The sequence below is a fragment of the Heterodontus francisci genome, chromosome 6 (assembly GCF_036365525.1).
Source record: "Heterodontus francisci isolate sHetFra1 chromosome 6, sHetFra1.hap1, whole genome shotgun sequence".
Classification (NCBI taxonomy): Eukaryota; Metazoa; Chordata; class Chondrichthyes; order Heterodontiformes; family Heterodontidae; genus Heterodontus; species Heterodontus francisci.
The window spans coordinates 95,500,520-95,644,698 of NC_090376.1; the positions used below are offsets into that span (position 1 = coordinate 95,500,520).

Genomic DNA, 144,179 nt, shown 5'->3' on the forward strand with positions numbered 1-144,179 from the left:
GATGTCTTTAAAGCGGAGACATGGACAGCCGGTGGGTCTGATACCAGTGGCGAGCTCACTGTACAATGTGTCTTTGGGGATCCTGCCATCTTCCATGTGGCTCACATGGCCAAGCCATCTCAAGCGCCGCTGACTCAGTAGTGTGTATAAGCTGGGGATGTTGGCCGCCTCGAGGACTTCTGTGTTGGAGATACGGTCCTGCCACCTGATGCCAAGTATTCTCCGGAGGCAGCGAAGATGGAATGAGTTGAGACGTTGCTCTTGGCTGACAGACGTTGTCCAGGCCTCGCTGCCATAGAGCAAGGCGCTGAGGACACAGGCTTGATACACCCAGACTTTTGTGTTCCGTGTTAGTGCGCCATTTTCCCATACTCTCTTGGCCAGTCTGGCCATAGCAGTGGAAGCCTTTCCCATACGCTTGTTGATTTCTGCATCTAGAGACAGGTTACTGGTGATAGTTGAGCCTAGGTAGGTGAACTCTTGAACCACTTCCAGAGCGTGGTCGCCAATATTGATGGATGGAGCATTTCTGACGTCCTGCCCCATGATGTTCATTTTCTTGAGGCTGAAGGTTAGGCCAAATTCGTTGCAGGCAGCCGCAAACCTGTCGACAAGACTCTGCAGGCACTCTTCAGTGTGAGATGTTAAAGCAGCATCATCAGCAAAGAGGAGTTCCCTGATGAGGACTTTCCGTACTTTGGGCTTCGATCTTAGATGGGCAAGGTTGAACAACCTGCCCCCTGATCTTGTGTGGAGGAAAATTCCTTCTTCTGAAGACTTGAACGAATGTGAGAGCAGCAGGGAGAAGAAAATCCCAAAAAGTGTGGGTGTGAGAACACAGCCCTGTTTCACGCCACTCAGGATAGGAAAAGGGTCTGATGAGGTGCCGCTATGTTGAATTGTGCCTTTCATATAGTCGTGGAATGAGGTGATGATACTTAGCAGCTTTGGTGGACATCCAATCTTATCTAGTAGTCTGAAGAGACCACGTCTGCTGCCGAGGTCAAAGGCTTTGGTGAGATCAATGAAAGCAATGTAGAGGGGCATCTGTTGTTCGCGGCATTTCTCCTGTATCTGACGAAGGGAGAACAGCATGTCAATGGTCGATCTCTCTGCCCGAAAGCCACACTGTGCCTCAGGGTAGACGCGCTCGTCCAGCTTCTGGAGCCTGTTTAAAGCGACTCGAGCAAAGACTTTCCTCACTATGCTGAGCAGGGAGATTCCACGGTAGTTGTTGCAGTCACCGCGGTCACCTTTGTTTTTATCGAGGGTGATGATATTGGCATCGCGCATGTCCTGAGGTACTGCTCCCTCGTCCCAGCACAGGCAAAGCAGTTCATGTAGTGCTGAGAGTATAGCAGGCTTGGCACTCTTGATTATTTCAGGGGTAATGCTGTCCTTCCCAGGGGCTTTTCCGCTGGCTAGAGAATCAATGACATCACTGAGTTCCCATTTTGTTGGCTGTCCAGCTCATCCATGACTGGTAGAGGCTGGGCTGCATTGAGGGCAGTCTCAGTGACAACATTCTCCCTGGAGTACAGTTCTAGGTAGTGCTCAATCCAGCGGTCCATTTGCTTGCGTTGGTCAGTGATTATGTCCCCTGATTTAGATTTGAGGGGGGCGATCTTCTTGATGGTTGGCCCAAAAGCTCTTTTAATGCCATCATACATTCCTCTGATGTTTCCGGTGTCGGAGGCCAGCTGAATATGACTGCATAGGTGTTGCCAGTAGTCATTTGCACAGTGCCTGGCTGTTCTTTGTGCAGTGCTTCTGGCTGCTTTAAGTGCTACGGATGTTAACTTGCTGGGCCGACCATGACTCATGGCCCTCCTGCCTTGGGCGCTATGACATTGGAAGGATGAATGAGAATGGGCAGAGACTGCTTGAGCTGTGTACCTATCATAACCTCTGCATCACCAACTCGTTCTTTCACACTAAACTCTGTCACCAGGTTTCATGGAGGCACCCAAGATTGCGTCGTTGGCATCAGCTAGATCTCATTGTCACAAGGCAAGCCTCCTTAAACAGTGTTCAAATCACACGCAGCTTCCACAGTGCGGACTGAGACACCGACCACTCCCTGGTGTGCAGCAAGGTTAGACTCAGACCAAAGAAGTTGCATCATTCCAAGCAGAAGGGCCACCCGCGCATCAACACGAGCAGAATTTCTCATCCACAGCTGTTACAAAAATTTCTAAATTCACTTGTAACAGCCCTTCAAAACACTCCCACAGGGGATGCTGAGACCAAGTGGGCCCACATCAGAAACGCCATCTATGAGTCAGCTTTGACCACCTACGGCAAATGTGCGAAGAGGAATGCAGACTGGTTTCAATCTCACATTGAAGAGCTGGAACCTGTCATAACCGCTAAGCGCATTGCAATGTAGGAATCAATAACATTATATTATACAAATTATTTTAGCACCTTCAGGTTTGGAGACTAATCAGTCTTGATTTTCCACTTTTGATGTAATTTACATTAGAATGGCAACTGGGGGCTTTAGACAGACTAAAATGGACGTTGGCTACTTGCACTTAATTTTCTATGGTTAGCTCATTGATGGCCAGCATACATTCCCATTTTTGATGACTACTTCAGTTGAGATGGTGCTGTATGCGGTGATTATGAGGCAGGGCTCTCTACTACATCTTAGCACCATCCCCAAAGCGTAGCATTGCAAAATATATATATTTGTGCATACATGTCTTCTTTTCATTTTGCAGATACTTAATTTATGAACCTATAATATACAGGAAAGCATCAAAAGGGCAACTCAGACAGCAACTTCCTGATTTCTGCATTAATCAGAGATTTCTACTAATCTGGTGTCTGTTGCAATGCAATGACCACTACGGGGGATCTTTGGCGATTGAGCAGCGTGACAAATTACAATGAGGCTCTTCAACCAGTCAGATTGGAGGATTCTCACTGAATCATGGGCAGTTCAAATTAGGAAGTAAAAAACAGGAAATATAAATTAAATATAAATCATGCACAGTAAGTGAGTTATAGATTGGAAAATACATAAGGGATTCAGGGAGAACAGGAAGAGACAGACAGAAAAACTTCTTAAAAATTTAATTTTTATTTTTTAAGATAGCTCCAACATTAATTTTCTTCTGAGGAACTGAGACACCATACTTCTCAAATTAATTTTTAGGGCCTAGGAATTGTTCAGCAGAAATTGTCACTTAATACACAACTAAAAACTCACTTACTCCTGAAGGTACTAGGCCTAACCTTTACAGCTGTCTTTAGTGCCTAACCAGTGGGTAAGTACCCCAAGTTCATGCCATTACATTAATTTCAATGCTGGATCGATCAGCGAGGACTACAAAGGTGCACCCAGTGGAGGAGCAGAGTACCTCTGATAGCAACTTCTGGAATTCTACATTGAACTACGCATGAGCAGACACCAGAAGCTGCTGTCAGATTAACTCTGAAATAACAGCGAAAACTGATAGCCTCCCTGTTACTATTTTTAAGAATATAGCTGGAGAAAGCTCACTCCATTTGTTCCACTGCAGTCCTATTCTGTTTGTAGGACCCACGCAGAATATTGACTAAAATGAAACTCAACATTTTTTAAAAGATCTAGTTAAGTTTCAATAGCTTGAGTGCAAAAGGAAACTTCTAAATCAAAATGCCAAATAATCAAACTTGTTTCATCACACTGTTTCTCACAAAGCATTCCATAGAGACAAAGTGACACTCTGGACAACAAACTCATTTTATACTGCAGCAGTGCAATATGATTTTTCACAGAATCATTGGACTGGATTCTGCTGTGACAGCACCATTCATTAGATTTGTACTTGACCATCGACTTTCCATGGTGTTTTCCATAGCAAGTTGCTATCAACCAAACATCCCAGAAGCATAGCACCCTCTACAAGGCATCTAGGACCACTCATTATTCATAATCTAGGCAATTCATTGTATTTTGTCACCCTGTTAGAAAGCAGCCACAGTACACTTGCTATCTCTCCATGGGCCCACATCTGAGATTGGGAACTCAGAACATAGAGGATTGTGGACATGAAATATTCCATAGTAGTAAAACTTTAGACAAACACATCTTAAGCTAACATAGTTCAGTGTTAAGATACTGTTGTATGAATTAAGTATTCCGGCTTTGTGAACATGACAAGCAACTGTGCATCTCCTCAACCAATTAGGATAAAATATTGCTAATGAGTAGCACAGAGTCTGATCAGGAAATGTAGTTGGAATATTGAATTCCATGTCCAATCAGTTATAGAATGTTAAAGAAAGAAATAAATAAATATTGGATTAAGAAAAAGATAAAAGAGACAGAAAGAAGTTTTTTTAAAATTACATTTTTTAAAAATCTCCAACAATTATTAAGAATGAAGACATGAGACTCCATATTTGTAAAAGTTAACTTTTAGTGTCAAATAAGTTGTTTGGTCGTAAGTAAGATTTACCATGCAGTTACAAGGGTGTTTAACTGGAATGGACAAGCCCTAACATTTTATAGCAAGTTTAGTCTGTACCTATGAGGTAAATTTAGGAATTTCCTGCCTTTAGTGTATTTGAATGGTGAGGCGGATGGCGAGATGCGATTTTTGGGAAGCTTAGATAGGAACTGCTAATGTTATTCCTATATTTAGAAGGGGAGATAGAACAAGTCCAAGGAACTGTAGATCAGTTAGCTTAACATCAGTGAGCAGATTTCAAAAGATAAGGTCAATGCTTGACCGATCTTATTGAATTCTTCAAAGAAGTAACAGAAATAGCAGACAAGGCCATTGCAGTAGATGTAATATATTTGGATTTTTAAAATTCCACATTGTAGGCTCATGAGTAAGGTCAAGCCATGTGAAGTCAGGGGTCAAGTTACAGAATGGATAGCAAACTGGCTACAAAACAGAAAAGTAGGGGTTGTTGTGATACCACTTTAATAGTCTGAGTATGTCACACATCATCACAGGAAGTGACATCAACCAGCATGTGATAGCTCAGTTGGGATTGTGTTAGTCATCTTGTCACATGTGTATTACAGAGCTCTCTTGTAAACCTGTTACTTAAAAGAAGCCACTCCTTGATTACCTTTCAACTCAAGATTGTTTGGTACCTTATTGCTGATAAAGGCAATAACAGCAACAAGGGTTAAGGGTAGCTACTCAGACTGGAAAAAATTTTGATGCGGTTTTCGTCAGGTATTTGTGTTGGGACCACTGTTGTTTACAATTTACATTAATGATATGGACTTGGGAATCAGAAATACAATTTCAAAATTTGTGGGCAGCACCGAATTGTGGGTTGTAGTTAATACAAAGGAAGAATGGGACAAAATACAAGATGACATTAATAAATTGCACAGTGGGCAGGTATTTGGCAAATGAATTTCAATATGGGTAATTGTGATGGTACATTTTTGTAGGAAGAATAAAGTAGCCAGATACTGCTTGGATAGTATGAGTCTAAATGGGGTAAAGACACAAAGGAATGTAGGAATACAAATATACAAAACACTAAAAGCAGAGGTACAGGTTAATAAGGCCTTTAAAAAAAAAGGCAAACCAGGCACTGAAGTTCATTTCCAGATGGATAGAATTGAAAAGCAGAGAGGTTATGTTAAACGTATATAGAATTTTGGTTAGACCACACCTGTAGAATTAGGCACAGTTCTGGTCTCCATATGATAAAAAGGGGGCATTGGAGAAGGTGCAAAAAAAGATTCTGATGGATGATACCGGAACTGAGAGGTTATAACTATCAAGGATGGCTATACAGGCTGGGGTTCTTTTCTCTAAAAAAAAAAGTGAAGGCTGTGGGGTGACCTGATAGAGGTATTTAAGATAATGAAAGGATTTGATAGGACAGAAACGGAAATAATGGGCTGAATTTTTAACTAATGATGTAGCTCTCGGCAGTGGCACCAGAAGCAGGTGCCATCACCGCACTAGCAAAATGCAGCCGGCCAATTAAGGAAGTGGAGGCAAGCTTGAAATGTCTAGCTAAATTCCTCCCTATTTCAGATTTCTTTGTTTCTTGTTTGAAAGTAACTCCCACCTGGGCAGCTAAAATTTTAAATCTTCAATACTTAATTTATTAACTTATTATGGGATATGTCTCCCAGTTTTACAAACTCTCCAGCATTAAATGTGACCATACCTTTTGTTTCTAGCACCAAAGAGAAGAAAAGAGTGAAATGAGAAAACATGTTTGTTCAATTTTCCACAATTTTAGAGGTCAATTTTCCTCCCTTTTTAAAATCTCTCATTTAATCTGATTGTTCAGAATCTTGGCTTCAAACCCAAAATTTGTTACGGACAGGTGGTAAAGGTGGGCTGAACTTTACCGGCCCCTTGACGCTGCGGGTCGTGGTGCGGGGGCCGGTAAAATGCTACGGGGAGAGGCCCGCCTCGACCTGCGACGCCGGGAAGGACCCGCCGGGTATTACCGGCGGCATCGGGACCTCAGTGCGACCCCCCTGCCGCCTGACGGCAGGCCCTTCATCAGCATATGTAGATGAACGTGTAAAATATGTAAATAAACTTACCTGCAGGCGGTGGCCGTTCCACTCCGATATTACAGCTGCTGTCTGTGCTCCGCACGCCTTCGAACTCCATACGGATTTCCAGGCAAGAACCTGGTGGGGGAGGGGGGAGGAATAAAATTTTCAGGGGGGAGTGGTGGAACAGCGGGGAAATCAATTTTTATTGGGTGTGGGAATGGTGGGAAGGGGTTGAAGGGCAAAAGATTGAAGGTTGGGGGGGGAAAGTTCGGGTATTTGAACACATCAATTGATGGTCATTTCATTGCCTTCATTTCATTGGGGAGGTTGGGGAAGGGGCTCCATCACTTATTTTTAGATGTATTAAAAATCATTTATATTTACCCTTTAAAAATTAAACTTATTTGTAAAGCCCTTTAAAAATTGCGCTGGTGCCTGCGCGGTGGCTCGGACGCCATTGCCGGGGACGCAGATGCTGCCCCCTCTATGTCATTGGGGGCAGCCGCTCTGCCCCCTCTATTTAAATGAGACCCCGCACATAACATGGGCTCAGGGACGGCGTATCTGCATGGGATGCACACTGTTCTTAGAGTGCGCCGCTGTGAACTGCAGCTCACTCATAAAATTCAGCTCGAAGTGTGTGGTTCCCACTGTTCACCTCCCAACTGACTGCAATCATGTTTTGTTTAAAATTATGAATTAGCCCCTGAGTGTTTTACTTGTCAAATAAACAGTGACAGGTTTTCTCGTAGGTTTAAAATGGAAAATTAACTATTTACTGAACAATATTCATTCCTCAAAATATTCACAACACTACTCACGCATGCATTCACTCTCACATGCACTCTCAAGAGAAGACAGAGAGATAGTAAAGGGTAAGAGGTCAAGGTGTGGTAGGTGTTCATGGTTTCTGGTAAACCTGCTGAATCTTCTAAGTAAGATTGTCTCTTTTAAATCTGTAGGCTTGGGTGTTTGTAGTCTTGAAGTTGTTCAATCCATTATAAAAACTTATCAATGTGTTACTAAATCTTTAAAATATTCAATTAGGTCACGTAAATGGGAAAAGCCGGTGATAAGTCTTGAACTATCACTGCATAGTGATAATCTATAAATGCAAACTCAGTGAAAGGTGCCACTCATTATCCAGAACCTAGACAATTTTCATAAATGTTTTGTAATGATCAAGAATTTTTTTTTAAACTGTTGAAAATAGAAAATGTTTGTTGATTAGGTACATTCAGGCTGTGTATAACACCTGCTGAAAACATTTTTTTAAGTTTTTGATCCATCCCTAATTATTGGTGAGATTTTTAGCTTTATCAACATGACCTGAAACTGGAAGAGATACTAATATCTTGGCTGCACATAAACTGATGACTAATGTATGGTGATGTACAAGATTGGAAACTAAAGTACATGAGGTTCAGTTCAAGACTTTTAGTTACTAACTCTTATTATAAATTGAAGGATTATGATTTAATTACAAGTGATTTGGCAAAATTAAGATTATACCTTAAAGTGATTCAACATTGTTACAGATATGAAACATACCAGCAGAAAATATGTTTAACTAGTCTGAATCTCACAATTTGGTAAAAGTGAAGAAATTATGTTAAGCCACAGTCATTTACTTTTCAAATTATAGGTTTCCTGCTACTCTCAGGATTCAATTTAATCCAACCAGGGTGACTTGTCCGTGACTGCAACAAACCACTATGGGTACAGGTATATGTTGGTTATAAGTGTAGCAGATTTATTAAGTAATTTATTTTCAGTGAAAAGACATAATATTTAACAAAGACAATAGTCAGTCTGTTCTTCAGAACTTTGGCAGTAGCCCTCAGAGTGACTGTGGTGCAGACTTTCTTTCTCTTGCTGTGTTCTGTTGACTGAAGATTCTCTTCTTTCTTCTCTGGATTTATGTGCTGCTTCTCATGCTCAATAGCTGTTCTTTTATTTCTTTTTGGGCACCAGACCACCTTGTAGTTTGCCCAATGGTTGGTCTAGGTCCTGTGATGTCAGTTACTACTACCTTACTCTAATAGGGGCTTCATCGATAAAACATTTTGCCACTAATTGAGGTAAAAACCTAAAAAGAGTGGTGATGGGGAGGGAACAGGTAACCCGCTTGCCACCAATTAACAGCCCCTTAGGCTCCTTAAGGAGCTTGTTAAAGGGTCTGTCTGGTGCAGAACGGAACTTTTAATCATTATTTCGGCAAACCAGAACAGTCTGGTGTACATCAGTGCACAGCTGTCGGATTTGCCGTGGGGCCAAAAAAAAAAAATTCATTACTCTTTGTCTTGAGACTGTTTTTGGATGTACCTTCTTGTGCTGGTGCTAGCTTTGGGACTTCATTTTTCCTTCTGGGCCACTTCCATCCCCGGGGATGCTGCTGGCCCAATAAGGAGCTGCCTGCTCTCTTTGGCAAGGCAGCGGCAGCCCCCAAAATGGTTGCCGCCTGTCTTTTCCGCTGATGCCAAGCAGGCAGCTCCCACCTCCTGAAGACGCTCGGCGTCACTAATTGGATGTCAAGCTCGCCTCCTGCCCAATTAGGGTATTTACATTTTAAAATGGCATTGCGACAGTGATGCCGCTGAGGCACAGGGTCTGGATTCAGAATTCATCTGGATGTCAGGTTCCTGCCCTGATCTGCAAATCCATCCCCAAATATCTAGCCACATTTACTCTGCAAATTAATGAAGAATTGCAAATGGCATTATTAGATTAGATTAGATTAGATTAGAGATACAGCACTAAACACACTATAATAGTAACAAATTATTTGAAGAACATAAGAAGTCAAACTTAATAACACATGCCATCTAAACAAAGAATCAATCAATATTTTGATTAATTAAATTAAAATTATAATTCACAATTTTGTATTATATATAATTTACATTGCAAAAAGAGATTAATAAATGTTTATTTTCTGTTATGTAAAACTGTTATCACACTAAAAATGGATTATTGAAGTATTTTAAGTAATATCAAAATGATGGGTATGGACTACACAAATACATGTATATCAGTCTTGTTTCTGCCCTTTCATTATGCCTTTATATTTTAACTGCATATATTAACATCTTAATAAATTTTAACAAAATGATATATGTTATGAATCATCTTGAACAAATATTCAGCAGTTGTTTAAAGATAAATGTATAAAATGTGATACATTTATGTGTTAAGACTTTTTAATTGTTAAAAACTAATGCCTTTTTCATACCACAATAAAATAATCACATTTTACTGTGCCATGAAGCACCACTGCTTTCAAAGAACACAGCACTCTGGCAGAAATGCATTAGACTGCTGCTAAGGTAAATTGCTTATTGCTAACTAATAACAATTCAGCCAGCCATATGGCTTCAAAACACGAATAACACGTTTGTTCCGGTAGTCATATTCATACTGTGTCGCTCCGTTAGATAAGTAGAGATAACCTGGAGAAAAAAATGAAAACAAAACTTTCAATATTATACAAGTATAACAATGTAGCATAAAATATATATCAAAAATAAATCATCATAGTTTTATAAACTTTGAATATTTCATCCTTCCAGTCTATTTCAGCACTCACCAGAGTTTTGAAATGCTGACTCTACTTTATTCCCAATTCCAGGAAAGTCATCACCTATTGTTCTTGGATAGCCTCTGTCCATTTGTTTTCTCATCAAATTATAACTAAATAGGGAATGAGATGCTTTTATTTAAAATGGATATTGAAATAAAGGGATCTTGTCAATATATTTTCATTATCTGTATCCTCTTCCGAAATCAGAAGAACTTATTAATATTACTTCTTTCCAATATATTTAATTTTAAGCTTAAACGTGGTCTTAGTAATAATGATTTGATTCTGAAAGAATGTGGTTTTATTGTTCAGGAAGGGGTAACGTTTCATAATAATACTACTTCATACCTCCAGTAGTCAGCTCCCACAAAGAATAATACTTTTCTTCTCTTCTTGATATATAGGGCCGCATCGATGTGTGTCACAGATTTTGGAAATCCAAAGGACCTGATGCTCCTAGGATAGCCTTTCAAAGTCCTGAAACCCCTAATTAGCCAGTACTTTGATCCTGTGGGATGTTAGCATTGATTTCAGTGAGCAGTGACCAGATGGCCAATGTTTCAAAAATATTCACTAGATCAATACATGCTTTGCAGAAAGTACAGAAATGGAAAATAAAAAGTGGATTTTTCAGTTTTTCATTCACCATCCTACATTCATTACCAGAAAAAGAAAGGAGGAACAAAATTCATCTTATTGGCTTATCTTGCAAATTTCAATGAATGCACCAGTATACATTGAGACTATAATGAGTGCTATAGAATGGTGTGCAAAAGGTAGTAAAAATGCTAGAACCTTTGAAAAGAGCAATCACATCTTTGTTCTTGAATTCAACTGCAGCATCAACTGATTGAATATTTGGAAAAATATTGTTGATCAGAACTGATGTCACATCTGGGCGTCGCGAATGTTTTCGCCAAAAGATTCTAAATAATGAGAAGGTTTCTTTCATTATTTAGGGCAATATTTTTAATCCAGAATAAAGAATGATACAATATAATGTAGTCTCTGTCAATCAAAAAATTACAAAATGCCAGCACTGAGTCTGGATGTCATCCAGAATTTGAATAAGAAAACTGCAATGCAATTTTTCAGTACAAATGCAACTATCAATCTTAAAATAAATAACATTTTAGTGACACCTTCTTAAAAATAAATCTTACCTATCACTTAGGCTTCATATTATACAAATTAATGTAGTTAGGCTGTGCGATTTTTATTGGTATCATCTCTGAAAATTGCATAGTTCCCCTATAGCAGAGATGTTCATTATTCTGCCATTAGCACTCTCTTGGGACCCATGCTTTGTCTTTTGTTACAACTATTTAGCACTCCATTTGAATTCTGTTCCATGACACCTGTCATTTAAACTCTCGCCCCTCTGTCCTATCAGTCCTTCCTTCTTCTCCTTCTTCCCCCCTCCCCCCTTTCACTTACTCAAAGACTGTTCTATTTCTAACTTTTGCCAGTTCTGATGAAGGGTCACAGACCTGAAACGTTAATTCTGTTTCTCTCTACACAGATGCTGCCAGACGTGCTGTGTATTTCCGACACTTTCTGTTCTCATTTCATTAGTTCCCCTATCGTTTTACAATTCTACCTTTCTTTAAAGTCCTGTTGCACCACTCTGCTGAGAGCTCACCAGTACAAAGAACAAAGAAAATTACAGCACAGGAACAGGCCCTTCGGCCCTCCAAGCCTGCACCGATCCAGATCCTCTATCTAAACATGTCACCTATTTTCTAAGGGTCTGTATCTCTTTGCTTCCTGCCCATTCATGTATCTGTCCAGATACATCTTAAAAGACGCTATCGTGCCCGCGTCTACCACCTCCGCTGGCAACGCGTTCCAGGCACCCACCACCCTCTGCGTAAAGAACTTTCCACGCATATCCCCCCTAAACTTTTCCCCTCTCACTTTGAACTCGTGACCCCTAGTAATTGAATCCCCCACTCTGGGGAAAAAGCTTCATGCTATCCACCCTGTCTATACCTCTCATGATTTTGTACACTTCCATCTATTTCACTCAGAACTAGATTCCAGGAAAATCATGAGGCATTAATATGTGTCTCCTTTCCCTCCTTTCCTTCACACGAGCCACTCATGTTTGTTTGCCATCTCTCCACATAGTCTCAACTGAAGTTAGAAACACAGAATGAAAAATGACAGCATGCTGTTTCTCTTTGATGCAATGCGTCAACACATAACTAACCCATGGTGCTGCCAAGGCTGCCAATTGCATAATATTTAAATGAATGATTGAAAAATGTCTTAGTAAGTAATAAATTTAATAAGTAGCATAAAACATAACCAAAATGCAGTTTATACCCGTTCTTAAAGAACCAAATTTCTCCACGTGAACTAGTAACTGCATCAAATGACAATTGAGGATTACACTTGTCCAGGGTTTTTGTTGGTTGATGTAGATTAGGCTGTGGTTGTGTTGGTCTTGGGTGGGGTCTTGGATCTTGACGAGCTCCTAAAATATAGCAGAAGAATTGTTATTTTTAAAGTGATAGACAAATCAGAAGTACATATAAGTTTTAAAGTGATTGAAATTACCTTACTAATGAAGCAAACAAGCTATTCTAATCTAAACTCTACAGATATCTATTACAAAGAAATATCTGTAAAAATTTAAAAGGATATGGGGAAAGAGCAAGGGGATGGAACTAAATGAATAGCTCTGTAAAGGAGCCAGCACCTGCTTGATGGGCTGAATGAACTCCTTCTGTTGATGTAAAATTCTATGAATAAGCTTTAAATTACTTGTAAAATTCAATGTTCACAGGAGCATTTTAAATGCAATATATGTCCTATTAATCTCATCAAACAGATCCTACAGTGCAGTGTTCTTTTCAGCTTATTTAGCAATATATGTACATATATATAAATACATCACAGTAAATTGGTGGGGATGGCTGAGGAACCAACATGGGTCATTGAAAAAAGGTTTGTGAGAGATGTGCTCACAGACACTAAAGTAACTGTTTTAAATGTCAGCTTAAATTTCCCAGTAACTATTTGGGATTTTGTGTGGCAGACACTTTCCATGGATAATGGGCATGTCTTAATACATTCATTAATACAGTCTGATGTGGCTCATGTACCATTTATCAGGGCATGGACTTTATATCCATAGCTCAATTCCAATGCAGCTGGTCTCTCAAATGGGCTGGACCATCTGTTAGAATTATCAAACTGCTGGTGGGTGCTGGTTGCCCAAACACCTGGAGAAGAGGGAGTCTACTTCAATGTATTATTCTGCTATTGAAGTATGTGTGCCCCTTCATGGTACCTATCTAATTTCTGTTAAGTAACTACTAGGTGAGTTCATTGGGAAGTCAATTGACAAACTGCATTTAATCTGTATTTTGGGTTCCTGGACAGTAGCTTTGGTCCTTTATTCTTTTTCTCATTAGTATAACACAGAAACCTGGGGCTGAATTTTAATAGCACTCTGATGTCGGAGGTCGTGGTGGGGGGTCCCAGAAAATTCTTCCAAGAGAGGCCTGCCTCAACTCCTGACACCGAGAAGGTCCCACTGCATCTTACCAGTGGCGGTGGGGGTAGTGGGACCTTCATTTTAATATTAAAATGAATTGAAATTAATGCAAGTCAACTTACCTTGTCCTGGCGGCTGTCCTGCACTGATATTCTGACCGCTGGCCGGAACACCCACGCCTTCCGAACTCCATCGGAGTTCTGAGGCATGACATTGACGGGGAGGATGGAAAAGTGAAATTATCAGGGAGAGGAGAAGGGAGCATGGAAAACTTTTTTGATTGGTGGATAGGTTGGTGGGAAGGTGTTAAGGTTTAAAGTTGTTAAAGCTCAGAGGGAAAGGTTGGAATCTGCATAAAGGTTTTTTTTTAGGGGAAATGTCCAATTAATCAATCGATTCTTCCTTGGGAGTGTGGGGAAAATGTAACAGCGCTTTTCCACATTCTTTGACTTTAAAAATGCAAATGCACCTGACAGGCTTCAAGCTCTTTAAAAATGGCGCCGGTGCCTGCGCACTAGTGCCGGACGCCATTGCCTGGGACGGAGCAGCCGCCCACTTACGTCATCGGGGCGCCTGCTCCACCCCTTTATTTAAATAAGCTCTCGAGCGAAATATCGCGGGGGTTCAGCGGCGCATAAGTGACGCGGGCGCTGCATAAAATTCAGCCCCTGCTTTAAATAGTGTCTTTGCCTGAAGAATGATGGACAGCAGCTGCACACAAACGTTTAAGTTTTATTCCAAGGTCCAGGACTATGTGCTGAGGGACGCACTAAAGCTTGGGGCAGCCGCAGCAAAGGCTCAATGGGGAAAGACCACTGTGTAAAGTCCCCCCACCAAGCTGAATGGAGGGGCTGGATCCATGAGAAACCCCTCGAACTGTATCGGGAAAATCTTGTCTCCTGTAAAATGTAAAAATGTATCTGGCACGACAAATGTGAAATGGAAGGGTTGTGAGGCAACTCATGATTGTATTGAAGCAAACGGACCTCTTTTGCACTGTTTGTAATTTTTGACTTGGTGCTGTTTGAAACTGTTTGGTAATGTATTTTTTCTTTTTACAGATTTTTATGAATAAAGTATATTTTGGAAATTAAAAAAAAGTTTAAGTTTTTCTATTATATTTAGTCTGATGGTCTCAATGTTCAACGTACCATATAAAGCCTGGATTCCTCTAACGTCGTCGTCTGAGAGACGAAAGCCGTTGGTGTTGACATATGAATAGATGGGAAACATCAAAGCGGATTTATCCTTTGAGTGACCCAGTCCTAGAGCATGTCCAAATTCATGGGCCGCAACAAGGAACAAATTGACTCCTGCGAAGATGGTTAGGCAACACAAATTGTTCAAACTTCTAACAAATCATAGATAAGAAACAGCTTGAAAAAACGATGTGAATCAAGGACATGTCTCGTAATAAATACTAAATGTGCTGCAATGGAAGTTGATTTAAAATATTTAGCATTTGTCGTTCCACACGAATTAAAATTGTAAGAACGTTTACGCCTTGTGACTTCTTCACTGTATATTTTGTAGAACGAGATAGAACGAAATAGGATATCAACGAGAAAAAGTGCCATCAGTTAAATCTTTTTCCCATTTATGTTTGATGACGCCAGTATTTGGGAACACTTTACCATCTCTTGACAACGTCCACCTTTCATCGTCATCAAAGTGAGTGTCGCCACCGCCGTTCAATCCAGGAGCATAAGCGTGAGCCAAAATGCCACCCTGTCCATCAAACGGGTTAAAGTCCCCGTGACCTAGGAATACAGAGCATCCGAACGGTAAATGGGACATGGAAAATCAAACATGAAATCATTCCACCAGGACACAAACAGATTTGTTGAACTTACTAGCTCTTGTAAACAATATCATGATGTCAGCTTTTCCAGAGTAGAATCTGACAAAGGTCAGAGGAGTGACGTCGCTCCAGACTTTAAAGGCAAAGCTAATTGCAGTATCCACCTCTCGTTTCTTCAGGTCTGGCGTGTAGTTTACAATTCTATTCGGGAGGAAGGAAGTGAATCAGTAGGTTATTTTTCATTTGGTTCCTCTATATAACGATTACTGCCCATGGACCCAGCATCCGTACCTGTAAGTGATTCTGTTGCGAGGCCACCGAGGTTGTCTTGGAAAGAAAGTGTACTGTTCAACATCAGGGACTCCGCAGCGAGCCTCATTCATCACTGCCATGGTTTGACGGTTTAGGCTCCCAGTCACTTGCAGACCAAAGAATTCCTGCATTTCTCTTATCTTTTTTGTCAATCCGTTACCACTTTTTTTCGAAATTGTCTCTGTCATGTTGTAAAATGTCTTCAGGTATTTCTAGTTCGAAGGAAGAAAGCAAAGTTTACTTCAGGGCGAAAAGATCCATACTTTTTTTCTAAAGTATAAATAATGTTAACATTTAATATTTAATGCATGAAAGACATTAAGTTTGTAGTTTTACTGGTTTTTATATGTACATTTATTGGTTGTGTATGTTTATAACTTTACTGGTTTTTTATATATATATATAAAATACCCGGCATTGGTTCCAGTCCTTTTCGCTGAATCGTTTCGTTTCGGAGCTAAGCGGTAAAGCCAAACACACTGCGAGATTAAGCGATACAAAAAGAACGGGGATCTTGACGTAGTTCATTTTTAGTTTCGAAGAGTCTTGCAATGAGCTAAATCTTTCGGCACTGGCTGTGTCTTATAGAGCTGATTAGGTATCTTACACAATATGGGGAAATGACTAACACTTGTTTTGCTTATTGCAGCGATGTCACCAAGATTTTCTGGGAGCTGGAGGCGTTATACATTAACATTTTAGTTTTGGTCTTTAAGTAATGCACGTTGTATCGGTAGTAATTTATACACAAAGAAATAACAAAAATGCGAAGTTTGGGAAGGGAGGGTTCTTCCCTTGTACGTAACAAAAAGGTAACCCATTTTTTAACCTTAGGGAAGTTTATATCTGGTCTATTTGTTCTAGCAGCATAGTAAAGTCGGTTGAAAGATTTTCTACGTTTCTAGCGAAATTGAAAAAGTGTTGCAAAAGAATGCAGTAACGATTTTGGTAGAAATAGTGGTCAGACAAAATCTCCAGCTATGTTTACCATACAGCTGCCATATAGGCATAGGTGGAAATCTCCATGTCCATGTGAAGGTCAACACCATAGATGTTAATAGCAAAATTTCAGCCAGAACTTTTTAAAATCAATGTTTATCCCTTCCCATTGTTCTTACACCATTACAAAGTTAAGTATGTCAGAGGGTGGTGGGTTCAAATCTCACTCCAGGTACTTAAAAGGGCCTGATTTTAACTCTGAGTAAGTGAATGAATTTTGAGTAAGTTATCATGAGCACAGAAATCTGGCCTGACGTACCACCGCCATACTGTGGTTACTTCAGCAACACTGCCCTAGCTTTCCATGGATTAGTGATTAACACAACTGCTTTGAAAAATATTTGGTAAATTCTAGTTCAAAATTGCCTTTGGTCTTCAGTAAACATTTCAGAAACTGGTAATGGCTTTATTCTCTAATGTGGAGGAAGTACACCTCCAAATAAACACAGCAAGTAGGTTCTTTTTGTACTGATTGTACTAATCAGTATGGTGAAAACAAAACCCATACAGCATCTGGCATTTTTTTTGTCTTAAACTCTGAGATGTATATTAATACAGTCAACATAACAGAGAACCCAAAAATCTTCTACTGGCATGTAAATAGTAAGCGGGTAGTAAGAGGTGGAGTGCGGCCTATTGGGATGAAGAGGGTAATATACGCTTAGAAGCACAGGGCAAGGCTAATATACTTAATGATTACTTTGTATCAGTGTTCACTAAGGAAGTGGAATCTGACAAAATATAGGTAGAAGCGGAGAGAGTAGAGGCAATGAGTAGATTAAAAATTGAGAGGGGGGCTGGTACTAAAAAGGCTGGCTATGCTTAGGGTAAATAAGTCACCTGGTCCAGATAGCTTGCATCCCAGGTTGCTAAAGGAAGTGGGGATGGAGATAGAGGATGGGCTTGCCATAATCTTCCAATCTTCCCTGGATACGGGGTGGGGGTGGGGGAGGGGGTGTTGGTAGAGGAGGGGTGGTGCCAGAGATTGGAGAATGGTAAATGTGACACCCTTATTCAAGAAAGGATGTAATGACAGTCCTAGCCACTACAAGCTAGTTTTATTTTATTTATTTAGAGATACAGCACTGAAACAGGCCCTTCAGCCCACCGAGTCTGTGCCAACCATCAACTACCCATTTATACTAATCCTACATTAGTCCCATATTCCCTACCACATCCCCTCAATTCCCCCACCACCTACCTATACTAGGGGCAATTTATAATGGCCAATTTACCTATCAACTTGCATGTGGGAGGAAACCGGTGCACCTGGAGGAAACCCACCCAGACACAGGTAGGTGGTATGCAAGGGATAAATGGAGTCTATATATTCGTTCCCTTATATAGGGTTGATTTAAAGTTTGACTCAGTCAGTGATCCTGTTACCATCAGTGTTGTTCCTAGTTTGCCCATTGAGGGTGTAGATTTTCTGCTCGGAATTGACATGGCGCGGGATAAGGTTTTGGCATCTCCAGTAGTTTTGGAAGAGCCAGCTGAGGTTGCTGAAACTGAGGTTTTGCAGGAAGAATTTTATGGAATATTCCCAGATTGTGTTGTGATTAGATCCCAGCCTCATAGGGTTAAACAAGATGTAAAGGTCTCAATTGTTGTGGAGGACAATTTGGGGGTTTGGTTGGCTAAAACATTTTTCAAGGATTTGGATGTGGATGTTGGTGATAAAGGCCCTAAGGCTAACAATGGTGACGTGTTCAGCAGATCCTCTCTGACTGAGACACAATAGGTAGACCTTGACTTAAGAAGCTTGTCTCAGATGGTGTGTTCCGAGGCAGAAGCTGAAAGGCTCTCTGAGTGTTGTGATGTCAGAATTGACATCTTGATGTGAAAGTGGAGATGTCCCAAGAGGCCCGCTGTTGAGGATTGGTCTGTAGTTCATCAAATTGTTGTTCCCTCCTTGCTACCGTAGTGAAATTTTGAGAATTTCCCATACGATTCCAGTGCAGGTCATTTGGGTATTCGGAAGACTCAGGCTAGGGTAACGATGCATTTTTACTGTCCGAAGCTGCACAGGGATGTGGTTGACTTCTGTAAGACATGTCACACATGTCAGATGGTTAGCGAGCCACAGGTGGTAGAGAATGTGGATGGTGATACTGGTAAACCAGAGGATGAGTCTCAGACTGAGTGTTCCCAGATTGACCCTTCTGCAGTGAAACTGGTGAACGTGAGGTTTTAGAGGGGTTCTGACAAAAGGTCACAGACCTGAAATATTAATTCTGGTTCTCTCTCCACAGATGCTGCCAGACCTGCTGAGTATTTCCAGCACTTCCTGATTTTATTTTATGAGGTTTTAGTGGGTCTGGATAAGATACTACAACATCTACCTGAGTGCCAGAAGAAAGAATGGCTAACCTATTGAGGGAATATAAGCCAGTATGCACGGATAAGCCAGGTCTTACTTCTCTGGCGATTCATCAGGTTGATGTAGGGGAAGCTAAACCAATTAAACAAAACCCCTAGAGACTCAAACCCAATAAATTCGCCAAAGTGGAAGGGGGTTCTGTACTTGTTAAGTAATGATATAATTGAATCCAAAGTAGTTCGATTTCTTCTGTTGTTTTTGTACCAAAACCAAACTGTTCTCAAAGGTTCTGCAAAGATTACTGAAAGGCCAACATTTAACTAAGATGGACTTTTATCCGATCCCAAGGCTTGAGTATTGTATTGATAGGGAACTCAGCCTTTGTTCATAAGACTGATTTACTTAAAGGATACTGGCAGTCCCCTTATCTGACCAGGCCAAAGAAATATCTGTTTTTGTAATACCAGATTGTCTGTTCCACTGTAAAGTCATGTCATTTGGTATGAAAAATGCACTGCCCACATTTGAAAGATTCACCAATCAGGTGATTGCCGAATTGAGTAATTGTGTTGTTAATATCAATGACTTTTTGGTGTACAGGAACACGTGGAGTGCTCATGTCTGACATTTAAGAGCTCTATTTGGCAGGCTAACGAAGGCTAACCTTGTCAGAAATCTGGCAAAAAGCGAGTTTGCCAAGGCCAAAGATACTTATTGAGGACATATTATGGGTCATGGTCAAGTATTACCATGAGAGGCCAAGGTTCAGGTGAGAATAGATTTTCCTGAATCCAAAACAAGAAAAGAAGTGTTACGATTTCTGGGTATGTGTGGGTTCTACACGAAATTTGTTCCTAATTTCAGCACAGTTGCCACCCCATTGACGAATCTGTGAAAGAAGAACGTGAAGTTTGAATGGTCAGAGTCATGCCAAACAACATTTGAGAAGGTAAAAGCCATTTTAATAAAATAACCAGTTCTTGCAACCCCAGATTTTGATAAACCATTCAAAGTGACTATCGACACCAGTGATGCAAGGGTAGAAGCAGTGCTGCTCCAAGTCCTCGACTGTCAAGAAAGAAAGTTTAAGTCTTGTACTAGCTTTTCAACATTTTGAGATATAAGTAACCAATAATCAGAGAGGAATATTTGTTTTTACCGATCACAATCCACTTGTGTTCCTGGAAAAGTTCATAAGAACATAAGAAATAGGAGCAGGAGTTGGCCATTCAATAAGATCATGGCTGATCTGCCCCAGACCTCAACTCCTCTTTCGTGCCCTCAACTCCCCGAAATTTCAAAAATCTATCTAGCTCCTCTTTAAATACTTTCAGTGATCTAGCCGCCACAACTTTCTGGGGTAGAGAATTCCAGACATTTACTACCCTCTGAGAGAAGAAATTCCTTCGCATCTCAGTTTTAAATGAGTGTCCCATCATTCTTTAACTATGTCCCCGAGTTTGGGATTCCCCCACTAGTGGAAACATCTTCTTAAGATCTACCCTGTCTAGCCGCCTAAGAATCTTGTACGTTTCAGTAAGATCACCTCTCATTCTTCTAAACTCTAATGAATAAAGATCTAACCTGTTTAGCCGTTCTTAATAAGTCAACCCCTTCATCTCCGGAATCAGCCTAGTGAATCTCTTTTGAACTGCCTCCAATGCCAATATATCCTTTCTTAAATACGGGGACCAAAACTGTACACAGTACTCCAGGTGCGAACTCACCAACATCCTGTACAGTTGTAATAAGACTTCCCTATTTTTAAACTCCAACCCCCTGGCAATAAAGGCCAAAATTCCATTTGCCCTCTTAATTACTGCTGCACCTGCATTCTAACTTTTTGTGTTTCATGCACAAGAACACCCAGATCCCTCTGTGCTGCACTGTTTTGGAGTCTCCATTTAAATAATAGTCTGCGTTTTCACTCTTCCTACTAAAGTGCATGACCTCCGACTTTCCTACATTAAACTCCATTTGCCAAATTTTTGCCCACTCACTCAACCTATCTATATCCCCTTGCAGATTCCATATGTCCTCATCACAACATGCCCTCCCACCTATTTTTGTATCGTCAGCAAATTTGGATATATTACACTCTGCCCCCTCCTCCAAGTCATTAATATAGATAGTAAATAATTGAGGTCCTAGGACTGATCCTTGTGGCACTCCACTAGTTACGTCTTTCCAACCTGAAAAAGACCCATTAATCCCAAATCTCTGTCTTCTGTGTGTTAACCAATCCTCAATCCATGCTAATACATTACCCCCAATACCGTGAACTCCTATTTGTGCAATAATCTTTTATGTGGCACCTTATCGAATGCCTTCTGGAAATCCAAATACACTACATCTACCGGTTCCGCTTTATCAACTCTACTTGTTATATCCTCGAAGAACTCTAGCAAATTTGTCAAACATGATTTCCCTTTCACAAAACCATGTTGACTCTGTTTGATTGCGTTAAGCTTTTCTAAATGTCCTGCTATTTCTTCCTTAATAATGGACTCTCGCATTTTCCCAATGACTGGCCTATAGTCTCCTGCTTTTTGTCTCCCTCCCTTCTTGAACAGGGACATCACATTAACAGTTTTCCAATCCACTGGGATCCTCCCGGAATCCAATGTGTTCTAGAATATTTCGACCAATGCCTCCATTATCTTTGCAGCACTTCCTTTAAAACCCTTCGATGTAGGCCATCAGTTCCTCGTGACTTGTCTGCCTTTAGTCCCATTAGTTTGTCAAACACTTTGTCCTTTGTGATAGAGACTGCTACAAGGTCTTTCCTCCCTTGCTTATCTGATATCTGTGGGATGTTTATAGGGTCCTCCACTGTGAAGACCGATGCAAAATATTGGTTTAAATTATCTGCTATTTCCCTGTTCCCCGTTATCAATTCTGCAGTTGCATCCTCCAAGGGTCCCACGCTCACTTTAGCTACTCTTTTTATATACCCGTAGAAGCTCTTGCTGTTTGTTTTTATATTTATTGCCAATTTACTTTCATAATCAATTTTCTCCCTCTTTATTAGCTTCTTAGTCATCCGCTGCTGGTTCCTAAAACATTCCCAAACCTCTGGCCTACCACTAGTTTTCACCGCTTCGTATGCCTTAGTTTTTGATTGGATATTCTCCTTGACTGCCTTTGTTAACCACGGGTGGTTCATCCTTCTCATCAAGTCCATCATTTTGACCGGGATAAATTTTTGCTGCGCGTTATGAAATATCTGCCTAAATGTCTGCGACTGCTCATTCACTGACCTTCCCCTTAGTGTATCTTCCCAGCCCGCTTTAGACAATTCTTTCTTCATACCTCTGTAACTGCCCTTGTTTAAGTTGAGGACATTGATTTGATCAACCTCAAACTGAATTTGAAATTCTACCATGTTGTGATCGCAACCCCTTAGAGGATCTTTAACTACGATATCTCTTATTAATCCTACCTCATTACACATTACTAGATCGAAAATAGCCTGTTCCCGGGTAGGTTCTGCAACGTATTGCTCTAAGTAACAATCCCCGATGTACTCTACAAATTTATCTTCCATGTTACCTCTGCCAATCTGATTTGTTCAGTCAATATGCAGATTAAAATCATCCATAAGAATTGTAGCGCCCTTCTTTTTTAAAAATTAGTTCATGGGATTTGGGCGTCGCTGGCTATGCCAGCATTTATTGCCCATCCCTAATTGCCCTTGAGAAGGTGGTGGTGAGCTGCCTTCTTGAACAGCTGCAGTCCATTTGGGGTAGGTACACCCACTGTGCTGTTAGGAAGGGAGTTCCAGGATTTTGACCCAGCGACAGTGAAGGAACGGCGATACAGTTCCAAGTCAGGATGATGTGTGACTTGGAGGGGAACTTGCAGGCGGTGGTGTTCCCATGCATTTGCTGCCCTTGTCCTTCTAGTTGGTAGAGGTCGCGGGTTTGGAAGGTGCTGTCTAAGGAGCCTTGGTGCATTGCTGCACTGCATCTTGTAGATGGTACACACTGCTGCCACTGTGCGCTGGTGGTGGAGGGAGTGAATGTTTGTAGATGGGGTGCCAATCAAGCGGGCTGCTTTGTCCTGGATGGTGTCGAGCTTCTTGAGCGTTGTTGGAGCTGCACTCATCCAAGCAAGTGGAGAGTATTCCATCACACTCCTGACTTGTGCCTTGTAGATGGTGGACAGGCTTTGGGGAGTCAGGAGGTGAGTTACTCGCCTCAGGATTCCTAGCCTCTGACCTGCTCTTGTAGCCAAGATATGGCTACTCCAGTTCAGTTTCTGGTCAATAGTGCCCCTAGGATGTTGCTAGTGGGGGATTCAGTTGAATGTCAAGGGAGATGGTTAGATTCTCTCTTGTTGGAGATGGTCATTGCCTGGTACTTGTGTGGCGCGAATGTTACTTGCCACTTATCAGCCCAAGCCTGGATATTGTCCAGGTCTTGCTGCATTTCTACACGGACTGCTTCAGTATCTGAGGAGTCACGAATGGTGCTGAACATTGTGCAGTCATCAGCAAACATCCCCACTTCTGACCTTATGATTGATGGTAGGTCATTGATGAAGCAGCTGAAGACGGTTGGGCCTAGGACACTACCCTGAGGAACTCCTGCAGTGATGTCCTGGAGCTCAGATGATTGACCTCCAACAACCACAACCATCTTCCTTTGCGCTAGGTATGACTCCAGCCAGCGGAGGGTTTTCCCCCTGATTCCCATTGACCTCAGTTTTGCCAGGGCTCCTTGATGCCATACTCGGTCAAAAGCTGCCTTGATGTCAAGGGCAGTCACTCTCACCTCACCTTCTTACACGCCTCTGTTATTTCCTGATTTATACTTTCTCCTACAGTGAGGCAACTCTTAGGGGGCCTATAGGCGACTCCTACCCATGACTTCTTCCCCTTGTTATTCCTTATTTCCACCCAAACTGATTCCACATCATGATCTATTGCACCTATATCACTACTCACCACCGCACTGATACCTTCCTTTATTAACAAAACTATCCCACCTCATTTTCCTTTTTGCCTATTTTTCTGGAAAATCAAATACCCTTGAATATTGAGTTGCCAGTCTTGGTCACCCTGCAGCCACATCTCTGTAATAGCTATCAAGTCACATTCATTTGTGCCGTCAACTCATCTATTTTGTTACAAATGCTGCGTGCATTCAGATAAAGAGCTTTAAGCTTTGACATTTTACCATTATTACTCATTCTGGTTCTAATTTCTGCTGCACTCTTCTGCTTATATTTTCTGCCCCTTCCTGTCGCACTTTGATTACTGTTTGCCTCTTCACTACCCTGCACCTCTGCTTTCTCGTTTCTTTTTGATTTTTTAAACTTCCTTTCAATTGAACGTCCCACCCCACTAATTAGTTTAAAGTCCTATCTACAACCCTAGTTATACGATTTGCCAGGACACTGGGTCCCAGCATGGTTCAAATGAAGTCTGCTGAGAAGTTCAGAACAAAGAATCTCAGATTGTTTTGCTGGAGTTTAACGTTACAACCATTTACACTGAAAATTGTACATATTGCAGGGCAAAGCAAATTAATTACTGATGCTCATTCCAGAGTTGAAGAATGTGTGTAAGAGTGAAAGAAAGCTCTGAAATGTGCAAATTTTATCATGTCTGAATCCTACTAATCCTAATTTTATCAGTTAAGCCTTATAACTTTGTAAATAAATCTGTACTTGTAACAAAGGAAAATGTTACCTGTACAGTATACATTGAACTATGTTAAAAAAAAGTTTGATATTAAGAATTTATTGATTTTTTTTGAACTGTTTTAAAGAAGGTCTTACGACTGCAGGGTCTTCTTTGTTTCAAGGGGGAGGAAATATGATGGAGTCTTTGGGCAGCATTTTACCAAGCCCCAGACATCATGATTCATGGAGAGTGGTGGGGCAGACGGACCTGAAGATGGGTCCGGAAAAGGTCCGCCATGGACCTTGACACCGGAGGGTCTGGCCCGATCCTCCCGGCGTCGGTGGGGATGCTTTGTGGCGGCCCCCCGTCGCTAGGCAACGGGACCTCAATTTAAATATTTAAATTAATAAAATGAATACATTTAAATGGACACCTTCAATTTTCCGAGCCCGCCGCGATCTTCTCCTGTGCCTTCAATTCCCCCATTCTGGGAAAGGCGGCATGACACTGGTGGGGAGGGGACAGGAGTTAAGATTTTCAGTGCAGAGTGGGGGAGAAACGGGGTCAAACCAACGTAATAGCTGTGGGGGATGGTGGGAAGGGGTGAACTCTAAACCTTGTGCAGTCTTGGGGTGAAAGGTCACATTTAAAAGGCAAGTATTTTGTGGGGAAGGGCAAATAATTAATGTAAATGATATTGAGGGGTGGGAAAGGGGTGTTTGAAATGTATTGTATATTTTTTGGGGGATACTTAAAAATTTAAATGAGCCGCGCGGCTGTCTGCCCTTTAAAAACAGCACCAGCGCCTGCGCACAGGCAGCTGACGCATTGCTGGGGACGGAAAGCCTGTCCTCTCCACGTGATGGGGAGGGGGGGGGCGGGCGGCAGTGAGGAGAGCCTCCTGGCTATTTAAATGAACTGCACGAGAAATCACGGCAGCTCTTCAGCGTGCGGCCCAGGCGGGCAGGCTGCCACTTCTTGAGCTTGCTGCTGAGATTGTGTTAGACTGAGTTTTACACAGATTATGTTTGATTTTTTGAGACAGTCCCTGATTTGAAAATGAAACGAAAGGTTTCCAAGTTCTGGAAAGTCCAAACGCAGGTTAAACAAACAAACAGCCCTGTGACTGAGAAAAAAGTTTTTTTTAGGAAGGACATGTGACGAGAGATTAAGTTTCAATTTGACCAGAGGGCTTTTGAGAGTTAAGAAGAACTCTGCAGTTGATGGAAAAATTATTTAGTTATTATTTAAAGAGATAGGCGGAGAGCTGCAGGATTTTGTGCTTCCACGGAGGCTACTTGGAATTAAAGCAGCTGGTTGAAGCAGTTGTTTTGATTGCAGGTAGAGGAGCCTGGACTGAGGGCTGACCATTGGTAAATGATTTACGCCATTTGTATTTAGCGACTGAAAGTTCATCAGCGAAGCTATGAGGACAGAAGTGAGCAAGGCAGAGGTTGTTAGAGAGGTTACAAAACCAAATCATTCAAGCAAAGATTGCATCGCTTGCTATCGACAGGACCTCATCACTTCTGTACCGGCATCCTGGAGGGCAGAACTTGAAAAACTACCTGAGGAAGATCTTGATTTTGTTGTACTGTGGGACTGTTCTATGCCATGTTGCTGATAAGACTATTCAGAGGATCTGTAAGGACTATCTTCGATGCATCTGTTAATTAATGTGTAACTGCTAAGATTTTATATATATATAAATATATATATATATTGATTGTGTTTTAACTGCTAGTTCATGTTTAATTTATGTTGATTTTGGTTTGAGTGTTAAAGTTAAATTGATAAAAGTGAAATCTTGTCTGTTTGGTTTTTGGGTTCCTAAATTGGGGTTGGGTCGGTGGATTCGATTCTTTTGTTTTATTGGTGGTCTCCACGGGAATCATAACAATGCTTTCAGCCCCTCCACCTGCCACAGCCTCAGTTATGACTTCTAATGATGGAGAGCACTGTCTCCTCCATGGGGGCAAGGACATGCAGCTATGCCTGGTCCCTCCAATTAGCTGCTGCTCACTCTAACTGTGAAGCACCTTGTCCTGCAAGAGAGAGGGGAGAGTGTCAGTGAATGTGGTGCAATCCATTTGAGTGATGCGCCTGTCATAGTTGAATAGCTGGCAGTGAGATATGAGTGTGAGGCTTGCAGTCATGCTAAGTGTGTGAGAATGAGATGAACCAGTGAATGTGATGTGTGTTTCATAATTAGTAGAGATTGTTGGTGAGTGAAGGGTGGTGTGCTGATTTTAGCAGTGTCTGAGGCCAATGGTTCACTTGGAAGGATATAGCATTTGAAGGAGAATTCATTGCCCTTTGCCCTTTGAGAGAGATCATTAAACTTGTTGCGGCACTGCAAACAGATCTTTGGGTCTGCACTGCTTGCATTGACTATAGAGGGCTATCTACTCCCATTGACGTCTCAGAGCTTGACTGGAGGGCTTCCTGCCTCCCTGTGGATAGTGTCTTCCCTCCTCTTGTCCACCTCCAGCACCAAGGTCTCCAGTGCATCTTTACTGGAACTCCATGCTTGAATCTGTCCAATCAGATTTCTGTCCCTTTCCACAGTACGAAAACAGTTTTATCAAAGACACAGTTGCCATCCTGTGTGGCTGTGGCATAGGCAAACTATCCCTCTTCGTTCTTCTCAACCTGTCTGCAGCCTTTGACATGGTTGACAGCACCATCCTCCTCCAACTCCTGTCCACCCATATCCAGCTGTGTTTGGTCCATTCTGATGTCCCCCAAGGATCTATCCTTGACTCCCTCCTATTTCACATCTACATGTTATCTGTTGGTGACATCATCCGAAGCCATAGTATTAGTTTTTACATGTATGCTGCGACACCCAGCTCTACCTTAACACGACCTCTCTCGACCTCTTCACTGCCTCTAAATTATTAGACTGCTTGTCCTACAACTAGAACTGAATGAGCAGAAGTTTCCTCTAATTAAATATCGGGAAGACCACAGCTAGAAACTCTGTTCCCTAGCCACAGATGCCATCTCTCTCCTTGGCAATATCTTCTCATCTGACTCAGTGTCGAATTTTACTTTTTAACACTCCTATGAAATGCCTTGGGATGTTTTATTACATTAAAAGTTCTCTATAAATATAAGCTGTGTAAATACAAGCTGCCTGCATTGAAACGAACGGCACGGGCTTATTGTGCATTGTGATTTCCGCCCCTGTTTTCAGGGGCTGTTGAATTTTGTCCCTAAGACCTTTTGATTACTGTTAATTGGAAGATTATTTTTAGGGAGGATCAATTTTTGATGAAGGGTAGTGTTCAGCTGAATATCTACAAGGTTAGCTCAAAGTGTAGAAAGTGCCAGTAGGAAACACCTAAATTAGTTACAACATAGGATACCACAATTTAAACTGTATCTAGTTTCCCTCAGGCTGGGGATGAATGGGTCAGCCCCGGCTGTAGTATGAATACAATATATTGGAATTACAATACTAGGATAGTTTATATGGGATGAATTATATGAAGCATACACAGAATTCCTTGAAATGCTTTTATGTTAAACCTAAAATGTTGGAATTACCAGCACATGGTTCCATTGAAAGTTGTTGCAATAGACATCTCTGAAACATGATGGACAAAAATGATCGATCGAAAAGTGATGTTAAACAGGTTCAAGGAGTTCTGAAAAATTAGGTTCACTCAGAATGGTTGTGATGTAACTTTAGTTGGAGATGAGGACATAACTGTGAAGAGGAGGAGGATATTGGTCAGTAGTTGAGAGTTGATCTGGTTTGAGTGCAGATGGATCATAGAGCTCATCTAAAGTTGATCTTTGATATGTAATACAGGCCTCTGGGATAACACATTGAGCAAAACTGGGAGATTTGTCATAAATTATGACAATAGCAGAACTCAGTTGTGTTGCTTTGGAGAACAGCTATCCATCTAGTAGGTGACCAGTCAAGTTCAGAGAGGCAAGACTGAGTTACTTATTGATACTGTCACCTGCACTGTCTAAATATTTGCTAATGCACATACCTGAGATGGTCAAGTGAGCACTGATGGGGCAGGCAGAAGTTCTGCCCATACCAGATCCCTCCATAGGAACCTCTGGAGAAATATCAGGGCTATATCCTGAAATATTTACCCAACCTGCAGCCAAGTTGATATTACAGGTTCCACATAAAGCCAGCTCGCACGATTCATACATCTAGTGCCTCTATTTTATTTGCAATACCTGTAGCATACTTTAGTTGATTATTTTCCCCTCTTAGTGTGTCAGCAATTGATATTGTTGCCTCTCAGTTATCACCATGTTTAAATTCTATAACACATCAAATTTTTATTTTACTCCATGCTATCTATTTAAAAATTTGATTTATCCCTCCCAAGCATTCTGAATTTAAATGCTCCACAATTGCTACATTTACCCTCTCTGTGAGGATATCACAGGGAGATGACGAGGATGAAGGTTTTGGAAACAGAAGTGGAGATTTATTGAGAGGTGGGCTATGTTATAGAAAAGGAAGGATGTTATTTTCTAGAGTAGAAATGAGGGTTGGAAGCTGAGCCCAGGATGTCACACCTCGTTCCTCAGTATAAGATGGCAGCTGAGAAGTTGATAGAATCAATTTCAGAGGTTTGGAGGTGCCAACCCACAATGCTTTATGCTCAGCTTTTTACAAAAATCATGTTTTAACAAATTAATTTCTTCTCCCACTGTGCCTCTCTTCCTGGTTCAAAATGCCCTCGCCCGAGCCCTTCTGCTTCTGCTTCCAACAATCAACTCGGCAATCTCTTTCCCATCACCCCACAGGGTTTATTATTTAGTCCAGATTAGACTTAGTTATCTTAAGTAATCCTTATTAAAATATAAAACATTTAAAATAATTATATATAGGGACATAGGTGTTATGTATTTGCTGGATATTTTATGAATCTAATTTATCTCAGAGCAATGTAGAGATGACACTAGTTCTACGTCAACAGCTGGTTTATTTACAGTACTTTAAAATATCTCAGCACTTACAAGATTTTGGCACATTGACTCGACAGAACTAGTCTGTTTTTATCCAGAACTTTCTTGTATGTAGTTTCAGTTTCATGAACTCTTAAGCTCCACCCACAGGCTTAAGCAATTAAGCACAGTGAATACTGATCAGTAACCAGACTAACACAATCAAACACAGATCAATTAAACCATTGAACACTACAATAGGACAGGTATTTAATGAGATCATCTAACTCCATCCAACTGCCTTGGCTCCATGGCCAGAACATAATGCGACCTGGGGCGGGGGGGCTGGTTGCAGGACCGGACACGGAAGCAGTTGGAGAAGGCCCTGCTGCTCCGACCTCCACTGCAGTCGCAATCGTGCACTAGCTGGCCAACTAGCAGTTGGCCTGCGGAGCTAAAAACACAAAACACATAAGCACACGAGAGCAGGAGGGTGGTAGGTGGTGGGGGTAGGCCGTGACTGGAAAATGGTGCTGGTAGCCTGTTTAAAGTGTTGTTAGCTCTCAATAGAGCTCTGAGACATGGCATGTCATCACTGTTTAGTTTTGTGCATAATTATTAAAAACCTTTGAGGTCCAATCAGCACTGCAAACCACCCTGCCTCCTACTTGGGTCACCCTTCAGTGGAATTCCAGCACCCCATCTTCAGTCTGGCACCACCCTCCAGACTATTCAGACCACTTCTTCAGCTTCCAGTGACTCCACAGCATCCTACCAGAAGACCTTGAAGCTTGTGTAACCTGTTTGTGTCCATGGCAGAGGAAATGACCCAGGTGTCCCCAACGTTCAATGATGAATCCCTGCATGTCCTCCGCCAGGCTTTTGGGGAAATGCGAGGCGGCCCTCTTCCCTCGAGCCTGAAGGCGGCGACCTCTCCAGTGAACCAGGCAGGCCTGGATGGAGGTAGCACAGGAGGTAAGCAGTAATAGGGTTGTACGGAAAACCTGGATCCAGGGCCGCAAGTTTTTCAATGACCTTCTCCGCTGTTCCAGGGTGAGTGACAAACCTTGGGTTGGAAACAAATGGGTGGGTGTGCCTCCACCGCACTGGTGGTGAAATGGGGAGCACCATGTAGGAGCACTTGAAAAAGATTTAAGAAATCACTGTAACTGCGCTTGGTCTTCACAGATGTTGGGATGTGAGAGCTCATCACATGAAGGGAATGACTGCGGCTCTCTCAGGGGGTGTGTGCCTGGCACAGCTGACCCACATAGGGGTGCAGCCAAGTGCCAGACTAACACTTGCATGGCACTGGCCCCAGAGATTGCAGCAAATGTGCAGAGTGCATGGTCTCTGTTGTCTGAGCACTGAAGCGATTCTCCACAGGAGAAGAGGGCCTTGAATGTCAAAAAAGGGCACGCACTGGGGCATCATCCCCAATGGCCATCTTGAATCCAATGGAGGAAGAGGAACTGCAGATGGCTGCCGACCAGGAAGGCTGATCCATTGCAGATGGTGAGACCGGAGCACCGATTGAGGAGGGTGAGTTCCTCAAGTAATAGATATGGGGGTAGCAACAGGTGAGCATGAGGGATGGTCGTGTGTTCCAAGTTACAGACGTGTCGCCGAGCTGCATCTAACTCCGTGTCTGGAGTGTTGCGTGGGCCTGATCTTTCTGTTTCTTTCACAGACGACATCTCTGGGGGACATCAGTTCACCTCTGAGAAGGAGGAGGGGGAGGGTACCTCAGAGGGTACAACATCACATCCTTGCCCTGCACCCTCCACCAGCTCAGATACTGTCACCTCGGTGGGCCAATGCACAGGTAGAGAGATTCAAGGCCAGAACCTGTGAGCGGCATCGAAGAAGTGTTGGACCAGCTGTCGGAGGCTGTGACAGCCAAGGTCTTTGACACTCAGATGTCCGTGGGAGACCAGGCTGCTGACGCGCCTCTGGACTCATCCATAAGTTGGCAGATGCTGGAATTGCAGCGTGAGGTGCGTGAAGGATTTGGCGGAGATTCCATGGGGTATGAATGCCCAGAGGTTCATCAAGGCCGCAAGTGCTGCCTTTTCCCTCTCATCTGTGTGAGTGGCCTCCTCCATCAAGAGATTGGCGACTCTCCTGGAAAGCCACATCCAGCATGTCAGTCAGTGGATTCCAGAGATGCAGGCCGAACTGCACGCCATCGCCTTGTCGCTGAGTGCGAGGGATCAGTAGCAAGACGAGAGAGGACAAGGCGTCTGCAGTCTCTACTAGTTTCTCGTCTTTCTAAGGTCAGCGCAGAGGTACAATTGTGCTTACAATAGTGAAGGAGCAACAGCAGTCTCCATCTGGGGACTCCTCCCAGGGCACTCCTGGTGTGGACTCTCTGCCAGTGACATCAGCACCTCAATTTGCCAGGACAACAGAGGAGGCCCCTGTAAGTGTTCAGGAGCCCCTCAACCCAGCCTCAGGCAACCAGAAGACGGCACCACGTAGGAGCACTTGAAAAGGATTTAAGAAATCACTGTAACTGCACTTGGGCTTCATGGGCATTAGTTCAATTTTTGTGGCCTGTTGTGTGGTATAGGAAGCCTTTATTAAATGTCACTTTTTGTTGATGACTCTCAATGTAGCCATGACGATATGCATGTGTGTGAGGTGGTGACTCAGGGGCTGGTTGGGGTTGGCCATGCGTGTGTGCTGGTCAGATGGACTAGATGAAATGCTGTTCACTGGCTGAGTGATCCTGGGCTTCCAGCAGATGTGAGTGGCAGCAGTGAGCCTGCAATGTGATCTTTGGTGGACTAGATGGCTGACATTCTGCAGTTCAGGAGAAATGCCTTAGTATAAAAGATTTTCAGCCTCCCTGGCACCTAAATCTTGAGACCCGCCAAGTGGTCCTGCAGACTGGTCAGGATGCTGTGGCTCTTCTTTGGCCCTCTCCTCACCCTCCTCATCTGAGGATTTGTTGTATGCTACCATGTCTTCAGCAGCCAGGGCCTCCCCCTCTGCAGTGCCAGGTTGTGCAAGGCACAGCAGACAACCAAAATCCGGAGGCCTTTGCTGCTGGACACTGAAGGGTACCACTCATGTGGTCCAGGCACCTACATCTCATCTTGAGAATGTAAGCATCACGACTGCTCCCAGCATAATGAGCACACACCTGTAATATCCGCTGGCGGTAATCATAGACGAGTTAAATGTTGAGGGAATGAAATCCCTTCTGTTTGATGAAGGCCCTTGGCTGGCCACATGCATGCAGTCACTGATTCCTTGGACCAAGGGGAATCCAGCCATAGTGCCGAAACCTCTGCCTCTCTTGGCCTGACTGTCACATCAGTTGGAACGTTGATGTATCGCCTGGCCCTCCTGAAGAGGGCATTGGTCACAACCTCAATGCAGTGATGTGCGGCTGATTGCAAAAAGCCGCACATGTCTCCAGTGGCAGCCTGGAATGAGCCTGATGCATAGAAATTCAGGATGACTGTGACCTTGAGAGCCACCGGCAACTGATGGCCACTCACACAATTAGAGCTGACCACAGCTGCCATCATGTCATACAGAGCTGTCACAATTTCTCAGGACAGTTGTCATTCTGATATCTGGATGAAGGATGACCGCTGTCAATACACACTGATTACTGGGTAGCCTCCTCTCCTCGCAGGTCTTTGTGCTTGGCCCACTCTGTGGCCTTTTGCCACTTTCCCATTACCCAGGCTGCACCTGCAGGTGGACAGCAGGTCGCTGTTGTGCTTGGCTGCCTGCCCGCCTCTCCCTCCTTCTCCAGATCTCCTCCTTTCTGGAGGAACCTCCTCTGGAAAGGATGATGCCCACGGCACCTGCATGCTGAATATATAATGGGGGCATTTTTCCAGTGACTGCTGAGAGGATGTGCAATTCCAACCCCTTTTAAAAAACTCTTTCAAAATGGCCTTGCGAGGAAGACCACTTAATCTAATGGGCCTAAGTGAGCCAACAATTTCTGCCCTTCAACTTTCATTCCCCCTTAATTTGAAGCTTCAACTTCACCAACCCGACTCTTTCAGGTCTTTTCATCTGCCGCCCATTTACTGCTCATTTAAAGCTGCCGAGGCTCCGACTCCCCCCACGCCCCCAATATAGCTCATGCATGTTCTGTAAAATGCTGCATGGCATGAAAAATGCAGTCAGTTGGATCTCCAAATACTTTAATTGGCCTTCAATTGGCCTTTATCGAATTGCGAATGGCGTGTTAATACACAGAACAATGACAACAACATTTTCTATTCACTTGTTCTTTATTTTGAATAGGATATATAGAAATCATGATTTGTGACATGCATTGAATTTATAGATTGCTAGAAAGAAATATTTTGCCCAAAATACCATGAGTATTCAAATCTGTTTTCAATCTATGTAAGCAATGATATGGAAACATTTCCTGCACAACAATGTATATTCATAGTCCAATATATGTTGAAAGTTATTTTTAGAGCTTAAATGTCCTATTAATGTTATAGTACTACAAATTATGCAATAGATTGAGCAATTGAATCAACTGATTGATCAATTTCAAAGTAAAATGCAAGTTAATGGTTAAGCATCATTGAACAGCTAATTTTGTCTTATAACTAAGATAACATATCCACCATCTCCAAGTAATGTGTCATGAATTGGAATACACTGCAGTGTGGTGGCAAAGCGCATTTATTTAGTCACAATCCATCCACGCCTTTGGTTCGTAAAGTTGTATTAAATTAGTTTTCCTGTATTTGTACATAATTGGTCCGCTTATGAGGAAATAATATCCTGTCAATTAAAAACAAGATTATTTATTACTTGCTGAAAGCATAGGAATTATATTTCTTTGTGAATTCCATCAAATTAATGTTGTAACTCTGGCAGGACTCCAGCAGAATATCTTAGAAGCCGACAGGTGCCAGGTTCCCGCTGACTCTGGGAATTTACAGTTGGCTGTATAATGGGGAGAACCTCTGCCTGCTTTCTACAAGAGGGCAGATCCAGAATATGGGGCAAGGACTCCTTATGTTGGGAGTTTCTGCATTCTAACCCAGAATTGATTGATGTAAGGATTGAAACTGATATGCTAAGAGAGATGAGATATATTGGTCAACAGAATGGTGTAAGTGGGTGCCACTGTTACTGTCAGGCCAGTGAAGCAGCTTAAACCCCGAAAGACAAAGTAACTTGTTTTAAAATTCTGGATTGGTTTCCTTACACAGGAATTATGGGCAGGCATCAGATTTCCTGACAGGATGGGGCAGGTGGGCACTGGAGATGCTCCTACAGGATGTCAGCTTGCCCCAAGTTAAATGTGTAGCTTTTCCAGTGACGCTACAAAATTCAGCAAGGCCAATGCTGGAGAGCATCAATGAGTGCAATCCCAGATTAAGGGCCAGATTGAGCCTGTAGATTTTTTGAATCATATCTTGAATTTAAAAGTTCGACAGATAATGTTGTAACTGTGTAATATGTGTAATTAAGGTAGAGAGATAGAGGCTGGAATTTTACACCACCCCAGCGAGCCGGATAATGGCTTGGGGGTGGCACAATTAAACCCGGAGACCTGTAAAGTGCGGGATGGATCCCCAGGCTAGGCAGAAGCGGGTTCGCCATCGACTTTTATGTCGCTGGTGAGCTCCTGTCTGCCCAACGCAAAATCCAGCCCAGAGATTTTTTTCTCTCACCGTACAGATTACTCTGTTCTGCTACTAACTTGCTGAAAGGAAAATAAAATAATTTGCACAAAAATTCCTAAAAGTCTTTGTGAGCAAGTGAGAGTCACAGCTCAGAGGTAGCACCCCCATTTCTGAATCCATGAGTCCATGCTCCACTCCAAGACTTGAGCTGCAGTGCCCCCATCAGAGAATGCTATACTGTCAAAATTGCCCTTTTACAGATGTTATGTTCAACTAATTCACTTGCTCCCAAATTAGTCAGAGAATTTGGAACAATGCAAATTGGGCATGATAGGACTGGAAGATCACCATTTTGGGGCTTACATATAAACACAAATACGTGCATGCAGAACATGCATCAATGTACAGATAACTAAAAACAAATCAGCGCTATTAACTTTAGCCTTTCACTTTAGTCAAAGAGATACTATCAGTAAGAGATAAAACTAAAGCAGTGAACCACATGCTGTCACTATTTTGATAGTTTTTGTTTCAAGGAGTTTCACTACAACACAAATATTTAATACTAGGCTGAATTTTATCAGCTAGAATGGCGGCGAGCTTGAAAAAAGATGCAGCACATGCAATATTTCGCGTGGCGGCTCATTTAAATGGAGTGGCCCCCGATGACTAGAGGGGCAGCCACTCTAGCCCTGGCAATGGCGCCAGTGCCATTTTTTAAGGACTTCAAGCCCTTCAGTAACATTTAAATTTTTAGAGGCAAAGACGTTCAAAAATAAAGTTACATATTTACTAACATTTCCCTCCCCTTTCTCACACTCCCAAGGACTAATCGATTCATTAATTGCCCTTGCACCCCAAAAAAACCTTTTATCAGATCCCGACCTTTCCCCCCTGAACTTTATTAACTTTAACCCTCAACCACTTCCCACCGTCACCCCCCACCAATTGGAAGAGTTTTCCCCACTCCCCCCCACCCCCCTGAAAATTTCACTCCTCCCCCCTCGCCGTAGTGGTCCGCCTCATTTCTCCGTTCGGAGATCCAAAGGTGCGGGAGTTTCAGCAACCGGCTGGAATATCAGCACGGGGCAGCCTTCGCTAGAATGTAAGTCATTAGTCTTTCATTTAAATTTCATTAACATATCTTAATCACGTCTCTGTTGCTGTGCGGCAGGGAGGCCGCCAAGAGGCCTCGCTGCCGGCAGTGGAATATGTCAGGGGGCTTCCTGGCGTCAAGGCCTGTAGCGGGCCTCTCCCGGAAGTATTTTCCAGGCCCCCCCCACCATGACCCCCAATGTCAGGGGCCTTGTTAAATTCAGCCCACTGAGTCCAAATTATGACTTCTGCACTTAGTGAGCAACAGGAAACAAAAGTGAAGATCTATCCGATGGCCTTACCCAGATACCAGTTATAGTTCTAGAGCTCTGAATCTCCAATCTTTATTAACATGCAGATAGATAGATAGAGAATCCTGCGGGTTTCTGTTGTTGCCACCTATTAATCACTCTTGTATGTATGCAAATTACAGACAATTAAATTCTATACTTTGCTGTTAAACACAGAAAATATAAATGGTAGTTTGAAGCAGAAGTGTTCAGTCTATGTTCTAAACCCATTGAATTGAAGCTCCAAATAATTTGGATTTATAGAACTGATGCTTTGAAGTACAAGACAGCAGGTGTTGTAATAATGTGATAAACAAAATGTGTGCCAGTGCAACACTTTTACTTACTATACTAGCCAATCTCCCAGCTCACAGTAAGTGGGAAAAAAAATAGAATTTAATCAGGACAAGAACATTAGACTTTGTGAAACATTATGTATTATCCATTTTCTAATAGATAGATGTGCTTTTCCTAAGCCTGTAAAATCTAGTTTCTCTAAAGTCATCAGTGAGTGTTTTCATTTATTACGAGATTCTGGGGGGAGTTTTAACCTATGCTGCCTGGCGGGAAACAAGCAGGAGAAGCGGCCATAGCTTCACACTCCATTAAAGTCAAATGGAGAGTAAAATCGGATGGGAGGTAAAACCGAAATGAAACCGTTCTTATCAGTTGCTTACTTTATGGGTGAGGTTAAAATTATCTCCTCTCTCGCAGGTAATTTGTATTTTTGAAGAGTCCCTTTGTTCCTTTATACATCTTTGAAGTGCGACACAAAAATGTGAATGAGACTCTTGAATTGTCACATAATAGGAAAGCCACGCTAAATGTACAATTTTTATGTTATACATATGTAGCAGATAGAGTCCAGGATTCTGAAAAGTATATGACAAGAGAGAAAATGATGTCCTTATAAGGTGACTTGATGGGGCCAATTTTGTGAGGCTCTGCTGCTGGAATGGAGCCTTGTTTTATCGGAGCACGGAATGGAGAAAAAAAAAAATTTGTTCATTGGATGTGGGCATCGCTGGCTAGGCCAGCATTTATTGCCCATCCCTAAATGGTTGTAGGATCCCCTGATTTGTGATATTCTTCATTTTCCAGTGATAAATATTTAGTTTGCCCTCTATGCCAGATTCTGTATTCTATGTTCTAATAGAAATGGGTTTTCCCCCACAAAACAACTGTCGTTATATTCTTAATGTAGAGAGATCCATTCAATTAAGAGCTTCTGAATTAAAAAAGTAATCCTTTTAAATCTCACTGGTGAATCTTACTTACATCTTACATATTGTTATTTTTATTCTACTGCTGTTATTAAACTATAAGTTACCTTTCTCCGCCAAATGCACACTTACCACGATACTGAAAAGCTGCGTCCACATTCGAGATTTCTTTAAAGAAGTCTCTTATTAAGTGTGGGCTTCTACGGCTCATTTGATTTCTACGTACATCGTAACTAAATAAGAAAGTACATGGTATAGTATGGTAAGATCTCCAGGGAAACACACAACAAAAAAAGCATCAGAAAATGGGTTAAAGATAGGAAAGGTTATGAAAGCACATACCTCCAGAATTGATCTCCCACAAAGAACAGTATCCAACTGCGTCTGGCTTGCATTGCGGCATCTATTTGGGTAACATCGCTTGGAAAACCTAAGTCAGAGATGGGCCTTGGATACCCTGAGCTCAGAACAGTTCCACTGAAACGCCAGTATTGAGGTCCTGCAAGGTGAACAGCATTTTATTTTAAACATAAGCACAAAATGATTGGCCGGTCCTATCACCCAGTTTTATATCACAACAGACCTTACAATGTTATATATAATTGTTGATACTCATACGCTCCAATTGCTTGGCCTTCAATGCTGCCACACAAACATAGACTGCTGTTGTGTTAACAATATTTGGTATAACCCATATAATGACCAACTATGAGGAAGAGCATCCTTTAATAACTTGAAAATTATTACTGGAAGGAAGACTATGATAATGTTCAAGTACTAAGGTCGAAAGGCTATTTTCTACACCATTTGTTTTGTTTCTATGCATTACACCAGCAGCATGATGCACATGCAGAATCCAGCCTGTTGTATATTTTCTACTGGTTTACAAAGCTACTTATTAATACATAAAATGTCATCTCAACTGATCCCACACTCAATTTCATGTCAATTAGTTCATTATTATTTCCCAAAAACGGTGCCTATTTTGTTTCAATGGTGCTGTAAATCATTGCATCCAATTTAGGAAGTTTATTCCAGGGATTAACTCAAGATGCTGTGCATCCATCAACATCCATGTGGTGAAAACACTGATCCACAGTACGAAGCCCCACTGAAACTTCAGTATTGTGGAAGTGCTGAGATACTGAACGGCAGAGTGAAAAGAGATTGAGATGAAACAGAGAGGAAAAGGAAAATGTGAAGAAAAATATAGCGAAGAGTGGTGAGGGGAAGATGATGACGGCAGGAGAATAAATCATCGGGTCGATCTGTACCACTGCATATTTATATGGAGATGATTATTTGCCAATCTTTGCACTTGATTATGTCTGCATCACTGATTGGCTGCTTGCTCACATACCGATCTGCACAATCTATGGAACAGACTTCCTGGGGAGATGATGGAGGCAATTAGTATTGATTCATTCAAATGCAAATTAATCAGATTACTTTCAGAAAATAACATTTTGGGACACAGTGCCTGAGTAATTTGAGACATGGGGCTGAATTTTGCAGACCCCCTGATGTTGGGGGTTGTGATGGGGGGGGCCGGAAAATGCCTCCGGCAGAGGCCCACCGCAGGCCTCTACGCCAGGAAGGTACAGCCCAATATTGCCAGTGATGGTGAAGCCTCATGGCTGCCCTCCCGCTGCTCAGCAATGGGAGCCAAATTTAAATATGTAAATTAATTTAAATGAATGAATAATTTACCCTCTTGCTCCCACAGTCTGTTGCGGTGCGATATTGGTGCTGGTGGCCAGCACTCCCGCACCTTCAGATCCCCGTCTGGGGATCTGAGGTGGAACACGAGTGGGGAGGGGGCAGCAGCTAAGTTTTTCATTGGGGGGGGGCGGCGGGAGTGGTGTAGGGCATGGTGGAAAGGGGTAACGTTTAAAATTTATGAACTTTAGTGGGGGAAGGTCAGGTGCACAAGGTAAGTGTTTTGGGGGTGAGGGCAGGTAATTAATTCTATGGTTATTTGGGGGTGGGAGAGGGTCAAGATCAATTTATTAAATTTTTAAAAATCACTATTTTGTTAAAGATTTAAATTGAAACGTAGGGCTCAAAGCCCTTTAAAAATGGTGTCAGCGTCTGCACAAAGGCAGTGAGCTCCTTTTAAGTTCCTTTTTCTGGTGCAGAGTGAGCAAATGTATTGTGCTCTGTGTTACTGGAGCAGATTTGCAAACTTTTTGGATTCACAAGGGAATGGTGCTGGATCTTGACAAGGTGCTCAGAGGAGTTTGAAAGCCTGTCAGATGAAAGTCCGCTTCAGTAATAGGGGCTATAGTTGTAGCATCTCTTGGGCTGTAGCATGAATTGGAAATGGAACACAGGCAGCAGGGAGAGAGGAGAAGGGCTCTCAGTAGAAGGCCATACCCATCAAGGGTCTTTAGGGAGCATTTCATCTGCTTCCACCTCAGCTAGGGGTAGTATGTGAGTCACCTGTGTTTCACCAAGGTGGTGGTGCCTGAACTGTGCCACCTCCTGCAATCTGACCTGCAGCAGGGTGAGTGCAGCACTGCCAGTGACCTTCAAGATCATCATCTCCCTAAATTTCTACACCAGTTGATTGTTCCAGTCGGGAGCAATGACATCAGCAACATCTCAGAGTTCACCATCCATCACTGAATCAGGGAGGTGACAAAGGCCCTGTATAGAAGGAAAGGGGACTTCATCATCTTCTCATTGACCAGAGAGAAGCAGGAGGAGACAGAATGTGGATTTGCCAAGCTGGCGGGATTCCAAATGGTTCAGGGTGCAAACAACGTCAAGCATGTGGCACTGTGGGCCCAACAAGTTAATGGGGGGATGTTCTATAACCACAAAAGCAACCGATCTATTAACAGCCAGTTGGTGTGCGACCATGACCATGGCTGATGACTCCCGCCTCTGCCACATGACTGTGTGAGGGCAGCGCACCTCCATTGACAGCCATGCAGCAAGCAGGAATATAATAAAACAAACCATCCACATTCTGAAACAACGGTTTCACTGCCTGGGCTGCACGACAGAGTTCTCCAGTACACACAAAGCCAATTTACCTATCGCCTGCAAGTCTTTGGCTGTGGGAGGAAACCAGAGCACCTGACGAAAACACACGCAGTCACAGGGAGAACTTGCAAACTCTGCACAGGCAGTACCCAGAATCGAACCTGGGTCCCTGGAGCTGTGAGGCTGCAGTGCTAACCATTGCGCCACTGTGCCACCCAAGGTGGAGTATCTGAATGTTAGGCATAAGTCCTGATTGCTGATGGGTAAGTGATGTGGCTGTGGTCCATTGAGCAGTGTGAGAGATTGGTGGTGCAGTGAGTGGGAGATGTCCTCTAAAGATGCATTCACTGACCTTGACCACTTGTGTGAGGTCATTGAGTTTTTTCCAGTGCCGCAGCCTGGTTCTTGGAACCAGACTCTGAGAATTAATGTTCCTGGCCATCTGCTCCCATACCTTCTCAGGGTGTGCCTTGAGGACCTTTAAAAGGGGCTGTTTTCCTTTAAGATGTCCTGGCTAACTGTACATCATGCCAGCCACACACACACCTGGACCCCCTGCTGAGTGTACAGACATTCAGCCACGCCTTTCACACTGGGTTGCACTCTGAAATCATTTAGATGCGCAGGCAGTGTGAATTTTGCCAGCTGTCCGCTTCAACAGGACCAAGCGTGGGTTAATTGCACATTGTAAACCCCTCACCCGATATCCAATCTTTCCCACATGGTTTCCAAAGCTCTCCATAGCTATGGTTTTCTTCATGTCATTTCAGGGTTTGTTTCAGGCTAATTGATGGAAAATGATTGCGATGACTAGTCAACCACTCCATTATCATTGTGTCATGTCACTACCAGGATGGCAGAAAGCAAACCAGATGGACTGTCATCTTTTTCACCTAGAAGTTCTTATGTTTCTATATTGATAGAATACTTTTATTTCACAAGATCCTTAACTTTGTTTAAACGCCTTAAAGATACATCTTAAAAGTATGTAAACTGCATGTTCTCCGTTGACCTGCTGTACAGGAGAATCAAATGGTGGCATTTGAATTACATTCTCAACAGAATTGCTCAACATTTTCCATATTGTCTTTGTGCCACAATTTCTATCAGAGATGCAAATCTGGCATATGATATAGACTGCAGTCACGTCTTGATAATACAAAGTAATTCTGTGTACTAAACAGTTGAATTATCCAACAATTTGAATTAATGCAGCTAATATAGCAAAGTGGGAATTTAATGTTTAAAATGTGAATTATCAGACAATTTCAACTAAACAACTTTGAACTAAGAGTAAACACAAGTAGCCAAATTCTCCTGGAGTAATAAAGATGAGTTCAAAATACACAGTTTTATTAATGCACAAATCTGCCAGCAAGGGGATTAAAAGATCCACTGTGAGTTGTGAATCTCCAGAACTTGGTCAGTTCAAACCACTTGGCAATTTGCTTCGCACAAATGGCACCTCCCTCTTAGACTCCCTGTTATTTTTAAGTGCTTGTTGGATTTGCAGATTAATTGACCATTAAACTCACTGCAAAAAATTAGGGCTCATAAATAACAGCCTAAGTACATTTATAATAATATTGTACTTGTTAATGCTGTGCCAATCAATCTCTCCAGCCCAGAAAGGGAACAATTTAAACTGTTGAGTCTCATTTCTGCTTGGAGTTAATTTTTCTTAATGATGTTAGACATTGTAAATGTCACTAATGTTCCAGATACCCTCACCATGCCATTATCAGCTGTCACTTCCAGCAAATTATAATGAAAATTATATTTGAGCTAAATGGTGAAGGCAAAAGTCGAAAGAACGTATATTCCAGTGAGGTTTGACCCATGCGTTATGCTTGATTCAAGAAAAAATTCTGTACAAAAATGCAATCAACTGTAGTTGGTGTATGAAATATTACATAGTTTACAGCAACCATACATTCCTTCAAGGCACAAAAATCCCAAAATTAAAGGCAGTCAACTGTGGAGAACAAAGGAAGTTAAGGATTGTATAAGATTAAAAGAAAAGGCCTATAAAGTTGCCAGAAATAGTAGTAAACCTGAGGATTGGGAGGATTTTAGAATACAGCAAAGGAGAACAAAGAAACTAATAAAGAAAGGGAGAATAGAATATGAATGTAAACCAGCAAAAAATATAAAAACGGACTGTAAAAGCTTCTACAGGTACGTAAAAAGGAAAGGTTTGGCTAAGGCAAATTTGGGTTCATTACAGGCAGAGTCAGGAGAATTTATAATGGGGAATAGAGAAATGGCAGAGAAGCTAAATGATTACTTTGTGTCTGTCTTCACTGAGGAAGATACAAGAAATCTCCCAGAATTAGAGATCCAAGGGATTAGGGGGAATGAGGAATTGAAGGAAATTAGTATTAGTAAGAAGGTTGTATTGGAGAAATTAATGGGACTGAAGGTTGATAAGTCTCCAGGACCTGATATTCTACATCCCTGAGTGTTGAAAAAGGTAGCTGTGGAGATAGTGGATGCATTGGTGATCATCTTCCAAAATTCTGTAGATTCTGGAGTGGTTCCTGCAGATTGGAAAGTCGCAAATGTCACCCCACTATTTAAGAAGGGAGGGATAGAGAAAACAGGGAACTGCAGACCTGTTACCCTTACATCAGTCATTGGGAAAATGGTAGAGTCTATTCTAAAGAAGTGTATAAATGGACACTTGGATAATAATGATCTGATTGGGCATAGTCAACATGGATTTATGAATGAGAAATCATGTTTGGCAAACCTGTTGGAGTTTTTTTGAGGATGTTACTAACAGAATTGATAAAGGTGAGTCAGTGGACATGGTATACTTAGATTTTCAGAAGGCTTTTGATAAAGTCCCCCACAGGAGATTGGTTAGCAAAATTAAAGCACATGGGATAGGAGGTAATATTACGTACTGGTTAACAGGCAGAAAGCAGAGAGTAGGAATAAATGGGTCATTCTCGCATTGGCAGGCTGTGACTAGTGGGGTACCGCAGGGATCAGGGCTTGGGCCCCAGCTGTTCACAATATATATTAATGATTTGGATGTGGCGACCAAATGTAGTATTTCCAAGTTCGTGGATGACACAAAACTAGGTGGAAATGTGTGTTGTCAGGAAGATGCAAAACGGCTTCAAGGGGATTTGGACAGACTTAGTGAGTGGGCAAGAACGTGGCAGATGGAATATAATGTGGAAAAATGTGACGTTATTTACTTTGGTAGGAGGAATAGATGTGCAGAGTATTGCTTAAATGGTAAGAGATTAGAAAGTGTAGATGTACAAAGGAACCTGGGTGTCCTCGTCAATAAGTCATTAAAAGCTAACATGCAGGTGCAGCAAGCAATTAGGAAGGCTAATGGTATGTTAGCCTTTATCACAAGAGGATTTGAGTACAGGAGTAGTGAAGTCTTGCTTCAGTTGTATGGAACCTTGGTTAGACCGCATTTGGAGTACTGTGTGCAGTTTTGGTCCCCTTACCATAGGAAGGATATTATTGCCATAGAGGGAGTGCAACGAAGATTCACCAGACTTGTTCCCGGGATGGCGGGACCGTCCTATTAAGAGCGATTGGAGAAACTGGGCCTGTATTCTCCAGAGTGTTGAAGAATGAGAGGTGATCTCATTGAAACCTACAAAATACTGAAAGGGATGGACAGGGTAGATGCAGGTAAGATATTTCCCCAGGTTGGGGAATCTGGAACCAGGGGGCACAATTTCAAAATAAGGGGGAAGCCACTTAGGACCGAGTCGAGGAGAAATCTCTTTACTCAGAGGGTTGTGAATCTTTGGAATTCTCTACCTCAGAGGGCTGTGGAAGCTCAGTCATTGAGTATGTTAAAGCAGAGATTGACAGATTTCTAAATACAAATGATATAAGGGGATATGGGGATAGTGTGAGAAAAAGGCATTGAAGTGGATGATCAGCCATGATCATATTGAATGGCGGGGCCGGCTCAACGGGTTGAATGGCCTACTCCTGTTCCTATTTTCCTATGTTCCTATGAGCATCATGCATCAGAGACAATAGACTATTACTAACATGGTAATAGATTTATTACTAAAAAATAAATAGGAAATGTGTAACCTGTAAAAAAGAAAATAGCTCTTGTCCGTCTCCAGGAGAAGTCAAAGGCAGCATCAATATTGGACCCAAGACTTGGCCATGTGTCTTCAACTGGAATTACCTCTGAAGACCTTGCGTTCTTATAGGACCTATACAACAATAAAGAAAATTGCATCAGTGGTTATCCTGGTTTGATGAGATAATTTTCTACCTATGTGCTGATGCCTGGAAAGCTCAACTGCCGTCAAAACCCTTTCCTTTCCTATCCTGAGTGGCGTGAAACAGGGCTGTGTTCTCGCACCCACACTTTTTGGGATTTTCTTCTCCCTGCTGCTTTCACATGCGTTCAAGTCCTCTGAAGAAGGAATTTTCCTCCACACAAGATCAGGGGGCAGGTTGTTCAACCTTGCCCGTCTAAGAGCGAAGTCCAAAGTACAGAAAGTCCTCATCAGGGAACTCCTCTTTGCTGACGATGCTGCTTTAACATCTCACACTGAAGAGTGCCTGCAGAGTCTCATCGACAGGTTTGCGGCTGCCTGCAATGAATTTGGCCTAACCACCAGCCTCAAGAAAACGAACATCATGGGGCAGGATGTCAGAAATGCTCCATCCATCAATATTGGTGACCACGCTCTGGAAGTGGTTCAAGAGTTCACCTACCTAGGCTCAACTATCACCAGTAACGAGGCGGCCAACATCCCCAGCTTATACACACTACTGAGTCAGCGGTGCTTGAGATGGCGTGGCCATGTGAGCCGCATGGAAGATGGCAGGATCCCCAAAGACACATTGTACAGCGAGCTCGCCACTGGTATCAGACCCACCGGCCGTCCATGTCTCCGCTTTAAAGACGTCTGCAAACGCGACATGAAATCCTGTGACATTGATCACAAGTCGTGGGAGTCAGTTGCCAGCGTTCGCCAGAGCTGGCGGGCAGCCATAAAGACGGGGCTGAAGTGTGGCGAGTCGAAGAGACTTAGTAGTTGGCAGGAAAAAAGACAGAGGCGAAAGGGGAGAGCCAACTGTGTAACAGCCCCGACAAACAAATTTCTCTGCAGCACCTGTGGAAGAGCCTGTCACTCTAGAATGGGCCTTTATAGCCACTCCAGGCGCTGCTTCACAAACCACTGACCACCTCCAGGCGCTTATCCATTGTCTCTCGAGATAAGGAGGCCAAAGAAGAAGAAGATGTGTTGATGCCTGGAAAGCTCAACTGCCGTCAAAACGTAATCAGAAATGACCTCAATATGCTTTCATTTATCTTAATGGGGGAAAAATTACTGTTAATGCTATGTATAGCAAAGTTGTAAACATCTTGGTCAGGAGTTTCCATGATGTTGCGCTGTTTTTTTCAGTACAATTCACCTGTAATTGGCCAAACCAATGCAAAAGAATGAGGAGTTTCAAATGCATATTTTATCCAGCACAAGTGAAGTTCTGTAATATTTTGCACTAACTTAAAAACATTGTGCTGGAAGCCAGCCCCGCCCACAAAACTGGCCACGCCTCCAGATTGAATTAATCAACAGTGCGAGTTTCTGCTAATTGCCCCTCTTTATGGGACTTCAAAGAGGTTCTTAAAATTAAGCTTGTTTTATGCATAAGGACATGAATAAGCAGATTTGACAAACATTTAGATATTAAAAATCTTAAATTTACTAAGAAACTTACCAGTGTACACAACTGTAACTAGCAAATAGTTCTGTATAATTTTTACATTCCATTTACAGTTGGTTAGAATCAGATTACTCGCTAGGCATTTTGATTCAAAATACTCATTTTGTGTGGGAATGCATTTTCAGCTAATTGCACCAGGTTTCAACTCCTAAATGTATTAAGGAATACTTTAATGCAAGCATTAAAAAAAGATAGTAGTCTCCAAAATGCTGACTGTTTGCATTGGATCATGGAAGATTTTTCTTTCTGTGATATACCAATTAGCATGAGCGGAAACTTGAGCAAAAAGAAAACTTCTGAAAACTGTCACAATATTGGGTGCAATTTGTGCCCGGATTGCTGATTGCGCCTAAAGTTGAAAATCTTGGCTGTTATTTTTAAATACACCTTTGATGTTGCTATACATAGAAATCTTCCCCCAGAAATGACTCTATTGCACATAAAAAATCTGATTCAATTTTCAATAGCCTCATTTAAAGAAAGCTCAGTGGCAGAAAAAATATATTTAAAGATAAAAAGAGCTCAATTACTAGCAATCTGAATGAAAAAAAAATTCTGGAAATACACAATAAATCTATAAGCATTGGAAAAGGTAAAAAAAACATGTTTAAACTCTTCATCAGTTGTGGACCCTTCTGGCAAATAGCAAGTTACTGTATTTTTAGCAATTTGATTCTTCATAGCAAAAATGTTGCAATGTTTTCTGGATTGCTAGCAGTTACTTGTATTCTTTTCACTTATATACCATGTAAGACCATGGTCAAATATGTTATTAACATCCGATGGCCATTATTAGGTTTATCGGTGGAAAGGGGGAGGTAGTGGCCCTGAGGTTAGACTACTGGAATTCCCAACCCATTCCCGCTCTGATCCCATCCACTGCCTGGTGCTTCCCAAGGGTGACAAGCAGTCTCAGCCGGTACCTCATTTAATGATACAAATCAGAGACCTATGGTATACGTAGGTCCCTGTTTGCAATTTCTAGATAAGTGATCCACACTTTGTCCATTTGTTCTGAGCAGTGTGTGGTCTATCTACTGATCCTTACAGAGACCACTGGCGGCCACCCATATGAATATATGAATTAGGAACAGAAGTATGCCATTTGGCCCTTGAGTCTGCTCTGCCATTCAATAAGATCATGGTTGATCTGTTTGCATCTTGAATTCCACATTCCCACCCATCTACCTCCGATAACCTTTGATTCCCTTGCCTAACAAGAATCTATCTACCTCCGCCTAAACAATATTCAATGATCCAGGTTCCACACCTTCTGAGGCAGAGAGTTTCAAAGTCACACAACCCTCTAAGAGAAAAAATTTCTCATCTCTGTCCTAAAAAGGCATTCCCTAATTTTAAAACAGTGCCCTCTCGTCCTGAACTCACCCACAAGAGGAAACATCCTTTCCACATCCACCTTGTCAAGACCATTCAGGATCTTATATTCTTCAATCAAGTCTCCCTTCACTCTTCTAAACTCCAGTGAAAATAAGCCCAGTCTGTCCAACCTTTCCTCAATAGACAACCCACTCATTCCAGGTATCAATCTAATAAACCTCCTCTGAACTGCCTCCAACGTATTTACATCCTTCCTTAAATAAGGGGACCAAAACTGCACACTGTATTCAAGATGTGGTCTCACCAATGCCCTGTATAACTGAAGCATCACATCCTTCCTTTTATTTTCAGTTCCTCTCATAATAAAGGCTATCATTCCATTAGCTTTCTTTACGACTTGCTGTACCTGCACACTAACTTTTTATGACTGATGCACTAGAACACCTAAATCAGTTTGCACCTCAGAATTCTGCAGTCATTCTCTGTTTAAATAATACTCTTGCTTTTTTATTCTTCCTGCCAAACTGAACAACTTCACATTTTCTTGCATTATATTCCGTCTGCCAGATTTTTGCCCACTCAGTCAACCTATCTATATGGGTCTGCAAATTCCTTATGTCCTCTTCACAACATACTTTCCTACCTAACTTTGTGTCATCTGCAAATTTAGCTACAAAGCCATTGTTTCCCTCATCTAAGTCATTGATATAAATTGTTGAAGTTACTGTGGGACTCCACTCGTCACATCATGCCAATCAGAAAAGGACCCATTTATGCATACTCTCCATTTTCTGCCAGTCAGCCAATCTTCTATCCATGCTAATATGTTACCCCCTACAGCATGAGCTCCTACTTTGTGCAAAAACCATTTTTATGGCATCGTATCAAATGCCTACTAGAAATCCAAGTTCAGTATATCAACAGGCTCTCCATTATCCACAGTGCATGTTACTCCTTCAAAGAACTCCAATAAATTGATAAAGCATGATTTCCCTTTCATAAAACCATGCTGACTATTCCCGATTATCTTAAGTTTTTCTAAGTGCCCAGCTATATCCTCCTTAATGACTGATCAAGCTAACTGGCCTATTTTCTGTCTCCCCCTCTTCTTAAATAGAAGGGTTATATTTGCTACTTTCCATTCTGATGGAACCTTTTCAGATTCTGGCAAATTTTGAAAAATTAACACCAACGCTTCTGCCACCTCATTAGCCACCTGTTTTAAGACCCGAGGATGAAGCCCATCAGGACCCAGGAACTTCTCAGTCCACAGCTCCGTCGGTTTGCTCAGTACTGTTTCCCCGGTGATTATAATTTCACCAAGTTCCTCTCTTCCTTCCACCTCCTGATTTACAGCTATTACTGGAATGTTTTTTGTATCCTCTATAACAAAGACAGAAGCAAAATATTTGTTCATTTCATTCGCCATTTCCTTAATATCTTACTCTTTTCCTTTTTAAATACACACTCACTTTTGGTCTCCTTATCTGAGGAAGGATATTCTTGCTATAGAGGGAGTGCAGCAAAGATTTACCGGACTGATTCCTGGGATGGTGGGACTGATTGAGTCGGTTAGGATTATATTCGCTGGAGTTCAGAAGAGCGAGGGGGGATCTCATAGAAAACCTATAAAATTCTAACAGGATTTGACAGGATAGATGCAGGAAGGATGTTCCCCATTGTGGGGGAGTCCAGAACCAGGAGTCATAGTCTAAGGGTATGGGGTAAACCTTTCAGGACTGAGATGAGGAGAAATTTTTTCACCCAGAGAGTGGTGAGCTTGTGGAATTCACTACCACAGAAAGCAGTTGAGGCCAAATCATTGTATGTTTTCAAGAAGGAGTTAGATACAGCTCTTGGGTCTAAAGGGATCAAAGGGTATGGGGCAAAAGCGGGAACAGGTTACTGAGTTGGATGATCAGCCATGATCATAATGAATGGCGGAGCAGGCTCGAAGGGCCGAATGGCCTACTACTGCTCCTGTTTTCTATGTTTCTCATAAAATGGCCCAGGAAATATCTGAAATAAAAAGAGAAAATAGTGGAAATACTCAGCAGGTCTGGCTGTATCTGTGGAGAGAGAAACAGAGTTAATGTTCCAGATCTGTGACCTTCCATCAGAAGAGGATTGACTAACTTTTATGTTGGGGCCAAGAGTAGCAGGAACATCCCCTCATCCTCCCTCCGCTCCGATTATTAGCCAGCTCAGCCTGAGAGCCAGCCAATGTCCCACCCTCCCAAAATCAAGCTCTGGCAGTGAGGTGCCCACTTGACATCTGCTTCTTGCTGGTGGAATGGAAATGCAGCCTGGGCCCCTAAATTGCTCAGAAATCCTGCCAGAAAGAAAGGGTAGGTAGGATTGTCCTCTGTAGTTAGCCAAAACTCGGCCCATCTGAACTTTTTGTTTTAGTTTTATCTGTGTATAGTATAAATATTGTAAAACTAACAGGAGATTTAATAATTACTTTATTTACCCATTCTTGAAGTAAACAAAGCGTCTGCCTATTTTAACAGCAGCATCCGCGAACACATCTGGATCACAGGTTGATGGTTCCTCAGATGGAGACTGTTCTGTTGTTTTTGTCGGAGACTGTTCTGTTGTTTTTGTCGGAGACTGCCCTGATGTTTTTGTCGGAGTCTGGCCTGGTGTTTGTGGTGTCACAACTTTGGGCCCTGAATTTAAAGCGATAGGATAAATAACATGGAATTAAAGGAAACATTATTACAGTGTAAATACAGTAATTTGGTGCACAGAAGGAAAGCCTTTCTGCATTTTAAATTCATTTTTATCCTTATGAGAATCAGGCTTTTCAGCCAATATCTCTGATTCCTCCATCACCATTCTTGTGTACGTCTTGTCCCTTTGGCAGGGCAGAGCCACCAGAAAGGGCAGTACAGTGGCATAGATTTGGGAGGGAGTAGCCTTGGGAGTACTCAACATTAACTCTGGACCCCATGAAGACTCATGACATCATGCCAAATATGGGCAAGGAATAACCCTGATGATTACTACTGACTGACCTCCCTGAATTGATGAATCAGTACTGCTCCATGCTGAATATCATTTGGAAGAAGCATTAAGGGTAGCAAGGGCACAGAATATACTCTGGGTAGGGGTCTTCAATGTCCATCACTAAGAAGGTTTGGTGGTACCATGATTGCCTCCATAGTATTATGTGGTGCGACCACTGTGCTAAATGGGTTAGATTTAGAACAGATCCAGCAGCTCAAAAATGGGCATCCATGAGGTGCAGTGGGCCATCAGCAGCAGCAGAATTGCATTCCACACTATCTGTAACCTCATGACCCAGAATATCCCTCATTCTAACAGTACCATCAAGCCAGGAAAGCCACCCTGATCGAATCAGGTGTGTGGAAGAATATGCCAGAGTCATAACCAGGCATATCGTAAATGAATTGCCTGCCTAGTGAAGCGACAACAATGCATGCTAAGCAGTGGAAGCAGCATGCTGTTATGAATGCTGGACTTTGTAATATGATTATGTTTTAAAAACTGTGATTTTTAAAAGTTTATGACGGAGTCTGAGAAGTCAGGTCACCTCACATTCACCCTGCCTAAGAACAAGACAGAAATCACATGACAACAGGGAACACAGACCAAAGGCTTTTTTTTTTGGGAAAACAGAGGCTGCAGGTGTATAACACCTGAAGCACAATGGGTTTCACCCTCCCAGACTTTCAGATCATAAACAAGGTGTCAGTAAATCTGAGGATGCAAATATACCAGGCAGCTGTTTACACCTGGGAACAATGGGAGGCCAACATGTCTCCGTGAAACCAGATTTCTGGACTTTGCATATTGGAAAAGGACAATAAGCTATTGATGTTTGAATCCAGATAAATTTAACAGATTTTCTGAAGATGGACAGGCTGTACAGAAGACTAGTGGTGGCAGCCTCAATGCAGGCTGTAAGAAAGGAAGAAAACCAGTGGTGGCAGCCTCAAGAGAGAGAGGGAGAGAGAGAGAGAGAGAGAAAGCAAGGGAACGTCAGTTCTCGGAAGCCTGAGACAGTGAAAGGCTGTGAAGACTTAAATATGTTTTGAAAGTTGAAGTTTGTGGAGAAGGAAAAGGGCCAACAGGATTATCAGGAATTGCCTTATTCACAGACGTGCTCTGAGCAGAAATGCTCTGAGAAGTGAGCAAAGAGGATATTAACTTTGAGAAAGGTCTGGGAGATCCAGTCCATTGCAACTGGGAGGATTTTGGGACTTCTAACTGCAAAGATTTTGCTATCAAAGAGGACTGTGCAATGTATAAGTGCAGTGTGAGCTTTTCAAGTATTTTAATAAGTAATACCTTCCTTTGTAATTTGGGGTATCAGCTACGTACAAAGTACCATTTAGTTTATGGAGATTTCTTTTAGTTTCATTGTTATAATAAAAGTCTTAAAATGTGAAATCTTGTTATGTAATTCTTTAAATTGGTCGGGGGGTTCCGAGTTTGTATTTTTAATGTCAACGGTCTCACTGAGGTTGTAATAATACAATAGAGAGAGCTAAGCGATCCCAGAACCAATGGCAGTAAATTACAGAGTGCCGCAAGGATCAGTGCTGGGGCCTCAGCTATTTATCATCTATATTAATGACTTAGATGAAGAGACAGAGAGTAACGTATCTAAAATAAGATCAGAAAGTGCTGGAAATAGCATGTCTGACAGCATCTGTGGCGAGAAAAGCAGAGTTAACATTTCAGATCTGTGACCTTTCGTCAGAACTGGCAAAGGTTAGAAATGTAATAGGTTTTAAGCAAGTAAAGTGGAGGTGGGGTGGGGAAAGAGAACAAAAGGGAAAGTGTGTGATAGGACAGAGTGTCGCAGAGATTAACTAACAAGGAGGTCATGGGGAAAAGGCAAAGAGAGTGTGCTAATGGTGTAGTGAAAGACAAAGCAGTTGTGCGGAGAGAGTGTTAATGACAGAATAATAAACAGCCCTGGCCAAAAGTACAAATATGAAAAACCCAGTTTTAGGCAGGCACATGGTTAAAAAAAAAAATTAAACAAAATAAAATAAAATAATAGTGAAAAAGGGGCCAGCCATGCTCTGAAATTATTGAACTCAATCTTCAGTCTGGAAGGCTGTAGATCGCCTAATTGGAAAATGAGGTGCTATCCCTCGAGCTTGCGTTGGTGTTCACTGGAACACTGCAGCAGGCCAAGGACAGACAAGTGGGCGTGAGTGCAGGGGTGTGTGTTGAAATGGCAAGTAGTAATGTATCTAAGTTTGCTGATGATACATAGGTAGGGGGAAAGATAAGCTGTGGGGAGGACACAGAGAGGCTGCAAAGAGATATACACAGGTTACGTGAGTGGGAAATAAGATGGCAGATGGAGTACAATTTAGGGAAGTGTGAAGTTATTCACTTAGGTCGTCAGAATAGAAAGGCAGAATATTTTTTAAAAGGTGTGAAATTTGTAAGTGTTGATGTTCAAAGAGACTTGGGGATGCTTGTACAAGGATTGCAGAAAGTTAGCATGCAAATACAGCAAGCAATTAGGAGGCAAATGGCATGTTAGCCTTTATTACAAGGGGATTGGAGTACAGGAATAAGGAAGTCTTGCTTTAATTGTACAGGGTTTTGGTGAGACCACATCTGGAGTACTGTGTGCAGTTTTGGTCTCCACATTTAAGAAAGGATATACTTGCATTGGAGGCGGTACAGCGAAGGTTCATTAAATTGGTCCCTGGGATGAGGGGATTGTCCTATGATGAGAGGCCGAGTAAATTGGGTCTATATTCTCTGGAGTTTAGAAGAATGAGAGGCTATGTCATTGAAACATACAAGATTCTGAAGGGACTGGATAGGGTAGACACTGAGAGATTGTTCCACTGGTCGAGGAATCTAAAACATGGGGCTGCAGTCTCAGAATAAGGGGCCGATCATTTAGGACTGAGATGAGGAGGAGTTACTTTGGAATTCTCTACCCCAGAGGGCTGAGGATGCTCCATCGTTGAATACATTTAAGGCTGGGGTAGGCAGACCTTTGGTCTCACAGGGAATCAAGGATATGGCGAGTGGGTGGGAAGGTGGAGTTAAGGCTTAAGATCAGCCATGATCTTTTTGAATGGCGGAACAGGCTCGATGGGTCATTTGGTCTACTCCTATTCCTATTTCTTGTGTTCTTGTGGGTCTGAACAAAGCTCTGCAGTCCTGACACAACTAGTCATGAATAATGGTAGACAATTAAACAACTGATGGAAGGGGGAGGAGGCTCCATAAACATTCCATCCTCAATAATGATGGAGCTCTGCACATCAGTGCAAAATAAAAGGCTGAAGCATTTGCAACCTTCTTCAGCTAGAATGCTGAATGGATGATCCATCTTGACCTCTTCCTGAGGGCCCCAGCACCATAGATGCCAATTTGGTTTTATTTGTTCTTGGGATGTGAGCATCGCTGGTTAGGCCAACATTTATTGCCCATCTATAGTTGCCCATGAGCAGGTGGTGATGAGCTGCCTTTTTCAATCACTGCAGTTCATGTGGTGTAGGTATACCCACAGTGCTGTTTGGAATAGAGTTCCAGAATTTTGACATAGCTACAGTGAAGGAACGGCAATAAAGTTTCAAGTCAGGATGGTGTGTGACTTGGAAAGGAACTTGCAAATGGTGGTGTTCCCACACGTCTGCTGCCCTTGTTCTTCTAGGTGGTAGAGGTCGTGAGTTTGGAAGGTGCTGTCAAAGGAGGCTTGGAAAGTTGCTGCAGTGTATCTTGTATATGGTACACACTGCTGCCATGTGCGTCAGTGGTGGAGGGAGTGAATGTTTAAGAAGATGGATGGGGCACCTATCTAATGAGCTGCTTTGCCCTGGATGGTGTCGAGCTTCTTGAGTGTTGTTGGAGCTGTAACCATCCAGGGAAGTGGAGAGTATTCCATCACACTGCTGACTTGTGTCTTGTAGATGGACCAGGTTTGGGAGTCAGGAGGTGAGTTAGTCGCTGCAGAATTCCCAGCCTCTGGCCTTGTTGGAGAAAAGGTCACTGTATTTATATGGCTGGTCCAGTTAGGCTTCTGGTCAATGGTAACTCCCAGGATGTTGATGGTGGGGGATTCAGTGAAGGTAATGTTATTAAACATCAAGGGGAAATGGTTAGATTCTCTCTTGTTGGAGATGGTCATTGCCTGTATCAGGCAAACCCCCACCTGCCAAAAGTAAGGCACATATGAATTCGCCACATGAACATTAAAACTTAAAAATTGCAAGCTCCTGACTGGAAAGACATTTGCATAGTAACAGACAGTATTTTAACAAAGGGACCCAATCTTTTGCTTCCCCATTACACAGAAGAAGTGGTCAGACCAGTTTTAATCCCATGACTAGCTGGCTGTTGGTTTTTTGAACTTGCCACAGATTTGAAATCAGAAGGCTGTTAGCTCCTGGACTGAAGAGACCTGTCCCCTGTCTGCCTGTCCATCTCCTTCCCATGGAACTGAATCTTGTGAAATAGCGTGAATCTCAAAGAGAGAAAAGTCTCCTACGTGAACAAGGTTTAAGCAGAATACTGGGCCCCAACGAAACACATGAATTACCTACAAAAGGATTATACTGTAAGCTCGAAGCACAGTAACAAGATAGTGCCTCAAACTGTTCCACTTTATCTTTTCTTCTCTTTGCTGTCCCTATCTGCATGTGTATATCGCGTGTGGATGCTAGCGTGGGCGCATTGTATACCCGTAGGCGTGAACCATATTAGAGTTTAAGGAAGCTTAATAAATTTCACTTTTCTTCTTTAAACCAAAGAAAGCTTGTTTGTGCTCATTCTTTTGCCTTATAATTGGAAAGCTGTGAACAAGCATTCACAAAGGGGGAGCTCAAAACACAGTGTGTTTAAAATTAAACCCTGTTACAATAAGACCAGGTGAAGCTAATAACAGACCTCTAGACACCTTTCTCACCTGGTCGTAACACCTGGCACTTGTGAGCCACGAATGTTACTTGTCGCTTATCAGCCCAAGACTGAACATTGTCCAAGTCTTGCTGCAGGCGGCACAGACAGCTTCATTATCTGAGGAGTTGCAACTGGAACTGAACACTGTGCAATCATCAGCGAACATTCCCCACTTCTGAGCTTCTATTGGAGGAAAGGCCATTGAAAGCTGCCACACTAGTTTAAATGCTATCTTGATGTCAAGGGCAGTCACTCTTACCTTATCTCTGGAATGCAGCTCTTTTGTCAATGTTTGGAGCAAGGCTGTAATGAGGTCTGGAGCCGAGTGGCCCTGGTGGGTCCCAAACCGATCATGCTCCAACCACCCCCACCCCCCCACCACACCCCCACCAATGGTTAAATCCCAGCAGCAGCAGGAAGAGGTACTAAAGTGGCTATGAATATGCCACTTAAGGGCCTCAAGTGGTCTCTGGGCAGGAAGGCTGTTGTTGGCCTATCAGCCCTCCTGCCTTGACAAAATTGCAATGTGACAGGGAGGCAGTGGGCCCTCTGCCCCCGCCTCCCATTGCAATTCTATGGACCCCTACGCCTCCGAATCCGTCTTAAGAGGGCCCAGAAAATTCAACCCACTTAGTGCAATGTCTTCCTCACTAATATTTGGGACGTGTACCAAAAGTTGAGAAAGCTGTCCCACAGTCTAGTCAAGCAACAGCCTTAGTCATACTCACAAATCATAACATTCAGCCAATGTCCCAGATGCCTCCATCATCATCTCTGATATGTCCTGACCCAGTGGCAAAATAGACCCACCAGAGGTGTCAGCACAGTCAGGAGGGGGCAGCCCTGGGAATCTCAAAATTGGCTTTGAAACCCTTGAAGTGTCATGGCATCAGGTCAAATACGGGCAAGGAAACATCCTGCTGATTACCACCTACCACTCTCCCTCAGTTGATGAATCAATGCTCCTCCTTGTTAAACACCACTCAGAAGATGCACTGAGGGATGCAAGGGCACACAATGTACTCTAGGTGGGGGACTTCAATGTCCAGCAATAAGAGTGGCTTTGGAGCACCACTATTGTCCAAGCTAGCTGAGTGCTGAAGATCATATCTGCCAGACTGGGCCTGCAGCAAGTAGTGAAGGAACCCACAAAAGGGGAAAACCTACTTGACCTCATCCTCACTATCTATCTGTCGCAGATGCATCTGTTCATGACAGTATTGGGAGGAGTGAGCACCGAATACTCCTTGTGGAGACAAAGTCCTGATGTTTTGATGTCAAGGGCAGTCAGTCTTATCTTATCTCTGCAATGCAGCTGTTTTGTCAATGTTTGGACCAAGGCTGTAATGAGGTCTGGAGCTGTCATGCCTTGGCATTCAGCATTCAAAGCGTGCATGTCTTGCATGGACTCAAATGTACTGCAGAAACTTAAGCAGAACTTACAAGTACATAAGAGCATAAGAAACAGGAGCAAGAAAAGGTCATTTGGCCCCTTGAGCCTGCTCTGCCATTCAATTAGATCATGTTGATCTGATTGTGGCCTTAAATACACTTTCCTGCCTGCCCTCTATATCCCTTTATTCTCTTGCAGATCAAAAATCTGTCCAGCTCAGCCTTGCATGTATTCAATGACCCAGCCTCCACAGCTTTCTGAACAGAATTCCAAAGATTAGCGACCCTCTGAGAGAAGAGCTTCCTCCTCATCTCATCTTAAATGGAAGACCCCTTATTTTGAAATTGTGCCCCTAGTTCTTGATTCCCCCACAAGGTAAAGCATCCTCTCGGCATCTACCCTGTCAAGCCCCCTCAGAATCTTATATGTTTCATTATGTTCACTTATCATTCTTCTAAACTCCAATGTGTATAGGCTCAAACTGCTCAACCTTTCCTCATAAGGTAACCTCTTCATCCCAGGAGTCAACCTAGTTCTCTGAACTGCCTCCAAAGTAAGTATATCCCTCTTTAAAAAAGGAGACCAAAACTGTACACAGTACTCTTGGTGTGGTCTCACCAACACCCAGGAGAGTTATAGAAAGACTTCCCTACTTGTACACTCCATCCCCCTTGCAATAAATGTCAACATTTCATTTCCCTTCCTAATTACTTGCTGTACCGCCATGCTAACTTTTTGTGATTCATGCAGGAGGACACTCAGATCTCTCTGTACCACAGCATTTTGCAGTCGCTCTCTATTTAAATAATATTCTGCTTTTCTATTCATCCCTCCAAAGTGGACAACCTTACATTTTCCTACATTATACTCCATGTGTCAAATTCTTGCCAACTCACTTAACCTATCTATATCCCTTTGCAGACTCTTTGTGCCTCCCTCACAACTTGCTTTCCTACCTATTTTTGTATCATCAGCAAATTTGGCTACAATACACTCGGTTCCTTCATTCAAGTCATTAATATAGATTGCAAATAGTTGAGGCCCCAGCATTGGTCCCTGTGGTACCACACTAGTTACAGTTTGCCAAAATGACCGATTTATCCCGACTAGCCGCATCTGAGGAGAGAGAAACAGAGTTAACATTTCAAGTCAGTGACCCTTCAGAACTTTCCCCAGTTCTGGTGAAGGGTCACTGATCTGAAACGTTAATTCTGCTTCTCTCTCCACAGATGCTGCCAGACCTGCTGAGTATTTTCAGCATTTCTTGTTTTTATTTCAGATTTCCAGCATCTGCAGTACTTTGCTTTTATCATTTATCCCGGCACTCTGTTTCCTGTTAGTTAGCTAATCTTCTATCTATGCTAATACTGTACCTCCAACTCCTTATGTCCTGCTACTACTTCCTTAATAATGGATTCCAGCATTTTCTCAATGACAGACGTTAGGCTAACTGGCCAATAGTTTCCTGCTTTCTGTTTCCCTCCTTTCATGAATAGAACTGTTACATTTACAGTTTTCCAATTTGCTGGGACCTTTCCAGAATTGAGGGAATTTTGATTACAACCAATGCATGCACTATCTCTGCAGCACTTCTTTTAAGACTATAGGTCAGCAGGTCCAGGAGACTTGTCAGCTTTTAGTCCTATTAGTTTTCCTAGTACTTTTTCTCTAGTGATAGTGATTGTTTTAATCCTCCCACCCTTTTGCCCCTTGATTTTCTACCAGTCTTGGAATTTTTTTGTTTGTCTTCTTCTGTAAAGCCAGATACAAAGTACTTGTTAAAAGTCTCTGCCATTTCCTTGTTTCCCATTAGTAATTCCCCAGTCTCATCCTCTAAGGGATCAACGTTTACTTTAGCTACTCTCTTCCTTTTTATATACTAGTAGAAGCTTTTACTATCTGTTTTTATATTTCTTGCTATTTTACTCTCATATTCTAATTTCTCCCTTTGTTTAGTCATCCTTTGCTGGTTGCTAAAATTTTCCAACCTCCTGGCCTACGGCATTGTATGCCTTCTCTTTCAACTTGATGCCATCCTTAACTTCCCTACTTAGCCCCAGATGATGCATCCTTCTCATAGAGTCTTTCTTTCTCAATGGATTATATCTTTGTTGAGAGTTATGAAATATCTCCTTAAATGTAAGCCACTGTTTTTCCACTGTTACCTTTTAACCTATTTTCCGTGTCCACTCTAGCTAACTCTGTCTTCATACCTTTGTAATTGTCTTTATTTAAGTTTAAGGCAATAGTTTCAGTACCAAGGTCCTCACTTTCAAACTGAATGTGAACTTCTATCATGTAATGATCACTCTTGCCTAAAGGATTCTTTGCTATATTATAGTAGCTTTAACATAGAAAATGTACTAAGTGCGTGTTGAAAGGAAAGCAAAATATAAATTAAAATTTATAAAATACAGGTTCAACCTCAACTTGAGCATTGTGTCCAATTCTGTGCACCACACTTTAGGAAGGATGTGAAGATTTTAGAGATGGTGCAGAAAAGATTTATGAGAGCAGTTCCAGAGATGAGGGACTTCAGCTACAATGATAGGATGGAGAAGCTGGGGTCTTTTCCTGAGAGAAGAGAAGGTTGAGAGGACATTTGATGGAGATGTTCAAAATCATGAGGGGTCTAGATTGAGCAGATGGAGAGAAACTGTTCCCATTGGTGGAAGGGCCGAGAAGCAGAGGACATCAATTTAAGGTGATTGGCAAAAGAACCAATGGCAACAGGCAGAATAACTTCTTTTATGCAGTGAGTGATTCGGATCTGGAATGCACTGTCTGAGGGTGTGGTGAGGCAGATTCAATTGTGGCTATGAAAAGGGAATTAGGTACGCAACAGAAGAGAAAATATTTTCATGGCCAAAGGGAAAGGGTGGTGGTGGTGGTGGTGGTGGTGGTGGTGGTGAGTGGGACTAGCTGAGTTGCTCTTGCAGAGAGTCAGCATGACATAACAGGCCGAATGGCCTCCTTCTGTGCTGTAACTATTCTATGATTCTATAAATAATGACCTGGAATCTCTGTAGGTTTTCTCCAGATATACTGTATAATTTAGCTGGGAGATTGGCTGAACCCTCAGAAAAATGGCATAAAGAGCTGTTTATGTTGTTACTCCAAAATTCTCACTGATCATCTGCTGAGGTTATGGTAGGATATCGATAGAACCCCTGTGCAAATTTTACCCCCAAATTCATAAAAGAGAAAAGGAAACTAGACCAAATCAAGTGGAAGTATTCAGAGAGTTGGCAAAAGCTCGGTTGAGAATAATTTTGAGCTGGTTTAAAAGGTGGAGAGAGAAGTGGAAAGGAGGAGGGTCTAAAGGAGGAAATTCCAGAGGATAAAACAAGGCAGTTAAAAGATTTTGCAACCAATGGCAGAACAATACAAAATACAAGTTTTGGGTGTACTCATTAACATATTTTGGCTGGTGTTTAAGCTATGCCTCAATTTTAAAATTCTCATCCTTGTTTTCAAATCCCTCCATGACCTTGCCCCTCCCAATCTTTTTAATCTCCTCCAGCCCTACAACCACCGAGATATCTGTGCTACCCCAATTCTGGTCCTTGAGCATTCCTTGTTTTAATTGCGTTACCATTGGCTTCAGTGCCTTCAGCTGCCAAGTCTCTAAACTCTGGAATTCCCTCCCTTAAAAACTTTGTCATTCTACCTCTCTTTACGACTTTCAGGCGCTACTTCAAACTTACCTCATTGCCCAAGCTTTTGGTCATCTGCCTGAATATCTCCTTAAGTGGCTAGGTATCAAATTTTGTTTGGCATTGCTCCTGTGGAGCACTTGGGACAGTTGATTACATTAAAGGCACTATATAAATACAACTTATTATTGTCGTACCATATAAACTCTGGATTCCTTTAACATCGTCACTTGGAAGTGTATATCCCTCAGTTTCCACATAACTATAGAAGGGAAACATCAAAGCTTTGTTATCTTCAGAGTGATCGAGTCCCAGAGAATGTCCAAATTCATGGCCAGCAACAAGGAACAGATTGATTCCTAGAAAAACAAGGTTAAATTATTGTGTTCAAATCTGCTTAAACTACAGATTATAAAGAATAACTGTTCATTATTTATATGCATGTTATCTTAATTCTTTTGTCAATCATGTATGTTGCTATTGAAATTGATTCTAAAATTACAGGTCAACAAATGTACAGTGATATGTCTGAGATTTCTGCCTATCATTAATATGTTTCAGGTAGGTCACACATTTATATTGTTTCAAAGTGATCCAGGTTCAAATGGACCAGAAAATGATCACAGGAATGAAAATGCAGACAGTGTGTTACAGTATAACAGTCAAACGTATGTTACACTGGCAATTCAATCTATACACAATAAGGTAAATTTTCAGATCCTAAACTTCTGACACAGAGAGCAGGGAATTCGATTCATTGCACTCTTAATTTCCCAGTTGTTATAGGCAGAGGGAGTTGACAATGCTTCGGAAGTAGTCACAGAGATTATTGAAGTGAATTTAAATGATGTAGTGGGAGGTTATGCTCCATGTCAGGTTTGCAGTTTGGCAGCAGATAGAGTGCATAGCTTGCATCAATCTTATCAAGTGACATATGTCATGCAGGCCCCCACCTGCCAAGACTGAGGCACACAATATTTCACCACGTGAACATTAAAACTTAAAATTGTGGCTGGGAAGAAAAGAGGGCCTATCACAAGGAATTGCCAGGCCCTTGACTGGAAAGACATTTGCATGCTAGCAGACAGTGTTGGAACAAAGGACCCAGTCCCTGCTGCTCCAATACACAAAAGACCTGGTCAGGCCAGTTTAGTCACATGACTAATTGGCTGTTTGAGTTTGAACTTGCCACAGAGTGTTTGAAAGGCAGAAAGCTCTTTTCTCCTGGACTGAGAACACCTCTCTCCTGTCTGCTCCCATCTCTTTCTCACGGAACTGAAGACCCATTGAAGACACTTGAACCCAAGAGAGAAAAGTCTCCTACAGTGAGCAAGATTTAAGAAGAATACTGGGCCCCAACGAAAAGCAAGACTACCTACAATCAAGGACTACAGCGATCTTGAAACACAGTAAAAACCCCTCTCCAGAGATTGCCTCAAACTTTTTTTTACTTTATTTTTCTTTCGATCTTTTATGTCTCCATTTGGATGTGCGTATCGCGTATGCATGCCAGTGTGGGTCATGGCATGTATCCGTAAGCGTTAACTGAATTAGAGTTTAAATTTAAAGTTTAATAAATTTCACTTTTCTTCTTTAAACCGAAGAAAGCCTGTTTATGCTCATTTCTTTGCCTTATAATCGGAAAGTGGTGAACGAGGATTCGCCAAGGGGGAGCTCAAAACACAATGTGTTTAAAAATATATCCTGTTACAATAAGACCAGGTGAAGGCAGTAAAAGACCCCTTGACACCTTTCTCACCTAGTCGTAACACATATCAATGTCATTTTCCTTAGCTCCCACAAGAAAAAAGCTGAACAAGGCATCTCAGTATGTCTGAGCATCACTTTCAAATTTGTATAGCTAAGGAAGGCCATCACTTTGACCAGCTGCCAAATGTAGTTCAATGGTAACATTCTGGCCTGTGAATTAGAAATTTGTAGGTTCAAGCCCTAGTTTCATAGTTTGGGTACATAATCTAGGCTAACACCTCAGTGCAGTACTGAGGGAGTGCTGCACAGTAGAAGGTGTAGTAAGAACAAGAAATGCTGGAAATACTCAGCAGGTCTGGCAGCATCTGTGGAAAGAGAAGCAGAGTTAACGTTTCGGGTCAGTGACCCTTCTTCGGAACTGGTTCGGAACCGAAAAGAGTTCCGAACAAGGGTCACTGACCCGAAACGTTAACTCTGCTTCTCTCTCCACAGATGCTGCCAGACCTGCTGAGTATTTCCAGTATTTCTTGTTTTTATTTCAGATTTCCAGCATCTGCAGTATTTTGCTTTTATAGGTGTAGTAGTTTGGATGAGGCATTTAATTGAGGCCTCATTTTCCCTCTCAAGTGGTCAAATAAGATTGCATTAGAAGAAGAACAGAAGTTTTCCCAACATCATTTGAGGCTTGATCAAGACCAGCAGAACAGATGATTGATCATTTAAGTCATTGCTGTTTGTGAGACCTAGTTGTCAAAGGTCCCTAAATTACAACAGTAACTGCACCTCAAAAAAACATAATTCATCGTCTGTGAGGTTCTTTGGATGTCCACTATTTAAATCCAAGTTCTCTCTTTTTCCTCTTTCTGTTTGCTAGTGGTGATGAAGGGCGAATGAAGCAAATAGAAATAGTCCTGTAACCCTGTGATGGATTTCAGGTCTCAATCTCACAAGTTGCACCAGAAGGTAAGATATGGATCCGAATGATCTGATATGGTTACAGACATGAATGCTAAAGTCTACTTGGCCGTATCTTTCTGACAGATATCACTCGGGTATACAACATGGAGGTGGGTAAGAGGCTGGTTTTATCTGTTTTTTCTTATACACATGAATACACACAAATTATCACAAGATGGCGCTAATACACTCCCTCCTTACTAAAAATGTTGCAATACAACTGGTCTAGATGTGAAATATGACAATAATTGTGTCTTATAACAATAATTTCAGTGTATAACTGTTTCATTTGTCTCTTTTTTTTCAATACAAACACCACAGCAACAATATCTTCGATTTTCCACAATCTTAATACATTTCTTCTTTTTCTTTATTCACAAATCCATCTTGACCATTGGTTTCCTATTCCTAATGTAGCGGGAGGGTTGCGCTGTTGCCTTGTCAGCTGCTGTGAACCAATGAACAAGCATTTCCTCAGAGTTGGAGCAGCTTCTGCTTCATCGGATATTCTCCTCAGGGTGCGCACCTCTGGGCCAGTAGGTGGCGGTGGTGAGCGCCGAGTTGGGGATTTTATCAGCACTTGGAAGATCATTTGGTGATGGGAGCAGTATCTTTGATGGGCTCGGGGGTAGAGCCAGGGAGCCACGGCAAAAGGCAGAAGCCTGGGCAGGAGAAGAAAGACTCGGAGGGGACAGCCTAAGGACTGCGTTGGCGATTGGGAAATGGTGCCGGCAAAGGGAAATTGGGATGTGCATCCAGCTATTAAGGGCCACGGAGGACTAGCTAGGGAGCATGCAAGAGAAGATCAAGAAGCCCTGAGATGCTGAAGAGGTCTTTGGTGATCTGGATATCAAGGTAATCCGCGGCTCATGGGTTCAAGTGGAACTAGCAACAGGAGGGCCATGAGTGCGCCTGCTCTCAACTTCCTTTTTGTGGTGCTTCAAGTACAGTATTTAGGTCTAAAATCGCCTTGCAAAGATAAGAGATGGAGAGGGAAAGGCTCTGGATCACAAACCTGCTCTCCTGCTGAAGCAAGGTATTGCTGCATTCCATTGTTGAACTAATAAGTCTGCAACACTGCTGATTTGAAACGAAGAGTTAAAAGCTCAATGGTTCTCCTGCTTCGGGGTGGCAATTGACAGTCGTTCACTGTAATGAGTTTGTTTCTTTAAGATGCGACTTTTTTCTTTGAGTGTACTTTCACGTTTGGTGCCAGTGGAATAAAGAGACATTGAGCTGGAAACTTCACGTATTCGGTGTGCTTTTTCCTACATTGACACGAAGAAGATTCCTCCTTTCCTGACCCAAACTTTCAGAACTTGTGGAAAAACTTTGACCCATCTTAGACTGAGTCTGATGAGAAGTTGTCTCCAAGAAAGGCTGATTTTGATCTTGATCTACAATAGAAATTTCCACTTCATCAGACATGTCTGTCTGACTCTGACTTGGATCTGAACTCTTACACTAGTTTCTGACATGACTTGTGTTGGAGTAACTATTGGTACTCAACTCATTTCCAAATTATCTGATTCATTAGGCTCATTTGATTCTTTCCAACTTCCTTCTTTTTCGTGAACCTCTGAAGGTAAAACATGATCTTTATGTACAAACCTAGCTTTTCCACTACCAAACATCTTGACAAACTGTGTGAAGACCACATATTTTCACAATTCTTCCTGGTAACCCCTTCAACCACTTGTGATGATGATTCCTCAATCTAATCTTCTGGTTCAACTTCAGACTTCTTGCTCCCACTCTACTCCTATTATAACTTTCTTTCTGTCTTGATTGTTTTTCTTCTACTGACTGTGCTAAATGTGGCTTCAGCAATGAAAACCTCGTTCTAGGCTGTCTTCTAAGAAACAGTTCAGCTGGCAGAAAGTTCGCCAATTTGTGATCCAATGAAAACTGGCATTTCTTCAGATTTGTATCTACATTTGTTTGACAAAAGCACGCTTAGCAATTTGCACTGTGCATTCCACTGCTCCATTGGAAGCAGGATGATATATTGGAACTCTAATGTGTTTTGCACAGTTCATTCTCATGAATTGTGCAAATTCCCCTGAACAAAACTGAGGTCCGTTGTCAGAGACAATTTCCTCTGAGAACCCAAAAGCAGCAGGCAAACTATGCAAAATATCTAGATTTTTTCTGGTTGTTTGATTCATCGGATACCACTCAACCCACTTCGAATGGCTGTCTATCACAATTAATAGCTGTTGCCCTTCTAATTCTGCAATATCTATGTGCAACCTCTGCCATACACTAGCTGGCCATTTCCATGGCTACAAAGGTACTGATGGCAGCTTCTTTTCTACTGCTTGACATGTACTACACTGTTTCGGTGTGTTTTCAATGTCATTATTTAACCCTGGCCACCAAAACCAGCTCGTCGCTCGACTCTTTGTCAAACACATTCCTAAGTGTTGATCATGAAGATCACATAGCAATTGTGATCTGTACTTTCCAGGGATTACAACTATGGCTCCCCACATGTCACAACCTTTATCAACTGACAGTTCATTCTTACACGTAAAAAATGGCCTGATTTCTAAATCCAGTATTTGTGTTGGCCACCCATTTGCAATATAATCTTACACTCTTCCCAATACAGGGTCCCTATGAGTTGTTCTATCAATGTCATCTGCTGTGACTGGCAACTTGTCTATGTATGAAAAGAAAAATATATCTTCCCTGCTGGGCTGTACCTCTGATAGGGAAGATAATCTAGATATTGCATCACCATTACAATGATCCTCCGATTGTCTGTATTTAATGTCGTACTTATAAGCAGACAAAATATAAGCTCATCTCTGCATTTGGGCTGCAGCTAAAGTGGGTACTGGAGACTTTGGATTCAGAATAGCTGTCAGTGACTTATGGTCAGTTACAATCATGACACTATGACCAGACACGTACTTATGAAATCTTCTTACTCCAAAAATCAAGGACAATGCTTCAAGTTCTCTCTGAGCATAATTTCGCTCACTGGCACTGAGGGTGCGAAAGGCAAATGCAATCAGTCTCTCCTCACCACGATCCAACACATGAGAGATCACAGCACCTACTCCGAATCCTTCCATCTATGAAAGATAATGGACACACAGCAAACAATCCATTTAGGTGGGGTGTCTTCTCTTGGTGCACCTTTGCTGATGGCTGTGAAGGCCAATCCTTGAGAGGCAGGTTCTGCTGCAAGTGTTGCACGTGAAGCTGCCAAGTGATGTTGTGAGTTGTTATTTTTGACATTGGCGCCTGTTGCCAAGCTGCTGTAACAACTGGTCGTTGTGGTAATGCACACCAGTCCCCAGGATGTGTCAGCATTTCCCTCTTCTGCCAGCTAGTGACAGATAGTTGATATTTAGGGCCTTCATGTCATGCTTGCAAGCATCCTTGAGGCATCACAAGCTAACTTAAACTCTTTGGATGCATCGTAATATACAAGCATCGTACCCTGAACAAGTTGACATTTACACAATTTAAATGCCTTGTTACACTCCTTCATCCAATTCCACGGATCACCATAATGTTGCCAAATTTGGTATGAATTTACTGTAGCAATTGCTTGAACCTTACTCTTGGTAGGATGTAACCCATCCTTGCCTTGTGACCCAAGTACTCTTCAGAGTTTTGAAACATTTCACATTTCTGTACCTTCACCCAAACTCTATCCTTTTCTAAACGTTGGAGCACCTCTTTCAGTCTGTCATCATGGGTCTGCTTGTTTGGAGCTGAAATAAGTATGTCATCCAAATTAAAGGCCTGTTACCCAACCCGAACCCGACGGGACCCGACGACTTGTGGCGACTTTGGGTCGGGTCGGGTTGCACTTCTGGGTCCGGCATTCGGGCTCGGGTCGGGCCGGGTCGGACACGCTGTATCACAGTTAAGTGGCTCCAATGTTAGTTTAATTTTTGGACTAGAAAAGTGGTTTTATTAGTTATTTTAAGCTTGTGCAGATCAGCAACAAAGTGAAAAACGGAAAGTAAGTTAACTGATGGTCGGGTCGGGCGCGGGAAAAAAATGGAAGGACTTGGGCCGGATCGGGCTCAGGTTGGATGTGGTTCTGTCGGGCTCGGGTCGGGCTTTTTTTTGCAGACCTGAGCAGGCCTTTAATCCAAATAGCACACTACTCCCTCCATTCCTCACATACTTTGGTTCACTACCCCTTGGAAAATTCCGGGGGCTGAAGAAACACCAACTGGCAACTTATGAAACTGAAATCGACCCATGTGTGTATTGATAGTCAAGTATGACTTAGACTCATTGTCTAAGTCAAGTTACAGATAGGCATTTGTCATATCTAATTTTGAAAAAAGTTGGCCTCCTGACAACATTGTGAACAGATTCTCCATGTTCGGCAAATTATCGGGTGGATTACCCTCCAGTACCTGATTTACAGTTACCGTATAATCACCACATACTCTTACACTACCATCTGATTTTGGTACTACCACTACGGGAATAGCCCAATTACTCTGCTCTACCTTAGAAATAATGTTCTCAGTCTCAAGTCTTTTCAGTTCTTGCTCTGCCTTCTCTCTTAGAGTGTCGGGTACTGGACACAACCTGCAATGATCTGGCCCTGCATTCCTCTGAACTCGTACATTAGCCTTGTACCCTTGAATCAGTTTGCCGGTTTCACTGAACACCTTAGGGTACTTGTTGACCATGTTGTCTTGCAAAGTGAATTTCACTTCAATGTGATGAAGCTCACTCCAATTTAATGTAAGTGCTGCTAACCAGTTTCTTCCGAACAAGGCTGGATTTTCAACTTTCACAAGAATAAAGGCAATTTTGCACATTGCTCCTTGTATGTGACTGGAACTGACACACTTCCAATTATGGGAATTTGCTCTCCTCCGTAACAGTGTTACTCTACTCAAGATTTTTCCAGCTGATATTGACTCAACTTTCCCGATACAACGACAAGGTGGAATTTGAATTTAATTAATAAATCTGGAATTAAAAGATAGTCTAATGATGGCCATGAAACCATTGTCGATTGTTGTAAAAACCCATCTAGTTCACTAATGTTCATTAGGGAAGGAAATCTGCTGTCCTTACCTGGTCTGGCCTACATGCGGCTCCAGACCCACAACAATGTGGTTAACTCTTACATGCCCTCTGAAATGGCCGAGCAAGCCACTCAGTTGTACCTAACCGCTACGAAGTCAATAAAAAGGAATAAAACCGGACGGACGACCCGGCATCGACCTAGGCACCGGAAGCGACAATGGCAAACCCAGCCCGATCGACCCTGCAAAGTCCTCCTTACTAACATCTGGGGGCTTGTAAGGACAAGAGCAGCATATGCATGGGAACACCACCACCTGCAAGTTCCCCTCCAAGTCACACACCATCCTGACTTGGAACTATATCGCCGTTCCTTCACTGTCGCTGGGTCAAAATCCTGGAACTCCCTTCCTAACAGCACTGAGGGTATACCTACCCCAAATGGACGGTTCAAGAAGGCAGCTCACCACCACCTTCTCAAGGGCAATTAGGGATGGGCAATAAATGCTGGCTGAGCCAGCGACACCCACATCCCTGAATGAATAAAAAAAAACTGACATTTCCTCCTGGCAGCATTTTCCCCATTGACCTTCTTGTGACATGCCTTGGCAAGATGACCCTTCTTCTTATAGCCGGAGCTCTCTGCCTTCATAAATGGACAATTCTGTGCCCAATGTTGGCATAAGCACTGGTAACAGGACTTTGTTATAACACTGCTACTACCCTGATGGCCTCCTCCCGTTCTCTTACTAGTAACACCCACATGACCACTACCAGTTACTGTTATCGGAGCCTTCTGCTTACTCATCTGCAGCTTACTTACTTCAGCAGATGACTGATGGGTGTTAACTCTCACTTCTCTTGAGGCACATTGAGCCATGTCCATGGACATTGCTGTTTGACAAGCTATGTCAAAAGTCAACTTTAGCAATATCATCAACTTACTGCGAATGCACTCACTTATTAAGCCACAAGCAAACCCGTCAAGAAACGCTCGCTCTTGAAAGTCTCCAAAATTACATTGAATTGACAGCTTTTTAAAGGCCACAATAAACTCCTCATTGTCCTCTTTGAGCAGCTGATTCCTTGTTCCAAAATTTTAGCTTTCTGCAATCTTCAAAGGCTTGGGATTGTAGTGCTGCTCAAGCTTAATCAAAATATCCTTCAGCGCATGTCCTTTGGCTTTGCCAGGACCAGCAAATTCTTGAGCATCTCATACATTTCCGAGTCTGCTTCAGTCAGAAATATCACTTAAGATCAAGATCTTCCAGGATATTGTTAGAGGTGAAAAACATCTCTTGTCACTTCCATACACACTGAGAGAATCTCAGTCATGGCCATACTTCCCCAGTTGCCTGATGATTCCCATCGGCATAGCCATCTTCGACGGTCAGTCCACCCACGCAACCCAATTTTTTAGATCAGAGTTTAAGCCTTTTTCTCAGACAAAGGACACTCACAAGTCCCTTGATTGCTTAGCAGGAAACTCCTTCAACATAAAGGTTTTCTGCTATCCCATCCTCATCGACAAACAGTCATATCCTAGGTGTACAATAAGACTGGTTTAATCTGGTTTTCTTATACACATGATTACACACAAATGGTCACAAGATGGCACTGTTACACACTGGGAAACTGGAAACACGTTGATTGTAAAGTTTACTTCACACTTAGCAAGCCCTGGAGCTTTTAGCTGGTGCCGCAGCTTTTGATTGTGCCGATGTATTAGCTACTTGCTGATCATTCTTCTTGAGCAGTGGATGAGGTTATATCTACTCTTTAGTAGGATCCTTTTCCAATAAATGGCAGTGAGTTTGGCTCATGTTCCAAGCTTGGATTGACAACTACCTACAGAATGGACGAGGTGCTTTAAATACGACAGTTTCGCCAAGGGGAGGAATTTGGGGTATAACTTTTTTATGCCAGTTCTACATTCTTATCCGCCCAGGCACAGCATTCTGATGGCAGGGCTGATGTTACTTGCACCTTTGTTGTGACATCACAGAATGAGATGGAACTGGCAGGATGATGGCCCTCAGCAGTTCTGCCTAACATAAAGCATGTCTGAATAAAGCAGGTGATTCTGCCATGCAACAGGCATTAGTGGGGCCCACAGTGACATTTCCCACTAGTATAAAGTGGCAAATTATCAAAGGAATACAGCAGGAGGCAATTTTCTTTTTCAGCTACTTCAGTGGAGACATTCTGTCAGTGTCTAGCATTCAGGTACTTGAGTAAGCTTAAACATTTTTTGGTTCTTTCTGATGGCCCATTCTCAACACCCTCTTGTTCACCTTACTCCCATCCCTGAAACAGAGCACCCCTTTCCCCCTTCCACCACCCCCTCCCCCCCCCCCCCGCCCCCCAGGATTTACATCAAATAAACTGCTGGCATTACCGCTGTCATAAATTGCTCTTGAGGTAACTGCTGAGCTGGCCTACATGGCTGGATTTCTTCACTTGAGGGCCAAGGCCCAGTTTTGGACAAGTCTCAGGCCTCCACCCTCTGGTGCTGCTATAAGCAGAACAACTATTTCAGGTGCAAAATTGGTTCTAAATGAATTTACCCTCAACTCTGACTTTCATCAATGCTGTGATCAGCTAGTTTAGCGCCCTACACCATGCGGATGATATACAATAAACCTAAAACACAATGCAGATGTTTTTCAGCTAAGAATATATCAGGAGCAGAGTTTTTATTTAACTTTAATCTCATGAATTTAAATATCTTCATTTGCACCATTATTTTTCAGTGATATGCTGCAGTGTGAAAAGTTGCATAAATCCAGGAATTCATGATTGCCATTGACCAGGAGGAGCTATGGAATTCATTTTTCAGTTTTAGCAAGGATATTGGCAGAGTGATGCAGAAGTCCCAGGAAGTTATAGTACACCATGAATTTTGGCGCTACTCACTTGCACCATAATTTCCTGGGATTTTTGCTTTGGAAAACAAATGGAAAACCGTAGATGCTTAGATACAATGGTGCAAGTCTTCAGGAAATGCAGGATCTCTATTTAGTGCAACCTGGTAATACTATTTTAGATATGCTGCAATATATTTGGGTACTTTGTTGCCATCTCTGATTCCTAAAGCACAAATGCAAAATCTCAACATTTGGGCTGGGTATTGTGCGACAAGTGGCTCAACTCTTGATTGCCTGAAGCCTTTCCACCATCTAAAAGGAACAAATCAGGTGTATCATGGAGTACTCCTCACTTGCCTGTTTGAGTGCAGCTCTAACAACATTTAATTAGCTTGACACCATCCAGGACAAAGCAACCCACTTGATCAGCACCACATCCAACTTAAACATTCGCTCCATCCACCACCTGTACACCGTGACATCATTGTTTACCATCTGCAAGATGCACTAGAGAAATTCACCAAGTCTTCTTCAACAGCACCTCCCAAATCTGTGACCTTTACCACCTAGAAAGACAAGGGCAGCAGGCACATAGGAACAACAACATCACCAAGTTACCCTCCAAGTCATATCTCATCCTGACTTGGAAATATATCACCATTCCTTCATCATCACTAGGTCAAAATCCTGAAACTCTCTATCTAATCACTTGGGAGTACCTTCCCCACACAGACTGCAGCAGTTCAAGAAGGTGGCCACCACTTTCTCAAGAGCAATTACGGATAGCCAATCAATGCTGCCTTTGCAGGTGATGCCCACATCCCATGAATGAACTAAAAGAAAAATTGCCTGAGCACACACCCAAAGCAGAGTCCTGCCTGGATGGATCAGTGCTGAATTTGCCACTTCAGCTAGGAATTCAGAAGCAGCGCAGACCAAGCATCCTGAACTCCATGCCCAATCCTCTGATCTGTGCTCCTGCCAAGTTCGGCTGCAGGCTCATTGTTAACGCATTTTTCTGTAAGTTCACTAACCTGCTAATTGTGTAAAATCATGGTCAATTTCCAGTATGAGTGCACCCACTGCAGAGCCTGGCTATCGGGAACAGACTTTGAAATTTGATCATAGACTACACTGATACACGCTGCAGGAATAAGGTTCTGTGCCAGGAACATGCTATCACAACATGTCCCACATTATCAGCTGAATGCTTAATTCTGTACTGCATATTTGTATTTAAATGCTCTGTGCTATTTTAAAGAAGGATTTATTTTAAACAGGTTAATGCCTGTGTTAAAATACAGAATATAGGAATTTGATACAAATACATTTAAACACTAACATGAAAATAGTCCACAGTGTAATTTTCAGCTTCTACAATCTTAGTTTTCTTTGTATGCCAAAGAATAATTCCAAGGTAAACAGCAATACATCACTATTCAATATATTTTTCCAATTTATCCATTCATCTACTTTTTAAAATCCATGTCTGTACTAAACAACCTGCCCCTCTGCTGCCACAAGCAAAACTTTCCAAGATGCATTAGAGGCAGCAAAGACTTGAGCAATTTAACTCATTGAGTTTTAATTAACGGTGAAAAACATTTACCATCATCTTCTGTTGTCCATTTTTCACTGTCATCGAAATGAGCATCAGCTCCAAGACCAGGTCCAGGTGCAAAGGCATGAGCCAGAGTTCCCGAGGGTCCATCAAATGGAGCACCATCACCATGCTCTAGCAAGAAGAATTGAACAAATATGTTGGCAAAGAATAACTGGCAGCTAAACATGCTTGTTTGAATATATGAAATAAAGTGAATGTTGGCCAATCAGCAGTTGTACTGATACCGCCTTTTACTCCATATTTGTTTAGTTAATGGAATGTAAATTCACCAGCGGCTGAGGTGGGATTTGAATGCATGTCTCTGGATCATTAGTCTGGGACTCCAGATTCGAAGACCAGTAACATAACCAATACACTCTAGTACCATATGCACCTGTAGCATTACAATCTGTCCTTTTTTTGTGCACAGATGCTGACTGGTTTACCCAATATTTACAGCAATTTCTGTTCTTATTTCAGATTTCCAGCATTTACAGTCTTTTAATATTATTGTTTGAACATACCATCAACAGTGAAGAGAATTTCAATGTCTGCGTTGGATGTTGTTTTTGTAAATGACAATGGAGTAACATCACTCCAAATTTGTAAAGCCTTCTTTATAGAATCATCCACATCCTCCTGCGATATGTCAGTTGTATATTGAGTTATCCTGTGTAGAGACAATGTCGATTACATCACTATTCTTACAAAAACTGAAGGATAATTATGCCCACCGTACACATTTGTTTCTGAGATCAATGTTTGCCCTTCAGAAAACAACTCGCCACCTGCTTCAGTCGCTTTACAGTGACAAACATTAGCATCCAATCGGCTGGTGGACTGGGCAGAGGGGATTGGCAGAGGGTAGTGTTCAGTTGGCAAGTTGCAGGGGGAGCACGATGTGAATCACTGAGCAAGAATGAGGAAAAATTCTGACAGGAGAACTAGTTCCTGGTTTGCTTCAAATGCTGAGCCCAGGGACTTAGACCTCAAAGGGCCTGCCTGCAAATTTAGTTTGGAGGTTCAGCAGAAGCACCCTATAAATTAATATGAGATTGTGCCAAACAGCATGAATGACATCTATGAATGAAACCAATCTGCATTTATACAGTGCTGCATGACTGTCTGACTGAGCTGCAGAACACTATGGATGCCAAGGTCTTCTACAGCAGGCCCTCTTGGCTAAGCTCCTAAACTCAGATAAAACTATTGGTTGTGTGTTTGGAATTCCTCCATGGCGCATTGTAAAATTAGATTCAATAAATCTGATAATTTGTGGGCTAGCATTCAGAAAATGATAATGAAAGCTGCTGGATTGGTGTAAAATCCCAACTAGTTCACTGATATTCTTCACCCCTACACATTACACGATTGCAGTCTCACAGTATGAGCTGGATGTTGTTGAGGTCTCGTTGTCGGAATCCGTGGCAGTGGGGACCAGAAGATCGTACCAGCAGTGGCCCACCACCGAGTCCAAAGCCGGAGGTGTCAGGACTGATCTTCCCGGCAGCTGCAAGGCTCCATAGTGTTCCCCCCACCGACCCCTCTCCCACTCCAACACTGGGTGATGGGAACCGGCTTTACATATGTAAATGAAGAACGTTAATAAGTTTAAATAAAATTCACACTGATCTTACCTGCTGCCCGGGATCTTCCGAGTGGCAGCTGGCACTCAAGCACCTTCACTTACCCCTCCAGGGAAAGCTGGTTGCACTGAGGTGGAGAAGGGGGGTACTTAAGATTTCCAGTGTAGTTGGGGGGTGGGGGGGGGTCGGTGGTGTAGCGTCAAATGTGCATTAATAGTGCACAGAGGGAAGGGGGGCAAGGGGGACCTCTGCACTTTGAACTGTTTCGAGGGATAGAGGTCAAGTCTTGCATGTAAGTCTTTTGTGGGGGGAAAGGGCAACTATTATTTGTAAGTGTTATTGGGAGCAAAGGGGCGATAGTTTTATTGTGGTGCACTGGCGGGGGGAACAGGGTTTTAAATATTTAAATTTAGTGGCAGGTCTGGCTGCCCTTTAAAAATGGCGCCAGCCAAAGTGCATAGGCAGCTGACGCCGTTGCCGGTGTTACAGAGCTTGCCACCACCACATGATTCGGCAGGGGGGAGGGGGCTGTAGCCCGACCAGCATATTATTTTGGGCTGTCATGTGTTTCGCATTTTTTTCTCCTGCGGCCGCTCCCGGTGGCGGAAGAATAAAATTCAGCCCGAAGTGTAATTCATAAAATTTGGATGAACTGGAACACTGTATCACAAGAACCCATTTTGCAGAAGGCGGAATAAGAGTAGTTGTGGAGAAATGCACTGACATTCATTGATCTTGATGTAAGGATGAGGTAAATGGTGAGAGATTTGTGCTTTTCAGTGTATATTTTAATTCATTCATGGGATGTGGGCGTTGCTGGCTAAGCCAGCATTAATTGCCCATCCCTAATTGACCTTGAGGAGGTGGTGGTGAGCTACCTTCTTGAACCGCTGCAGTCCATGTGGGGTAGGTACACCCACAGTGCTGTTAGGAAGGGAGTTCCAGGATTTTGACCCAGCGACAGTGAAGGAACGGCGATATAGTTCCAAGTCAGGATGGTGTGCGATTTGGAGGGGAACTTGCAGGTGGTGGTAATCCCATGCATTTGATTAGCAAGTTTGCAGACGACACTAAGATTGGTGAAGTAGCAGATAGTGAAGGGGACTGTCAGAGAATACAGCAGAATATAGATAGATTGGAAAGTTGGGCAGAGAAATGGCAGATGGAGATCAATCGGGGCAAATGCGAGGTGATGCATTTTGGAAGATCCAATTCAAGAGTGAACTATACAGTAAATGGAAAAGTCCTGGGGAAAATTGATGTACAGAGAGATTTGGGTGTTCAGGTCCATTGTTCCCTGAAGGTGGCAACGCAGGTCAATAGAGTGGTCAAGAAGGCATACGGCATGCTTTCCTTCATCGGACGGGGTATTGAGTACAAGAGTTGGCAGGTCATGTTACAGTTGTATAAGACTTTGGTTCGGCCACATTTGGAATACTGCGTGCAGTTCTGGTCGCCACATTACCAAAAGGATGTAGATGCTTTGGAGAGGGTGCAGAGGAGGTTCACCAGGATGTTGCCTGGTATGGAGGGCACTAGCTATGAAGAGAGGTTGAGTAGATTAGGATTATTTTCATTAGAAAGACGGAGGTTGAGGGGAGACCTGATTGAGGTGTACAAAATCATGAGAGGTATAGACAGGGTGGATAGCAAGAAGCTTTTTCCCAGAGTGGGGGATTCAATTACTAGGGGTCACGAGTTCAAAGTGAGAGGGGAAAAGTTTAGGGGGGATATGCGTGGAAAGTTCTTTACGCAGAGGGTGGTGGGTGCCTGGAACGCGTTGCCAGCGGAGGTGGTAGACGCGGGCACGATAGCGTCTTTTAAGATGTATCTGGACAGATACATGAATGGGCAGGAAGCAAAGAGATACAGATCCTTAGAAAATAGGCGACATGTTTAGATAGTGGATCTGGATCGGCGCAGGCTTGGAGGGCCAAAGGGCCTGTTCCTGTGCTGTAATTTTCTTTGTTCTTTGTTCTTGTTCTGTTTGCTGCCCTTGTCCTTCTCATTGGTAGAGGTCACAGGTTTGGAAGGTGCTGTATAAGGAGCCTTGGTGCGTTGCTGCAGCGCATCTTGTAGATGGTACACACTGCTACCACTGTGTGTCGGAGGTAGAGGGAGTAAATGTTTATGGATGGAGTGCCAATCAAGTGGGCTGCTTTGTCCTGGATGCTGTCGAGCTTCTTGAGTGTTGTTGGAGCTGCACCCATCCAGGCAAGTGGAGAGTATTCCATCATACTCCTGACTTGTGCCTTGTAGATGGGCTTATTTTGGACAGGCTTTGGGGAGTCAGGAGGTGAGTTACTGGCCACAGGATTCCTAGCCTCTGACATGCTCTTGTAGCGACAGTATTTATATGGCTAATCCAGTTCAGTTTCTGGTCAATGGGTAACCCCCTAGGATGTTGATAGTGGGGGATTCAGTGGTTGTAATGCCATTGAACATCAAGGGGAGATGGTTAGATTCTCTCTTGTTGGAGATGATCATTACCTGGCACTTGTGTGGTACGACTGTTACTTGCCACTTATCAACCCAAGCCTGCATATTGTCCAGGTCTTGCTGCATTTCTGCAGGGACTGCTTCAGTATTTGAGGAGTCACGAATGGTGCTGTACATTATGCAGTAATCAACGAACATCCCCACTTCTGACCTTGTGATTGAAGAAAGGTCATTGATAAAGCAACTGAAGATGGTTGGGCCTAGGACACTACCCTGAGGAACTCCTGCAGTGATGTCCTGGAGCTCAGAAGATTGACCTCCAACAAACACAACCATCTTCTTTTGCGCTAGGTATGACTCCAACCAGTGGAGAGTTTTCCCTCTGATTCCCATTGACTTCAGTTTTTCTAGGGCTCTTGATGCCATACTCGGTCAAATGCTGCCTTGATGTCAAGGGCAGTCACTCTCATCTCATCTCTTGAGTTCAGCTCTTTTGTCCATGTTTGACCCAAGGCTGTAATGAGGTCAGGAGCTGAGTGGCCCTGGCAGAACCCAAAGTGAGCATCATTGAGCAGTTGATTGCTAAGCAAGTGCCGCTTGATAACACTGTCGATGACACCTTCCATCACTTTACTGATAATTGAGAGTAGATTGATGGGGCGGTAATTGGCCGGGATGGACTTGTCCTGCTTTTTGTGTATAGGACATACCTGGGCAATTTTCCACATTACTGGGTAGATGTCAGTGTTGTAGCTGTACTGGAACAGCTTGCTAGGGGTACAGAAAGTGCTGGAGCACAGATCTTCAGTACTATTGCCAGAATATTGTCAAGGCCCATACCCTTTGCAGTATCCAGTGCCTTCAGTCATTTCTTGATATCATGCTGAGTGAATCGAATTGGCTGAAGACTGGTATCTGTGATGCTGGGGACTTCAGGAGGAGGCCGAGATGGATCATCAGCTGAGCACTTCTGGCTAAAGATTGTTGCAAATGCTTCAGCCTTGTCTTTCGCATTGATGTGCTGGGCTCCCCCATCATTGAGGATGGGGATATTTGTAGAGGCACCTGCTCCAGCTATTTGTCTAATTATCCACCACCATTCATGGCTGGATGTAGCAGGACTGCAGAGCTTAGATCTGATCCGTTGGATTGCTTAGCTCTGTCTATCGCATGCTGCTTATGCAGTTTGGCATGCAAGTAGTCCTGTATTGTAGCTTCACCGGGTTAACACCTCATTTTGAGGTATGCCTGGTGTTGCTCCTGGAATGCCCTCCTGCACTCTTCATTGAACCAGGGTTGATCTCCTGGCTTGATGGTAATGGTAGAGTAGGGGATATGCCGGGCCATGAGGTTACAGATTGCGGTTGAGTACAATTCTCCGCTGCCGATGGCCCACAGCGCCTCATGGATGCCCAGTTTTGCATTGCTAGATCTGGACGAAATCTATCCCATTTAGCAAGGTGGTAGTGTCACACAACACGATGGAGGGTATCCTTAATGTGAAGGCAATACTGTCATGGACATATGCATCTGCGGCAGGCAGATTGGTGAGGACAAGGTCAAGTATGTTTTTCCCTCTTGTCGGTTCCCTCACCACCTGCTGCATACCCAGTCTAGCAGCTGTGTCCTTTAGGACTCAGCCAGCTCAGTCAGTCGTGTTAAAACCGAGCCACTCTTGATGATGGACACTGAAGTGCCCCACCCAGAGTACATTCTGCACCCTTGCCACCCTTTGTGTTTCCTCCAAGTGGTATTCAACATGGAAGAGTACTTATTCATCAGCTGAGGGAGTGTGGTAAGTTGTAATCACCAGGAAGTTTCCTTGCCCATGTTCGTCCTGATGCCATGAGACTTCATGGGATCTGGCGTCAATGTTGAGGACTCCCAGGACAACTCCCTCCTGACTGTATACCACTGTGCCGCCACCTCTGCTCTATGTGTCCTGCCGGTGGGACAGGATAGACCCAGGATGGTGATGGTGGTGTCTGGTATTTTTAGTTTATTTTATTTTATTTCAAGATACAGCACTGAAACAGGCCCTTCGGCCACCGAGTCTGTGCTGACCAACAACCATCCATTTATACTAACCCTACACTAATCCCATATTCCCTATCACCCACCTACACTAGGGGCAATTTACAACGGCCAATTTACCTATCACCTGCAAGTCTTAGGATGTGGGAGGAAACCGGAGCACCCGTCGAAACCCCAAGCAGACACAGGGAGAACTTGCAAACTTCGCATAGGCAGTACCCAGAATCGACCCTGGGTCCCTGGAGCTGTGAGGCTGTGGTGCTAACCATTGCGCCACTGTGCCGCCCATATGATTCCGTGAGTATGACTATGTCAGGCTGTTGCTTGACTGGTCTGTGGGACAGCTCTCTCATCTTTGCCACAAGACCCCAGATGTTAGTAAGGAGGACTTTGCTGGGTCGACAGGGCTGGGTTTGCCATTGTCGTTTCCGATGCCAAGGTCGATGCCGGGTGGTCTATAGTGGGCACATGTACAGATGATTCGTCCATTGAGATATTACATGCACTTAAATTAAGTGGTTGTACATTAGAAGGTGTCTTAAGATTCTTTGGTGAGTAAAAGTTCTGCAATTCTTCTGACATATTTAAAGAAGTATTACATGGTTTACAACAAATACAGATTCCTCGAAGACAGAAAACACCAACAGGAAAGGTGAATCAACCGTGGCTAACAAAAGAAGTTAAGGATTGCAATAAGTCAAAGGAAATGGCTTATTAGGTCGCCAGAAATAATGGTAAGCCCAAGATTGGGATCAATTTAGAGTCCAGTAAAGGAGGACCAAGAGGTTGATAAAGTAAGGGAAAAGAAATTATGAATGCAAGCTAGCTCGGAACATAAAGGCAGACTGTAAAAACTTCTTTAGGTATGTAAAAAGGAAACGATTAGCAAGAATGAATGTTGGTCCATTGCAGGAGGAGACAGGAGAGTTTGTGGTGGAGCATGAAGTGGAGAGACTAAACAATTACTTGATGTCTGTCTTCATGGAGGAAGACACAGAAAATTTCCCAGAAATACTAGGGAACCAAGGGACTTGTAAAAATGAGGAACTGAAAGTAATTCGAATCAATAAAGAGGTAATGCTTGAAAAATTAATTGGATTGAAAGTTGATATAGCCCCTGGAGCAGATGAGCTACCTAGAGTATTGAAGGAGGTGGCTGTAGAGATAATGGATGCATTGGTGGTTATCTTTCAAAATTCTATAGATTCTGGAAGGGTTTTTGCTGACTGGAAAGTAGCAAATGTAACCCCACTATTTAAGAAGGGAGCGAGAGAGAAAACGGAGAACAATAGACCTGTTAGTTTGACATCAGTAGTAGGAAATTGTTAGAATCTATAATAAAAGATGACTGGACATTTGGAAAATCATGATATGATTGGGCAGAGTCAACATGGATTTATGAAAGGGAAATCATGTTTGACAAATCTGTTGGTGTTTTTTGAGGATGTTACTTATAGCATAGATAAAGGAAAACGAGTGGATGTTGTAAATTTGGATTTTCAGAAGGCTTTTGAAATGGTCCCACACAAGATTAACAAAATTAGAGCACATGGGATTGAGGGTAATATACTGCAATGGATTGAGAATTGGTTAACAGATAGAAAGTAGAGAGCAGCAATAAATGGGTCATTCTCAGAATGGCAGGCTGTTACTAGTGGGGTACCGTAAGGGTCAGTGCTTGGGCCACAGCTGTTCACAATCTATATGAGTGATTTGGATATGGGAACCAATTGTAATATTTCCAAATTTGCTGATGACACAAAATTAGGAGGGAATGTAAGTTGTGAGGAGGATGCAAGGAGGCTTCAAGGGGATTTGGATAGGCTTGGTAATTGGGCAAGAACATGGCAGATGGACTATAATGTGAATAAGTGTGAAGTGATCCACTTTAGAGTCTTTGGTAGAAAAAATAGAATGGCAGAGTTTTTCTTAAATGGCGAGAAGTTGGGAAGTGTTGATGTCTAAAGAGACCTGGGTGTCCTTGTTCACAAGTCACGAAAGGCTAGGATGCAGATGCAGCAAGCAATTAAGAAGGCAAATGGTATGTTGGCCTTCATTGCAAGGGCATTTGAGTACAGGAGTAACGGTGTATTGCTTCAATTGTATAAAGCCTTGCTGAGACTGCACCTGGAGTATTGTGTACAGTACTTAGCTAAGTAAGGATATACATGCCATAGAGGGAGTGCAATGGAGGCTCACCAGACTAATCCCTGGGATGGTGGGATTGTCTTATGAGGAGAGATAGCAGAAACTGGGCCTGTATTCTCTAATGTTTTGAAGAATAAGAGGTGATCTCATTGAAACTTACAAAATTCTTTCAGAGCATGGTAGGGTAGAGGTGGAGAGGATGTTTCCTCTGGCTTGTGAGTCTAGAACCAGGTGACACAGTCTCAGAATAAGGGGCAGGCCATTTAAGACTGAGATGAGGAGGAATTTCTTTCCTCAGTGGGTGGTGAATCTGTGGAATTCTCTGCCCTAGATGGCTGTGGAAGCTCAATCATTGAGCATGTTCAAGACAGAAATCAATAGATTTCTGGATACTAATGACATCAAGGGATATGGGGATAGTGGGGAAAAATGGCGTAGAGGTAAATGATGAGCCATGATCCGGTTGAATGGTGGAGCAGGCTCAATGGGCCGAATGGCCTGTCCTGCTCCTATTCCTATGATCCTATGATAACTTTTGGTTTGTAGCTCTGTCCTCTTCTGTCATTAATAAAGGCTAGCTCTCATTTACATTGTGGGGAAGGGGCTTGCATGGTCACACACATGTGATTTAGAATGACCTGAACTTTGGGGAAACCTGACAAATAGTACATTATTGTTTTAAATGCTGGTTTGCATAGGGAAAATAATGAAATCCATGCCTAGGTAAATAATGCAACAGTCACACACAAGAGTCAGCTATGAAATTCAAGTTTCACAGCTACCTCCTGCTGTTGGTTAGAAAGAGCAGCAGCAAAAAAGCTCAAGGCAATGATCACCCTGACAGCCATTGACAAAACTGCCCTTGCTCTACAAAGAGTTTTGATGATATGGCTATATGAATCTGTCCATTTCTGTCACAGCCTCACTGAAAGATTGAGATCTTCCCATACAGATCTCTTTCACAATGTCCAGGTATAATTACCTTGGCCTGTATATTATGGGATGAGGAGCAGGGAACGGATGGCTACATCTTGAACACCGAAGCTGCAACTGCACTTGGTGTGTATGTTCTTTAGATCGTCCTCTTGCTCCTACAGAACAAGTAGAATCAGTGGTTTGCCCAGTGAGATACACATTTGCACCACTGTATTTCTGGATGTTTAGAGATTAGGTGCAGTTTTAACAAATTAACGTCCTCCAAAGAAGCACATAAACTGACAATTTGCTATATGACTTTGTAAAAGCTTTTTTTCCAACTCTTACCAAGCAAGCTGCCTTTTAGATTATTCAAATGGCTAAATGCACATGGAAACCAGTGACCCTTTACAAGAGTACTGAGCAACTGAAACACAGTTCAGAGGCTCTGGTTGCATTGAAGCCATTGGTTGTTTAACATAATTTTCTGGGTCTCAATATGCCTGCCCATGCCAAGTGTGCAGGCACTCAGTGCCACATGTTCTACCCAGCTGCAGAACAGTGCGCTGAGCAAAATGGGCACAGAGTAAATCCAGCGCCTAAACAATGGATAAGATGTGTCATTTGTGCCTGATGCACTGTGATTGAGACTGATCCTCACAGCATTGACCAATGTTACTGAATGAACAGGACATGTCACATAACCAAGATTTATACCTGTAGGTGATTTCATTCTTTTCAAACTTAGGGCTCCTTGGAAAAACTTTGAACTCTTCGAAATCAATCACTCCACATCGAGGACGGTTACTTGAATCCATTGTTCCATTGACCAGGTTTCCAGTTATTTTAAGAGTATAAGTTTTCTGTGTTACCTGGATGCAAGAAAAATGTTTATTTTCATGTGATACTATTTCATTCCCTTTCTTTTATTGGCATTAGAGATTGAAATTCCTTTTTAAACGGAAAATAGATGTTGCCTCTTTTTATCCAGAATTAGCAACCCAATAACAAAATCATAAAGACATATGACTTTGAAAAGTGGGATTTTTGAGACTGTAATTTTGTGAGTGGGTTGTTATTTTTGGATAAACAGCCATTCTCCTGTCTTTTATTAAAGTAAAAACTTCTCCCCAATCATTATATTGTCTAAATAAATACATATGCTAGTTTTAAGTGATTTCCTAAAAGTTAAACATTTTAATATTTTCTTAGCAGCAATTTATTTTCAACCCCTTTTATACATGGAAGCTAAATCTTTCAATAAAAGCCACTGGGCTCAAAATTCAAATGTGCAGTAGGTCTATCTGGCTTCCCCAGGGGAAGGCGGCACTGCTGGCCACTACCTGTCCAGCTCTGGCGGCGTTCTCCAGGGAGAAGAGCGCGTGCAGCTGTGTGTCCTGCGTGCACTCAAACACGTTGAATCGATGCGATCCTGAAGTCACACAGCCCAACCGGCTGATTTGATGCCAAGGTCCCACATTTGGACAATGTAAGACCTGGCAACACCTGGTTTGCACACACAAAGACTGCAAGAGGTGTCGGGGCGGGGCATCTAGGTCTGCAGCATGATAAGGAGATTTAATAGAGGCTGCAGAGAGAGCTCTGCGCCGTATTCTCTGCCAAGTTGGAGCCAAAGTCCTCTGTGCTCCTTGATTGTGATATCACGCTGTCTGACAAGTCAGCCAATGCACACAGCATCTTGGTGTGCATTCACATTCGGTGCTCTCCTTTATGCCATAAGTGACATCGGATGTTACAGGCCCCGACACATCTGGGAGCATGGTGCAGAGAACCATCTCTTCCACAGGGCCTAGGAGATGCAGATGTCCTTGTGCCCTTACCGGCTTTGATCTGCTCCCTTCTATTGTGTGCCACTCTGTCGTGCAAGAGAGAGGTTGTAATGTCACTGATTCGTGGGAATCTCTTGCCCGAGACTGCCCAAAATGGAGAAGAAGCATGCGCAAAGGTGCCAGCCAGTTCGAACAACATCGACATGCCCAGGCAGCAGCCAAGTGCGAACAGCGGAAGGAGTGTACGGAATTTCAAGCATTCCATTCACTCGCTTTACCAAACACCACTTGCCCCACCTGTGGCAGAGTGTGCGGATCCAGAATTAAACTATTCAGTCACCTGAGGACCCACAACCCTTAAGTGGAAGAAAATCATCCTCTTTCCTGAGGGACTGCCTAATTGAGAAGAGTAATGTCAGTGTCTGTGTAGCACCCTGTTTGGGTGATGAGTCTGCCATAGCTGAACAGCTGGATGCATGTGGAAGCAGTAAGATGTGGGCGTGCAGCTGTCAGCATTGGTTGTCGTGTGAGGGTGAGGTGGAATATGTGGATGATAGGTATGAATCCTGAGTGCCAAGGAGAGCTGCGGGTGAGTGATGGGGATTGTTGTGCATTGAGTGCTGTGAGAGGTCGGTGGTGCCGTGGGTAGGAGATGTCATGTGAAGATCCATTCACTGACGTTGACCACCCACAATAGGTTGTATTACACCTCTTGTGGTACTGCTGCCAGGTCCTCTGGGCCAGACTCTGGGAGTTAACCCTTCTGGCCACATGCGCCCGCTCCCTTCTGAGGGTGATCCCCAAGGACTTCCTGGCTCCCCACAGGACTTAGCCATCTCTCTTCCTGCCCACCTGCACCACTAATGCCTCCAGCGCTGCATCCATCTCTATGGATCCTCTGTATACCCTGGTGTTCAGTTTCCACAAATTTCCATTGCAGCAATCTTTCTGTCCAGCTTCTCATTAAGAGACAGCCTGCCTCTATGGATGAGCAGGCAGCCCGTATGATGTGATTGGCAAACAATGTTGCTGGGACCTCCTGCTGTATGCAGAGCTCGCTGGCAGTGTTATGGAGCAAAGATCAGAGTTGGAGGCACATCAGCTAGCAGCATAATCATTCGGATGAGGTGACTACATGAATTCTGTGTCTTACCCACCTTTATCTGAATGGGCATGGACACATCACAAATTGTGATTCCCCGTGCCCGAGAATTGGAGCAGATGAAATTTTAACCCCTTACTGTGTAACTGACCATTGCTTTAAATCACTTCAGGTGATTCACTGGTGCTCCAATTGATCTTTTATTCTCTGACTCTTTCCCAATGAGCCCCAAGGGCTGAACTTTTGCTTTGGATGCAGGAAACAGGAGCTAGGGCTATTTCTGGGCCCTGAACCCTCCCCTGTGGGGGGCGAAACTGTCACTGGTTGGATCTTTGACTGGAGACAGGCTCTATGTCCAATTAAGGGTGGCGGGCATGCTCTCGAAGCTGAAATGCCAATCTGAGGCCATCCAGCTTTAGAGGAGCACCCAGCTGCAGTAAAAGGTAAGTAACTGAGAGGGCGTTTCAACAGGAAGGTGTCCTCTCAGACATTTTTTAAAAATGTAATTAAGAAGTACAAAAACACGAAGGCCCACTTTGGGGGGAGGATGGAATCCCTCTACAGGGCGGCCTTTGGCTGCATCTGCACCCAGGCAGGCAGGGAGGGCTTGTAAGCCTGTCTGAAGAATTGGCACATCGGCCTGCTGCTAGGTTCCCACTTCCAGGCTGTTGAACTGTCCCCACACCCCGTTTTGTCAGGAAACTGGAGAAACTGGAAAATTCCAATTGGCCACCATTATTTACCCTTAACATGGCTCTTGGAGCAGGTGGCCTTTCTGGGCCCCAAACCCACCTTGCCCAAAATGGCCAACGCCAGGAGCAGGATCAGGAAACTGGCATGGCAGGCTATGCCTGTACTTTTGGGCCCTGTCTGCCACCGTTCCTGGACTCAGTGGGGACCAATACTCTTCCCCAAGGCTCTCTAGAGTTATTTCCCAGTATGTTTACTCATCATATCATTGTTATCCTCCTCTCATTGACTAGCTCCTGTTCTGTCAATAATTTCACTCTATATTTTCAGCTTCCTTTAAATTGCACGTCCTTAGAGCTCACAACCTCTGTCCTTTTCACAGTGCAGTAGTTAAATCACTACTTCCTCATCTACTCCAAACCCAAAAATGAGACAACAAAAAAATCTTAGGGCCGACGCTCCTTTTCTCGAGCAATGTCTAGTGTCGTGCCTAATATGGCCTGAATCCACTTGCATTTCTGGGTCAGGTCAAAGCCTAGTCCAGACATTCCCATGTCACAGGCCAGCCCCCGTCAGTCATACACATTAGGAGTACGCTGGAAACTTGGACAAATACCTTGTTAATTCCTCCAGATTTGTACCCAGCCTACCTACTGCTACTTTTCAACTGGGAGATGACAATTGATCTCATTGGTAAGAAGTCCACTGGTTGTTTTTTTTTATTTGTTCGTGGGATGTAAACAATGCTGGCAAGGCTAGCATTCGTTGCCAATCCCTAATTACCTTTGAGAAGATGGTGGTGAACTGCTACAGTCCATCTGGTGTAGGGACACCCATGGTGCTGTTAGGGAGGGAGTTCCAGCATTTTGATCCAATGACAGTGAAGGAATGGCAATATAGTTCCAAGTCAGGATGGTATGTGGCTTGGAGGGGTACCTCCAGGTAGTGGTGTTCCTATGCATCTGATGCCCTTGTTCTTCTTGGTTGAAGAGGTCGCGGGTTTGGAAAGTGCTATCAAAGGTGGCTTGGAGAGTTACTGCAGTGCATCTTGTAGATAGGACACGGTGTAATGGAATCTGCGACCTACAGGACCCATGGGAAACGTCTGCAAGCTATGGTCCAAACGGATGACTTGTCAAATGCAAACCTTGGTTTGCAATGTTTGCTTCTTTTTTTTGGAACAGGCTGTACTTGCAGCCTGAAACAAACCTTTGAGTTGCAGGGATAACTAAATAAGCTGTTTGGAGACAGATAGAAAACAGAAAACAATCGGAACAGATGACCGGAGGGTGCATTGCAGGCAGGTTGGGAAAAATTAAAGGCTAGACTTAGAGTAACTGTTTAACCGGACCCAACCATACCAGACACAGGATGGTCACTGTAGGGCTCGGATAAAGGATAGTGTTGTTGGACCCATACTTTGAAACCTGTCGAGAATGGAACTGGGAAAGTTCTGGAAAAGTGTGCCGATTTGGGGAAGACCTAAACTGTGAAGTTCATGTTGAAAGAAACTGCTAAATTGTTGAAGAAAGGAGCTGAAAATCTACCTGAGGAATTTCAGGGTTGTGATGAACTGTGTGACTGTAATTTTGGGCCATACATGCTAAGTGGTCTGCCTAATAAATATGTAAGATTCAACTCTGTTGTATTTGATAGTGAGCGTGTAATTTGTAATATCTGGACCATAATGTACTGATATACTATTAATTCATGTTTAATTTATGTTGATTTTGGTTTGAGTGTTAAAACAAAATGTATTGAAGTGAAATCTCGTCCATTCGTTTCTTCTACTGGGGTCAGTCGGCAAATTCGATTCTTTTGGTTTGTTGGTCCCCATGGAGATCGTAACAAAAAATTGGGGGCTGGTGTCTGGGATTTGAACTAAGACTGGGCTGTGAAAAGGATTCACTAGAATTTTCCAGAATTTAAATGAACAACATTCCATATTTACTTTTTCGATATTTGATGGGAAAGCAACATGAGTACCTTTGATGTTCAGGCCTTTGTGGAGAACGAGGATTTCTCTTAGAGCCTTGAAACAGTTGACAAAAGATAATTTAAAGGCTATAGCAGAGAATCTAGTGGTGAGCTTAAAATCAGGGGCTAGGAAAGTGGAGATTATTGAAGAATTGGCTTCTCACTTGAAGGTGGAGAAAAAAAAGGATGTTTCTGCTAGTGTTCAGGTAGAACTTGTCAAAATTGAATGAGAAAGAGAAAGGAGGCAATTTGAACAGGAGACGCTGAGGTTGGAAAGAGAAGAAAAATAAAGCGACAAAGAAAGAGAAAACTTGAATTTGAATACGAGTTGAAAAAGAAAAGCTCAAAGTCTATAGTCATACATCAGAGTTGAAGAATGAAGATGACTCAGAGCAAACTTGTCGTATTTTTGACTTGGCAAAGAATATAGGCTTGGTACCTAAATTTAGTGATGAAGGAGTAGAAATGTACTTTGTGTCATTTGAGAACATTTCCATGAATCTGGTTTGGCCGAAATCATCTTGGACATCTTGGAATGTTTTCATAGGGAAAGCTTTGGAGGTGTACTCATCTCTTGCAGATGATCACTCAGGAGAGTATGACAGCATAAAGACTGCATTTCTCAATGCCTATGAGTTGGTAACAAGCTTACAGACAAAAATGTAGGAATTTTAAAAAGAATCAGGGCCAGACATATATGGAATTTACCGGAGAGAAGGACATGGTGTTTAACAGATGTTACAGATCGATGAAGATTGCCCAAGACTTTGAGAACCTTAGGGAAGTAATTCTAATGGAAGAATTCAAAAATAGTGTCCCTTCAGGAATAAGGTTCCACCTGGAAGAAATTGGTAAAATAAAGGATGCCACAGCAATGGCAGATGATTACAAATTGATTCAAAAAAGCAGCAGTCACAGGCCCCAATTTGGAAACTTCCAGAGAAATTGGAGAAACTGAAAGATTGTTAATGAAAAGAGACCTGGTTCTCCTGAGAGAGATGGCAAAGATAAATACACAAACACTCTTCAGGTTAGGAAAAGAGAGAAATCAGGGCACAAGTTTGGTTCAGGGGGACAGACATGCTATTTTTGTCATATGAAAGGACATGTGAAGGCTGAGTGTTGGATGTGGAAAAACAAGCCGGTCGCATTTCTACAGTCAAATGTTGTCTGCCCAGGAATTACTGTCATAATGGTGACGTTCACGACAGGCAAGTCGTTTCTCCCATGTTCACTGATAGATTGAATCAGGTTGCAGAAAACTATAGAAGTTTTCTGTTTGAGGGTGAAGTATCCCCATGTTTGTCTGGTGAGACAAGCAAGTCAATTCTTATCTTAAGAAATACAGGAGCGGCACAGTCACTGACGATGGCAGGTGACATGAATTTACCATCCCCCACCCCCCCCCCCACCACCCCACCGCTCCAATGTTAATTCGCTGAATGCGAAGGTGTTAATTGAGGATATTGATGGAAATTATTTACCTGGCCCTTTATATAGAGTTGATTTAAAATATAAAATTGGTTGTCGGGGCTGTTACACAGTTGGCTCTCTCCTTGCGCTTCTGTCTTTTTTCCTGCCAACTGCTAAGTCTCTTCGACTCGCCAAACTTTAGCCCCGCCTTTATGGTTGCCTGCCAGCTCTGGCGATCAGAGGCCAGCTGAATATGACTGCATGGGTCTTGCCAGTAGTCATTTGTGCAGCGCCTATCTGTTTTTTGTTTTAAGTGTTTTGCTTTAAGTGCTACGGATGTTAACTCGCTGGGGGCTTTCTTGTAGTTCAGCAGTGCAATGTGCTTAGCGACTATGACAGGTTCCATCTCTTCAATGTGAGATTGAAACCAGTCTGCATTCTGCTTCACACGTTTGCCATAGGTGGTCATTGCTGAGTCAAAGATGGCGTCTCTGATATGGACCCACTTGGTCTCTGCATCCCCTGCGGGAGTGTTTTGAAGGGCTTTTTCGAGTGAATTTAGAAACTTAAGTAACAGCTGTGGATGACAAATTCTGCTAGTGTTGATGCACAGGCGGCCCTTCTGCTTGGAGTGATGCAGCTTCTTTGGTTTGAGGCTAATCTTGCTGCACACCAGGGAGTGGTTGGTGTCGCAGTCCGCACTGTGGATTGTTAATTGAGGCAAAAAATAAAAGCTAATGTGTCCAAAGTGCAGAAAATGGAACTCTTGCAACAAGAATCCAATGATCAACTGGAGAGAGAAATATGAAGAAAGATGAGCTGAAATCATAGATGGATAAAATCCAGAAAGTTCTTTCTGAAAACGTTGTAATGCTTATGATGAAGGAAAGAAGGAACTAAGAACTTAAAGAATTGGTTACAACTTTAGAGAAAGAAATTGTTACCTCGAAAGAGGAGAAAGCACAGATTCAGAAACTGATGCAATTGAAGCAGAAATTAATAAACCTTCTAATTATCTGCAGAAAAAAGGTCTACTGTCGCAGAATACAATTCAGAGTTTATTTGGATTGGAAAGTGAGTATAAGATTGGACTCGCTATCTCTGATCAAGAATTGTTAAGAGAGGGGAAGGTAATGAAAGAGCTGCTGGTTTGGTTTTGCTCCAAAGTGCCTGAAGGATCGACAGAGTCAACGTGCATTGGGAAGCTGCAGAAAGCAAATTAAAAACTATATGGAAAACTTATGTTGTGGAGAAGTAATTTCATGAGAGCACTGTGCACTGTGCCTCACCCTGTGAAGAACTATCAAAAGCCTATTACTAAATGTGACCCAAGCTGAGCAGACGAGGAAAAGGACAAACAATTGCTCATACAGTTGCAGATTCTGAAGAAACTAATATTTGATCCAGCTGAACTGGAATTGAAATCAGAAGAGAACACTGAACTAAGACTTTCAATTTTAACTATGCAGCATACCTAGCAGAGTTTGTTGGAATTGAAGTCAGAATATCAAAACTTCCTGACCAGCTCCCGGAATGGATGACTTTCTCAGGCAAAAGCCCAAAAAGATATTATGGAAAGAAGTTCCAATGAGTACTACACAGAAATTTTGAAGACAGTTGAAGAAATTGAGTATGAAAATCAAATGCTAGATCAAAAATGTCAGCTTCAATGGAAAGCAGTTCAGAGTGAAGCTAAATTTTCGGAGTCAGCATGGACTGGATACGTAAAGTACATCAGGAATACTTCTGATGAAACGGCTAACGAGAGGAAAAAGATCAAGGAATTGCTGTTATAGACTGAAGCTCTCAGCAAAGCTATGATCGTTATTAGCTGTGGAGAACCAGAAGCTGTCCAAAATGTTGAAGGCAACTGAGCTATTCCTGCAGAGAATGAGAAGAAAGGTTCATGAGCTGGAAGAGGCATTGACAGAAAGTCAAAAGAGTACAGGCAACAGAAAGATAAAGTCACAAAACTGCAGACAGAGTTAAGCTCCAAGACTTCAGAGAACAGACTTGAAGATCTTTCGGCAAAATTGTTAAAGAAGGACAGCCAGATTAAAACCTTTGAAAAAACTTTGGAACAGTTGCAGACTTGGGTGGACATGGAAGCTCATCTTTCAAAGAGAAGATGACAGCTGAAAAAAATGATTGTTTGCACTGCAGACGGGGAAGATTAAAGAGAGCAAACATCTTGAAAATAAAATTAGTTCTCTAAAAGAACATAAAGAGGTGCTGAGACAAATCAAGGAAACACTTCCAAGAAACCAGCAGAAGCAGGATACCACAAATTTGGTTGAAAATAAAAATGAGACATGTTCTATTGATGCATCTTTTAGATGCAGTGCTGGAAGTGGTACAGTTCAGAATGCAGTGATGCTTGTTTTAAATTCAGAGAAAGTTAAATTTAATCGAGACCAAAATCAGCTCAAGAAGGAAAATGCTCATTGTACAAGAATTGTATCAGAGCTAAAATATGAAATTAATAAATGGAAAGAAAGAGCTGTAAAGCTTGAAGAAAAAGACCGAATACCATCAAAGCATCGACTGAAGCATGAAAATGTCAACACACTTTGGGCTGAATTTTACCGGCCCCTTGACACCATGGGTTGCGGCATGGGGGCTGGTAAAATATTGCGGGGAGAGGCCCGCCTCAATCCATGACGTCGAGAAGGGACCACTGCATATTGTTGGCAGCGACACCACAATCAACATATGGTAATGATTATTTACCTATGCTGATTATGCAGCCCGCCACCTCTCCACCGACACTGCCGGATTTTTCGTTGAACGGGCGGCCGTCACGTGCCATCCTGTTCATGATCTGAAAAGTCGGAGGGTCCTCACTCTGCATTACGGAAGGGGGGGGGGGGGGGGGAGACACAGGGGTCTATCTCTGCATTCTGGAAGGGAGGAGAGAGGGGGGATATGCCGGGGTCTAACTGTATTCTGGAAGGGAGGAGGGAGGGGGAGACACAGGGGTCTATCTCTGCATTCTGGAAGGGAGGAGAGAGGGGGGATATGCAGGGGTCTAACTGTATTCTGGAAGGGAGGAGGGAGGGGGAGACACAGGGGTCTAACTCTCCATTCTGGAAGGAAGGGAGGGGGGATATGCAGGGCTCTAACTGCATTCTGGCAGAGTGGAGGGAGAGGGGATACACAGGTGTCTATCTCTGCATTCTGGAAGGGAGAAGGGGGGGATATGCAGGGGTCTAATTCTGCATTTTGCAAGGGAGGGGGGATACACAGGGTTCTACCTGCATTCTAGAAGTGAGGAGGGAGGAGGGGGGATATGCAGGGGTCTAACTCTGTATTCCGGAAGTGAGGAGGGAGGGGGAGACACAGGGGTCTCACTCTGTATTCTGAATGGGAGGGGGTCTGAGATTACTGGAGAGAAAGCTGTGCTGGAATGGAGGGATGGTACATGGTAACAGTGTCCGCTCTGTGTTTGTGAGGGGTCAATGGCAAACTAGGCACCCTGTGTGTGGGGAGGGTGCTAGAAAGGGCAGGAGCATTAAGATTATATGGATGGTGGGGGCAATCGATTCAGCTGGTAGGATCTTGATGTGGTCATGCTGTGCCACTCTGTGTTGGCCAAGATGGGCAATGCCATGGTACACTATATAGTTGATCCAGGAAAGCAGCTGATGTACCCATCAACACTAATCCCTGCCCTGTTAGGAACCTTGGAATACATGAAGGGTTCAACTTTATTTATCCCATGGAAATAGGTATGGCTCATCCTACATTGTGTGATCCTCTGCACGTGAGGATCCGTATGCACAAGAGGCAATACCAACAGGCAGGTGCGATCCACGTAGAGGCCCCCGGTCGTGAGCAGCAGCCCCCAAGAGGAGCCCGCTGTTACGGTTGCTGTGCATCCACAGGCCCCACAAGACATGCCATCGGATGTCAGAGCACCAGTGTCAGAGGAGATTGCACATATAGAGAGGGTGGTGACATGTCTCTGTGCCCTGCTCAAGGATGACCTGCAGCCTGTGGGCTCCGGTGGACATCCCATGCCTTTGTTCCTCATAGTGGCGGCGGTTCTCAGGCCTGATGCCTCTGCAGCCATTTAGGATCCCAACAGAGACCTTTGTGGTGTCACACAGTCAGCAGTGCACCGCCGCATCAGGGAGGTCACCAATGCCCTGCACCGGAGGGCCAGTGAGTATGTCTGCTTCAGGACAGACTCTCACAGCCAGGCCCAGAAGGCCATTGGTTCCGATGCCATTGCCGCAGAACCATAGGCTGTAATGTTCATAGACTGCACTCATGTGGCCATCAGGCCTCCTGCCAGGCTACCACCTGCAGACATCACATTAAAGAAGCCCTCTCAATCTAGGTGAAGCTGGTATGTGAACCTGCAGATGCTTGCAGCGAATGTGTGACCGCTTCTCAGGCAGCTGCCATGACACCTGGGTCTTGCGCCAGTCCCGGCTGTCACAGCTGTTCACCGAACTGGCTCAGATGGAAGGGTGGCTTCTTGGAGATAAGGGCTCTCTTTTGTAGACATGGCTCCCGACACCGGTGAGAGACCCCACCACTGCTGCAGAGGAGAGATACAACGCCAGCTACTGAGCTACATGAGCCACCATTGAGCAGGAGATCGGCATGCTGAAAGAGCACCTCCAATGCCTGTATGGATAGGATGATGTCCTGTACTACGGGCCAAAAAGGCCAGCTCCTTTCTTTGCTGCTCTGCACATCTACGCACCCAATAGGGGCCAGGCTGGCATGATGAGGAGAGATATCAACAGGATTCCTCCTCGGACTAATGAGGATGCTGAGGACCTACAACATGAAAGACACAAGGGAGAGCACATGATACCCAGGCTCTGCACACAGGGCTAACAGTGAGGTAGGGATGTGTGGAAATGGCTTATCAGACAAAGCCTGTCTGCTCCATAGGAACCAACATGAGCTGTGCAAGCCACACATCACCCTCACTCACCTGCTGTGCACCAGTCCACATCTGCAGCATCCCTGTATAAACCATTAGAGGCAGCAGCTGACTGAGCCAATGTCCATATCACTGCATCCGCGGAGACGTTCATGTGTAATGGTGGCATGGCAATGATGTTATTACAAACGTTGGCTCTTCTGAAGGGCCAACGGTGCAAAGGGATGTAACATTGGCACTACAGGCTGGCACACATCATTCACACAGAGAAAAGGACACACATGTTGGTAAGGAACATTTAGTGAAAGACGTATTTACATTGCTGTGACACCCGTGCATTCCCATTTGTGTCAGTATGTTCTCTGTAAACCTCAGTAATACCTTTTATGGTGTATTTAAGTCTCACGTCCTGGAATGTGCAACATTAGGATTATTCACCCAGGTGAGGCTTGCCTACAAGAAGGAATATTACACTTGAGTGGGAGAGGAGGATCGCAACTTCACAGGACACTGGGACACAGCAGGGTAAGTATGTGGCAGCAAAGCAGAAAGTGCTGGGGTAACTCAGCAGATCAGGCAGCATTTGTGGAGAGAGAAGCAGAGTTAACTTTCAGGTCTGTGAACTTGTACAAGTTAACTCTGCTTCTCTCTCCACAGATGCTGCCTGACTTGCTGGATTTCTGCAGCACTTTCTGCTTTGCTGCCAGATTGACAGCAGCCCACTCTTCAGCAGTCAGGTAAGTATTTCTTGACAACTGTCGGGAAGCAGGTGCTGGGGCATTTGAAATAGGGCCCCAGCACCTGCACAACTGTCAAAAACTCTCGCTGTGTCGAATGTCCCGCCTTTCCCCACATAATAACGGGGGGTGGGGGGACTCGGCGCCGTGATTCTAATGAGCCCCCGCGTAATATCGCAGGGGCTCTGCGGCGGCTGCTAAAATTCAGCCCTTTGATTCAGAGTCCAGCTGAGAGTCTCACTTTCCAGTCACAGAATGTGCAGCCGTGCCACAAAAGTTGAAATTTAATAAAACTATTTCCTTCTAAAAGCAAATGTGCTGCCACTTGAGATGAAGCTGCATTTGCTTTTGGAAAATATTACCTGTACAGTAGGAAATACACTATTATTAAAAAATGTTTATGATGTTAAGAACTTGCCGTTTTTTTAACCGTTGTAAAGAAAATATCTAAAAGAAAGGCCATTATTCGAGATCCCTTCTTTCATATTAATATACTTAGTTTGAATTCTGTACATACCTCAGCACCTCTCGTGACTGAAAGCAACGGAAGTCCAGCTGAATATAAGGCTAGAAAGCCTAGTTCAAGTACAACGGTAAGATAAAAGCACATTGTCGTCATTTTGGTTGTTTACTGTGTGGTAAACAGCTTCAAGATAAAAGACAATGTCTATTGCCCATCTTTATATAGAGAGCTGGAGTATTAATCAAACCAGTGACTCAGACCAGAAACATTTGCCTCAGAGTACTTATTGCTGAGACATTGGAAGAGTATTTTCTTACATAGCGATTGCGCAGTCACTTAATATCACTTCAGTAGATCCATTCTTGCTTAAATGAAAAGCAAGGAAGCAGAAAAGCAGAAAACTGCTAGAAAGTAGGTGATATTTTATATCATAAAGTATTAGAGACACAGTAGTCTAAATTAGGATATGTGTAACCTTCTACAAACCAAGTAGTGATGCATTTTACAGCTTGGGGCTCTTACACTTGATCCCGTACAAACACTTCTTTTCAAACAAATTGGCTGAGGTTTGCCAGAGTTCAATTATCAAAGCGATACAGACCCATCAACAGACTGCCAGAGATCAGTTACATACCCACCAATAAACCACCCGGGGAACAGCAACAAGAACTGGCATTTATATAGCGCCTTTAACATAGTAAAGCGTGCCAAGTATTTCTATATCAAACAAAAGCTGACTCCCAGCCACACTAGAAAATATTAGGACAGGTGACCAAAAGCATGGTCAAAGAGGTAGTTTCAAAGGAACGTCTTAAAGAAGGAGAGAGTGGTAAAGAGTCAGAGAAGGTGATGAAAGAAATTCCACAGCTTAGGGCCTAGGCAGCTGAGGGTATAGCTGCCAATCGGGGAGTGATGAATGAGGCCAGAATTGGAGGAGTGCAGAGATCTTGGTAGGTTGCAGGGTTGGAGGAGATTGCATCAATAACGAGGGACGAGGCCACGGAGGGATTGGAAAACAAAAATGTGAATTTTAAAATCAAGATCTTGCTGGACTGTGAGTCAATGTAGGTCAGTGAGCACAGGGTGATGGGTGAACAGGACCTGGTGTGAGTTAGGATACGGGCAACAAAATGTTTTGCATAAGCAAAAGTTCATGGAAGGAGCAAGGTGAGAGGCTGGCCAGGAGAGCATTGCAGTATTTGAATTTAGAAGTAACAAAGGCATGGATGAGGCTTTCAGCAGCAGATGAGCTGAGGCAGTGGTGGAGATGAACATTCTAACAGAGTTGGAAGTAGGTGATCTTGGTGATGGAGAGGATTTGAGGTCGGCAGCTCACCTTAGGGTCAGGTGGAACACCATGGTTGCGAACAGTCTGGTTCAACCTAAGACAGCGGTCAAGAAAAAGGAGTTGGTCACTTCTGAATTGACAAAACTTAATGGAGATGGGCTGTTAATGAAAAGCAAAACAGCAGAGTTGTTAAACAGTCTCTGAAGATGCTTCCTGCAAGAATGGTGCAAGAATTCTTTTTCCAAATTAACTTTCTGGTTCTTAACTTTTAACCTTAATGTCTGCTGAGCAACATTTAAGAATTATTAGAATGTACAAAAATGAGAAAGCATGGATCCAATTTTTTGGGCTTTGTAAGGAACACATGACTAAGATAAAATAATGTTCCTGACAAAAGTTTGCCTTTGCGCAAAGATAAATTTAACATTATTTTCATTTGCATTGCCACCATTTTGCAGTGGCTGAAGTGCCGATCTTAAAGAGGCTCTAGTGCCTTGAGATGGTTTATAAAAAAATAATTTTTAAGAAATTATGAATACTTTTTGCTCCTATTTACTTTTGTTAATAATGTCAAGTTAAATCACAGTTTAGGATATTAGTAACTTATGCATTAATACATTTTATCAAATCTTTAGTCCCCCATTTTGGCAGGAATTCTTTGGCTCTCGGCGACTCCAGGGCAGACGAGGCGGAAGCAGCCGAGTAACCTGAATCCACTCTGCACCTCCCACCCACCGGCATCACGCGCGGGGCAACCAATTAGCGGCCCCGTGGTGTATTCGGCACCCGAGAGGGCGTGCGCGGGCAGGTTAATCATCAGCTTTGGGGGTGGGGCAAAGTCCGGGAATGGATGATGTAAGCCCTTTAAAAAGGCTTACAGCATTGAAATTGACCAGCTGCATAGGGGATTACATCAGATGAAGAGCTTTGAGTGATACTGCTGGATGTTTCAAGGTGAACAAGTGTATGTGAATTCAAGAAGTTAAGGAAGACTGGCAGTGCCCAGGGGCAGAAAAGGACAAAAGATTTGAACAGACTGTAGGACATATCCACAGTCCCCAGATACTCGGAGCAATCTCTGCAGGTCCTCCTCCGGGCGATGGAAGTGAGGCGTGATGTTCTATTCAACACTGATGGCAGAAGAAGGCCCTCACAAGTGACCAAGAGGGCCTGGTTGGAGGTCGGGGAGGAGGTCAGCAGTGGCTATGTGGTACAGAGGACATGGCTGCAGTGCCGCAAGCGGGTCAATGACCTGCTCCGCTCTGCCCGGGTTAGGTGTACACCTCATTAATCTCATTGTGAATGTGTCAGAGAAGGTCAGTCTGTCCTAACGATGCAAGTGGAAGCCAGCAATGAGCAGTCCTTGCTTTCTGCATTGTGTTGGGACACAAGATGGGCAAGTCTGGGATGCATGGTAATCCATAGGTGTTCAAATTGGGCACTGCATTGCAGTAGCAGTGAAATGCAACAACAAACCCAATGGGTGTGGGGGTGAGATACCAAATAATATGTCTAAAATAGGTGTGTTTGTTTAAAAAGGAAAAGAGGGCTCATAATGGTGGTGGCCATGGCAATCAGGCATACCTAACCAGGATGGAGGAGGATGCTGGTAGGGGAGGACGGAGCATGGGGTAAACCTTTCAGGACTGAGATGAGGAGAAATTTCTTCACCCAGAGAGTGGTGAGCCTGTGAAATTCGCTACCACAGAAAGCAGTTGAGGCCAAAACATTGTTGATTTTCAAGAAGGAGTTAGATATAGCTCTTGGTTCTAAAGGGATTAAAGGGTATGGGGCGAAAGCGGGAACAGATTACTGAGTTGGATGATCAGCCGTGGACTACTCCAGCTCCTATTTTTCTATGTTTCTATGACGCACCGTAGCAGTTGGTGAGGTTGGCGGACCTGGCCGTCAGAGTCAGTGACCCATAATGTGGTGGGAGGGTGTAAGGGGGGGGTTGCGGTTGAAGGGCAGTTGAAGTGGTGATTGTGTCCTGCACTGAAGTGCACTAATAAAAGTTGAATCACACAAATGTGACCAATATGCAGTAAGGGACATGTCCTTAAATCTGTGGTGCTGATCAAACTGATAATCTGATTTTCCCCACAGGTGAAACACATCAACGGCCAGGAGGGGTCTTGGTGGCTCACCAAGCCACCTCCGAGGATGAGGAGATCGCCTCAGAGGGTGCACCGTCACATCCTCACACCTCACCAACTAACCACTCACTTACTCAGAGCAGATGGGTCCCGATCTGCAGTCAGTCAGACTCAGTTAGACCCCTCTGCACAAGCTACAAATGTCTACAATTTATATAACTCACAAAAACTCTCACACTTAATAAACACCAAAAGCAGTACCTCCAACACCCTCACCGATTGCCTGCCTTCTGCCCTTTTAAAGTTGCCGGGTCCCCGACACGCTCAATTACCCAACTTACGCCCGTAAAATCAGACGGCTCACGTAAATTTGCAGTGAATTGGATTTGCAAGGATTTTAATTGCCTTTAAATAATTTGCAATCGGGCGGCGAGCAGCGACACGATCTCGCCCGACTTCCTCAGTCATGAAATGGTGTCTGTGCGTCATGACGCCGGGGGCCTGACCCAATGCCATTGGACATCATTTCACCATCTGGACGCCGCCAACTTCACCTGATTTTGGAAGGTAAAATTCCGGCCTTTGTCTGCACAAAGCTATTTTAAATGTGTTAATACCTCCAGTAAAATAGTTTATAGAGGAAATTCATATCAATACGGATGAACATTGTGAAATCATGTAGCATAATTTCTTGGAGGAGTAATGAGTTAAACAGTGCAAGGGAGTTTAATTGCAAAAAGCAGATGTCATAATTTCAATTAGTATCTTAATTTATGTCCCTTGTCATGCTAGGTATAATTAAAATATTTTAAAATGCAAAATAATCATAAACGGAAAGTAATTGATGTCCAAGTTGAATATTACTTTTATAATAAATAGCTGAAATGCTGGAAATAAACAGTGAATTAGTAATTTTCTTTAAGAGGAAAGGCAGGTTAACAATCATGCGGGAAATTTAAACAGACTTTTTTTTCCTGAAGTCTGATTTTTAGAAAGGATACGAATTATGATTTGTATAACTTTGGAGCAGTAACTGGCTGAAGCAACTAGTGTCCTAGGCCCAACCAGAGTCAGCTGCTTCATCAATGACCTTCCCTCCATCATAATGTCAGAAATGTGGATGTTCACTAATGACTGCCCAGTGTTCAGTACCATTTGCGACTCCTCAGATACTGAAGCAGGTCCTGTCCGCATGCAGCAAGACCTGGACAACATTCAGGCTTGGGTTGATAAGTGGCAAGTAACATTCATGCCACACAAGTGCAAGACCATCTCCAACATCAGAAAATCTAACCATCTCCCCTTGATGTTCAACGGCATTACCGTCGCTGAAGCCCCCCGTATCAACATCCTGAGGGTTGGCATTGAGCAGTAACTTAACTGGGCCAAGCACATAAATACTGTGGCTTCACAAGCAAGTCACAGGCTGGGAATTCTGTGGTGATTAACTCACCTCCTGTCTCCCCAAAGCCTGTCCACCATCTACAAGGCACAAGTCAGGAGTGTGATAGAATACTCTGCACTTACCTGGATGGGTGCAGCTCCAACAACATTGAAGAAGCTTGACAATATGCAGGAAAAAGCATTTGATTGGCACACCATCCACCACATTAAACATTCACTCCCTCCAACACCAATGCACAGCAGCAACAGTGTGTACCATCTAGAAGATGCACTATCCAACACACCAAGGCTGCTTTGACAGCACCTTCCAAACCCATGACCTTTACCACTTGGAAGGACAATGGCAGCAGACGCATGGAAACACCACCACCTGCAAGTTCCCTTACAAGCCACACACCATCCTGACTTGGAACTATATCACCGTTCCTTCACTATTGCTGGGTCAAAATCCTGGAACTCCCTCCTTAACAGCACTATGGATGTACCTAAACCACAATTGGCTGCAGTTTTTACTTTTGAATTACAGCGCAAAAGATATAATGGCCGGAATTTTATGCCATCCGCAGGAGCGGGCTGTGGATGAGCATGGGGTGCAAAATTGAGTTGTCGGGGGAGGTGGGGGGGGTTGTCAGGTGTATATCACCAGCGGTGGGAGGGCTGCTAATGACCTCAGGAGGCCACTCAGCAAAATCTGGCGGCCTCGCGGGCTTGGTGGGGGCGGGAGGGGGGGTGGGGGTGACAGCCCTCCTAATTGGGCACCCTGAGCCCCACTGAGGGCTCTCCCATGGCACCAGCTGCCCCCACTGCACTACATTCTCCTACCCCCACCCAACATTCCTTGTCTCTCCAGGCCCTGCTGATTGTCCCCAGCGAGGCCCCACACACTTACCTTCATTCCGGGATCGGCGCCCTCTTGCTCTCCTGGCTGGGTGCAATCCCATCAGTGCCCACCAATCCCTGTGGCGCTGCTGGGACCGAGAGCTGCTGGCCCACTGATTGGCCGTCAGCTCTAAGAATCATAGAAAGTTTTAAGGCACAGAAAGAGGCCACTTGCCCATTGTGTATGTGCCGGCCGAAAAACAATCCACCCAGTCTAACGCCACCTTCCAGCATTTGGTTCCTAGCCCTGCAGATTATGGTACTTGTGCTTATTCAGACTCCTTTTGAATTAGTTGAGTGTTTCTACCTCAACTACCCTTTCGGACAGTGAGTTCCAGACCTCCACCACCCTCAGGGTGAAAACATTTTTCCTCATCTCCCCTCTAATCCTTCTACCAATCACTTTAAATCTATGCCCCCTAGTCACTGACCTCTCTGCTAAGATAAGTTGGCCTTTCACCTCCACTCTATCCAGGCCCCTCCAAATTTTGTACATTTCAATCAAATCTCCCCTCAGTCTTCTCTGTTCCAAGGAGAACAACCCCAGCCTATCCAATTTTTCCTTATAGCTGCATTTTTCCAGTCCTGGCATCATCCTCGTAAATCTCCTCTGGACTCTCTCGAGTGCAATTCCATCCTTTCTGTAATGAGATGACCAGAACTGCACACAGTCCTCAAGTTGTAGCCTGAACAATGTTTTGTACAGTTCCAGCATAACCTCTAAAATAAAAGCAAAATACTGTCAACACCTTCTCTTCTGTTATCTCTTGCTCCACCCCCAGCTTTACTTGCTTAAAACTTTTTACATTTCTAATATTTGTCAGTTCTGAAGAAGGGTCGCTGACCTGAAACGTTAACTCTGCTTCTCTCTCTACAGATGCCGCCAGACCTGCTGAGTATTTCCAGAATTTCTTGTTTTTATTTCAGGCCCTGTGGAAGTGGGCTCACCCCTGACATTTTGGCCAGTGGGCAGGCCTCCAGCCCAAGGTAAAATTCCAGCCGATGTATGAGGATCAGAACAAATACAATACAACTTAGGACAAAAAATGTAAAAACATAATGTTTAATTGTAAGTTTAACTAGAGGGACATGCCATGCAATGTCCCACTCCAGCAAAATCTGGCTCAATGTATTCACACAAGTTAAAAATAGAGAAAGATGAAACACAAAGACTGACACATGGGCAAACAGTCAGATTTTTGAAGCAGAAAACTGAAGGACAGCAGGCCCAGCAAAAGTTGATTAAAAGTTTGGATGGAAAGGAGTTATTTTGTTTAAGTACATGAGATAGGGCTACCAACCATCCAGGATTGGTCTGGTGTCTCTAAGAATGAAATTAATTAATCTTCTGGAATCTGCTGCAAGAAACCTAAGAGAAAATTCATAGTGTCATTAAAAGAATTGTGTTTTTCACTTTCTTTGATTATTTAAATTTATTCATTATAAAATTATTGGAGAGGCGAGAAAAGGTTGTTTGACTGGATGGGGGGGCGTGGTTGTTGGAGGTGGGGATTCATGTGATGAAACCTCCAGGAATATGTCAAACCAGAGTTGGCAATCCTAACCTGAGAGTCATTCTAAGGTCAAACTTTAAACTTGTAATAGAAAGCAATGGAAAGAATGAAAGTTAAGAATTGAAGTAGTTGCTGCAGTGGTGAGGGTGGCCAATGTTTTGGAGATGAAAGACGGTGCTCAGTAAAAGATTGGATGAGAGAAAAGAAGGTCTGCACACGGTTGAGTAGGCTGCAAGATTAGTCTGGACTTCGTCTGAGTGCCACTGGACAGGTTGAAGGAGTTGAGGTTAGAGGCACCATGAACCAATGAAAATGGCTTTGCTTTTACCCATTTTTACACCTTGAAAATTATGACTCGAGCAGTTCTTAATATCATTCGGGCAGTTAGAAAGCATAGCAAGAGCCTTGGAAATGAATGTGGACCAAGTGATGTAAAGTTCAGTCCCTTCAGTACTTGCATCTTAATGCTGACCCATGCTTACAGATAATATGGCTGAATTGTAACACATCTGATGAAGAAGCAAGAATTAAGGATGGAGGTTTGGGGTGTATTGGAGACGGTCATTCTGGATTCTCCACCAGAGGAAATAGTTTTCTCTATATCTACTCAATTGATTTATTTACCATTTTAAACACCTCAGTTAGATCACCCCTAAATTTTAAAAACTCAAGGGAATACAAGCTAAGTTTGTTCAACTTTCCGTTATAATTTAATCCTTTTAACCCCAAGTATCATTGGGTGGCACAGAACTAAGATTGGAGGACCTCAGGCAGGCAATGATGGGAAAGATGGAACTGGTGGGAGAGATAAGAGAGACTGCACACTCGTGCATTTTCTTAGGTGTAGATCGACTGTAAATAGAATCTAATGATGACAAGAAACAAACTGTAAATAGTATTTAAAAATTGTTTATCCTTTTATGGTACTGTGTTTTGACACTTCTGATGAATTTATAAAACAAACATTACAAACTTTCCATAATAAGAATGAAGCATCATACCAATATTTTTCAAAACCGATAGATATCCAAGATATTTAAATCTTGTGAACAACTATCAGTTACAGGGTAGATTTTTTTTTTGCTATTGTATTGGGAAATTTTCTGGAAGGAACTTCCTTCCTAATAGCACTGTGGGTGTACCTACACCATATAGACCGCAGCGGTTCAAGAAAGGCAATTAGGGATGGGCAAAAAATGCCACTGACACCCACATTCCAAGAAAAGATTACAAAAATTGGATTCCTGCCACCAAGAGATAGCCTACACAGACGGACCATAAAATCCTTGTGATTTGTTAAGCCTGTCATTGTAGCTTCAGAAAAGCTGGATTCAGCATTAAAGTGGCTGAAGTGTCCTGAAGATCAGACCAAATACCAAAACCAGGGTCGTAAACAAGAATAATGAAAGCAAGAAATGCTGGAAATACTCAGGTGTGGCAGCATCTGTGCAGAGAGAATCAGAGTTAACGTTTCAGGTCAGTGACCCTTCTTCAGTCTATGGATGCTGCCAGACCTGCTGAGGATTTCCAGCATTTCTTGCTTTTATTTCAGATTTCCAGCATCTGCAGTATTTTGCTTTTATTATCATAAGCAGGTAAATGTTTTGGGATGGATGGATTGAGAGAAAATTCCAGGACTTTGGAGAGGAAAGGGAGGTTGGAGATGGATGGTAGTTTGCCAGGACAGTGGGGTCAATGGTTGTTTTTTTGAGGAGAGGGGTGATGACAACAGATTTAAAGGAGAAAGGGGGAACAACTGAAGAGAGAGAACCATTAACAGTCAGCTCGCACGGGGACAAGGAAGGGAAGTTGGGTGGTCAGCAATTTAGTGGGAATAGAGTCGAGGGAGCAGGAAGTAGTTCTCATGGACAAGATGAGATCAGAGAGGGAATGAGGGGAGGTAGAACAGAAACTAGAGAAAGATGCAGGTTTGGGGCCAGGGCAGGGGGAGCATTAGAGGAAGTTTGGCCAGGTGCGCTAGTGGAAGGGTGGGATGCGGCAGAGGCAGGCGATCAGATGGTCTCGATCTTAGTGACAAAGAAGTCCATGAGCTCCTCACAATTATCATCCCGAGTAAAATCCAGAGTAAAAATAATTATTTGGGGAAGGGACAATGTCAATGGAGGGAGAACAAATCTGGCCCAGGCAAATTGGAATCAAAGATTGGTAGGAAAAACAGTAATTGAGCAATATGCTGCCTTTAAAGACATAGTTCGGGTAGAGTCGAGGTACATTCCCACAAGGTAGGGCATTCAAATCCAGAGTTCCCTGAAAGACAAAAGAGATAGTGAGTGAGATGAAGCAGAAAAGGGTGTGTATGACAGACGTCAGGTTGATAATGCAAGTGAGAATCAGGCTGAATACAAAAAGTTCAGAGAGGAAGTGAAAAAAGAAATAAGAGAGGCAAAGTGAAACTTTGAGAAGAGACTGGCAGCCAATATAAAGATAAAAGGGAATCCAAAAGTCTTCTACAGACATATAGGTAGTCAAAGGGAGGTAAAAGGATGTGTAGGGCCGATTAAGAACCAAAAAGGGGATTTACGCTTGGAGGCAGAGGCCATGGCTGAGGTAATAAATGAGCACTTTACTAAGGAAGAAGATACTGCCAGAGTCGTAGTGAAGGAGAAGGTAGTTGAGACACTTGATAGGCTAAAAATTGATAAAGAGTAGGTATTAGAAAGGTTGGCTGTACTTAAAGTTGACAAGTCACCAGGATCAGATCAGAAGGTGCATCCGAGGATACAGAGGCAAGTAGGGGTGTAAATTGCGGAGGCACTGTCCATAATGTTCCAATCCTCATTCGATACAGGGATGGTGCCAGAGGACTGGAGAATGTTCAAGAAAAAGGTGTAAAGATAAGCCCAGCAACTACAGGCCAGTCAATTTAACCATGGTGGTGGGAAAGCTTTCAGAAATGATAATGTGGGACAAAATGAACAGTCACTTAGACAAATGTGGATTAATCAAGGAAAGCTAGCAAGGATTTATTATGGGCAAATCATGTTCAACTACTTTGATTGAAATTTTTGATGAGGTAACAAAGAGGGTTAAAGAGGATAATGTGGTTGATGTGGTGTACATGGACTTCCAAAAGGGCGTTTGATAAAGTACCACATGGTACCAGTGATGAGGGACTTCAGTTATGAGGATAGATTGGAGAAGCTGGGGCTGTTCTCCTTAAAGAAGAGAAGGTTGTGAGGAGATCTGATAGAGGTGTTCAATATCATGAGGTGTAGGGACAGAATAGATCGGGAGAAACTGTTCCCATTGGTGGAGGCATTGCGAACCAGAGGACACCGATTTATGGTGATTGGCAAAACAACCAAAGGCAACATGAGAGAAATCTGTTTTTTACGCAGCAAGTAGTTAGGATCCGGAATGCATTGCCTGATAACGTTGGTTTCTGGAAAGGTTAGCATTTATTTCTCATTCCCAATTACCCTTGAGAAGGTTGGGGTGAGCTGCCTTCTTGAACTGCTGCAGTCCATGAGGTGAAGGTACTCCCACAGTGCTGTTAGGCAGAGTGTTCCAGGATTTTAGCCCAGCGACAATGAAGGAACAGTGATATACCTTTTCATCATGATGGTGTGAGACCAAGAGGAGAACCTGGTGGAGGTCCCATGGGCATACTACCCTTGCTGTTCTAGGTGGTAAAGGTTGCAGGTTTGGAAGATGCTGTTATAAGAGCCTTGGCGAGTTGCTGCAGTGTGTCTTGTAGACACTAATAGCATTGTGCACTGTAGAGGGAGTGAATGTCTAAGGTGGTGGAATTGGTGCCAGTCGAGTGGGTTGCCTTGTCTTGGATGGTGTCAAGCTTCCTGAGTGTTGGTGGAGCTGCACTCATCCAGGCAAGTGGAGTGTATTCCATCATACTCCTGACTTGTGCTTTGTAGATGTTGGACAGGCTTGTGGGAGTCAAGAGGTCAGACATTCTCTGCAGAATACCCAGCCTCTGACCTGTTCTTGTCGCCACGGTATTTATATGGCTGGTCCAGTTACATATCTGGTCAATGGTGACCCCCAGGTTGTTGATGGTGGGAGATTTGATGTTGGTAATGTCATTAAATGTCAAGGTGAGGCTATTACGCTCTCACCTTTTGGAGATGGCCATCACCTGACTCTTGTGTGGTGCAAATATTATTTGCTTCCTACAAGCCCAAGCCTGAGTGTTGTCCAGGTCTTGCTGCATGTGGGCAAAAACTGCTTCATTACTGGATCAGTTGCAAATGGAACTGAACTCCATGCAATGCTCAGTGCATAGCCACAATGTTGATCTTATGATGGAGGGAAGGTAATTTATGAGGCAGGTGAAGATGATTGGACCTGGGACACTGCCCTGAGGAATTTCTGCAGAAATGTCCTGGGGCTGAGAAGATTGACGTCTAACATATACAACTGTTTCCCCTACATGCTAGGTATGACTTCATCCAGTGGAGTATTTTCTTCTGACTTCTATTGATCTCAGTTTTACGAGGTCTCCTTAATGCCACACTCGGTCTAATGCTGCCTTCATGTCGAGGGCATTCATTCTCACCTCACCTCTGAAAATTGTGTCCATGTTTGGATCAAGGTTGTAGTGAGGTCCGGAGCTGAGTGGTCCTGGCGGAACCCAAATTCAGCATAGGGGAGCAGGTTATTGGTGAGAAAGTGCTGCTCAATAGCAGTGTCAATGTCACCTCCCATCACCTTGATAATGATTGAGAGTAGACTGCTGGGCCAGTAATTAGCCGGATTGGATTTGATCTGCTTTTCGTATGCAGGACAAAGCAGGCCAATTTTCTACTTGTTCAGATAGATGTTGTGGCTGTATGGGACCTGCTTGACTAGATTAGAGATACAGCACTGAAACAGGCCCTTCGACCCACCGAGTCCGTGCCGAACATCAACCACCCATTTATACTAATCCTACACTAATCCCATATTCCTACCAAACATCCCCACCTGTTCCTAGAGGTATGGCAAGTTCTGGAACACAAGCACTACAGCCAGAATGTCGTCAAGGCCATAGCCTTTGCTGTATTCCTTGTGCGCAGCCATTTCTTGATATCACATGGAGTGAATCGAATTGTCTGAAGATTGACATCTATGATGTTGGGGACCTCAGGAGGAGGCTGAGATAAATCATCCACTCGGTACTTCTGGCTGAAAATGGCTTGTAACTGTTTGAGCCTCATCTCTTGCATTGACATGCTGGGCTAACTATCAACGAGGATGACGCTATTCATGAAGCCTCATCCTCCCGTTAGTTGTTTAGCTGTCTGCTGCCATTCATGACTGGATGTGGCAGGAATGCAGAGCTTTGATCTGATCCATTGGTTAATTTACTGTTTTATTTATTCATCCATGGGATGTGGGTGTCGCTGGCCAGGCCAGCATTTATTGCCCATCCCTAATTGCCCTTGAGAAGGTGGTAGTGAGCTGCCTTCTTGAACCACTGCAGTCCATGTGAGGTAGGTACCCACAATGCTGTTAGGAAGGGAGTTCCAGGATTTTGACCCAGCGACAGTGAAGGAATAGCGATATAGTTCCAAGTCAGGATGGTGTATGACTTGGATGGGAACTTGCAGGTGGTGATGTTCCCATGCATCTGCTGCTCTTGTCCTTCCAGGTGGTAGAGGTCACGGGTTTGCAAGGTGCTGTCTAAGGAGACTTGGTGCGTTGCTGCAGTGCATCTTGTAGGTGGTACACACTGCTGCCACTGTGCGTCGGTGGTGGAGGGAGTGAATGTTTATGGATGGTGTGCCAATCAAGTTGGCTGCTTTGTCCTGGATGGTGTGGAGCTTCTTGAGTGTTGTTGGAGCTGCACCCGTCCAGGCGAGTGGACAGTATTCCATCACACTCCTGACTTGTGCCTTGTAGATGGTGAACAGGCTTTGGGGAGTCAGGAGGTGAGTTACTCACCTCAGGAATGTAATCTTGTTTTGTAGGTTAACCAGGTTGGCACAGCACCTGATTTTTAGATATGCCTCGTTCTGCAAGTTTTTCTATACGCTGTATTGAACCAAGTTGATAGTAATGGTATAGTGAGGGAAATGCTGCGCCATGAAGTTACAGATTACGGTGGAATACAATTCTGCTGCTGTTATTGGCTAGTTTTGAGCTGCTAGTTTGTTCTGAATCTATCCCATTTAGCATGGTGGCAGTGCCACACAACATAATGGTGGATGTCCACAGTGTGAAGACAAGACTTTGTTACCACAAGGACTGTGCATTGGGAACTCCTGCCAATACTGTCATGGACAGATGCATCCTCAGCAGGTAGGAGAGTGCCATACATTGACTTCCTCTCACTCTATCCAACCCAAAGTATTTACTTACTGATGACCCTGGTTTTTGTAGCTGCTCTGATCGTCAGGGCGCTTCTGCCTCTTTAATGGTGAATCCTATTTTTCTGATGATATAATGACAAGCTTAATACACCACGAGGATTTAATGTTCAGTCAATGCAGGCTCTCCCTTGGTGGCAGGAATCCTGCCAGAAAATTTCCCAATACAACAACAAAACACATCAACTAAACCTTAAGTTGTAGTTGAAACCCTTTTTCAGCTGCAGCTGTTCATTATATAAAACACTCACAACCTCATCCTCAAGAAAACTCTTAGCAGGCGGTCCATCTGTGCAGAATCTTGCAGGATCAATTTTGGAAAATTTAGCAGGATTTACCATTTCTCTTTCAAAGATCACAACAAAATCTATCAAACAGCTCTAATGCTAGGATCAGAAAATCTGAACCAATAGAATCATAGAATCATAGGATGGTTACAGCACAGAAGGAAGCTATTTGGCTAAGGTAAATTGGGTAAATAGACAAAAAGGTGAGGTGGTAAATAAACAGTGGGAAACCTTTAAAGCAACAATTCAAAATGTTCAACAAAAATACATTTCATTTAAAAACAAAAACTCAACAAGAAAAACCCATCAATGGCTCACAAAGGAAGTTAAAGGATAGTTTTAGATTAAAAGAAGAGCTTACAATGTTGCAAAAATGAATAGCAAGTCTGAGGATTGAGAGTGTTTTAGAAACCAGCAAAGGGCCACCAAAAAATTGATAAAAAAATAGAATGAGAGTGAACTAGCCAGCAATATAAAAAACAGATTGTTAGAGATTTTATAGATATATAAAAAGGAAGAGAGTAGCTAAAGTAAACTGTGGTCGCTTGGAAGCAGAGACAGGAGAAATTATCATGAGGAATGAGGAAATAGCAGAGGCATTGAACAGATATTTTGTGTCTGTCTTCACAGTAGAAGACACAAGTTTCATACCAGAAATAGACAGTAACCTAGGGGCTAAAAAGAGTGAAGAGTGGGGACGACACAAAGAGGCTGCAAAGAGATATAGACAGGTTAAGTGTGTGGGCAACAAGATGGCAGATGGAGTATAATGTAGGGAGTGTGAAGTTATTCACATAGGTCGTAAGAATAGAAAAGCAGAATATTTTTTAAAAGGCGTGAAACTTGTAAGTGTTGGTGTTCAAAGAGACTTGGGCATGCTTGTACAAGGAACACAGAAGGTTAGCATGCAGGTACAGCAAGCAATTGGGAAGGAAAATGGCATGTTGACCTTTATTGCAAGGGGATTGGAGTACAGGAATAAAGGAGTCTTGCTACAATTGTGCAGAGTTTTGGTGAGACCACATCTGGAATACTGTGTGCAGTTTTGGTCTCCACATTTAAGAAAGGATATACTTGCTTTGGAAGCAGTATAGCAAAGCTTCACTAAATTCTGACTAATTATGGGCGGCACAGTGGCGCAATGGTCAGCACCGCAGCCTCACAGCTCCAGCGGCCCGGGGTCAGTTCTGGGTACTGCCTGTGTGGAGTTTGCAAGTTCTCCCTGTGACCACGTGGGTTTCCGCCGGGTGCTCCGGTTTCCTCCCACAGCCAAAGACTTGCAGGTTGATAGGTAAATTGGCCATTGTAAATTGCCCCTAGTGTAGATAGTTGGTAGGAGAATGGTAGGGAATATGGGGTTAATATAGGATTAGTATAAATGGGTGGTTGTTGGTCGGCACAGACTCGGTGGGCCGAAGGGCCTGTTTCAGTGCTATATCTCTAAATAAAATAAATTGGTCCCTGGGATGAGGGGGTTGTCCTATGATGAGAGGGTGAGTAAATTGGGCCTATATTCTCTGGAGTTTAGAAGAATGATAGGCTATGTCATTGAAACATACAAGATTCTGAAGGGGCTGGATAGGATAGACACTGAGAGATTATTTCAGCTGGTCGAAGAATCTAAAACACGGACACAGTCTCAGGATAAGGGGCCGATCAATTAGGACTGAGATGAGGAGAAATTACTTCACTCAAGGGATTGTGAATCTTTGGTATTCTCTACCCCAGAGGGTTGTGAATGCTCCATAGTTGAATACATTTAAGGCTGGGATAGACAGTTCTTTGGTCTCTCAGGGAATCAAGGGATATGGTGAACGGGTGGGAAAGTGGAATTGAAGCCTCAGGACAACCATGATCATATTAAATGGCAGAGCAGGCTTGATGGGCCATATGGTCTACTCCTGCTCCTATTTCTTGTGTTCTTGCATTCATTCAACATATCCAATGTCTCCAGTGTGCCATCTATCAACACATCCGGTAGGTGACGGAGGCCTCATACACAAACAGAGGTGGTTATGTCAAGTTCTCTGCCAGCAGGGAGGAGCAAGATGACAGGGTTGCAGAAGGAAGTTCAATAAGTTTCAAAAGGAAATTTGATAGATACTTGAAAGGGAAATATTTTCAGCGCCATGGGGAAGGAGCAGGGGAATGAGACTAATTGGATAGCTATTTCAAAGATTCTGCACAGGTATGATGGGCTGAATGGCCTCCTTCCGTGCTGTATCATTCTATAAGATAAGAGCAAACTAATTTGGATGCTGGATTCCTGAAATGAGAACAGAAAGTGCTGGAAATACTCGGCCGGTCTGGCAGCATCTGTGAAGAGAGAAACAGAGATAACGTTTCAGGTCTGTGACCCTTAATCTACGATTATCTACAAACTTTCAATCCTTTCCACTCGGGCGTCTCATACTGCTATTAACAATTCTCTTTTTACACAAAAAATTCTCATAAAATACTTTACTGTCCCTTTTCATGCTTTTTAAATTGTTTTCCTCATGCACCTTTTCTGCATCCTTGCAATCTCTTTATCCCACGGTTACTCTACATGCCTGTGTGGGAATGTCTTCCTCCACTTCACCTCAGCTGATCATTCCTCACATTCCAAAAATATTCTTTAATCCAATCTGGTCTTCTATTTACTGCACAAAATTGTTGCCTTTTTAACTGGATCTTAAACCTCATCATATTGTGGTCTCTCCTCCCAAGGTGCTTATGCATAGCTAGCTGATCAATTTCATTACTCATAACCTAACAATGCCTCCACCCTTATAGGCTGACTAACATAGTGCTTCAGAAAGGAGACCTGGCCCCATTTAAAGAATTCCATTCTCTTTTCTTCATTTACTCCCTCTCAAACAGATAAATGACAGGCTTTCTCGTAGGTTGAAAGAAAGATAAATGTTTATTATTAAGTGTTCACAACGTCACCCACCCTCACACACACACAAGAAAAGATAGAGATTAGAAGTTATGATGCATTTAGGTCGGATGGTTTTTAAGAGTTCACAGTAAACCTTGTGTTCTTCCCCAGGAGTGAAGTTTTAAAAAACAGTGCAGGTATGTTTTTTCCTTTTCCTGGTTCACTGAAAACAAAACTTGGAAAGTTTCAGAAAGGTGAATGCATTGCTGCAGACTTCATTTAGTTGTATCTCTGTCACAGTTCAAGGTACACTTTCTCAGGTATGGAGTTCAAAGTCACTTCCCATCACTGCCTATTTGTAGTTTTAAAAAATTGCTGTTCTTAGGCAGGGTCCTTCTTATTCTGCTGAAGAAGGTGGAATCTCTCTCTCTCTCTGGCTTTCTGTCTTTTCTGCCAGCATATATTGTTTTTTAGTCATTCATGGCATGTGGGTGTCACTGGCCAGGCCAGCATTTATTGCCCATCCCTAATTGCCCTGAGAAGGTGGTGGTGAGCTGTCTTCTTGAACCCCTGCAGTCCATGTGGAGTAGATACACCCACAGTGCTGTTAGGAAGGGAGTTCCAGGATTTTGACCCAGCGAGAGTTAAGGAAAGCGATATAGTTACAAGTCAGGATGGTGTGTGGCTTGGAGGGGAACCTGCAGGTGGTGGTGTTCCCATGCTGTCCTTGTCCTTCTAGGTGGTAGAGGTCGTGAGTTTGGAAGGTGCTATTGAAGGAGCCTTGGTGAGTTACTGCAGTGCATCTTGTAGATGGTGCACACTGCTGCCACTGTGTGTCGGTGGTGAAGGGAGTAAATGTTGAAGGTGGTTCATGGGATGCCAATCAAGCAGGCTGCTTTGTCCTGAATGGTGTCGAGCTTCTTGAGTATTGTTGGAGCTGCACCCATCCAGGCAAGTGGACAGTATTCCATCATACTCCTGACTTGTGCCTTGTAGATGGTGCACAGGCACTGCGGAGTCAGAAGGTGAGTTACTTGCTGCAGAATTCCCAGCTTCTGACCTGCTATTGTAGCCACACCATTTATGTGGCTGGTCCAGTTCAGTTTCTGGTCAATAGTAACCCCCAGGATGTTGATAGTGGGGATTCAATGATGGTAATGCCATTGAACATCAAGGGGAGATGGTTAGATTCTCTCTTGTTTGAGATGGTCATTGGCTGGCACTTGTGTGGCGCGAATGCTACTTGCCACTTATCAGCCCAAGACTGGATATTGTCCAGGTCTTGCTGCATTTCTACACAGACTGCTTCAGTATCTGAGGAGTCGGGAATGATGCTGAACATTGTGAAATCATCAGCGAACATCCCGACTTCTGATCTTATGATTGAAGGATGGTCATTGATGAAGCAGCTGAAGATGGTTGGGCCTAGGACACTACCCTGAAGAACTCCTGCAGTGATGTCCTGGGACTGAGATGACTTTGCATGATGCCAACCAGCGGAGAGTTTTCCCCCTGATTCCCATTGACTCCAATTTTGCAATTTTGTAAAGGTACGAACATACGATAATAAAATTAAAAAGCAAAATACTGCAGATGCTGGAAATCTGAAATAAAAACAGAAAGTGCTGGAAATACTCAGCAGGTCAGGCATCATCTGTGGGGAGAGAAGCAGAATTAAGGTCTGTGACCTTTCATGATAAAGTTAATTCTGCTTCACTCTCACAGATGCTGCCTGACCTGCTGAATATTTCCAGCACTTTCTGTTTTTATACAAACATATGAATTAGGAGCAGGAGTAGGCAACTCGGCCCCTCGAGCTTGCTCCGCCATTCAACAAGATCATGGCAGATCTGATTGTAACCTCAACTCCCGTCTACCCCTGATAACTTTTCACCCACTTGCTTATCAAAAATCTACCTCTGCCTTAAAAATATTCAAAGACTCTGCTTCCACTGCCCCTTGGGAAGAGACTTCCAAAGACTCACGACCTTCAGAGAAAAAATTTCTCCTCATCTCTGTCTTAAATGGGCAACCCCTTATTTTTAAACAGTGACCCCTAGTTCTAGATTCTCCCACAAGGGGAAACATCCTTCCCAATTCCACCCTGTCAAGACCCCTCAGGATCTTATATGTTTCAATCAAGTTGCCTCTTACTCTTCTAAACTCCAGTGGATACAAGCCTAGCCTGTCCAACCTTTCCTTATAAGACAAGCCGTCCATTCCAGGTATTAGTCTAGTAACCCTTCTCTGAACTACTTACAATGCATTTACAACCTTCCTTAAATAAGGAGACCAATACTGTACACAGTACTCCAGATGTGGTCTCACCAAGTCCTGTATAACTGAAGCATAACCTCTCTACTTTTGTATTCAATTCTCCTCGCAATAAACGATAACATTCTATTAACTTTTCTAATTACGTGCTGTACCTGCATACTAACCTTTTGCGATTCATGCACTAGGACACCCAGATCCCTCTGCATCTCAGATCTCTTCAATCTCTCACCATTTAGATAATATGTTTCTTTTTTATTCCTCCTGTCAAAATTTCACATTTTCCCACATTACACTCCATTTGCCTGATCTTTGCCAATTCACTTAACCTATCTATATCCCTTTGTAGCCTCCTTAGAACATAGAACATAGAACATACAGCACAGAACAGGCCCTTCGGCCCACAATGTTGTGCCGATCCTTTGTCCTCTGTCAAGGACAATTTAATCTATACCCCATCATTCTCCTTTATCCATATACCTATCCAAAAGCCTTTTGAAAGTCCCTAAAGTTATAGAGTCCTTATGTCCTCTTTACAACTTACTTTCCTACCTATCTTTGTGTCATCAGCAAATTTAGCAACCATACCTTCATTCAAGTCGTTTATATAAATTGTAATAAGTTGAGGCCCCAGCATAGATCCCTGTGGCACACCACTTGTTACATCTTGTCAACCAGAAAATGACTGATTTATGCCTACTTTCTGTTTTCTGTTATCTAGCCAATCCTCTATCCATGCCAATATGTTACCCCTACACCATGAGCTTTTATTTTCCACAATAACCTTTGATGTGGCATCTTATCAAATGCCTTCTGGAAATCTAAGCACAGTGCATCCACTGATTCCCCTTTACCCACAGCACATATTACTTCTTCAAAGAACTCCAATAAATTGGTTAAACGTGATTTTCCTTTCACAAAACCATGCTGAATCTGCCTGATTACCTTGAAGATTTCTAAGTGCCCTGCTATTACATCTTTAATAATAGCTTCTAATATTTTTCCTATGACAGATATTAAGCTAACTGGCCTGTAGTTTCCTGCTTTCTGTCTCCTTCCCTTTTTGAATAAAGGAGTTACATTCGCTTGATCTGCTTGAAGTATCAGCCTTTGGTGTAACATACAATTAGCACTTCCAATCTGTAGAAATGTCATAATGCAGAAGCACCTTCTGAATATGTAATTGTGTATTGCAGTCACTGCAGGGCAGGCAAAGATGTGCTCAGAATAAACATATTGTTCTCAACACACTTCTATTCAGTTCTGTGTCCACAGGACATTGTCTGTTAATTGATCCATATTTGCAAATTATGATGTAAAGTTGGTTTCAAGCATTTTTTTAGTTTGTCCATTTTTTAAATGAGTGGTGTCCCCTTTTAAGGAGAGTTCAAGCAGCTGTCCTAGTAACATTGAATTTTCCCAGCACCACCTTATTAACCTGGACAAAAGACATTATCCATTTGCTAATTTGTTAAATTCACTATACACTGTTCGTTGTATCTGGAGCATTGTGAACATTAGCCTTAGCTGGAATTTTTAACTAGTTGACACTAGTATAATAGATCTGGGATTCTCCTATCATCGACAGGATTGTGGCAGGCTGGTCCTAATACCTGTTAATGTGCCTCCAATGTGCACCCACCAGTGGTTCCTCTCAGAACTCTTTGGCCATGCAGGACAATTTGGAGACCAGATAATTGGCTCTTCATTAGCTGGGAGGAAGGTACGTATAGTTCTGGTGCAGACTGCAGAGGGGGTTCTTGCACTTACAGTTCAGACAACGCAAGATGAAACTGCAGTAGTCTCAGCCATGGCAGCAGTAACAAGGGCATCAAGGTTTTCAGATGCATCGGTGGAGGTGCTGCAGGCAAAAATCGAGGAAAAAGGGGATGCCTCATAAAGTAGATGGAGGGAGGTGTTAGAGCCAGCCAGTGTAACCTCAACCATCCCAAGGACTGGAACTCAATGCAGAAAAAGGTCCAATGTCCTCACAAGGATGGCCAAAGTTAGCCAAGGCAATTAAGCCAACTTATATTTTCTACCAGTAATAGGGTCATCACTCATACTTCATACTCTTTCGCTATCAGAACATGGGTGTCAGTGGAACTCACTAGCACAAAGGGCAACCTCTCCAATCATTCAACTACAGTCAGTACCATAGGTTCTCTCAATCCAGTTTTTGTGAAGGAAGGGCACTGCTAATCTTCATGGACACTTCATTTAAAGGGACAATGAATCTCCTATTCTCATCATCATGGGATATTATGGATTTATATGGGGAAAATATCTTGGGCCTATAACATTGTCCTTTCTCCCATCAAAGGAAAAGATGGTCTACAACTGGTGTCAGAGAAATAACCTGTTAGGTTATTCCTCGTCCAGACCAGGTGAAAATGGGTGTTGTGATGATAAGAGTAAACTGTTTGAAAGTCTGGATTAGCACATAGTTTTGGTCCTAATTGCTGATTATCATAATTTGAACTTCCCTGGAGGTACTAAACCAGAAACCTGCTGGTTTAGCACTCAAACACAGATCAGACACAATTTTTGTGGGGCAGTATATGTGGCCTTCTCGCATCCACTTCCATGGAAGGTGTGGAGTGCACTGACTGGCACACAGTGGCACGCTGCAGAATGGCTCAAGAATCAAGGGAGAGACTGCACAGTTTCTCGGAAGCAGCACTGAAGGTCCTGGTGGAAGAGGTCCAGAGGAGGTGGGAAGTCCTGTACCCGCAGGAGTGAAGGATGCCTTTGTGTCCTTATCGCCTTCCCGTCGTCTCTCCTGCAGCAGCTGGTGTTGCTCCTCCTGGCCCAATCTCTTCCTTCCATTCCTCGTCCAGACCAGGGAGACAGACACCTTAGTAAGATGCTGATGAGCAAGCACTCCTTTTCTCCTGGTGACATCTATAAGGTGCCCAATAAAGTGGAATAACACAGCACATTCTCTTTTTAGGTGAAGTCCTCAGAGAATTTCTGGAATACATGTTGCTTGAGTGGTGGTGAAGTCTTAACAAAGTGCCCCAGAAAGTCTCCTGATGTGTTTCTGAGGTCCTCTTCACTGCTCCAGTAGCAATGAACATGAAATGGTGAGTATTTCTTTGTGTTGCATTTGAAATTAACATCAACTCCATGTTTACTCCCAAATGCTGGTTGCTTTTGGGGGCTGGCGTTAGGATAAGGTTCTAGCCACCAAAATGCGGTGCATCCTCTTTAGTGAGCGGTGGCAAGCATTTTAAGTGACAATCAGTCCCTTAGCCAGGATCAAGGCAGCTGTTCCTAACACAAACTGTAACTCCTTTACCAAGATAGTGTCTTGAGTTAAACGTGGGCTAAATTAGCGTTTCAATTCAAGACCCCATCTTGGCCATCTTTACTAGAAATTAACTCCATGTATGGTAAGAAAAGCAGCACAGGAAGAGACAGTGTTGTATGGTTCTTGCAGGATGTGGGAGTTTAGTATAGCAGATGTGAACAGAGACAACATATTTGTTGAAAGTGTCTCTAAGTGAAATCAAAATCTCAGAGCCTGAGGCAGACTTGGAGACAGCCTGACACATCAGGGTAGGACGGATGATTTTGGAGCATGTGTTTCACAGGGCAGTTACCCTGTTGAGAGATAGAGAGTTGGCAGTGGTAGAGGAAGGAGTGGTGACTATCCACAAGTAAAGTAAGGAGGAACACACTAGAGAAGGAACACTGAGGATAAATTACAAGTTTCAAGCACTGTTTTCCTGTGGGGCAGATGATCATTTTAGACAGAATCAAATGGATTACAATGACATTAAAAACCATGAGATGGTTTAGAAGATGCAACAGTAAGAAGAGACTTAATAGTTAGAAGAATGTATGCTACCTTGTGCAGGCAGACTGATAGTCCAGGATGATTTCATGCTTCCCAGATACTAGGATAAGGAACATTTTGTAAAGGCTAAAAAAGATGATGTCTAGTCAACATGGTCCACATGGGAAATAATGAATAAGAAAGGAAAGACCTGAAATCCTGCAAAAGGACTTTAGGAGATCTGGAAGCAGGCTTAGGAGCAGAGTTCAAGGTGTGTAATTTCTAGATGAATGCCCAAACCATGTGCTAGAAATGGAAGGATTGGAAGATTGGAAGCTCAACATATAATTAAAGAGGTGGGCTGGAATTTTACCCTTGCCTCGTTGGGGCCTGACCGATCACCCCCCCAGCAAGGCAACCCAAACTTACCTGCACTCCTGGCTCCATGTCCTCGGCTGGGCTGCGCTCCCAGCAGTGACCACTTCTCCCAGTGGCGCTGCTGGGACTAAGAGCTGCCGGCCCGATGATTGGCCGGCAGCTCAAAGAGGCGAGACTTCCTCCCTCAAGCGGTGGAAGTCCCGTCTCGGAACAATTAAAGCCCGGGGACCCATAAAATGCGGGATGAATCCCCAGGCTATGCGGAAGCGGGTTCAGCACTGACTTTTACGTCAGTGGCCAGCTCCTGTCCGCCCGATATAAAATCCAGCCCGTGGTGTCAGGAAGAGGGATTCCTTTTTATGGGTATTGGAAACCCATTCTGGGTACAATGGGAGCCATTCCACAAGAATGGGCTACATCTGAATAGTGAAAAAGCTAATGAATTGACAAAAAGTTAAATCGGGCAGAGCAAATTATTTAAACTGGGCAATGGATCTAAAATTATGGCTACCGCCTTTAATTAGTTGCTTTTGTAACAAAGTGCCACAAAGTTATATTGATATAATAAAGGTCATTGTCACTTTAAAATGAAAAATTGAGCAATATTTGACAACCACACTTATTTAGTTACTCATGAAAGGAAATGCAGATAAAAAAAATTGCACAAACATGACACCATGGGCCAGATTTTCAAATGGGGGTCGGGAACTTGACGACCGGATGAATTCTGAGTTCCGACCCTGCGCCTCAGCTTCGTCGCACTCTCATGACAGTATTTTAAAATTTAAATGCCCTAATTGGGCAGAAGCCAAGCTCGGTGCCCAATTATTGTCCCTGAGCTTCTCCATGAGGCGGCAGCTGCGTTACTGAGGAAAGTAGGCAGCTCCTTATAGAGCCAGCAGCGTCGATGAGGGTGAAAGTGGCCATGCAGGAAAACTGAAAGTCCAGCACTAGCATCGGTACAAGAAATTCATTAACAAACAATTTTAAGATAAAGACAAACAAATTTTATTTTGTCCTGTGGCAAACCCAATCGCTGTGCACTAACGTGCACCAGACTGTTCAGGTTTGACGAAATAAAGTTTAAAAATTCCATTCTACATTGGACAGGCCCCTTCACAAGCTCATGTGGGGTGAATCAAATTTGCTGAAGACTGGCATCTATGATGCTGCAGGCCTCTGGTGGAGGCCGAGATGGATCATGCACTTGGCACTTCTGGTTGAAGATGGTTGTGAGCACTTCAGCTTAGCTGGATTGTATGAGAGACCCACTAATTTTGAGAGGGAAATGAAAGAGGAAATCTGTGAACAGATCAGGGAGATGAGTAAGAATAGCAAAATTATTTTTCTGGGCGTCTTTAATTATCAACTTGTTGATTTGGGGCAGGGAGACGGTAAATGGAGAAAAGGGAATAAAATTCCTAAAATAAGTACAGGACTCCTTCCTTAAGCAGTACAAGGGAAGGCATTTATAATCTAGTTATGAGTAACACAATTGAAGTGCATAGGATAAAGTTGGGTGAGTCCCTCGGGAGTAGTGAACATAATATGATAAGGTTTCAATGTCTAAATAAAAAAGGGAAATGTTAGTACAAAACCAAGGGAATCAGGCTGGACCAGGGTAGATTTTACACAGATGAGAAGTAAGCTAACTGAGGGGAGGTGGAAAGAAAAGTTGTCACAGGACTGCAGAACAACATGCAGTTTTTAAAGAGAAGACTAAAGGTGTAAAATAAATATATACCATTATAAAGAATGATGGCTGCAAAATCCAGCTCCTCAGCACTTGTTTCTTCAGTGCTATGAGTGTCATTTTTCCTTCAAAATGGTTACGTTCCAGTGACAGCAGGAAGAGGCACTTTGAATGGCCATTAGTGGGCCACTTATGGGCCTCAATTGGCCTCTGGACCATCTTCGGGTTATCCCACCCCTGACAAAATTGCGTTGCGATGGGGAGGCGATGGGCTGTCCGCCCCCCCGTTGCAATTCTATGGGCCCACCCACCACCTCCGAACCTGTCTCAGGGGAACCCATAAAATTCAGTTCTTCATTAAGGAGGTCCTCACTGAAATATGCCACCTGGTGTAGCTACAGCTGCAGCCTCAGAGCAGGGCCATTTCCCGCAAAATTGTAAGGCCGTGAAATTCAATAAGACCCGAAAACAGATATGAGGATCGTGAGGAGCAATTAACCCCTGCCCGTTGTTTCTGTTGCAGGCAGCACGCACACTTCGTGCTGCCTGCTCATTTATATGATTGTAGCTTGAACCAGCACTAAGCGCACTATAATGGCTCCTCGTCTAAGCAGGGGGTGGAATATCATCAGAAGCAAGCACCAGTTAATGCTAGCCTGCACTACTTAAGGTGATACTGCATCTTTTAAAAATGGCTGGAGCAGGTGCTGTAACTGTTTGCAGAAGAGAGTGTGAGCTAGAAGAGCATTGAATTATGGCACAACATGGCAGAGTGTGGACACAAGATTTTCCAATGCTCACTGCAGGCCTTAGTTGCGGAGGTGCAGGGAAGAGAGATATGATCCATCTGCAGGCGGCCAGATGAACTCACAGAAAGCAGTGTGACCAGATAGCCATGATGGCAGGGGTGCAGCTCTGAGAACCAAACTGCACCAGAAGTTTAATGACCTCACATGAGTGGTTGGGGTCAGTGAATGCATCTTCAAATGTCACAGCCTTTCAACTGCACCTCTAGCTTCATATAATGCTCGATGCACCACAGCCCTATCACTCACCTACCAACAATTTGTATCAATTATAATTCATACCTAACATACTTTGCTTCACCTCACCCTCACAGAGGGTGGTATTGCTGCAAGCCTCACACCCACGTTTCATAGCTTTGACATTATTCAATCATACAAGCAATACCATCCAAACACATTGCACCACACTCATTGGCACACTTCCCTCTCTCTCGCAGGACAAGATGCTATAGAACTGGAGGCAGCAGCACCTAACTGACAGGGAACACACAGAGCAGCTCGTCTTTACTCCAATGGGGGAGACGGGGGTTGTCATCATAGGTGTGGCCCTGACTGAGGCCATGGCCAGCAGTGGGGCAGAAACCACAGAAGATGACGGTATGCTTCGACCTAATCCTCCTTTTCACATCACCCTTCCCCATCATCCCACAATCTTTTCTGATTTACAAGCTGCAGACGGTATAAGCATGCACCTCTTGCTTTTCCCCTACCCCTCACCATAAACATGGCCTTGTGGCTTTCTCCTTTTCGACACCCAAGATCTGCATCCTGGCCAGACTGTGGTGGAAGAGCAAGAAGACAGTGATGAAATAGAAACACCATCACTCGATCTCACAGTCATAGCCACCAGCTCAGTTACTGACACTGTGTGTTGTTCAGTGGATAACTTAGAGGCAGAATATGCATGTGGTGAGTCACCGGACACAAGTTGCCTGCAGTCAGGGAAGGGGACAAGGGTAGCACAGGTGCCAGCTCACCAGAGGGCAAGGTTGCACACAAGTTCTGCTGCAGAGGAGTCAGATGAGGACTTAGATGTGGCAGCCTGCAAAAGGAGGCTGATGGGTATGCACAATGGAATGCTTAGCGCATTGGTAGGCCGACTGGAAAGTCTGGGGAAAATGTTAAGGAGCATGGAAAAGTCCAACAGAGGTTTGCCACAGGGCTTTGTGCAGAACTTGGAGCCCATCCTTTCCAGTGTGGAAGTGATGGTCAACTCCTTGAGAACACTCGCAGCATCTGAAGGCTGATGTCTCAGCTTCGATTGCAGCACAAGCAAAAGCCACCCAACATCTGGGAGCTGCAGTTGAAGCTCAGATGAACATCATGTAAGCTCAGCTTGTGCCATAAAGGCTCAGACTGATGCCACCATAGCTGCAGATACCAGTGTTCAAAGTGACTTGCAGGGTGTCACAACAGGGTGACTTGCAATCTGTCCTTCACCACATTGCTGGGATTGCTGATGCAATTAAAGCCCATAGACTAAAAAGGATAAGAAGTTGGCTGAATGACAGGAAACAGAGTAATGGTGAACAGTGTGCTTTGAACTGGAGGATGTTATATATTGGGGTCCCCCAGGAGTTGTTATTTGGATCACTGCTTCTCTTGAGCTATAATAATGACATAGATTTGGGCGTGCAGAGCACAATTTCAAAATTTGTGTCTGATACAAAACTTGGTAGTATTGTGAACTGTGAGGAGGAGAGTGATAGACTTCAAGAGTACAAAGACAGTCTGGTGGAATGGCTAACAAGTGGCAGATGAAATTTAATGCAGAGAAGTGTGAAATGATACATTTTGTAGGAAAAATAAGGAGAGGCAATATAAAATAAAGGATACAATTCTAAAGTGGGTGCAGAAGCAGATGGACTGGGAGGTATATGCGCATAAATCGTTGAAGGTGACAGGACAGGTTGAGAAAGCGATTAATAAGACATCGGAGATCCTGGGCCTTATAAAAAGAGGCATACAGCATAGAAGCAAGGAAGTTATGGTGAACCTTTATGAAATACTGGTTTGACCTCAACTAGAGTATTGTGTCCAATTCTAGGCACCACAGTTTAGGAAGGTTGAGATGGCATTGGAGAGGGTGCAGAAAGGAATTATGAAAATGGATCAAGGGATGAGGAACTTCAGTTATGTAGCCAGATGGGAGAAGCTGGGACTTTTCTCCTTCGAGAAGAAAAGGTTGAGAGGAGATTTGATAGAGGTGTTCAAAATCATGAGGGGCTTGTGTGTATTGTTGTTAGCGTAGTTTGAGCATTGTTTACAGATGTCTCGGAGTCTTGATATGGCTAAATAGTAACTCGTTTATTCTCCATACATAACTATTTACACTCCCATTAAGCATGTCCAGCTAATATCTCTCATGATGCTTCTAGCTTCTTCCAAGCTTAATACCCATGGGACGACGACATCATCACCACTACAGTGTGAGGGGTTACTCTCACTATCTCAATCATTAATCCTTTCAGATCCTTATATTACATCTCCCCACAAGTCTTTGTCCATATATATTTTATATATACATTCATTCATTTTGATTTTACATACTATCCCATCTCCCCCTAAGTCTCTAACAATCACAGATTCAGACTATCAGGAGGCTTCACAACTCTCCCTGATCTTGTTCTTGTCGGACTTGGATGATCAGTAGCCTTTTCTTGAAAGTCTTGTTTGACGAATTGGATGGCCTTGACCAATGTTTGGAGTGTCCTGTTGTCTCTGGGTTTCTTGATCATCGTCTGGTTCTTCCAGATATATGACTGGTTGTTGTGTTTGAGGTATAGGGATACGGTTTCTCCTATTTGCATAAAGTACCCTCAGGAGTGAGTACTACAAAGATCTCAGATGAACTTCATCTCTCTGGATGACTCTACCTTCATGTCCTCGATCTCGTATCCGTACGTTCTCTCCTTTCTGTAAGATTGGTAGGTTTCTGGTACAAAATCTCTTATTGTATTTGTGAGCTTGTTGATTCTCTGCCTTGAACTTTTTTGTAGTCTTGTACGTCTCACCCCGGAAGTAGTTTTCTGGGTCGAATAGGAAGTTGAGTTTTTATTTTCCTCACCATCAATAGCTCTGAATGTGAAAGTCCACAAAACAATGGAATGGATTTATAATTCAATAATGTGGTTGGAAGATCTCATTCTTCTTCATCAACAATTTAATAGTTCGTACTCCTCCCTCTGCTTCACCATTTGATGGAGGATAACGAGGGGAACTTGTGAGATGTTCAAATCCCCACTTCCTCACAAATTGTATGAAGTATTCATTTGCAAATTGTGGTCTGTTGTCTGACACAATTTCATCAGGAATATCAGGCATTGCAAAGATCTCTTCTGAAACTCTAATAACAGATTCTGTTCTGGTTGAGTACAGTCTTTTCACTTCAATCCATCTTGAGAAATAATCGATCACTATGATGTAAGATTTTCCATTGTACATAAATAAATCCATTTCTGGTTGGAAATTGTGTAGTTATAGGAGATTCCACTGGACTCATCTGTGTACCACACATACCTGGCAATTCAAGATCATATTATCTAGGTCTTTGGATATTCCTGGCCACCAAACAGATGATTAAGCTCGGGCTCTGCAGTTTGTGATTCCTATGTGGCCTTGATGATTCTTGTCAAGATACCTGATCGAAGAGAAATTGGAATGACCAGTTTGTCATTATACACCAGCAAGTTGTCTACGATTTTTTTTATTCATTCATGGGATGCGGGCATTGCTGAATAGGCCAGCATTTATTGCCCGTCCCTAACTGCCCTTGAGAAGGTGGTGGTGAGCTGCCTTCTTGAACCGCTGCAGTGCATGTGGTGTCAGTACACCCACAGTGCTGTTAGGAAAGGAGTTCCAGGATTTTGACCCAGCGACAGTGAAGGAACGGCGATATAGTTCCAAGTCAGGATGGTGTGTGACTTGGAGGGGAACTTGCAGGTGGTGGTGTTCCCATGCATTTGCTGCCCTTGTCCTTCTAGTTGGTAGAGGTCGCGGGTTTTGAAGGTGCTGTCCAACGAGCCCTGGAGTGTTGCTGCAGTGCATTTTGTAGATGGTACACACTGCTGCCACTGTGCGTCGGTGGTGGAGTAAGTGAATGATTGTAGATGGGGTGCCAATCAAGCGGGCTGGTTGAGTTCAGCTCTTTTGTCCATGTTTGAACCAAGGCTGTAATGAGGTCAGGAGCTGAGTGGCCCTGGCGGAACCCAAACTGAGTGTCATTGAGCAGGTTATTGCGAAGCAAGTGCCACTTGATGGCAATGTTGATGACACCTTCCATCACTTTACTGATGATTGAGTGTAGGCTGATGGGGCGGTAATTGGCTGGGTTGGACTTGTCCTGCTTTTTGTGTACAGGACATACCTGGGCAATTTTCCAGATTGCAAGGTAGATGCCAGTGTTGTAGCTGTATTGGAACAGCTTGGCTAGGGGCGCGGCAAGTTCTGCAACACAGGTCGTCAGTACTATTGCCGGAATATTGTTAGGACCCACAGCCTTTGCAGTATCCAGTGTCTTCAGTCGCTTCTTGATTTCACGCAGAGTGAATCGAATTGGCTGAAGTCTGGCATCTGTGATGCTGGGGACTTCAGGAGGAGGCTGAGATGGATCATCAACTTGGCACTTCTGTCTGAAGATTGTTGCAAATGCTTCACCCTTATCTTTCGCACTGATGTGCTGGGCTCCTCCATCATTGAGGATGGGATATTTGTGGAGCCACTTCCTCCATTTAGTTGTTTAATCGTCCACCACCATTCACGACTGGCTGTGGCAGGACTGCAGAGCTTAGATTTGATCCGTTGGTTATGGGATTGCTTAGCTCTATCGCATGCTGCTTACGCAGTTTTGCACGCAGATAGTTCTGTGTTGTAGCTTCACCAGGTTGACACCTCATTTTGAAGTATGCCTGGTGCTGCTCCTGGAATGCCCTCCTGCACTCTGCATTGAACCAGGGTTGGTCTCCCAGCTTGATGGTAATGGTGGAGTGGGGGATATGCCGGGCCATGAGGTTACAGATTGTGGTTGAGTACAATTCTGCTGCTGCTGATAGCCCACAGCGCCTCGTGGATGCCCAGTTTTGCATTTTTAGATCTGTTCAAAATCTATCCCATTTAGCACAGTGGTAGTACCACCCAACATGAAGGAGGGTGTCCTCAATGTGAAGGCAGGACTTTGTCTCCACAATGACCGTGCGGTGGTCACTCCTACCAATACTGTCATGGACAGATGCATCTGCGGCAGGCAGATTGGTGAGGATGAGGTCAAGTTTGTTTTCCCCTCTTGTTGGTTTCCTCGCCACCTGCCGCATACCCAGTCTAGCAGATATGTCTTTTAGGACACGGCCAGCTCGGTCAGTAGTGGTGCTACCGAGCCACTCTTGGTGATGGACATTGAAGTCCCCCACCCAGAGTACATTCTGTGCCCTTGCCACCCTCAATGCTTCCTCCAAGTGCTGTTCAACATGGAGGAGTACTGACTCATCAGCTGAGTGTGGGCGGTAGTTGTTATTCAGCAGGAGGTTTCCTTGCCTGTGTTCGACCTGATGCCATGAGACTTCATGGGATCCAGAGTCAATGTTGAGGACTCCCAGGGCAACTCCCTCCCTACTGTATACCACTGTACCGCCACCTCTGCTGGGTCTGTCCTGCCGGTGGGACAGGACATACCCGGGGATGGTGATGGCAGTGTCTGGGACATTGCCTGTAAGGTATGATTCCGTGAGTATGACTATGTCAGGCTGTTGCTTGACTAGTCTATGGGACAGCTCGCCCAACTTTGGCATAAGCCCCCAGATGTTAGTTAGGGGGACTTTGCAGGGTTGACAGGACTGGGTTTGCCGTTGTCGTTTCTGGTGCCTAGGTTGATTCCGGGGGTCCGTCCAGTTTTATTCCTTTTTATTGACTTCGTAGCAATTAGACACAACTGAGTGGCTTGCTAGGCCATTTCAGAGGGCATGTAAGAGTCAAGCACATTGCTGTGGGTCTGGTGTCACATGTAGGCCAGACCAGGTAAGGACAGCAGATTTCCTTCCCTAAAGGACATTAGTGAACGAGATGGGTTTTTACAACAATCAACAATGGGTTCATGGCCATCATTAGACTAGTTTTTTTAAATTCCAGATTTATTAATCGAATTCAAATTCCACCTTCTGCTGTGGTGGGATTTGAACCCATGTCAGAGCAATACCCTGGGTCTTTGGGTTATTAGTCCAGTGACAATACCACTACGCCACGGTCTTGTGACGTGTCTCCTGAATTAGAAGAAAATTTTCATTACCTTCCCACTAGAACGTTCCTGTGGCCAACCTTGTGTACAATACTGGTGTATCTGAATGCATTCCTTATCCTGCTTTTGAGCATGACGAATTTCTTGGAGTTTCTATGTACTTGCCAGCCATTGCGATGCTGTATACTGTGTATACAACTCCTACACATCTTTTAAAAAATATTCTGCTTTTCTGTTTTTATAACCAAAGTGAACAACTTCACACTTCCCTACATTATGCTCCATTTGCCATCTTGTTGCCCACTCACTTAACCTGTTTATATCTCTTTGCAGCCTCTCTACATCCTCCCCGCAGCTTACCTTTCCACCGAGCTTTGTATCATCAGCAAACTTAGATAAATTACTCTCTGTCTCTTCATTCAAGTCATTAATATAGAGTGTAAATAGCTGAGGCCCCAGCACTGATCCTTGCAGCACCCTGCCAACTTGAAAATGCACCCTTTATGCTCACTCTCTGCTTCCTGTCTGTTAACCAATTCTCTATCCACACTAATATATTACCCCGAACACCATGAGCCCTTATCTTGCCTATTAATCTTTTATGTGGCACCTTATCTAATGCCATTTGAAAATCCAGGTATACTACATCTACTAGTTCCCCTTTATCTAAGCTACTAGTTACATCCTTAAAATACTAATTAATTTGTCAAACAGAATCTCCCTTTAGTAAAACCATGCTGGCTTGTTCTAATCATACTATGCTTTTCCAAGTGCAATGTTAAGACTTCTGTAATAATAGTTTCCAGCATCTTCCTAAAGACTGATGTTGGGCTAACTGGCCAGTTTACTCTCTACTTTATTTCTTGAAAAGCAGCGTAACATTTGCCGACTTCCAATCTAACAGGACCATTCCTGAATCTAAGGAATTCTGGAAAAACATAGCCAGCGCATCCACTATCTCTGCAGCTATCTCTTTTAGAACCCTAGGATGTAGGCCATCTAGTCCTGGGGACTTGACAGACTTTGTTCCCTTAAATTTGTCTAATATTAGTTCTTTGCTGATATCAATTACTTTGAGTTCCTCACTCTTATTAGCCCCTTGGTTATCTTCTTTTTCTGGTACATAATTTGTGTCTTCTACTGTGAGGACAGGTATAAAATATTTGTTCAACATCTCTGCCTTTTTCTCACTCCTCAGAGGAAGATGGCATTCCATTAGCAGAAGTAGCAGTGAAATGGTGGAATGAACAACTAACTGAAGCAGCTTACTCATTACAAAGAGAAAACCGCTCAAATTTTGGGGAAGGACTCTGGAGAATGTGAGGAATGGCAAAGCAGGAGTACACCTGCAAAGTTATGATTTGTATCATTAATTCATAGCTTGGAATTTTTGAGATTAAAGCCTAAGTAACTTTGACATATCACAAATAGTAATAAGTAACAAAAATGAACACTAACATCTTTTGTAAATATAAATAGTAAAAGGTTAGTCAAAGGAATAGGGGGATGATTTAGAGACCAAAAAGGAGATCTTCTTGTGATGACAGAGGGCATGGCTGAAGTACTAAATGAATATTTTGTGTCTGTCTTCAAAAAGCAAGAGGATGTTGCCTATGTAAGAGAGATAGAGGAAGTAGTAGAGATGGTAGTAGAGAAATTAGTAGATAAAAATAAAGAAAAGGCAGGACTCAAAGTAGGAAAATCACCTGATCCAGATGAGATGCAATACAGGTTGCTGGGGAAAGGTGAAAATAGTGGAGGCTTAGGCCACTATCTTTCAGACCTCCTTGGATCTGACTGGTGCCAGAGTACCAGAGGACTGCAAATGATACACCACTGATCAAAGCAAGGGAGAGACATAAACCTGGTAGCTACAGAACAGTCAGCCTAATGTTGGTGGTGGGGAAACTTTCAGAAGCAGTAGCCCACGAAAAATTAAATGTCACTTGGAAAGACACGGGTTGATAAATGACAGCCAGCATGGATTTGTTAAAAGCAAATTGTGTCTGACAAATTTGATTGAATTCTTTGATGAAGTGACAAAAGGGTTTGACGAGGGTAGTGTGGTTGATGTTGCATATCTGGACTTTCAAAAGGCATTTGATAAAGCACCAGATAATAAAACTGATTGGAAAAAATAAAGCCTATATGGTTAAAGAAATAGTGGCAGCTAGGATACAAAATTGGCATGGGATAGAAAGGAGAGACTAATTGCGAACAATGTCAGAAACAATAAAATTAGTTTAATCAAAACTTGTGATTGAGATTTGCAAGGCTATCCGACCGAGGAGCATTGATAGTTTAAATGAAGTAAAGAATGCTGTTTGCTGTATGTAGCTGTACAGAAGCTGACCAAACCTTACCTGCATGCTTTACAAAGCCAAAATACTTTTTAAAGTGAAGTAACCTGAAAGAAGCTGCAGGGTGCTTTTTCACAGATAAACAAAGCCACTGTGATGGAAAACAACACTTTCAGGCCATGATATATCTAGCTGAGAGGCCCAAGGGTCATAAAATAGGGCTGAAACCAACAAACAGCCGTATTTCAAAGCTGTGTTTTGCTATGATACAAAGTTATAACCTTAATGAAACTTTATATTTCGATAAGTCTGATAAGAAATTAAACTGGACACAAAGAACCCAGTGAGACAGGGGCCTGAATTTTACCAGCACGCTGTGCTGTGATGATGGTGGCCTTTCGACCTGGAAGCGCAGCCGCAGAACCCCCATGATATAATGCATGGGGACTCATTTAAATGGAGGGGGCAGAGCGGCCACCCCCAGTGACATAGAGGGGGCAGCCGCCGCGTCCCTGGCAATGGTGCCCAACACCACTGCACAGGCGCCGGCGCCATTTTTAAAGGGCTTGAAGCCCTTCAGCAGACCTTTACATTTTTAAAGTGACATGGTTTCAATTCAATTAAAATAAAATTTTATTAAAACTTCAAATCCCCTCTCCCACCCCCCCCCCCATGCATAAATAATTAGTTTCACGCTCTATTTCCCCCCACCAAAAAAGTGAGTTCTCACTCATGACCTTTTCACCCCCAAACTTTATTCCCTTTGACCCTAAACCCCTCCCACCACCCTCCCGCCCTGATAATTTTATTCCTCACATCCGCCCACCAGTGTCTCGCATCGGAACTCCATACACCGTTCCAAAGGCGCACGAGTTGCGGTCAGCGACCGTAAATTCGGCGTTGGACGGCTGTCGGCAACAGGTAAGTTCATTTGCATTTTAATGAAGGCCCACCGCTGGGGCCTTCTCTGCATCGTGGGTCATGGCAGGTTGCTCCCACAAGCATTTTATGGGTCTCCCTGTCACGGTCCATGACACCGAGGGGCTGGTTTCATGGGGGTAATAAAACCCAACCACAGAGATTCAACTAATTTGAAGTTTATTTGAAAGCTGCAAAAAGATGACACAAGCTGACATTGATTGATTGATGATGGTAGTGTTTGTCTTCTTTTGAAATGTAGAGCAACTAATTGCACAAGCAGGTTTTACTAAATAAAAAGATTTATGAATGATGGACAATTTCATTGTAGCATTTAGTTAGTTTAGAGATACAGCACTGAAATAGGCCCTTCGGCCCACCGAGTCTGTGCTGACCATCAACCACCCATTTACACGAATCCTACACTAATTCCATATTCCTACCACATCCCCACCTGTCCCTATATTTCCCTACTACCTACCTATACTAGGCGCAATTTATAATGGCCAATTTACCTATCAACCTGCAAGTCTTTGGCATGTGGGAGGAAACCGGAGCACCTGGAGGAAACCCACGCAGACACAGGGAGAACTTGCAAACTCACACAGGCAGTACCCAGAATCGAACCCGGGTCGCTGGAGCTGTGAGGCTGCGGTGCTAACCACTGCGCAGCTGTGCCGCCCCAAATTCCATAGTTTATACAAAGAACCCAACATTTCATTGGACAAATATAGTTTATGGTGGACTTTGATAGGACAGTACAGCCTTGTCAATGGAACATCCTTCCCACCTTGGAAAGGAGAGTATAAAGATCATTGTAAATAGTGATTTGGTGCGACAGCCAAGCAACTTGGTCAGTTGCTGAAGAGTATGATCAACAGAGGGTTACTGCTCCCTGGGTGATGGTATGTATAACTTCCTGTAATGCATTTGTGGCTAATGGGTGCATTGTATTGCGAACTGTTATTCCTACCAAGTCTAGTTAAAGGCATTAGTGTTTTATTTGGGCTTTGAGTGTTGTCTAATTATTTCTCGTAATTCTCATATTCAAACCAGAGTAATCTGTCAAGGATGGAAAGTTACATCTGACAACTGTTGTTTTTCAGACTGGAGGGAAGGATACAGTGGTGATCTGTGTGCGCCGCCATGCTGCCATGATCTACTGCGCAGTGGCTAATTTAAATAAGCCGTTCAGCCTGAGCCCCCCACCCAACCCCGCCAATCACATGGAAAAGGAGAATGAAGCTCTCCAACGCCGGCAATGGCGTCAGCTGCCTGTGCACAGGTGCTGGTGCCATTTTTAAAGGGCATCCAACCCCGTGGGTCATTTAAATTTTTAAAGTGAAATCCCCCGCACTGTTCCTATCAAAATTCTATTGTCTTTTTCCCACCCGCCAATAACAATAGCTTTAAGTATTTGCCGTTTCCCCCCCAAAACACTTACCTTTAAAAGATGACCGCCCCCGCCACAAACTGAACAAAGTGCACAGGTCACCCCTTTCCACCATCCCCTACACTAATGATGGAAAGTTGACCCCGCACCCCACCCTGCACTAAAAACCTCACATTTCCCCCGTCCCCATCATTGCGGTGCCTGCTTTGCAACAGATGGGAAAGTGAAGGCACCACTCTGAAGATCGCAGCCCAACTGTAAGATGGCAGTGTGCATTTAAATTTATTCATTTAATTAATTAACGTATGGAAATCTGGGTCCCGTCGCCCAGTGGTGGAGGGGACTGCCATGGAGCCTCATCACCGCTGGTAATATTGGGTCTGGCCCTCCCAGCGTCGGGCTCCACGGCAGGCCACTGCCGGAACAATCTTCCAGGTACCGCCACGGAGCCTGACGTTAGGAACCCCGTAAAATCCCGGTCATGGGACTGAAGAACAGCAGTATAAGTATATCTGCAGATAGATGTTCACAACCAATTGATGCGATAACCTCAGCCTATGGAAGCAGTGCTCGTCGGAGAGGTCAAAGGAGCTGAACCTCTGGCTGTAAACACTGTGATCCGGATATGCCTCCTGTGACATGGGCCCTCTCCTTTATATCTCTTTACTTTGCACCTCTCTCCTGTGCACCTCACCCTTGTGCACGTGCTGATCCCACCAGAGCACATTTCACTACCATGGATGGTGATGGTCTTCCTCTACTGATGTGCTGTCAAACACTTCCAACATGACTCCCATCCTGACTTTGTCATCTGGAAATCCTTCTAAGCTTTGAAAAAGCTGTATCAATGCAAGAACTCTGCTAAACATTTATAAGAACATAAGTAATAGGAGCAGGAGTAGGCCATTCAGCGCCTCAAGCCTGCCCCACCATTCAATAAGATCATGGCTGACCTGTACCAGGCCTCAACTCCTCTTTCAGATCTGCTCCTCTTAACCCTTGATTCCCCAAGACGTCAAAAATCTATCTACCTCCTCCTTAAATACATTTAGTAACCTAGCCTCCACAACTCTCTGAGGCAGAGAATTCCAGAGATTCACCACCCTCTGAGAGAAGAAATTCCTTCGCATCTCAGTTTTAAATGTGTGCCCCCTTATTCTGTAACTATGTCCCCTAGTTCGAGATTCCCCCACCAGTGGAAACATCTTCTCAACATCAAGCCCCCTTAAAATCTTAAATATTTCTATAAGATCACCTCATTCTTCTAAACTCCAATGAATAAAGGCCTAACCTGTTTAGCCTTTCTTGATAAGACAGCCCCTTCATCCCAGGAATCAGCCTAGTGAACCTTTTCTGAACTGCCTCCAATGCTAGTATATCCTTCTTTAAATACGGAGACCAAAACTGTATGCAGTACTCCAGGTGTTGCCTCACCAACACCCCGTACAGTTGTAACAAGACTTCCCTATTTTTAAACTCTAACCCCCTAGCAATAAAGGCCAAAATTCCATTTGCCTTCCTAATTACTTGCTGCACCTGCATGCTAACCTTTTGTGTTTCATGCACAAGAACACCCAGATCCCTCTGTACTGCAGTATTTTGTAGTCTTTCTCCATCTAAACAATAATCTGTCTTTTTATTCTTCCTACCAAAGTGGATTACCTCGCACTTTCCCACATTGAACACCATCTGCCAAGTTTTTGCCCACTCACTTAACCTATCTATATCCCCTTGTAGATTCTTTGTGTCCTCATCACAACATGCCTTTCCACCTATTTCTGTATCATCAGCAAATTTGGATACATTACACTCTGTCCCTTCCTCTAAGTCATTGATATAGATGGTAAATAGTTGAAGCCCTAGGACTGATCATTGTGGCACCCCACTAGTTACGGCTTTCCAACCTGAAAAAGACCCATTGATCCTGACTCTCTGCCTCTGTGTGTTAACCAATCCTCAATCTGTGCCAACACATTACCCCCAATACCCTGAGCTCTTATTTTGTGCAATAATCTTTTATGTGGCACCTTATCAAACGCCTTCTGAAAATAAAAATACACAACATCTACTGGTTAACCTTTATCCACTCTGCTTGTTATCTCCTCAAAGAACTCTTAACAAATTTGTCAAACATGATTTCCCTTTCATAAAACTATGTTGATTGTTTGATTGCATTATGTTTTTCTAAATGTCCTGCTATTTCTTCCTTAATAATGGACTCTAGCATTTTCCCAATGACTGATGTTAAGCTAACTGGTCTATAGTTTCCTGCTTTCTGTCTCACTCCTTTCTTGAATAGGGGTGTCACATTAGTGGTTTTCCAATCTGCTGGTACCCTACCGGAATCCAGTGAGTTTTGGTATGTTATGACCAATGCCTCCACTATCTCTACAGCCACTTCTTTTAAAACCCTTGGGTGCAGGCTATCAGGTCCTGGTGACTTGTCTGCCTTTAGTCCCATCAGTTTGTCTTTTTCCCTTGTGATAAGAGATTGTTACAAGTTCCTCCCTCCCATTTACACCTTGCTCATCTATTATTGTTGGGATGTTTATAGTGTCCTCCACCGTGAAGACCGATGCAAAATATTGCTTTAAATTATCTGCCATTTCCCTGTTCCCTGTTATTAATTCCCCAGTCTCATCCTCTAAGGATCCTACACTTACTTTAGCTACTCTCTTCCTGTTAATATACCCGTAGAAGCTCTTACTGTTTGTTTTTATATTTCTTGCCAATTTACTCTCATAATCAATTTTCTCCCTCTTTGTTAGTTTTTTAGTCATCCTTTGCTGGTTTCTAAAAAATTCCCAATCCTCTGGCCTACCACTCGTTTTCACCACATTGTACGCCTTTGTTTTTGATTTGATACTCTCCTTAACTTCCTTTGTTATCCACAGGTGTTTCATCATTCTCTTCGAGTCCTTCCTTCTGACTGGAATAAATGGTTGCTGGGTGTTATGAAATATCTGCTTAAAAGTCTGCCACTGCTCATCTACTGACTTCCCCTGTAGTCTATCTTCCCAGCCCGCTTTAGACAACTCTTTCTTCATACCTCTGCAATTGCCCTTGTTTAAGTTGAAGACACTGGTTTGAGAGCCGAGTTGTTCACCCTCAAACTGAACTTGAAATCCTACCATGTTATAATCGCTTCCTCCTAAAGGATCCTTAACTACGAGATCTCTTATTAATCCTACCTCATTACACAACACATTACACAATTTACCAGAATGAACTGAAAAACCAGCAGTAATTAGTGAGGTTTTATTCAGATGGGGCAATTACAAGTTTAAATACCCACCTGAACTGCAACTCAATCTTGCCTCTGTTTCACTGGTCAATTTCCTGAGTCATGAAACCCATGTTGGACAATTTGGGGGCTAAGTTGGATAGCCCCTGAAAATCGGCACAGGAATCACAATGTTCCATTATCCCATGCTCACTCAATGTAATGCAGGCAACACACTAAGTACATACTGCCTGTTCATTAGAATTGATGTGTGCAGCCAGCACTAACCACCTTGTTCACTGATTCATGCATCATCAGGGCAGCGTAACTTAGAGTCATAGAGTCATAGAGTGAGACAGCACAGAAACACGTAGCACCTATTAAAGCTATCCTGCACTGCTTATGGCTAGCCTGCACCTCTTAAAGGGAGGTGCATTGTAGCTGCAGAAGACTCTGGGAGTTGTGCAGAATTGAATCTGATCTGGGAAACAATGAAGAATGGGAGAGAGCAGGTGCCAAGGATTTCAAACACTGCACTGGAGGCCGTGGTGGAGCAGGTGGAAAAAGGAGTGATGTACTGTATTTGCAGGGGACCAGGAGACTCTCCAGACACATGGGACTGGATCTTGTGCTTGTCCAAAGATGGGTTTCGTGGCGGGGGGACCCGGAGAATCAGAGCGGAACAGCCCGCCACGAAACCCGACGGCAGGATTCCTGGTTCTGATCTTCCCGGGGGTGGGATAAGCCAATGACAATCTTCCTGCCCAGAAGCCATTTGAGGCTCTTAAGGGCCTATTAATTGCCGATTAAGGGCCGCTGCTGGGATCTTACCAGAGGCGGGTGGGAGAAACTGCATCACACAGGGATGATGCCTTGTAAAACGAGGTGCCTTCCCTGCGGGTCTCTCCTTTGTGGCAATTTGTGGCCCACGGAGGAACCCACCCCTGGGAACACCTGTACTCCCTGGGACCTCCTCCGCCTGGACTAAATGACCACCCTTCCATCCCCCTCACCAGGGCCTTCTGGAATAGCCCCAGTGACACAGCCTCACCTATCTGTGTTCCAGGGTTCCAGCGCTGGGCCTGCGTCTGAGCCCTCTGCAGTACCAGTAGTGGTCACCTCTCCTGGTGGAACTGCCGATAGTGCTGAGCTGCCGATCCTGATTGGCCGGCAGCTCTTGGAGACGGGATCCTCATCCCTATAAAGTCTTTAAAGGGACAGAGATTTCGCTTCCTAAACTTTACCCCAAAAGACCAGAGGATCACTCCAGGGCAGGCTGAAAAATTGCAGAGGTGGGGCTCCCCTTGCCTTTTCGGCCTGGTGCCAAGAGCCCTGCTTCCTGCACCAAATCCACCATGGACTGTATTCAGTATTGAATCTTCTGGAACTGAATTTTATTTATAAGTGAACCACAATGGACATTAAAATGCTACATGAGATGGCTGCTGTTGGTCAAGTGACTTTTGCAATTTCAGCCCTGACTCAGAAGTAACTCAAGCATCCAGAAAGTTCCTAATTGAATGACCATGGGTGGAGTCTCTCTTGGATGGACATACCAAGACAAAAATCATTTGTGGAATTCACACCACCTATTGTTTAGGGTCTGACACAAAACTCAATATCTATGTGCCTACGTTCCTATCTATGGACTCCTAGAGTCACTGTCTCCGAGCTCAAAACTTGACAGAGTGCTGTAAGAAAACAGTTAAATCATAAGTAGGTGTGAATGGCCACCGTCCATCTCCACTGTATAGCAATGGCTTCGACCTTCAAATCATTCTAGTGGTGGAGAGCTGCCTTCTTGACAGTTGATTGGGTTACTAGGCCATTTCAGAGGGCAATTGACACTCAACCACATTTGGTCTGGAATCACATGTAGGCAAGACCAGGTAAGGACTGCAGATTTTCTTCCCTATGGGACATTAGTGAATGAAATGGGTTTTTATGAAAATCCAGCATTTACATGGTCACTATTACTGATACCAGCTTTTTATTCTACATTTACTTAATGAACTGAATTTTATTTCTCCAGCTGCCGTGCTGGGTGGATGATAGAAGTACTGATAAGGTGGCCACCTGACCAAAACTGATCACAAATAATGAATCTTATTACACCAAGCACCAGGGAGAAATTAGGCAGTCTTCAAACAACAGCTGGAGAGACAGCAATAAAGGCCGAACACCTATGCCTTAAAACCAGACTGTACAACATCCTAAGGTCTCCAAGCCTGTTCCTTTTCAAGTCAACCAGTACAGAAAACCAACCTCCTAGTATTAAGACTACAAGCAACTAACATCGTGACCTGCTAAAAAATCCACCTCTTTGAGAGAATCCTACAACGACTTTGATGTACGACTCTGGCTATCAAGCCCACTTAACTACCCTTCAGGAGTGGAAAACACCTTTGTCACCGGGCCTGCAATGCATGCCTTTTCCCCAAGACAAGCCAAATCATGTGACTTATGAACTATTCTTTTGTTTGCAATTTGTAAAATGCACTCTCCTCTTTAACAAGTAAGAGGAGGGAACTAGGGTTTCAGTTCTCTCAATTCTGTCAGGAACAGATAGGATCTGCACTGGGTATGAGTGGGCTGTAGCCAGGTCAGGCGTCCAGGATAGATCAGGTATTAGCTCACTAAAGGGTAAGGTTGCACATGGGTTTTGCTGCAGATGATTCAGAACAGGGCTTTGATGGGGAGGCCTGCAGAAGAATACTGATGGATATGTACAATAAAATGCTTGGTGCATTGGGAAGCCTGCAGTAAATGTCAAAGAGCATGGAGGAGTCCAGCACCAACTTGGCACAGGATTTCATGCAGAATTTGGAGCCCATACTTGCCAGCATGGAAGTGGTAACCGACTCCATTTGGACCCTTGTGGATCCAACCATGTTGTAGGGTCTGATGGCCACTGTCAGAGCTTCCATGGTAGCAGAAGCAATGGCTACCCAACATCTGAGTGCTGCAGTGAAAGCTCAGATTGCTGTCCTGCGAGGTCATCTTGCTGCCATGCACATTCAGACTGCTGCCATCATGGCTGTGAATTAGTGTGCAAAGGGGTTTGCAGGGCATCACAACAATCTGTTCTCCAACAGATTACTAGGATTGCTAAGGTGCTGTCCCAGGGGAATGGCAGTTGTTCCATGGAGTACAAACCTGCTGTTCTCTCTCAGGAAGGCAGCTTTCCTCCATGCACATCTGTCACTGTCAGTGCCCTTGCTGTTGCCTGCAGTCACTGGTGTAACACTATGTAGGAGCACTAGCTCAGGCAAAGGCACAGAGAAGACAGGCACTAGGGGAATGCACAAACAGAATTATTTGACTTTTGTATGGCATGATTTCATTTCTAAATTTAGTTTGGACTGTTTATTTTGTGATGGCTTTTATTTTTGTTTTGTAGCCAAGTGGATAAGGTGATGGTCAGTAACAGAGAAAATAAAAGTGCAGGACTGCTGGTGAATGAGGAATTGAGGTTGTGGTTACTGTTAACACATACAAATCAGTACTTCGTGGAAAGCCCAGGCAGAAAGGGGCTGTTTAGGTCGCCTCCTCTCTTCCTCTTCTTCCTGTTCCTTCTCATATTCCTCCTCCCCCTCCCCATGCTTTTGTTCCTCAGCTGCTCACTGTATAGCTTAAAGGACTGTGCCCCCCAAAAATGGGCATTAACAATCCCAATTTCTCCTTGTTTAAATTTATAGTTTAGTAAAATTCAATGTAAAAAGACCACATTTATGTCTCCTAAAGACATTAATAGCTGCATTAAGTGTAGTATAAGGACCTGAAAGGGTTAATGCTAGAGACAGTGGGAGCAACCCCTTCCACTGCAAGCTCCCCCTGTGACCGCGTGGGTTTTCGCCAGTTGCTCCAGTTTCCTCCCACAGCCAAAGACTTGCAGGTTGATAGGTAAATTGGCCATTGTAAATTGCCCCTAGTGTAGGTAGGTGGTAGGAGAATGGTGGGGATGTGGTAGGGAATATGGGATTAATGTAGGATTAGTATAAATGGGTGGTTGTTGGTTGGCACAGACTCGGTGGGCCGAAGGGCCTGTTTCAGTGCTGTCTCTCTATGACTCTAAGAGAGTAACAGCATGAAGAATGCTAGCGAGAGAGGCTTGTGGAGCGTGCAAATAGAGATGTGTAAATAATAAAACAGTTCTTAGTTGACCGTATCCAGACCCTGAGACTTTATTAACAACACCCTAGCTATGCTGCAACTACAACAACAACAAACGACATTAAGTACCTGCCTACCTACAGTAATTAAAGCCCCAAATTTGGCGAGTAGATTACTCGCAGGCATCCAAGTGTGCATCTGTAAAAACTCGGAAGTGGTCGTGTTGGAGTTGGGTTGCTGTCACAATTTCAAATTCAGTTATTTTAGCTACTCATCCACTCAAGCCACCTATTCTTGAAGGCTAATACTCCTCAATGATAATCAAGTTTGACTAATTAATAAACCAATACAAAGTTATATTTTACAAATATTTATGTGGGCAGAACAATGACAGATGAAGGTTTATGCAGACAAGCATAAAGTAGTGCATATTGGAAGGAAAAACAACACATATTCATGAATGGCTTTAAAATAGCTAAGAATGAACCCAAAAGATACCTGTGTATTGGTAGAAGCAACACGCAGCTTGTCCCAGCAATGTAGAGCAGTCATTAATAGTGGCAGCTAATATTGTCCAACATGGACATGGACATGGACTTCTTTGCCAATAAAATTGAAACCATCTGATCAGCTGCCTCCGTCACTTCCCTCCCTTCCCCTTGACCACGAGGCCAAACTTCCTCTAAGCTCTCCCCCTGTTCTGACTCTGAACATACATCATTGTTGGTTCCTCTCCTATCTCAGCTCACCCTGTTTTTGAGACCCACTTCCTGCTCCCTTGACCTTATTCTTACTAGGCTGCCGGCTGCCAAACTTCCCTTCCTGATCTCCATGTTGGCTGCTATTGTTGGCAGTTCTCTGTCTTCAGAAATTGTCCCTCCTTCAAGTTTGCCATCATCACCCCTCTGCTCAAAAAAACAATCCTTGACCCCAACATCTTTGAAAACTACTGCCCCATCTCCAACATCCCTTTCCTGTCCAAAGCCATTGAATGTGTTGTCGACTCCCAAATCCATGCGCATCTTTCCTGGATGTCCGTGGTTAAATCCCTCCAATTGGTTTTTGCCTTGCCTCATATCAAAGTCATAAATGACATACGATGTGACTGTGACAAAGATAAACTTTCCCTCCTCATCCTTCTCAACCTGTCTGTAGTTTATGATACAGTTGACCATGTCATCCTTCTCCAACACCTCTCCACTGTCGTCCAACTGGGTGGGACTGCACTGTTCTGGTTCCATTCTAATCTATCTAATAGTAGCCAGAGAATCACCTACAATGGCTTCTATTCCTGGTCCTGCATGGTCCCCCAAGGATCTATCCTTGGCCCCTTCCTAGTTCTCATCTACATGCTGCCCCTCAACGACATCATCCAAAAACATAGCCTTAGTTTTCACATGTACGCTGACAACACCCAGCTCTACCTCAACAACACCTCTCTCAACTCCCCACTGCTGCTAAATTATCAGACTGCTTGTCCAACAGCTAATACTGGATGGGTAGACGTTTTCTGCAATTAAATATTGGGAAGCCCAAAGCCATTGTCTTTGGTCCCTGCTACAAACTCTGTCCTGGCTCCCAATCATACCCCGCACCAGCGACTCTCTGAGATTGAACCACACTGTTCGTGACTTTGGTCCCATATTTGGCCCCGAGATGAGTTTCCAAACACAAATCTGTGACATCACTAAGATTACCTATTTCCACCGCTGGAACATCACCCAAATTTACCCCTGCCTCAGCTCACCTGCTGCCGAAACCATCATCCATGCCTTTGTTTCCTCTGAATTTGAATGCTCTCATGCACTCCTGGCTGGTTTCCCACATTCTACCCTTTGTAAACTTGAGATTGTCCAATACTCTGCTGCCTGTGTCCTTACTCGCACAAGTCCTGTTCACTCATCGCCCCTGTGCTCACTGACCTACATTGGCACCCAGTCAAGCAACACCTTGACTTTAAAACTCTTATCCTTGTTTTCAAATTCCTCAGTGGTCTCACCGCTCCCTATCTCTGTAATCTTTCCCTGCCCCATAACCCTTAGATATATCTGCACTCATCTAATTCTTGTCATTGGTGGCTGTGCTTTCAGCTGTCTAGGCCTTAAACTCTGAAATTTCCTCCCTAAACCTCTCTGCCTTTCTACATCCGAGGTGGGAGGATGCACTGTTAATTCAGTCCCACTTCTCCACAAGTCACAACATATTTAAAAAAAATACTGAAACACTTACTGAAACAGTCAATCAGATACACTATTTTCCCCAGAAAAGAACACACTAACCAGGTTTCTTGAATGAACAACAAAATTAACAGTTTACTATAAAACGAGTCTTAAGTAGCAATGAAGTAAAACAATATCACAAAGTAAACTTTAAAAAAATCCAACATTAAATTTTAAAAGTCCCCTTTTTTAAATTCCCTTTTTACCTTAGTCCCTTCACAATCACACACACATACGCATATAGGGCTGGGTTTTATAGGGGCCCCAATGTAGGGAACGGTGGCGGTGAGAGCATGAACATTGCTCCGGATGAGGCCCATCACCAACCCCACGACCAGCAGGGCCCATCCTGATCTTGGCCGTTGTAGCGAGGCCTTGTGTCAGCCCCCCGCTGCCACTTGGTGACGGGACCCGGATTACAATATGCAGATGGGCACTTACCATTCATTAATATACAGGCCACTGTGATTCAGACAGCAGGTTGAGATCTTCATCCAGGCGGCTGGCATTGACGCATCTTTGGATCGGCGTCCGTCGCTACTCCTGTGGGGAGTGGGGGAGGAGGTAATTTTCTCAATACGGGAGAAGGGGAGCGGGGTCTAATTTTTGGATTGGTTCGGGGGATGGTGGGAAGAGGTTGAGTATTAGAGTTTACTAACTTCGGAGGGGGAAGGTCATGTAGTCAAGGTAAGTATTTTGGGTGGGGGTGAGTGGGCAAGGAATTAAATGTAAGGCTATTGGGTAGGTGGGAGAGGGGATGGAAAGATTTTTAAAATTATTTTTAATACTTTAAAATGCAATTTGCCTTTTAGGTTTCAAACTGTCATTTAGGGCTCTAAGTCCTTTAAAAATGGCGCCTGCGCAGTGGCGCTGGACACCATTGCCGGGGACGGCTCGCCCGCCCCCTCCACATCATTGGCGGGGGGGCGCGGGCGAGCCGTCCCAGGCATGTTAATGAGCCGCCACATTTAAGATGGTGGCAGTTCTGCAGAGTGAATGCCACATGTGCAGGCTGCTATCTTTTACGCCTGCTGTTGCACTCAGCGGCGGACACATAAAATCCAGACCATATATACACCAGTTAACCGAAAAAGTATAAAAGGATTTTTTAGATCAGAGCTCTGTTACAGACAAAATGAGCTTAGGCAGATTACTTGCTTGTTTTTGAAGGAAGCAGTGGATGTGATATGTTGTTCCAAACTGGCATACCGTTTAACTTCTGAGCATGTGCAGACTGGTCACTAAAACTTTAAAACAGTTCTCTTCAGATGGTGTTGAGAATTATTTTTAGCAGGCTTTCTTGAAATACAGGAAACAAGACGAGTCGACACAGTGGACTTCACAGAATCTTTTAGGGAATTGTGGGAAAGCGAGCCGGGTTGTAGTCTTCTGATCCTCCTTAGAATTCTCTCCTTCTTCTGTCCTTTTTTGACACTTCAGCAGCACTTGACTTTTATCTCCTTCCAGAAGGTAACCACACACACACTGACTAACAACCAAAAAGCTTGGTGAGTTTTTTTCTGCCCATTCCAGGTGAGCTGTGCCTGCTACTGGGCTTGTCCAATCAAAAGAGCGCTTGTCACTTTTCTGCCCCTGTTACAGGGCTTCTGCTCTAAGCCTAACCTGAACCCTGTGACAACCAGCAACTGTTGCCAATCTGGCTTCCTCAGTCCTCTAGTCCAACATTTTCAGCTTAACCATAAATTTCTTTAAAAATTATTTTTAACAAAAAAGAATCACTTTCATAACACTCCCTTTCCTCTTTTAAGAAGTGCCTTAAAACCTACCTCTTGGACCAAACTTTTGGCCATCTGCCCTAATGTCACGATAACATATTAAACTGTTAAGATGTGATCAAAAGCAAAATACTGCAGATGTTGGAAATCTGAAATTAAAACAGAAAATGCTGCAAACGTTCAGCAGGTTAGGCAACATATGTGGAGAGAGAAACAGAATTATCGTTTCAAGTTGATGATATTCCAAAGAATCATAGATTGGTTACAGCACAGAGGAGGTCGTTTGGCCTATCTCGTCTGTGCTGACTCTCTGCAACAGCACCTCACCTAGCCCCATTCCCCTGCTTTTTCCCTGTAGCTCTGCAAATTTTTTCTCTTCAGATAATTATCCAGTTCTCTTTTGAAGGCTTCAATTGAATCTGCCTCCACCACAATCTCAGGCAATGCATTCCAGATCCTAACCACTTTCTGTGCAAAAAAAGTTTTTCCTCATGTTGCCATTGTTTCTTTTGCAAATCACCTTAAATTGGTGTCCTCTGTTTCTGGATCCTTCTGCCAATGGGAACAGTTTCTCCCAGACCCCTCATGATTTTCAACAGCTCTATCAAATCACCTTCTCCAGTCTATCCACATAACTGAAGTTCCTCATCCCATTCTTGGAAATCAAGACTATTCTGATGAAAGGTCAACGATCTGAAACATTAACTATTTCTCTCTCCATTGATGTGGATAGTATTTCCAACATTTTCCATTTTTGTTAAGGAGTGATGTTTATTACCAAGCAGAAGCTACATTCCAGTCCGAATGCAATTTATGTGGTGTGGCGTTGCTGTCTACTGGTGTAGTAGCATAAGTCACATTAAGATCACATGACAATAATCTCAAAATTGATAGGTTTAGAGTGAATCATCTGATGTTATGCATCTAGATATATAAAGCTCTTTAAAGCTTTATATAAAGATCTATAAACCGTGAGCTTTGGGACCCCAACATTGGGATCAAATGGGGGGTCTCGAGCCCACACTTGCGGGTAGCGAGATCAGCTTGGTGATATTCCTGAAGGTGGCCTCCAGATTGGCTACCTCCATGCTCGCCATCTTATTAAGGAGAGCAGACAGGTTATTGATGCTAGGAATCCAATCAGAAGGCTGGCAGCTCGAGAGCCTCAGCTGGGTTACTGAGAGAGGTGGGCGCTACTGATGTAGCCTGGGGACTGCAAGGGTGCCTCAACATGGAAGTGACCTCATTGCCTGACCATCAATGAATAAATAGCCGGCAAATGGAAAGGTAATTGAATCG

The 144,179-nt window shown here is 43.4% G+C and overlaps 2 protein-coding genes across 2 annotated transcripts; both read right to left on the reverse strand.

Annotated features, from left to right (window-relative positions):
* Positions 1-8,219: 8,219 nt before the first annotated feature.
* LOC137371456 (collagenase 3-like) lies at positions 8,220-16,262 on the reverse strand. The gene is made up of 10 exons (XM_068034086.1): positions 16,097-16,262; positions 15,665-15,897; positions 15,426-15,574; positions 15,207-15,332; positions 14,724-14,885; positions 12,396-12,546; positions 10,863-10,993; positions 10,416-10,575; positions 10,074-10,177; positions 8,220-9,936 (listed from the first exon to the last, which is right to left on the reverse strand). The coding sequence occupies exons 1-10, from the start codon at positions 16,211-16,213 to the stop codon at positions 9,833-9,835; spliced, it is 1,437 nt and encodes a 478-aa protein (XP_067890187.1). The 5' UTR covers positions 16,214-16,262; the 3' UTR covers positions 8,220-9,832.
* A 17,975-nt stretch (positions 16,263-34,237) lies between these two features.
* Positions 34,238-84,086, reverse strand: LOC137371591 (matrix metalloproteinase-20-like). Its single transcript, XM_068034426.1, has 11 exons — positions 83,933-84,086; positions 83,435-83,523; positions 82,809-82,963; positions 73,494-73,639; positions 72,976-73,101; positions 61,014-61,175; positions 50,333-50,531; positions 44,866-44,993; positions 38,137-38,293; positions 37,927-38,027; positions 34,238-34,335 (listed from the first exon to the last, which is right to left on the reverse strand). The coding sequence occupies exons 1-11, from the start codon at positions 84,084-84,086 to the stop codon at positions 34,238-34,240; spliced, it is 1,515 nt and encodes a 504-aa protein (XP_067890527.1).
* Positions 84,087-144,179: the final 60,093 nt, after the last annotated feature.

What these genes read in the sequence shown, in the direction of transcription:
- LOC137371591 (XM_068034426.1), bottom strand. Translation starts at nt 84,086, where the DNA reads ATGTCGATGTTGTTCGAACTGGCTGGCACCTTTGCGCATGCTTCTTCT. An exon ending in ACGCCGCCAGAGCTGGACAG is followed by an intron (nt 82,964 to 83,434) that starts GTAGTGGCCAGC and finishes TCTTGCATCCAG; the next exon opens with GTAACACAGAAAACTTATAC. An exon ending in TTTGTTTACTTCAAGAATGG is followed by an intron (nt 44,994 to 50,332) that starts GTAAATAAAGTA and finishes ATTGTTGTATAG; the next exon opens with GTCCTATAAGAACGCAAGGT.
- LOC137371456 (XM_068034086.1), bottom strand. Translation starts at nt 16,213, where the DNA reads ATGAACTACGTCAAGATCCCCGTTCTTTTTGTATCGCTTAATCTCGCA. An exon ending in GATATTGTTTACAAGAGCTA is followed by an intron (nt 15,333 to 15,425) that starts GTAAGTTCAACA and finishes CTGTATTCCTAG; the next exon opens with GTCACGGGGACTTTAACCCG. An exon ending in ATTTGGTTCTTTAAGAACGG is followed by an intron (nt 10,994 to 12,395) that starts GTATAAACTGCA and finishes CTCATTATTTAG; the next exon opens with AATCTTTTGGCGAAAACATT.